General features: G+C 42.9%; 1 protein-coding gene and 1 long non-coding RNA gene across 5 annotated transcripts; both read right to left on the bottom strand.

Annotated features, from left to right (window-relative positions):
- Positions 1 to 778: 778 nt before the first annotated feature.
- On the bottom strand, positions 779 to 31,914 carry LOC124308799 (homeobox protein prospero-like). 4 transcript variants are annotated; one of them, XM_046771891.1, is made up of 5 exons: positions 29,256 to 31,914; positions 28,118 to 28,600; positions 26,168 to 26,322; positions 5,244 to 5,403; positions 779 to 4,624 (listed from the first exon to the last, which is right to left on the bottom strand). In XM_046771891.1, exons 1-5 carry the CDS (start codon positions 31,869 to 31,871, stop codon positions 4,445 to 4,447), a joined length of 3,594 nt encoding a protein of 1,197 aa, XP_046627847.1. In that variant the 5' UTR covers positions 31,872 to 31,914; the 3' UTR covers positions 779 to 4,444. The 4 variants fall into 4 exon arrangements, with proteins under 4 accessions (XP_046627847.1, XP_046627849.1, XP_046627848.1 ...); XM_046771893.1 differs by having other exon boundaries at positions 5,259 to 5,403; XM_046771892.1 differs by having other exon boundaries at positions 28,118 to 28,588.
- Positions 31,915 to 32,111: 197 nt separating this feature from the next.
- On the bottom strand, positions 32,112 to 97,909 carry LOC124308809 (uncharacterized). The gene is made up of 4 exons (XR_006909099.1): positions 96,476 to 97,909; positions 86,436 to 86,515; positions 68,254 to 68,295; positions 32,112 to 32,679 (listed from the first exon to the last, which is right to left on the bottom strand). It is a non-coding gene; the product is annotated as an uncharacterized LOC124308809 (long non-coding RNA).
- Positions 97,910 to 121,896: the final 23,987 nt, after the last annotated feature.

Here is a 121,896-nt window from a genome sequence, read left to right as displayed (position 1 = left end):
AATGGTAATAATAATAATAATAATAATAATACAAAGAATACCTATTATGCAACTAAAAGTACACGTACGTATAATATGTGTGTATATATATAATATATATGTATACTAAATAATTTATATATGTATATATATATATATATATTACATATATTCTGATTACAATAATAATAAGAATAATTAGTATCATGATCGTACGTTAATACTATTTGATAACTTGATAATTCTAATAATAATGTTAATGATAATGAAATAATTGGGTATGAATTATATTAACTACGAAAATCAGGAAAGTGGAAAGGGAAGGAAAAGGTGGAGAGTTGTAGAGACAGAACAAAAAGTATAATTACAGTGTCAAAAAATTGTTAATCCTAATATATTATAGTTCTAATATAATATACATATAAATGTGTGTGTGTGTGTGTGTGTGTGTATGTTTGCGTTTGTGTATTTGTTTGTATATATGCACATATATGTATTATATATTACATACGTGTAATACTCTCTATCTACACAGGCGTTTCTCCTTCAAACACCATCTAGGAGAACCAACGTTCAATCAGACGTGGTTCCAATGGTTAATTGATTATTAATCAATATTATTATGTACGCATATCATAACGTGGTTAAAATTAATTTTCATCCCTCTTTGTTTTCGGTATTCCCTTTTCCGCTTTGCAGGGCATTATCTACTCACTATGTATGTATGTATAATATATATAAGATAGTTCCGGTATACTCGTATGGTTAACTTTGTGTCTAATATTGTGTATTTTTGTTCGTTCTGACTTAATTACTTCGGTTTAATTATTTTTCGTATTTTTTTTTTTTGGTTACGGATTTGGTTTTGTTTTTTTTTTTCATACTGTCGGGCCAAGTTTCCTCCCAGTGAACGATTGATCCAAGACACTTGACAAGGAAATATATGAGAATTGAGGAAAAGAATATAAGATTGAAGTGAAATAGCAAAAGCGAATAACGAAAATTGTTTCGCTTGTGATTTTTCCAGACGCTGTACTCGTTACATTATTCAGTTTATTATTCTTATATTTTGGAATTGAGAAAGAAGAGGTCAAAGAAATTTAAATTAAATTGGAGAAAAAAAAAAGTAGAAGTAACGAAATTGAAGAGAAGATAGTATGGAATAAATTTTCGTTACTCTCGACGTTGATTCCATTATGTAAGATACTGTATAATACGTGTGACATTGTTTCTGCATTTGGAAATTATTTACACCTTAATTATTAAGCATACGATAATGTTATACGCGACAAACCTACGCGTTATTCCTTCATCCATTTTCTGCCCGATTTATTCGTTATAACTATTATCGTTCTAGTTTTATCTTCAATCATACATCGCTGAATTTTTCTCATCCCTTATTCGTTAGGTATTTTTTTATTTTCGTTAAATTTAAAATTTTCAGAATCATTATCCTTACTGTTGTTGTTATTATTATTACTAATATTTAGTCAATTTAGTTAACGATCGATCGATCAATATTCTTACAGTTTTCGTGAACAGATATTACGCGTATAACACCTATTTATAATGATAATAGGAAACTTTTTTCTTAGTCTTTTCTCGAAATCGTGCCGAAAAATTTTGCGTCCATCATTTTTTACAATCTATGTTTGCTCTTGTGTTAATTTTAACCGTTTTTGAATTTCTTTTTTCCTATCTGTCGTAGAAGGTGTGAAAAATTAGCAAAAGTGTTGAATCAACGGGAAGATTTCGAAATAGATTCATTGTTATTTCGCCAATTCAACCCGGCGAACGAAAATAAAAAAGGAAGAGAAAAAAAATCGTAAACATTTTTGTTTTTCAAAAACGTATGAAAAACAAAAACCGATAAAATTCTACAATAACGTGTAAAGTAGGGAAAATTTATTGCGTGCTCGTCTGCCGGGGTGTAAAACGAGATTTACAATTGAGATATTTTATTTGTTTATTTATTTATTTTTCATAAGAATTCTGACTGACTGACTGACTGACTGACTGCACCGGTCGGACGGCGACGATTCGTTGTTACGTTAACCTTATTTCGATATCAATACAAGGTTGAATTTTCATACCCAGGATGCGAATGAAGCGATCTATCGATCAATGCGCGTGAAAAACGTAGGACGTTGTTATCAACAGAGCAAAAGATCGAGGCAAAATAATTTCATCCCAATCTTTCTCCCATTTTTGAATTATTGCGGTTTTCCGAAGAACCGATTTCCGGTACAAAGATCGAGCGGATTCCGATTCTCCGATACGCCGCTATGATCGACGCTCAATGATCTCCATCTCGATAGCGGTGCATGTCAGTCGGTAAGGTCGTATCTCTCGTTTTCGTCTTTACATAATCGTCACGTTTTTGCATTAGTCTGCATTTTTTTTTTTTTTGTACCGTAATATACACGATCTTTATACTTTAAATTATTTCATTCTACGTATGCATGTTTGTATATATGTATAATATACATATTGTATATATATACACACACACATATATGTATATATTGAAGATACACATGCGATTAAATCAGACTGCGATCATGGCGGTTTATTTTTTTTCCCACTTCCTCTTATTTTTCTATGAATTGCGATTTAGGTTTGGTTAGATTAGGTTAGGTTGAACCGGTATCGAGTGACTTAAACATACGAAATACAATAATTGAAATCGTTAAATTACTAGTTTTCTATAAGCATATGGAACGAGCCCCTGAGGCATGAAATAAAATTGACGTCGATCGGTTGTCGGTACTAGATTTTTTAGCACCGTAAAAAATAAAAAGTAGACTTAAAACAATCAAATTTTCATTATCTTCAGTTTTCTCTCTTTTTCCTTCTTTCGATATCCGTTGTTCTTACAGTTCTATAATCAACGAAAATTTTCCCTTTCCTTCGTTCGCGCCCAGCAAAGTCAAAACCAAAGTCGAAAAATCGTCAGATGACGAAAAAAACTTTTTCTCCGAATTGTTTCAAAACCTGTCGGCTGATGTATAGAGCAAGCGGAACAATAAAACGCAAAAAGAAAAAAAAAAAGAAAAAAAAAACCGGTTATTTCGCTATCCTTATCACGTTGGATTTTTTAATTTTTTTATTTTGCTTCTTCTATGTTTTCTTTGCTCGTAGAATTTGGTTTTGCCTTTGCCGGTGCAGCCTTTCGTTTCGTTTTTGGTCTTTCTATCTCACGTCGCTCCCTGCTAAAACTGAAAAGAAAAAAAAAAAAAAGAAAGGAAAAAAAGGTATATCGTCAATGATCCTAGTTCCTGTTCTTTTTTTTTTCATTCTCTCTCTCTCTCTCTTTCTCTCCCCCTCTCTCGCACTTGAATAACCACAATATTCCCTTGCTCGGACTTGTTCCTCCATCTCTTCGGTAAGTTTTCGTACGTTTGTTCGTTACCTCAATTCAATCAGTATTGTGTTTGTTTGTTTTTTTATTCCGATCGATCACATCAATCGTATTTCCTGAATAATTAGAACGTCCGGTGAAGTCGTAGCGATCGTCGATACATAGAGTACGGTACGTGGCGCATAGATACTTTTGTATTTCAATCCTACATATATATATACATATATATGTATATATATATACCTATATCTCGATCGATCATGTATCGCGCGTAACACTATATACATACACGTGTTGTTACACGTGTACATTATCCACCGTTAATTACTCGGTACGTGCAGCTTATGACGATTAGCGGCATAGCATTTATATGCATTTAGTACTTAGTAGCGGTGGTGGTATAGCAGTGGCAATAGTAGTATTGGCATTAGTATTATCATTAGTATTAGTAGTATTAGTAGTAGTGGTATTAGTAGTACTAGGTAGTAGTAGTAGTAAGTTTAGTATTAGCATTAGTAATTAGTATTATTAGTAATAGTAATATTATTATTAGCATATTGTTCAATAGTACTAGCGTAGGGTGTGTATGTATATGTTTTATCGTTAGCGTTTTATCATTACGTATATAATGTGTATAACTTTTTATGTATTATTTTTTATTTTATTTATTTTTTTCCATCATTTTGTTTTATCATTAACTCCCTCCCTTATATCTCTTTGTTTGAAATTCATTTAATCACGATCCTCGCGGGACCTAATCTTAATTTCTCGTCCCCCCGTTGTCTTCGTCCTCGTCTTTACAATCGTCGTTATTATTCATATTCCTTACTAGTAGTAATAGTAGTTATAGTTTTTGGTCTGGCCGATTTGGATATGTACTAGGGATACCTTAGGCGCCTCCTTTCTCCTCTCGTTCTCCACCTCGGCCCGACGAATCGCGGTAACGATTCAAAATCGTCGTCCGCGACGCCCTTCCGGGATCGAGGATCTAGGATCGAGGATCGAAGATCAGGAGCCGGCGCGAGTCCTGCACCCTAGGGGCGCTTCGCCGCAACCTTCAACGCCAACGCGACAGGCCCTGCAGCCAGGGTTTAGGGCCTCGCCTCACTCGAGCTGCTCGAGGAAATTCGGGCTCTTGAAGTACTCCGGGACCGGGTCGTCGAGCCTCGAGATCACCTTGTATATAGACTTCTTCCACGACTGTTCCGAGTCCTTTCCACCCTGGATCGCCTTGAAGAATTCCTTCAGCGTCTGTTCGACGACGAACCTGAAGTTTCCTGGCACCTGGAATTTATCCATTTTGCGCAAAATTCATCGTTAGTCACTCTGCGACTCGATCGTCATTATTTATATAAATATCCTTTTCAATATTCTTACGAAGGTAAAAAGAAAAAAAAAAAAAAAAGAAATTCTCGTTTTCTTACATCGCTGTTTCACGATCGAAGGATATTTATACGTTGTTACAAAAATATTTAGCAAAAATGCGGTTAAATTATTCTACAATTGAAGTTGATACTTTATCATGCAATTCTATATTATTCTATAATATTAGCAAAGCGTACAACATTCATGTGTTTTTTCTCTACTTTTTCTCTTCCTTTATCTTTTTCTCTAAAAACCAAGAAACGAAACAAGAGAACAGAACAACGTAAGAAACGAATTAACGATGATACCATCTTTAGAAGCATTCTATTTTCGCGTAACTTTTTTACATTTAGAATAAAAATTTTGAATTGTCGGAAATGAACAAACTTTACGGAACGTAACGGATTTGATTGTGGGACGATATAAATGAGAATAGACTGAGAAATAATAAGATTAATAACAACAACAACAATAATAATAATAATGATATGATTATAATAATAAAGTGTGCGGTGTGCGTGTTGGTGTATTTGCGCACCTGAGGACCCCATACCTCAATGTGGTTGTTGCGGTTGTAGTGGAGGTTTAGGACCCGATAGATTTCGGAGTCTCCGCCGACGTGGAGGTCGTCGGCGTTCTTGATGCCCTCCGTTACCGCCTGCCTTGCGTACTTTTCCATTTGAATGTAGTAGAACTCCCTGAAACAATGTGAGAAAAAAGAAATTGGGTTAGATGCGAAGGGTTCTGTAACCAACGATGAAAGAGAGGATCCGAAAACGGTGGAAAAGGTGATTTTTTTAAACGGCGTTGCTCGTCTCTTGGACTCCACCGAGATGCTTGCCCGGAATTTGTAAAGAGTTTAGAGGTGGAGGGATCGCGCAAGGAAAACTCGCTGACGTATCGTTTCAAAGGATATACGCGTAGGTTTGGTTAAGAGACATGTAACGAGTGAGGGTCCAAGATTGCAGGCGCAGCTTTCACAATGAGCGCCGCATCTAGAGCGACGCTTTTTTCTTCTTTTTTTCTTTCGTCGTTTCACCACGGTAGGATGCATTAAATCAAGCACTTAGTTACATACATAACTGCCGTGGTGACGGCGGCGGGGGCGGGGGCGGAGGCGACAAGGGGTGGAGGCCGCGTTTCACGCTCATTAATTAACGCAATTAAACAAACGTAAGTCGCTAATTGGCGGGTAATTAGCAACTCTGGGCGATAGCAGCAGGTGACCCTACTGTGTAAAGTCTTGTGACGCGCACGTCAGGACAACCTCAGATGAAATACAGTAGGAAGTTCCGAGTGCAACGAGGAACGAAGAACGTCATCAAGCTCCTCCTCTTAAGGGGTTGGTAAAAGGCAAACAAGAGATGAAAAACCGACTTTACTCGCCGCTCCGTCTTGCCGTCTCGGACGAAATCGACAGTCGACATTCCAGGAGTTTGGCAATTTTACGCGAACTTGATGCGCACTTGGAAGACTTTGGTGATTATTCAGCGACGTTAAGGAATTTTACCGGACACCTCGAGTTCGACTACGATGTTGAAGTTAGTAACGTTAACGTAACGAAGCATCATCGTTGTACAATCTTAGAACGACTTCCAAGGAGTTGGCTTGTAAAAATATGAAAGTGTTGTCTTTGTTGTGATTTGCCAATTGAATTGCAGACAATCCTAAGATCGCGAAGTAACGATATTCCCAAACGTGCATAGTTAAAGTAACGGTATACCAACTTCAACCTCATGATCGATCGGCGGTCTTCTTTGCGGTGAGAAAAAATCAACGAAGAAGAGGATGACTAAGAATAAGGAACCAGAAATAACACCACCACTACTTTGGTACTCCAAGGTTTACCCTGACGCTCGTTTGACGACTCCGCAAGACTTCAACGGTTTTCGTTCAGACTGTTTGATTCCAAAACGGTTGGCTTCATGGCGTTCCCCGAGTCTATACACCGCACCTTTATGTGTACCCATTTCTTGGCGTTGATTTTTAACTGTGGGAAAGTTTTCCCACCGGTTTATAGAGTGCCGAGGGGACCGAGAATCTTACGGGGCGTCTTAGGGAGGTCCTACATTGTTCCGGTTCGGTACGTGGCGGCACTTAGCATAGCCGTTACTGGGGTGCTCCTCGATCTTGGGGTGAATAAAAGACGTTGTAAGACGAACCAGCTCAAGAGTCAGGCCGTTCCGGTCCTTCGCAACTTTGACATTGTACCTTGATCCGAAGGGGGGGGGGGGGGATGATTGGAAGGAAATTTGGCGGCAAGATCGTATTTCCTGTTAGGAGAAGAAGAGCCGGTTCACGGTTCCAAAGTCTTGCGAACATTCCGGTGGATTTTATTTTTTTATTTTTCTCCTTTTCGATTTCACGCCGCATCGTTCGGACGGGTAATTAGACGACGTTGACAATCGACACCCTCCTCCAACCGGGTCGCGGGTAAGGCGGAGCCTCGAGCGACCGTCGAGAGCTTATTATTGTCCTAATTATACAATACATCATAATGAATTACCCTTACCCCGTTAGCCTGACGGGGCCGGATCCTACTTATACGGCGACTCCTCTGTAATCCGGCGTTCCTCGCACTTGGCGAACGAAGTGTGGCAATTCTAGCACTCTGCCTTTTTGTCAGACGTAGGTGTGTGTATAAATCCATCCCTCTCTCTCTCTCTTTCTCTCTTCGGGTGTCTGTTTTAATTAGGCACTTCGCGACGATGCCTGCCTGCCTGCCTGACTGCGATGCAGTCGCGTTCCTCTCCCATCTATACTCAGCGATCCAACGATGTTGAATGCGTTGATGGATCGTTGAATAAGAATTATAGATACCGCCGAGCGCCTCCTCGGCTCTACTCTCTACACCCGACCGACGCCCCGGAACACAGTTGAACCACCCAACCCTGCACTCGGTAAGTGCTGAAGAGAGCTGCGTCGTCGACCCCCTCGACTCGTCTTAATTGGCCGTACACCAGATCGCGCAGTCTGATAATCAACCCCGTTTTCCCAAACGATCAGGTCCCGTTCGCTCGATCCATACGGTTCTACAAGCGGCTACCACCAAACACCGAATTCACTCGATAGACAAGGTCAAGAAGAAGATCATGGAGAACGGTGTTTCGACGAAGGCAAAGTCTTCGCTTCTCCGAGTTCGAACATTCCACCGATTGTGCAATAAATTTTTACGCTCACGTCCCGGTCTCAGCCAAAGTGCATCGAGACGTGGTTCGAAGAAGATGGTGAAGAAGAAGAAGAAGAAGAAGAAGAAGAAGAAGAAGATAGAGGTGGAAAAGGAGAAGGAAAAATGGCACCTCGTGCCTTCCGAGGTGTGAAAGTGCAGCCTTCGGATAAAGGAGAATTAATTGCACCGAGTTGTGTGGCTCGTCGTTGGCTGAGCTCCGGGGACCAAAGTTGCCGTTTGCCAGCCGGTGCGTGAGCTTCTATTCAGTACGGGCGTTAAAAAAGGTGTCGCAGGGTGAGCGCGGAGTCTTGATGCACCCCCGCGGTTGGGTTGACACGACTCGACTCACTCGGCGCGGCCTCTCCTCTCCTCTCCTCTCCCGCCCATCTCGGCCCTCTTCTTAATTAGTAATTAACACTTTAACGCCATCTACTCAGACTCGTTACACGCACTGCGAGGGAGCCACGTAGCCGTGCACCGCCGGAGGTGCAGAATCCGCGATTCAAACGAGGAAAACTGCGAAAATTTTTTTGCAATTACCGAAACACCAGCGGTCGTCGCTCAGATTTTTCTTTCGCGAGGCTGACGTTTACAGTCGGTTTCGGAAGTTGCGATCGCTTCGCCGTTAAAAACTGAAAGAAACAGCGAACGGAAATCAGGATCCTCGGCAGGGTATCTGAGTCTTCTGGAAGGAGTGTTTGCCCCACCGCCGAAAACAGTGGAAAAGTGATTTCGTACTCGAGCTTCTGAAGGCAACTCGAGTGGCCTCTTTGAGCCACTTTCTTGAGGAGTTTGAAACGAGCTTTCATCGGCTTGCGAAAGAAGGTTGTTCAAAATTGGGAAATATTCTAGGCGTCTGAATTTTCACCCCGGTGGTCTCCGGTGTCTTTTTCGAACTCTCGTCGGGCGGTGACGTCGGCGTCAGATTCACGGGTGACGGATCGGCGTCCATCATCCTGTCCGACAGTACGTCGAATCGATCCAGCATTGAAAAAAGGAAGAGATAACGAAGGCAAAAAATCCTCGGACGACGCCCAAGTGCGACGAGACTGGAGGGGAGGGCAGCGATGCGGGGCACTGAAGAGTGAAACCGCTCAAAGCAGCTGCCCCTCCGCTAGGTTTCAGCTTTGAAACTGCCCCTCGCGCTCTTAGCTCGGTTCCATTCCGTTCCGTTCCTTGCCCGTTCGGTTCAGTTCCGTGCCGTTCCGCACCCCCTGGATGGTCTCCGTACCCCGCCAGATGCAGGCGCGGGGGCAAACCGAGACCCCCGTCATTGTAAGAGTCTGGCGCGTGCGGCGAAGGGCACCGAACTAACGAAATAAGGGAGCTGCCAGCCCGCCGGCTTCGGGGGAGAAAGAGAACCGAACCCCCTTAGAGTTTCTCTCTGTGTATTACGCCCGGCTACCAGAGGAGCTCATTGTTAACTGCACATCTGCCGTTCGCGCTATGCGCACTCTCTCTTTCTCACTCTCCATCAACCTCGTGTCGAGGTCGAGACTCATGCCGTACGATTGCTGTCGAAAAAAGGAAGAAAATAAGAAACAAACACCAGACCAAACAGACGGAGACAAAAAGGAACGACAGCGATGATTAATTCCGTTCAAGGACTTGTGGTAGGTACCTACTAGCTGTGATTCTCATTGATTCTGCTAACCCTTGACTTCCTTTTTCACGACTGCTGTACCAAAGTATTATACATCAAAGACTTCAAGGATGATAAAGGAAAAACAACAAAATAACCCTGACACTAGATCGATTTAAAATAATTATCGAAGCATCTGAGATTTGCCTCAGTGAATCACTGGTCAGTGTATTCTAGACTCCTTTTCTGCAAAGTAGTCCAAGTATCAGAACAGACCTTGACGGTTCATCTTGTAAAATCGTCTGAAGCGACTCTAGGATTTGTTTCTTCTTATATAGGAGTCGCTTTCTCATCGATGTCTGTAACGATCGACAGAACAGCGCAAACTGGATATTGAGACGATAAAGTGAACGAGATCGACAAGCGTTCTTTACCAAAGTTGTCCATCTTCTTCGACTCAACCTTCTCATCGTTCGACTCGTGAGAATTTTGAGATTCGCCCGTTCAGCGATCTTCCACACGCGCGGAGCCTGAAGAGGAACGAATTTTGCGCATCTGTCGGTCAACCAGTGTTCGTTCGGTGCATTCACTCACCCCAACCAAGTTCCGCCTGCGTGTGTCTAGAAGGTGAACGATGTTCGTGTGAGCCTAATACCCAGTGGGACGACAATGAAGTAGTTAAGTCCTCGGTGCATCGGCTGAGTACACACAGAGAGAGAGAGAGAGAGAGAGAAAGTCGTTGCTGTGGGCTGTGGGTTACGTACGGAAAAAGCATCCACACGCACGCGAGTAAGCCAACCGGGGAACCCGGAGTTTTACGAGAGAGAGAGAGAGAGAGAGAGAAGCATGGCGAGCAAGGGTTACCTAGGTTAGGGACTCGGAAAACATCCTTTGTCGAAAAACTCTGCCGGGATCCCTTTCCATCCCCCCCTCGCCTCTTTCGCTTCTCGTCCGACAGTCACGAGACCAGAAGGAGAGGAGAGAAGAACCCGGAGGGATAGCGAAAATCAATATTTCTTTGTCGCACACTATGTCCAATATCCACAACACGCGGCGCCATCCCCTCTTCCAACCCCCTTTATCTTACGTATTCATTCGTCTGTTCGCCAAATCTTTGACCATTGAGTATTTCATTGTGATTTGCATGACTCTTCTTCACACGGTCTTTGGGTATATTTGTTCTTCTCTCTTTTATCTAAAAATTGAAGAGTGTTTCTTTTTTTTTGTTCTTTCAATATATATGCCCGAGTTTTTGTATTCTGATCTTTTACTCTAACGATCAGGATAAAACATCGGAAATGCGACTGAATCTGTTCAACCTTTGTTACCTTGGATTAAAAACACTTTTATCATTAACAATTCGCTGAACGTACCGAAGAAGAAATACGAAAAAAACCAGTTTCCCAACCCTTTGAAACTCTCTATCAATCGTCGTATTGAATCGTCTCGATCTCGTTTCTCGGTTATAACCGACGAAGCGAGGAAAAATTACTGGTTTATTGAGTCACCCCGAGGCAGAGAAACCGTAATTCTCAAGGTTCCCCCTCAGTTCGGCATCGTGTTCGCAGTTGGAACGGTAAAAAAAAAAAAAAAAAGAAAAACTAGCGAAAAGAATGAAAGAAGGAACCAGATAAAAAAAATTAAAAAAAATGAAGGACGATTGGGGGAACGCCGTATGAGATCATCGCAAGATCTGATCTATCCGCGCGTTTGCCGGTTTGGGGGTGAATCGGACGGCCGTACTGCGCCGCAGGATACATTATACGGTGAAGTAGTAAAACTTTGGGGACGCGAATCTCCTATGCTACGACAGTGGGGCAGTAGGTTAGGGTTTGGGGGAAACGTGCCGGGGTCGACGAGACGCGCACCCTCCGTTTCGGCCCGCCGCCGTCAAGCCATTACCCATGGCGTAATCGTGAATAGGATTTACTAGACAACTGTTCTCGCCCGGCTCTCGAAGCTCATCGTTGGCCCGAGGATTGCGGGCCGCGATGTTCGCTAACATCGTTATTACAGAATCGGTGGTTCGAACTTTCTATATCTAAAAGATAACCGTTCTGCTTGTATTACTTCCGCTTCTTTTTCTACTTATTAAGGGGTGACGGGCGTTTTAAAGACCCTAAAAAGAGCACCGTCATTTTCATTTTATTCTTTTTTTATTTTGGATGGAAGGAAAGCTCATGAGATGATGATATCTAAGGAAGTTATTAGGTATATACGTATGGATAATATAAAAAATTAGTATCAAAAAATGTTAAATACTGGTGAAAATTTGGATCTGAAAAAAAAAATCATCACTTAATTCGATCTGGTTGCCATTTTTTAATAGTTGTTGACATTGATGACAATTTTTTGTGTTATGCTCGAATGTATACCTATAATAACTTCCTTAAATATTATTGTCTTGTTACCTTTTGTTACGTTCAAAGAAAAAATAAAAAATGAAATGGTGATAAACGCGGTCTCATTTTGATTGTACAATGGCGATGCCCTTTGAAAAAAATAATTTTGACGACAGCGATTAGTGAAACACTGAGAAAATAAAACACTGTTTTATAGTTTCAGAATTACTTTTAAGGTGTTGCAGGTGGTTAATATAAGTATAAGGTTTCACTTTAACACGGCTTAATTGCATTTTATGATATTTCTGACTTTCAATATTTCACATAGTTCTGGGAAATTGATCGTTACATTGAGATTAAAAATGTTAAACTCATGAAAACTGGAGAGCTTTGATTTGGAAAGCTGTCAGTGTAAAGAAAGCATTCCAAATTCATGGCTTAAGCCTTTAAAATACATTTTTTTTTCAGATCAAAGGCGACAATAATGTTTTGTTTCCTGTAAAAATATTTTTTAAACCGACCAGTTCGGATGAATGAAAATTTTGTTGGAATCAATTTCACGGAAGGACCATAAAATTTCAAATTTCTCTCTAAACTCTGTTAAAATCATGTCAATTTCTAATTAGTCTCCCAACTCGATTCTATTTCTCTAATATTTGTATCTCGCTTTCTGTTACAGACGTTTCGAGAAAATCTTTTGAAAGCAGTTCCGGACTTGAAAAATCTCTTCAAAATTCGGACGGGTGAGTCTTGTTTTATTTCTCTTGCGACGCGACCGTTTCGTTTCGTTTCGTTTCGTTTCGTTCGATTTATCGCGGCCTAATTGTGGCCCGTATTTATTCCACACGTAAGATATTGCTGTTCACTCTGAAGTGTAATGCGGAACGTAATAAGCACGCGATGTTCCTACTTCGACGCCCGCATGCTTAAACCGATTGCTTTTTTACCCTGCATTGTGTCTGCTAGGTATCGTTCTTCCTTGGCATATGGGCGATTTGCATACGATACGACAGAGTGAAATGAAATAAAAAAATTGAAACACCGTACGTTGCGCGAAACGAGCCTCGACTCTAACAACAAATTTATATTCGGGGATCAATAATGCGTCTGTAAATCTTTCACCTCGCAGTCAGAAAAATTTTACACAATATTTTCGAAATTTAGAGTGAATGAATTCTCCGAACCTGAAACGAGATATTTTTGACAAAAAATTATTGAGTTTAATAAAGATTTGAAAAATGAATTCCGGTTTTGCTTCTTTGTTTCTCGTTTCTTTCATTGTGAAACGAAACGTGAAACGAAACAGAGAGAAGAATTTGCGGGTGGATAGAGAAATTTCTACGTTGCTGGCACGCGACAGTCTTTGAAGCTTTGGATCGACGTTTTTGTCACTAAAACGACGCTGACACGACCAGGCATTGAATTGCATATCTGTGATTAACTCTTTTCGTCTCCTTTTCACCGTGTTCAATCACACAGCTGATATGTTTTAAAATAATCGATTCAACAATAGTTTGTACATCAATTTAAATGACGGAAGATCAAAAAGATTACACATCGTTTTTTGATTTATAATAAATTTTTTAGGTCCAAGGTATTAATTTTTTCCTGGTTTTTTCTACTTTCTCGAGAAAAAAAAAAACAACAACAACAAAAATAAGAAAAAGGAATAAAAATTGAAAAACAGGGTTAGCGAGCAAGTGACACTTTGCGATTGTTCGTAAACAAGGTGATGAAATATTCAATTGAAAATCCGTACTGGAATATAAGAGAAGACTGATTCTAAGCAGGCGACAAAAAGAGATGAAAAAGAAGTACATCACAGATCGTAGATACCTAACAAGTCTTGAGTTTGCGAGGGTAAAAACTACGTCCTGCACTCTCGTCTGTGTGCGTATATCACGATCAAGTGCATGAAAAGCAAGAAGGAAAAAAAAAGGAACCAGCAATTTGAATGAATGGTAGAAACGGTTCTGATAAGCTTGAAAATTTAATTCCGCGTATATCGAGTTTCCCGTTAGATTCGTCGTTTATACATGTGTAAGTTGTCGTCTCTCTCTCTCTCTCTCTCTCTCTCTTTCTCTCTCTCTCTGTCTCTCTCTTTCAACCTGCATAATTTCACGTGTCGGATAAAAAATATGCACGTTTCACTTTATTCACCTGTACGTGTGCGTATGTCTGTGTGTGCGCGCACCATAATACCCATCATATACGTAAACGAATGCACTTTGCCATTCTGCATTTTCCCGCGCGGCGCGTCTGCAGCGGCAACAGCGAGTCGGCCGGAGGGGTGGAAACTCGCTTCGAGAACGCGGATGAAATAGGAAGAGAGAGGAATCGGACGCGAAGGGTGATGGAGGAGGTGGAGGAGGGCGAAAGAGGGATGGTTTCAAAACGAAATCAATTCGGGATGGCCAGTGCCACCCTTTCCTCTCTTCTCCTCTCCCCTTCTCGCCTCTCCTCCACTTCCCGCCCGGCAACGTCGACGCGGAGAGGTTGTCCAGGTAGGCGGGAGAGCCGGGCATCCTCAATTTTGACTTGACACCGCGAGAGAGGTCGCAAAATCGAAAACGTGTCCGTGGCGCTCCGCGAGCTTCCTCCAATATTCAGGAGGTCTCGTTCGCATCCCCCGAGCGACGGATTGACCGAGGCGCACTAATTTTCCCACTGCCAAATTTTTAACCCCCCACTTTTTTTTTTTTTTTTCTTTTTCACCGTCCGAACGCGAACTTCCGTCACTCGATGACGTCTCTGCACACGGCAGAGATTTATAAAAATTCAAACTCCCCTGGCGGTATCGAAATGTCACGGAATTTCAACCGGCGAAATGCTCTGCGGAATTTTATATCATACAAATATATATGTACACGTACGCACTGTTGGAAATAATTTAACTAAACATAACGTCCCGGCGGGTTTTCTATATAATTTATGTTATTTGTCATATTTATGTTCGTAAAAATGAGACAAAATTTTGTAATTTGTACTTTTGTTTTTTTTTTATCACTTAGTAATGCATTTAAGAAATGGTTAAGTCAATGAAAAAACTTTATTCGATCTGCTGGGACATTTTTTTTCTAACCTTGTGTACGTTGTTGTCCACGTTTGAACTGTGTTGGAACGTTTTTTTTTTTTTTTTATATAATCTACTCAGTTTCACGATAATCTACGATGGACGTGTTTCTGCTGTCGTAGAAAATTTTCTGGATTGTAAGTGTGACCACGTTGAAATAAAAATTGGCCAACAGTGACCACAGAAACCGTAAATCACTGTTCGATTATAGTGTAAAATGACCGAATGTAACAAGACGTTGTCAATTTATATTTGCAAATGGTTAATAATAATAATAATGAAAAAGCCTATTCCTAAGTCTGGAAAGTAATATGAATTTACGTTCACTCGATATCGAGTGGTTGGTTATTCTTTTGTTTTTGAAAAGTGGAAAAATTACTAGAAAAGTTATGTTTTAATATCCAAAGCTGCCGGTTGGTATTTTTTCTTTTCTCACAATGATTGAAAGAAGAGAGAAAAAAAAGAGAAAAAAAAACATGCTCGACTTTCTCCCCACCCCTCAGATATCTAAATAAAAATATCACGTGTAATATTCTCATCGCGGTAAATTCGAGATAGTTTAGCGTGCCTGGTCAATAAAATACGAACGTTCACATATATGCGTATAATACACGGTGCGCGTTGGTAATATATAAGGTTTAATACTGAGATGTTGGTTCCAGGATGCTGGATGACGGGTAGGTTATAAACTTTTTTGATAAACTGTTTTTCACCGTTCTCTCCTTGTTGCTTTTTTTTTTAATCATCCTCTCCGTACCCACGTTTCGTATACGTATACATATACATGTATTATTTTTAATTTCATCCTTTCTCCTCTTCTCTTTCTTTTATTTTTACTTCCCCGTCCCCGCCCTCTTTTCGTTCTTCTTCTTTCTTCCTTTATCCCGTTTCTGTTATTTTTTTTCTTTTTTTTTTTTTTTTTTTTTACTTCCCTCCCCTCCCCCCCACCCCCCATCCTCCATCATCCCTATTTTCACCTCTGTTTTTCCCTACGTATGCACATACGCACGTACGTGTATGTATTACGTTATTATGTATGCATGTATCCACGCTTATACACCGGTGGCGGCAAATTAAATCCTCCGTGAAGTCGGGAGGGGTGGAAAAGTGGGGGCGCCGCCCCCGACTCGCGGCACCATCGACGGATACAAAGCCGATTAGGGCGGGACAGTAAAGCATTATCATTTCACATTTTTCGCAGCGTTGGTTGCCCGGGTCTCTCGCTTCTCTTCTCTCTCTCTTCACCCCGCGCCCCCTTACACCCCCTCAGACCACCGCCCCCTTCTACCCCATCGCTCTTTCCTGATCGCCACCGATGCGGGGCCTTCTCTACGCAGGTATGCTCGTCGCATGCATACCCTTTCTCTCCCCCCCCCCCCTCTCTCTCTCTCTCTCTCGCTCTCCACTCACTCCTTTTTCTCACTTTTTCTTCAGAGTTCTGTCCGTCCGTCTCTATCGCTCTCACGATTCGCGTCATTTCCTACCGCCGCTTCCATATGGACCTTTCGTCCTCACGTGCCTGATCTCCGTTTGTTTTTCATCTTTTTCTCCCTCTCTTCGCACGCCGATAGAGATTTATTTGTTTATTGTTTTTTGATTTGTTGCCGTAAACGTCGAGGATTTACTTCGAAAATGTAATTTGTTGAAAATATTCACGGATATTACGACGAGCAAATTTAGTGGTAAAAATATATGTAAATCAGAGAAATCTACTAAATATCAGAATTGATGAGAATTGGTTTTTTTTTTTTTTTTTCAACACTTTCTAAGATATGGTCCTATTACGCGGAAGACTGAGAAACGGTTGAAGAAGAAAAAAATCAAAAGTAACATCAAATAATCGTAATATTCGGGAAAATGATGAAATTTTGAATTGGACTAGAGATTTTTAAAAATTCGGCATAATCTTATACTGAAATATTTTCTACAGATCTGGCCAAATGTTTGTGAGATTTTATTATTAGTCTGGAAATTCGACATATTCTCGATCTACGGTGATCGCTCCCTAACGAAATTAAAAAGAAATCTAAAATAAAAAAACTAAATCAATTTCCACCCTGTCCAAACTGCGACAAGTACCGTGGGATAATATTTGGGGCAGGGACTGTACCGCACGCTTTGCGCCGTATATATTAGCCTGCAAGTAGCGGCTCATAGCCCAGGATTAGCCTTGCAGTGGCGATGCTTACATCCCCCTGTAAAGCCACCCCCTCTCCCCCCGCTTTCCCTCCCTTTCCCTCCTTTTCTTTCTCCTTCCCTTTTCTCTCTGTATATCTCTTGCCTGTATTTAGCCGCAGATACGCGCCACGCACACAGGTCGTTTCGGCCTCCTCCCTTCATCCCCTTTCATCCCTTCATCCCTTCCTTCAGACAACGACGTCGACGGCTCGCGTTATTCCTACAGATGATAGCCCCGCGGCCACGCTTCGCATTGTCTGCAGCCTCTGCACTCCGTTCGCTGCACCGCCGCCGATATCCGACCAACCCGAAACACAACCCCCGCGACGAAACCTGTACTTACCCCCCGCGTCCTGAACCTTGTCTTATTCTCTTTATCCTAGATATTATTATCAGTACTACCGCAATTTTTCTTTTTCTTAAATCGGTAGGAAGGTTTACCGCAGGAAGACGAATCGATGTGCGACTAACATATATTTTACACGATTTCTTTGTGACAGAAAAAGTTTAGGTTTGATTATTCGAGCTCAAAGGATTAGCAATGAAATTAATCGAGTCATTTTACAAGACGATATGAAAATATTTTAGTCGGTACTTTCTTCACGCGAAATAGTTTCCTAAGCTTCGTAATCGGAAGACGACATAATGGAGAACGATAATATGAAATCGTTCGAGATGGATCGTAATTTCGTAAAATTGAGGAAAATCTCGCGTTTTAACAATCGTTTAAAATCGCATCATAATATAATACAGCACAGGGTGAATTTGAATCGTCGATCAACATTCAATCGCTTAAAACCTGTTTCAAATCTTTCGAAAAAACCACAATCACAATCAGTTCACAATCGGTATTGACATGATTTAAAATAATTCTGAGATTAGATCAAATGGTCCGAAAGCAGGGTTCAAGTTCGCAAGAACGAATTATCGGACGTTCAACGATCGTGCCAACAGCGTGAATCCGGTGCAAATCGGATGAAACTTAGGGGGAGCCGGTGAATAAGAGCAGGCAAGTATCGATAAATCGCGATCGATCGCAGGTCGATTGAAAGTAGCCTCTGGAACATCGCGAGCCTCGCGTATGGGAGCGATAAAAATGGCGCAAAAGGGGTTGGGAAGGGTGGGAGGCGAGGGTTGATGCCTAGCAGTCTGCCTAGCCGGGCAAGAGGGTACCAAACGCCCACTAATTAGTGCCAAGAACGTAATTAAGTAATTTTTAATTAAGTGACTGCCGTTTACCCCGAGCGGCGCAACCTCCGCCGCTTGCCAATCCGTGTGTCTGCCTTTCTCTGTGTGCAACCGCTACTCGCTACTCGCTACTCGCTGCATGCGCCGATGCTGATCGTCGGCCGTGTGGGGTTGGGTACCTTGTAAGCTCTGCTTACCCCGTTGCAGCGTCGCTGAGCTCAGGGTGCGCCGTTTAAACGCGGACGTAACGCACCGCCTATTTGTAATGCGCGATCCGTCAAACCCCATTTTCATTTCCACTTCCGCTTTAACCTCCATCTCTCTCTCTCCGCGCTGTCCACTTCGTACGAATGTTATTTCGGCGTTTTCCTCAAGGTCTCAACGTCGAATCCCCTTTTTCTTTGTCTGTTCGAATTTCAATTTTGACTTGGCTGGCTCAAGTTTTTTTTGCTGTTGATTTTAATATTTGACCAATAACAGAAAAAAATTGTACAAATATAGATTGTTTTTTTTTTTTTCTACCACTTTTTCGTGTTAGAACTCGTTTTCCAGGGGCGGGGTTGAAATTTCGAATTTGACAAATTATGCGAATGAAACAAACTTTGAAAAAGTTCCGAGTGTGCGAAAATGAGAAAATTAAAAAATCTGAAACATCGAAATTCTGAGCGATCGAAGATTTTCAGGTCTGCGAATTTTTGGCTCGATGAAATTTCGCCAGTTCGATCTTTCTTTGTTTTCGATTTTCGATATTCTTACGCTCCGAATCCCGGTCATTCTGATTTTTATACCCGCTTATACACACCCTATTCGAATGTTTCTTACGCACGTTTTAAACGATTCATCTCTTCTTCGTTAATCCATCCGTACGTAATACATATTACGGTTATACGCCCGTTGAAAGAATAACGACCAAAGCCACATTTGCCAGAATTGAGAAAACCTCGCTTGCTTAGAACTTGTCGCCCCCACATCGACAAATGAAAATCGTCAAGTTTTGTTCACGAATCGCGAATACCTGGACGAAATAAAAATAAATAGAAGAACGATTATCGCCGCGAAGAGTCGTCGGCCTGCTTCGAAGAGCGAGCTGCATCCGTAATGATTAATTCACGTTTAATTAGGGTAGGGAATGATTCACCCTGGGGTAAAGCGGGCTGGTTTATAAGTAAAGGGAAATTTCTGTGGCACAGGGTTTCCGGTCGGGGTAGGTCGGCAGGCAGGCATGGTAGGCGGTTATACTAGCCGAGGCTCAATCCGGAGAGAAGGAGGTTGGTGCACCAGTCAGCGTTGCAGCGGTACCCAAAGAGTTGCCACTCCATTGTGCCGTGCACTGAGTTTTTAATTAAGGAGCTGGCGAGAAATTCTCGAGATTCTGGTTATACTCGTATATATATATACACCTCCACGCTTACGCGACCAGATTCTTCTACATCTACGTTGTAAGTGACTGACGTGCCGAGTTTCCGTGTGTACGTAATATACGTATATGTAACAGCGACGGTAGAAGAAGTATGTAGAAACGCGTCGACTTATTTTCTTTGCGAACGGAAGTCGAGGCGTTTCGTATACGTGTGCGCATGTGTCGCCTCCACCTATACGAACAACGAAAACTATAAATGTGCAGAATTACCTTCCTTTCCTTAGGTACGCGTATACAATATTTCCTTTCATCGCGGTGCCGCGAAGGTGGGTGGAGGCCCAGGAGAGTTGGGGGTAAAAGAAGAAGATGGAGAAGGAGATAGAAGAATTGAAAGAAAAGTGAAAAACAAAAAACAAAAAAAAATCATTTCACGATGCATCGCGTATCCGAGAAACTTCCCAACCAACGAACCCTTTCGACTACTGCGTATCCTCAGCCTTAAAGAAAAGTATCGCTAACTGGTCTTTGTCTGAGAGCCTCGGGCCGGAAAGTTCAGCCTCTTGTTATCGCAGGTGTATTAGTGGTCTGGGTTTTTCGTCTAACGTCCGTAAGCTACTCTTCGCGTCTACCTAATTCCGCATTTTCCTTTCTCCGTTAATGTTGCCTTGATCTTTCTTTCTATTCTCTGTGATACGCGGTTTTTAAAAATCAAGATTTTTTTTTCCCTCTCTCTCTTATCTTCGCGACGTAATCGAGAAATTCTAGAAAGGTTGAGAACCCTGCGGTTCCACGGTTTTACTCTTAGTACGATGTGTGCTCATATGTGGTTCCTTTGCGTCCCTCCGCAATGCACAATGCATCGAGCACGCGTGTCTTTTGTACAGAATAAGAGCGGCTCGATTTTTTTATTTTTTTTTTTTCTTCATTTTCTCTCTCTTTCTTTATTTTTTTCTACCTTTTCACTGGCTTTTTTTTTTAATGCAGCGAATTTATTACCTCGCTACTATTCCACCCGAGCCCCCTTTCCAGTTTATCCCTCGCCTGTTTTTTCTCGTATTTTCCCCCCCAACATCACGTGCGTGGAAAATATGTATATCTGTGAACGGTTATCCTCGTTTTATCATCGAAAGATTTGACCGATTTCGTGAAAATCAAGGATCAAAATGACAAACAACGAGATCTGTTTTCTATGAATATTATCAGCTACCGTTCGACGATTCTTGAATGAGACAAAGTTTAACTTGCATGTGTGTAAAAGAAAACGGGGAGAATAATCATTAACGCATTCGCGAAGAGGGTTGAAGTGAAGTATTTTTTCTTGAAGAGGGTAAACAGGGAGAGTGCTTCGTCGAAAGGCAAAGGGGACGGGGGAAAAAGGGGGTCAAGTGAACCGCATTTTCTTCCGGTACTGTCTCAGGTACCCTATCCATAATCCAAGGGAGTTTGTACGTGTGATTTCGGCGAGGCAAAATTGCAGCACCGACTACGTCGTCCCGAGTGAAGTTTGCCCCGGAATTTTTCTCTTAACTTGTTGTGTCCCTGCAGGTTGCGTTCTCACAATAAGAGAGAAAACGTCGAGCCCCGCGTCTCACATGCATGCAACCGAGTAGCTCGTGCATTATGCCAGACACAGCCAGGGCTGAAGCGCGTGTCAGGCGGTACGCGAAAAGGGATTCCGGGCAACTCCTCGTCTCCGCTGTTGGCTAGGAGGCAGAGATATGGGGGCCGACTTTAACCGCCCGAGTAGCAAAGTGGGAAGGCAGGCATGCAGCCAGTCAGCCAGCCATCCAGCCAGCCAGGTACCTACTGCCTACCGGTGTTCGCTAAATGGCCCTCGCTCGGCACAATCTTCCGGGATTAAAAAAATCCACGGAGAAACAAAGAAAGGAGAGAGAGAGAGAAAAAAAAAATTAAAAGAAAAACGACGAGAAGAGACGAGGAGCGAGGAGAGGAGAGAGGAGGAAGAAGGAGGAGGAGGAGGAGGAGGAGGAGGAGGAGGAGGAGGAGGCACAGAAGCAGCCGGCGGACGTTATACCCACTGCACCACCCCACGTATGTGCAGAGGAGAGGAGATTGCCTCTCGAGTTACCCTGCATCCCGCACGTTTATAACCCCCACCCCCAACGTATAGCTATATAATACTACACGTTACTCCTACGTTTGTCGTCAAGATTACGTCGCTAAATTGCGCGGCTGTTTTAATTGGGTGCCTTTTCCTTTTCCTTTTAGCTATTTTTTCTTGTTTTTTTTTCTTTTTTTTCAAATTCTTTTTTACTCTACCTTTATCATTTCTATTTCTTTTTTTACCAACGTTTGTTTCCACCCTTCGAAACGATCTCTCGGGGTTATTTCGAAAACACAAGGATCAATCGATCTATCCGGTAAATGAACACGGCAAATCGTACAAGGTACGAATAACGAGTGAAACTGTTATTTTACTCGGAAGTTTTATCATTCGACCTCGATAATTGGGCATTACCTGGATTTCCCCACTTAGCTTCCCACACTGAGAAAAATTTCATTTGTTATAGAAGAGTTATAGTTGTACTAGAAAAATTGAGTAAAACAGGTATCATTAAAAAAAACTGTTTGAATATTGTCTAACCATTTTGCGCTATCGTCGATCCTTTTTTGGTTATTGCAACGCAAAATCAGTTTGATCAGTTTACTCTACTTTTTTAGTTAAACAAGGCTTAAAATTTTAGTTAAAAAGCATTAAATTTTCGCAACAGTTGCAAGAAAATATAGTAACAGTGATCGTAATGAGAAAGAATAGCAACGGATACTAGACTTTCCGTTATCGGCTAAAAAACTAATTTTCATTTTGTACCTAGAAGTATATTTTTCGATTGTGGTAGAAAATGAAAATAATTAAGGACTGAGCGGTAACCGGAGCTGAAAATTTCTCTCAGTGCAATCGGGCCCCGACTAGATTTCCAGCTTAAAATCCCGGGGGCAAAAATGTTTTGAAAAAATTTGTTTCAAGACCTGTTCGTGATACGGTCGGAAAATAAATATCCAATTCCGAACGGCAGGTTGTGTATTAGCGTGCGAATCGGACACACGGGATCTGCGGATGGCTAAAAGGCGGTTTCGTGCATCGGCATGAGATATATGGAGAAAGAGAGAAACGTATGAAAACGAGGAAAAATAATCGGTGACACGACAAGACCCGCGTAGCGGAGCTGACCATTATACGACATAAAATTCCTTCCATCTTCGGATAAGATCTCTCGACTGTCGCGCGTGTCCTTGCGTGTCCTGGCTCGGCATCCGATAAGGCGTCAAACCCCGGCCCGCCTTGCGACCAGCCCCGTTCCACCATCCCCACGGTATTGCCGTATTGTATTTTATACCCCATTCCCTAGACTCTATTCCAGTCTATTAACAACCGATTTCATTAAACACATTGCGCGTACATTTGTAACACATTGTGTTATTTTACGTTTCTTCGTTTTTATTTTCATAGGGCTTTTTTCCTCATCGTTTACCTATTTACCGGTATGTATGTACCAAAGAGATTTTCTCCGCAGATAAAAACTTACGCGGCATGCCGCAGTGAAAGAAAATTGTCGGTTTTTAGACTCATGGATTGTCCGGAGATGACGATTACGTCTTACCAATCGGGTCCACATCCACTAGATTCAAGATTCGAGATTTCTGTTTTCTCATCTCGGTTTCATATTCTCTTACCTTTACTTGTCGCGAATTTTAAAGCTCCCCGATTCTTCTTCGACAGTGTCAGGTAATTCGCAAGCATTAACGAAATTTACGATATTTATTAAGGATGACGGAGTCGAAAGTTTAGTCGAGAAATCTTGAGAACAGAAAAACGGGAAGATGAAGGTTGAGTAAACAAATCATCTGTGATAATTCGGGAGATGACAGGCAGTTGAGGAAAAAGGTAGACGCCTGCTGGTTTACTAACGACTCTGACGCGTGACCGATAACAACGATGGCGAGTAGAGTAGAGCAGCAGACGACGCGGTAGGTCGCTGCGTAAACGGTACGGAAATTCGTGTTTAGAAAATTAGCCTGTCATTTCCGGTCCCCTTCTCCGTAGGAGGAGTTATTCGTCACCGGTGCAAAATACGCCACCGCGCCGCAGGTGTCGGGCATTCTCGCTGGCTAACAATAAGTAAGAACGGGGTGGAGGAGGTGCTGTCAGAAAATAAAGTAAATGTAATACCTGCAGCCTGGAGTTGGCGGACGTGGAAGCGATAAGATCTGCCGGTGGGACAACGCCAATCCTGTTCTAAGGGGGTTGGTTGAAAAGCAGAATAAAACTGTAATAAAAAAAGAAAAACCACCACCCCGCGTACTCGAAACACGCGCACGTATATCTGTATATATATTTTATCGTACCTACACAGACAAGCGCGTAATTGACAAACGTCAAACCGGACAGCAGCGGGCCGGAATTACACCGTGAAATTGAAATTGCCCCGTTGTCCGACAACTTGGTGTATACCGTGTATAGATATTATTACGAGACAGAGAGAAAAAGAGAGAGAGAGAGATATATGTCGAGATATCTGCGCACGGATAGATAAGCCTGCGAAAAAGCGTGACTGAATAAATTCGATGGTCGTTTAATTATTCAAACACCTTGCTCCACATACCCACCGACTCTTTTCACCTACTCTTCTACTCCGAATAACACGAAAGCCTCTCACTCAACATCGCCATTCACACTTCGGGCCGGACTAACTTGGAGCGTGAATCAATTTATAAGTTCCGGATTCTTAGTTAAACGTAGTCTTCGGTGTTCTTATGATCAAGATGAGGCGAACGATTGAATAGAGAGAATGAGTTTCACACTGTTAAATTGACATCAAAACCATTAGCAGAGAGCGTGAACCAAGCATTAACGATGACTTCTTCAACGTTGATCATACGGTCAAGACGAGACGAACAATTGAATCTCACGCAAGATTAGCGAGTATCGAGGTGTTTATTGATATTGGAGGATCAGTCGAGAGTGTCGAACCCAGATTTTTAGTACCTAGTATCTACGCGATCAAGACGAGGCAACGAACACTTTAGCCTCGAGCGAGTACCAAGTTGTTTGTATTCGATTCGACGATTGATCGGAGCAGAAACTAGACGGTAATTTGAATCCACGTGCACGCCAGTAGATACGGCACGATGCAGGTTCGGTTTTATACTACGGACAGATGGAGATACCAACACACACGAAAGGCGGCATGTGTCCTGATATATGAGATTAAATATTTAATATCAGAGAAAACTGAAAAACGTAGGTAGCGGTGGGTGGGAAAGGTGGTGGGTTGCACCCCCGTATGTTCTGGGCAGTTCCCTCTCGTGACAAAAGTACAACACCGTGGTACTCCCGCCCGTCTATAGGTACCGCAGGATAATGCCGGTCGACATTTCCGCATAGGAAGCCGTGCATTAGGCTATCAGATCAAACACGCGTGTGCTATACGAAGTAGTATCAGGAAGGCGGAGGGTGAAAGGAAAGCCTGCTTTACGTGATTAGCCGCAAGGAACCGCGGCTTCGCGTTCACCCGACAATTCCACACAAACACCTGTTCAATTCGGCAAACAAAATCGAGAAAATAAAAATGAAGCAAATCCTATATTCTCCGGCCTATTTTATTATCCGGTTTTTTTTTCAGCCGGTTCGTTACGAGAATTTGCGATGATGAGCGAGGAGCGGTGGATAGCCGGGAAAGTTTTTGGTCCGTCGTTCATTGGCGGTGGTTGAAGTTAGGGGGTCGAAAGGCCGATCTGTGTGTGTGTGTGTGTGTTGAAAAGTTTTTTTTTTAACCAGGTCCAGTGAAAAATTGCATCGGGATCGTGGGCGTTCTCGTCTCCCCCTTTTTGCCTCATCCTCCTACTCCTGCTTCTCTTCTCTTTGCGTTACAAAGCTAATTATGGCCTGCTGAATGGATGTATTTTTGAACATTTGTCGTGTCGACCTCGGGCGTTTCTACCTTGCCCCGCAACCCTCGAGTCAACCCTTTCGCGGAATAACGACTCGCGAGGAGAAAGATAGAGAGAATGAGAGAGAAAGAGGGAGAGACTCGCCGGCGTTGGAATACTCGAAGGACCCGCGCGACTTGGCGGCGTTTCGCGGCTAACGTTGGGCTCGATAAGAAAGGCGCTAACGGGGCGATGATGAATAAATAAAGAGACTGGGACGGGGTCGGGCCAGTATCTTCTGGATCTGTGGCTACTCAACCTAATTATAATCAGGCTAATGCCCGATGGCCAGTGCCAGCCTGTTCTCTCTCGACCTGGCCAAGGTGGAGCTTTGGTGGCGTCCTGGGATCGCGAGGTCACTTATCCACCGCTCCTGGGGGGTAATTAAGATTCGGACACACCCACCGCCTCGTGACAGTACCTCTCGTCTCCAGGGTGAGGGAGTGGTCAGCTCGCCTCTGACCGTAGTCACTTTGCATTAAAATGTCGTGCCGTTGAGGCGACACGAAGCCGAGGATCGCGGCATGTCGGATATGCGGAGGTGATCGGGAGACCGTCGACAAGACCCTGCCGGCTCCGAACGGGAACGTATCAAGACTTATCGTTAGTGAATCCACCTACCTGAAGTTGGAGAACCACTTGACCAGCTGCGCCGTGTTGTTCTTGTTGAACTTTATGTCAGGGAAGTACATCTTCAGAACTGCCGATGACGGGTAACGGACCCAGAAGAACATCAGCTTCGCCTTGCGCAGGTGCATCGGAGTCAGCGTCGACGAGTTCACCGTGGTTAAGGAAATACTCGTGAATATCTGGTGGGTTTTGGGTTCGAGGGTCGTTCGGATTTCGGGTGATCGTTCCCGATATCGCAACTCGCGGTATCCGGTGCGTGGCACATCCGGAAAAAAAAACAACGAAAACGACAACAACAACGGAATATAAAACGAAAAGAAATAAAAAAAAAAGAAAAAAAAAATGAAACACACGTATTACCCACGGAGTTTCTTGACTTTGAAATTGGATTAGAAATCGTACAAGGTGGGTGAGTCGCGGAATAGGTATCTAATATCGGAGGCAGGTTGACCCCAACGATTGGCCGCAAGTCTCAACGGAAGCCTTACTTTTTCCTTAACTGTAATGGGATCTCCCGATGTGGTTTCATCGCATTCTTATTCGCTTAATCCCCGATGTTCTCTCCTTCTGTTTTACGTATATCTATATATTTTTCACGTCTTTTCACCCGCCGTGTTACCAATGAATGATATCTGGCTACCGTATCGAGTTTCCCGACCTACGTACGACTATATAAGCCACCCTTGCGTACGCCCGATTCCCACACTCCCCCGCCCTCTTCCTACGAACCGATTTTAAAAATAAAATATCAAAAAACGGTGCCAATATTTAACAAGGGAATCCGTCAGTCGCGGCGGTGCGTTATTTTTTTTTTTTTTTTTTTGTATTTGCGCTTTTTTTTCGTCCATTTTTACCGAGTTACCGTCGACCTACCCCACGGAAAAATAGCGGCATTGATTTTACATCAAAGGCTTGCGACAAAAAAGTGACAAAAAAGTTGTCATCGTCAACGATGAAGCGCCGATCGAACATTGAGGCCGCGTGGTATGAGCTACGGGATGCGGGCTTGTGTCGTTGAATGAGCTGAACGCGATAATCGGGGTTGTCTCTGCGCCGTGTGTTTTCCCCTCTTTTTGATAATTTCTTGCTTACTTTTTTCCGTCAAAATTACGCCAAAGTTCAGCCTCTCGGTATATCCCATCTAACACGCGGAGAGCCGTTGCCCTGCCCACGGATATGAACTTTGTCCGTCCAACTTGGCTCCCGGAAAACTAATCTGACCCGCCTTGCTGCTGCTGCTTGCTCAGTTTTAAAACTCGAAGGCAGCCCCCGAAGGCCGTAAGCAAACCCCGCGATATTCAACCCTGACGAACTTTCCACCACTCGTCGTATCTACTCGTAAATAGTTCTCTCCGCTCATCTCGCTGTGGTCACATAGCTCGAACGGAACACCATGTACGTAATAATATCTGTCTACGCGGATCCTCAAAAATTCGGAAAGGAACCACTCGACAATTTTGTCATCAGTCTTGGATTGACGGTGAATCATCTGTCACGATGGAGCAGAAATCTTCGCTCGGTCAAAATCGATTCAGTTCATTGAGACTACAACTATTCTATTCTCCAAGGTTTCCGAACCAAGTATAGCTTTTTACCATTACTGTCATTCTATAGATATCACAACTCGCAATATTGGAACACCTTTGAAATTGAATGAATTTGGTCAATTCAAACAGCCTCGTTCGGACCAGCTTGTAATAATCCTTGGAACAACTTGACGATAATGCTGAAGGATCGTCACTCGATTATGATTTCACACAGCAGGAAAAATCGACCGTGCTTCATCACTGTGTGACGGAAACTTGAGAGCCTACGAGTATACATATGTTCATTCACCGTCTGCAGTTAATTCTGGAGGATCGAAACGATTGTTACTTTCCGAACGTTTGAAGCTTAGCGAGAGTTTTCATTATTGCGAGAACAAGTACTAGCAAAGGATATTGTAGGCTGAATCCCATCGTAGCTGATGTCCCCGGAGTTGCAATCGCTCCCCCGATCGTTACTGTCCATCCTGAGGTGACCGTAGTCCGGACTGCCGTGTTGCGCGGCGGCGAGGAGGGCCGGATGAAGCATCGCCGGGGGGTGAGGTAGGGGTGGTGAGTCCCTCAGTTCGACGCCACCCCCGGGAGGACTGGCCGGCAGGTGATGAGGCCCAGGCGGCGGAACCTGACCCGGGTGTCCGCCGTGAGGGTTGAAGAACGGCGAGTAGGGCGAGAACACTTGGCTCTCGTGGAGGCTTGGGTTCGGTATTGCGACGCTGGTCGGTAGCGAGACCGGCAGCATCGGGGGTGGCGCGTGGTACGGTCTTGGGGGTGGCGGAGGTGGAGGACTCTCGCTGCCTCCCTGGGGACCGTTGCCATCCTGCGCCAAGATCCGGGATACCGTTCTCGGTGTGATCCTCGTGTCCGTCACCTGGAATTTAGACTGTTTTATCGGTCGTTTTTTCATTTTCGTTCAAGTCCCAGGATCGTCGAATATATGATAAAGAAGACGCACTATGATATTAGAGACATCAACAAGGTTTTTCCTAACCCTCTTAACATTATTTTCTCTTTTCGTTGCAACATTTTTTTTCTCTTCTAACTAGATGCTACCTATTCGTTTTTAGATACAAACTTTTTTCGATCTTTGATGAATTGACTTCTGAATCATAAAGATAATGCGATTCTTATTTATTTTTTTTTCTAACTTGAAGCGTATTAATAAAACTTTTTCAGTAATTTTTTCTCCAGTTATAACACACGTTCTTACGGTTACGGTCAAATCAAGACGTTCGGAGACTGCCAGAGTCTATTCGAACGCCTGCTCAAATTTCTTTTCTTTTCTTTTTTTTTTTCAAAAAACCCCCCTCCGACAAATCAATCAGAAGTAAAACCAGATATTTCATACATCCGTCTAGATAAAGAGTCTCTACGTTGTGCTCAAGTTATAGTACGCGTCGAAGAAAAGTAGCGAGCATTTTTTCTTCATCTCCGTGTGACACTCCACGCGATACTTGAATTAAATCAGTTCTACACGTCTCATCGACCTTTTGAAATGTAAATTATCGGAAAGCAGAGTCAAAGTTATATCTTCTCACCTTATGCCGTTTCTTTTTCGGTGTTATGACGAGCGAAAGGGCCTCATTCTGTTCGGCATCCCTGCTGTCCCGTTCATCGGCGGCCGCCCTCATGTTGCAATACTGTTCTCTCTGGGCAGCTTCGCGCTGCTGCTGTTCCCTCTGCTGCTGTTGCTGGGCCTGCATCGAGGCCATAGCGTATATCGTGGGTGGTTTCGGGGTTTGAAACATAGCGCTACCGGCCCTAACGTGCGGCGGTAGCTGATTTATCTGGTTTATATTGTTTTCCGTGGGTCCGGAGTGGGGCCCGTGTGGTCCCATCGATCCGAGCTGAGGAAATCCGGGTTGCTGCGAGGGCGGGGGTCCGCCATTGTGTGCCCCACGGGGCCCGTTGGGTCCGGTGGGTGGCTGCGGCGCGGCACCCCGGTCGACGACCTTGGTCCTTGGCGATTTCCGTTCGAGTAGCTGACTGGCCAGGAGCAGGTCCTTGTTCAGCTGCTCCGCGGCTGCCTGAGCAGCCTCGCTCTGTTTCCCGACGAATCTCCGCTGCTGAACGAACCTTGTTACGATACTGTCTATCAGGTTCGTCAGCGACGAGGTTATCTCGGTCTTCAGTATGTCCGCAAGACCCTCGAGATCGGCCCCGGTTATCTGGCTCCCCGAGCCCCCCGCGGCGCCTCTAAACACCGAAAGCCTCTCCTGGAATTCCTTGTGGTGTTGGAGCGGCGTCGAGGTCTGAATAGGGGGTTGAGGTGTCGCGGGGGTCGCGCCGACGCTTTGGTTCTGTTGCTGTTGCTCCCGCTCTCGCTGGCTCGGTGGCTGTGGCGAGTTCTGTTGCTGTTGCTGATGGTGCTGGTGGTGTTGTTGTTGCTGCTGTTGTTGCTGTTGCTGCTGCTGTTGCTGCTGCTGCTGCTGTCTCACCGCCGCCTCTTGGTGCTGCTTCATCCGTTCCAGCGCCGCGTGCTGCTGTTCGAGGTACAGCTTGTGGCCCATGTGGTACATCGCCGCGGCTGCCGCGTGCGGATGATCGGGAGGCAGCGTGGGCAACCCGTTGTAGGGTGGCGGATGCGGGCGCGGGGGCCGCGGGGGTGGTTGCGGTTGCTGCTGGGGGCTGGCGGGCGCTTCGCCGCTCTCACCAGCCTCGGCCTCCATGCGACTGCAGAGCTGAACGTACTTCTGTTGCATCTCGGCAAGCTGTTCCTGCATCGTTCTCAGCTGAGACTTGAGCGCGTCTTTCTCGACGCGCTTCTGCCGTATGGTGGCCGGGTCCTCGTCCTCGTCGGTGTCGTCATCGTCGTCCAGCATCACGTCGGCCACCCCCTGATGGAGCACGTGGTGCACCTGCTGCTGCTGGGGGTGGTAGAGCTTCCGTTTCTTGCACCCGTTAACCGGGGGCGGTTGCAGCGCCGGACTGCATCGCATCGTACTTACGATATTCTCGACTCGCGCGCGTTTTATCTCCGTCGACGGCGAGCTCGCCTCCGTCTTGGGGATGACCGGACACGGCGAGTGACTCGGACTCCGCTTCACGCTCGCCGCTGACGCCGCCGCTGCCGCCGCTGCGGCCGCTGCCGATTCCTGCAGCTCCTCTTTCACCGTCACCGATACCGAACGCGGCACTGACGGACTAGGCGGTAAACTTTGCTCGCAATCACTGCCGTCTAAATTCGCACCCGGCTCCATTCCCGCCTCCGCGAAAGCCTCTTCCATCGCCCTAGCAGCGGACGCCGCATCCTCGGCACTGTCCTCCGCGTCACCGGGCATCACGACGTCCCGCTCGACGGCGTGAGACGAGCTCAACATGTTGTTGCCGTCAGCACTGTCCTCCCCACCACTTTGCACCGCGCCACCACTAATGCCACGCGCACTGACGTCACTACCGTTGGTTTGCTGCTGCTGCTGTTGTTGTTGTTGCTGCTGCTGGGAGTTTTGTTGCTGGTGTTGCTGGGACTTTAGAAGCTCCGTCGTCGTGTTATTGTTGTTATTGTTGTTGTTGTTGCTGTGTATCGAGTTGTTGTTGGTCGGCTGTTCGGGGACCGATAACGCGGCGAGTTTCCGCCCCTGCAGTATGTCGCGGAGCATGTGCTGCGTGAGCTCGGCGGCTGTGGCTGGGTCATCGCAGTTAACGGCACCCGGCTGCAAGCTCGAGGCCGAGTCCATGCCGGCACCGGTCATCACGTGGCTGCCCTCCGGTGGCGATCCGCCGGCGTCGCTTGCCTGCTTGACTTGCCGGCCGAGTATTTCGTTGAGCATTTTGGCGGGGCCAAAGCCCGACGCACCGAAAAAACCGAAGGCCGCGTGGCCGGAATGCTGGCTCGCCGGCCCCGTCGTCAGGTGTCCTCCACCGCCTCCGCCTCCACCTCCACCTCCGCCTCCACCTCCGCCGACACCCTGGGCTCCACCGGGTATCTGCTGCTGCGGTGACCCACCGCTGAATATCGCGCTGTACAGACCGCCGTTGAGGAAGGACGGACGCGAACTGAAGTTCGGTATGCTCGAGTAGCTGTTGCGCGGCTCGCCGGCGTCCACGCGCTGTCTGGTGCGCTTATGCTTCTTCAGAAGCTGCTGCTGTTGCTTGCTCTCCGTCGTTGCTCCGTAGAGGGCGAAACAGTCAGTCTCCTCCTCCGATGACATCATCGGCCGTCTGGTTGGTCGGCCGCCCGAAGGCCTCCGCTTCCCCTCCCCGCCAGGGCTTCTTCACCCCCCCACCCCGTCGCACTCGATAAGCCCCACCGAGCCCTCCTCGCGTAGCCTGCTTTCGCCCCGCCGTCTCCTTCTCCTTCTTCCCTTTCAGCCCCCCACCCCACCCCCCTGCCGACCCTTCGCCTTCCTTCCCGCCTTCCCCTACGCAGCCCCAACGACGACGTCGCCGTCGCCGCCTTCTCCTCCTTCTTCTCCTTCTCCTTCCCCCTGCTTCACGCCGCCGCCGCCGCCGCCGCCGCCGACGCCGCCGCCTTTTTCTCCACCCCCCTCCTCTGACGACGACTTCGCTTCCCTTCTCCGCCTCCTCTCTCCTCCTGCTGCTGCTGCTGCTGCCGCTGCCGCCGAATCGAGGCCTGTTCCTCGTCTCTTCCTCGCACCTGCTCGCGACGTCGACCCCTGGGTACCCGGCTCCCTGCGTCGTCCCCCTATTTCTTTCCCCACTTTTCCTTGCGGCGGGGGGTCGACGCTTGCAGCTGGTGGTGTTTTGGAACTTTTTGTCGTATCGTTAATGTTGTCGACTCTTGATGATTCGACCCGATCGGGATGATCGCTGTTTTTCTCGTTGACGACGTCGTGAACCGGGCGGGAGGTGTCGCTCTTATCTTTCGGCTTCTCCTGCTCCCGCCTGAGAGCTGCATCCTTGCGGAGCACGCCAGAGGGCTAGTTCGCCCCGCAGCTCACCCTTTCCCTTATCCCTAAATCTACTCCCGTTTTTTTCTCTATTTGGCTTATCCAGATCCGTCTGAAACAGGCAGAAAATAATTCACCTTTCATTAATCGAGATCGAATAGTACCGATAATGCAAATACAAAAGTCCCTACATCATGCAGTAGATATCCACCCTCTTTACACATGCGTCAAGACCGTAAGAAATTTGCTCCGCCCGCAGCGATCTTTGTTCGAAGTTTGTCCAGACAAGTTTCTATTGCAGTCAACTCGACTACCATGCACCCAGACGTTACAGAATCGTACAAGTAGGATCGATAGTTTGCGAAAGAAAAAAATAATTGATAGTCTCGTGTGCGGTCGTCCTCGAGCAGCTCAGACTTTGCGGGGGGTCTCGCGGTCAAACCTCAAGGGTTGGCATCTGCACCTGAACACTCAGTAACACTGCCAGTGCAACATCAATGATTCACGCAAATCGCAGAGTACGCAGCGGGTAAAAGCTGCGGCTTTAATATCGCGCGGATTCCTCTTTTCTTCTTTTTTTCCTATCTACTCTACTCCCCGTACGTTCTTTAATTTTTCTGTTTACAACGGTACAACCTCACTGCATGGCTTATCTCCTCCCCTCTCCTTCCTTCTCCCCCTCCCCCCCTCTCTCTCTCTCTCTCTCTCTGTATCTCCTCTTTAACGCGCGACCCGATCACGCGCATTATATCCATCGAAGTCTGCAGCTCACATACTTGAGGCTACTTTCAATTCCCGCGACGCACATATTCGCACCAACCATGGCAACTTGCCACCGCGATTAGATACCCATCGTTCTCACCGCACAAGCCAACTAACTAACTAACTAACCGACCAACTCTTGCGGTTTTATCGTATCGCGGCAACCGCCCATTCAAAGACTCACTCCGGCAGACTTTCCCGCCTCGGATCGAAGCTTCTTTCCAAGGTGCACAGCTGAGCTCCACCACCTGCCAGTCCCCTTCGCGAGGAGACCAACGCTACGAAAGAACCACCGCGCGGACCAGAAACCTTCGATACAGTCGGGAAGATCAGGCAGCCGGTGTATTCTTGACGAGATCAGATAGAGACCACGAGATACCAAACGGCGCATCGTTTCACACCGATATAATCGATTACTCCTCGGTACTGTGCCGAAGAGCATCGATGCCACTGGGCCAGCAGGTGACGTTATCGCGATACAGAGCATGTGTCCACCTCGATGACGAAAGGCGGCATATGGCTCGAGGGAAAAATTTCGTTGCCAGATAAGGCTGGCCGGTTCACTTGGCCGTGGACGTGGGTGGGGTTCGGCTTCGAGGGGGTCCCGAGCGCTCCCATGCTCGAGACAAAAGGTGTGCAGGGTGACACCGGAAGCGGCCTCGGGAACCGAACCTATTCCTCCTTCCCTCTCTAGCCTGCGTTACAGCGACGCAGTCGGAAGTAAATGTGAAGGTGGGTAATTACCGCGGCCGATTCGGACTCCAGCCACCCGCAGTTCTGCGTCCGGTAGACTCCGATATCTGCAGACTTCGTTGCCGCCTACGAACGACGCGACGCGAGTCGACGCGACGCCACGGACGGACGAGCAGAGAGGAAGGTACAGAGAAAACTAGGTGTTCTCGTCATTATCCGTATGTATGCGCGGTTCTGTTGTTGTTCTGCATCGTGCAGAACGAGCCGGAGAGAAACGACAAAAAAGTTTTAAAAAAAGAAGAAAAAATAGAGTCCCGAACAGAAACGATGCCGCATTTATTTATTGTCTTCTGGTTATGCCTGAGCTGCTACTTTGAGTCGGCCAGTCAGATGAATAATACCGTACAGATAACCCGCTCGGTTTTCACCATAGGAGGAAATCGGCATCATCACAGGGAGCGGCCTATGCGTCATGGGTTCGTCGAAGTTACCAACCAGATAAGTTGAACAGTCCAGATCTTTCCTCGTCTCGAGTTCAGAGACTGTAACGATGATCAGGATCATCCGGATCCCCGAAGCAGAGTTCATTAAAACGAATTGCGCGCTTAGAGCTGCAAACGTGGATGTCGAGTTCGCTTTGCAGCGTTTACATCTTACGAGCGAGTATCTTGGAATTAATTGCTGGGAGAGTTGGAGGGACCGGCTGGTTTTCTGGTTAACGTCGTTTCTAATTAGGTAATTGGGTCGACGTTACACGAGCCTCCAACGTCAGAACGATCGTCAGTGTAGGTACGCGTGAAAAAACCTCACCCAGCGTAAAGGTTATGGGAAGATCGCACGAATTCCAGCCCCGGTCGCAGGCACGGCTGATACCGGAACTTGGAACTCACGCGATCGGTTATGACCATGGGGGGAGGGTTGCCGTTCATGCAGGTAACGCTGAGATGGACGCCACGGAGCAATTACGAGCCCGTCGTGTACGCGGTGCAAGCGCACATGTCGACCCCCGCCTGCTGCCGACGCACCCCACATGGCGTTCCATCGGCATTTTATCCGCTTGTACCCCCCGTAGGTGTCATGTGGTCGATGCGTCGTTCGCAGGGGGTGCAGGTATGGGAACCGGCGCGGGGGCATCAGTCCATGTCCTCCACGATCACGTGGAATCGCCGTTCCTGCTACCCTTCACCCTCCACCCTCAACGATCAACAGCTGATTGTTAGCCGCGCGGCAACAATTACGCACAGTGGATGTTGGTTAGGACGCGGTGCGTCGAGGACAGGTAGGTGGGTAGGTAGAGGTACCGATGAAACTACCACACTCTGAAATGCAACCGCAGTACCTATAGCACCACAGATGCAGACACACGCATTACTACCGACGCACAACCCCGATATGCAACAAGTTGACCGGTGTCAATTGATGCGTTATTAATTGGCGGTTAATCGCGTTAATGTACTGACCGAGCTGCCGACCGACCGACCGGGGAATCCCGCTCTATCAACTACTCTGTTTTATTATTATGTGCCGCATTCAAATCATTTTAATTCATTGGCACTGTGCCAAATGCGTCTAGTCGCCCAGCTCACACCCACGCGTAGGCTCGGCTCGTTGTATGGATAATATGGGTTATTTACGAGCTGTTCAACGATGTTTTATAATTCGAATTTCCAAGGTGTGATTTCAACGTTTATGCGGAACGCAGATAATTGCAGAATCACTAGAGTTAGGTGTTACGTCACAACGTTGGAAAACAATACGAGAGACCAAAACAAAAATGATGCAATTTTCTACAAGTAATACAGCTTATGCAGTAATAAACTTGAAACTAAAAACTAAATCTAGGACTACTGAAGTCTAAGTTTTCGTTCGAGTTGATCGGGGCTTCCTTTGCCGATTGTATCTGTAAATACATTTCTGGAAAATTTATTCTCATGACTTCTCGGTCTGTGGGAAAAGACGTCTGTATAATACCGACGACCTGACGCCGTTCGAAGGGTGCAAAAAAAAAAAAAAAATCCACGGAGACTAATTCCATCTCTTTCTATTTCTCGCTAGAGCCACTGCTAAGAAACTCGGTTAGTTCAACGGTCCTTGCCCTCAAAGGCGTAGGGTGAGAAAATGATCGGTTCAAAGTTGCCCCGCGAGTTCGAGATGAAACGAAGCGACGTGAACTCCTCTTTGATCGCGTTTCATCCGCACTGTCAAAACATCGGAGAGAGAGAGAGAGAGAGAGAGAGAGAGAGAGAGATCGGTGCCGAGGATTTCAACGCTCTTTTGATGGAAATTTTGAGCCCAAGGATCCTCAGCGTTCGACACCCTTGGCTGCGAGTCGCGAGGGGGCCCCTCGAGTCGTCTTGTTCAGGTGGTTCCTCGGCCGGGTAACTGAGGGGTTTAAAGGGCCAGGTAGAGCTCGGCCCCTCGGCTTTAAGATCCTCAACAGTCGACCCGGTAGCCGAAGAAGCGAACGGCCGGTTTTCTTGAGGAGCGCGTGCCAGCTGCCTTGACGATGTGAGCGAGGCGTAACGGACGCCGATGGCTTCTTAAGGTCGAACCCATTGAATTTAAACGGCAGCGCGTCTTGAAAGGAAGGGGGACGGTTGACGGGCCCAACGTCTTAAAGCCCAAAGACGGTTGCCTATCCGAGCACCACGAGGAGGAATCGTCGCGGCGTTTCGCCCCCCTTGGCATCAGGCGTTTCCTCCTTGGCAGGCGGTTGGGCGTCGGGCATACCGGCAGCATATTGGCATCATCGGTGTTACGCCGTTGGATTACGAGACGGGATATTATCCTTGGTTGGGTATCGTGGCCGCGAGCCAGAGCGACATCCTAGTCAGATTATTACATCCCCGAGACCTGGACGATGGTAGTGGAGAAATCGCGTCTTCTAATTGCGTTCAATTGCCAAGGTTCACCCTGACTGCACGTCTATGCGGCTTATTGCGGGCGACGTCGCGACTTCCAGAAGACGTTTTCATCGAGCCTCGGGCACTGCCGCTTCCTGATGTGCGGCTACGCCGGGCGGCAGATGTGGGTACGTGCAGCAGGAGGTCCAGTGGTCGTCCGATCATTGAAGCCAATCAGGCAGTGATTGACCGTAATGGACTTGCGTCTTGTCCCCTATCCCAGGGGCGCTCAGCTACGGGACAGGAGAGCCGGGTCGCCGTGGCTCTGATGCCGGCCGCGAACGCCTTGGATTGGGCACCCGGCAATCGCCTCGCGCAAGTGACTAGGACACAGGATGAAGGCTGTGCCGGAGAGTGAGTGAGTGAGTGAGTGGCCGGTGGTATGATAATGAGGAAGGTGACTTCCGATGACGACCCGTCTGATCTGGCGACGCACATGCGCGCCTATATATACCTAACGCTAAAACGAACGTAGAGAGAGACGACGATCGTTCGCCGAAGAGCGTTCTTTTCTCTCTTACCAATTCCTTCTCCTCCTCTTCCGACGACGACGACGACGATTTTCGGTACAGGATTCTATGTCCCAGAGGTCGAAAGGTCGAAGCTATTAAAAGCAATCGACAACGACGACGACGACGACGGTGACAGAGTCGAGGAATTGGAAGATTGGATTTTAATGCCGCGAGATGGGGGAGCCATTCTTGCAAAACCAGCCTGCTGGAGTCAAGCGCAGGTGAAATGTTCCTCTGGTACCATTACGATGCTATGATCGGATGATTGTGGCTTCGACGTACTCGGAATATCGCGCTGTTGGGGCGGTAATAGCTTGCCTGAGTGTGTTTGTGACTGTGTGTGTGTGTGTGTGTGTGTTAGCGCGCCCTAAACAAGCTGTTTAGACGACTTTAAGTTAACCCGAATTGACTCAATTGGATTAACCGCGCCCGGCGACACTTGGGAACAAACGTTTCACTCCGCATTGACGTGGATTAAACGCAAACGCGGCGATTCCGCGTCACCGAAAACCGCTCTCGGCGTGGTATACGTACCTACTATATATAAACCGAGATGATGCTTCTCATGCAAATTATCACTATATACATATACTATTATGTGTATAAACGCGTCAAGTTTGTTTTGTCAACTCTGATGCTGATCTCGTTTCTCGTGCTTTTTTTTTTACCGTCCTCCTTTTTTCACGCGAATTGAGCTGGTTAACCGAATTGACTTGCTTAAGCAACGCTTCCGGAAATGAAACCAGCCTCTGTACTCGCGGGTCGCCCGATGCGCAAAATTAGTAATCAAGAACCACGATCATTCTCGTGTGGATATAATTATTATTCGAGAAAAGCCACTGTTACACATTACACTCCGTGAGAAGATAACAATTAAGTATTCTCTCCGGAAATGACCTCTCCAAGGTATCTTTACGTCGAAAAATAAGCCATCATCAGCTGGACCGTGATGCGTATACGCTTCGAGATTAACCCTTTTAGTCATGCAATTCGGTTTTGTTTTTTTTTTCCACGAAAGTGCAATTATACGTCTCCTATTTATTTTGCAACATTTCTCAGCTAACGAATTACGTTGACGAAAATGCGTTGTTTTTTTCCCGCATGTGTTTATTTATAACAATATCAAACAATCATAGATTCGCAAAAAATTCTGATCCTTCCAAAGTTCAACTACGTTTTTATCCGATAATGCAAGAAAATCGAGATATATGCATGGAGTATAAAAAAAAAGAAAAGAAAAAATCAAAAGTCCTACTATAGCGGCTTCTGTGTCCGAAAGGATTAATTACAAATTCCTGGGACACTCGACAATCGCAACTTTGTTCCGACGACCGCGTCGACCTTCACAGAAATTTTCGCGGAACTGTGAAAGTGTGCCAATCGAATCTTCACCGCGGCGCAGGGTAAAAACGAAAGAGAAGCAGTAAAAACTGCTCCGTTACTGGGATAAGTGTAATCGGGGGGCTGGATCACTCGAGTCGGGTCGACGGTTTCCCTCATTCCTTCAATCAACGTCAGTCGGGGAGGCCGGTGTCTAGTGTTTGCGCGATGCAAATACTCGTCGAGGCGGACGGGAGGCGCAGGATCGGAATCGGGACCGAAGTACCGAGAGGGTCCGATCGCATCCTGGGCCGACGACGACGTTCGGATCGAGCGTGTCGCGTACATTCGTCGCAATGATCCGGAGATCGGGTGGAAACAACCCGCGGGACTCGCGAGGCCTCAACAAGTGTTCCGGCGGTGTCGCCCGGCATCGGCGCAACCTTGGAACGAGAGGCGGGCCGGGGGGCCGAGAGGGACGACGAGTAACTCAAGACGTGCCTAAGTGAACCTTCCGGCCGCAGCGTGATGATAGCCCTGAGAACTAACCCGACCCCCGGATACGCGTTCCGAGCCCGTGGCCTGGGCGTCGAGCATCGGCGGCCTCTACTGGGTGTCGCAACCTCGTCGTCACCCCGAATGCGGTTTTCTCGGGCTAAGTTCGCGCCCGGCGTCCCTCGGCGTTGTTCCGTAATCACCACTTCCGGGTAATCTTAGGAGCCGGTCGATTCGGCCCCGATTAAGCGGATATATCGGGGCATCGCCGCGGGGGCGATCATTGTCCGTAAATCCAAGGCGAGTCGGTTCGCCGATGCTGATCGTTGGTAATAACATGTTTGTACTGTGACAGGCAAAGTGCCGCGCGAAGACAAATGGCATCTGTCTCTGTGACTAACCACCCCCGATCCCCTCTCACGTACCGCCCTTAAATATCCTTTCGGGCGTTTTAAGTGACGCCTTCTCGCCTCTCCGTCACCCCCGAGCTACCCCCAAAAAGCCACGGCTTATATCCGTCCGTCCACCCGGATACTCGGGATTCTCGATTTAAGGTGTCTCGAATGGATTGATAGATGGATGGATTGATGCCGTCGTTGTAGGTAGGCACTAACGACCTTGGAATACCTTTCTGTAAATTTAAATTACAAAGTTACTGCGATTAAAAGAAAATTAGGAACCTCGCCGGGTGTAACAAATACACTGACGTTAATGTCAATAACGAGCGACGCGGTATTATGGAAAATTGATGTCGCGTGTATACACCTTGACTTTTTTTTTTCTTTTTTCACTTCTTCTTCCTTCCTTTTTTCATTCCAAACGAATCGGGGAGTCACACTCGAAAACCCAACCAAGTATCGACTCCTCCACCAGCTTGGTGGTAACCTCCTCGTGTTTACAATCCATTATTGAATCGAATTCTCGGTAGGCATACGCGTTATGGTCTCGGTGATTAAGTTTCTCGAAAATGATACTTCGGGACAAAAATTGATACAATTATACTCCTGCAATCATGTATCGTACGCTGATGTTACGACAGCGACGACCGCCAATCGACTGGTTAAAATCGTTTCATACTCAACAAGTTTATAATTTCGTTTCAGATCTGACTGGAAGGAGTTGACGAGAAGTAAAAATTAGCCGCAAGTTGCTGTGCGGTCGAGTTAACTTGGTGTCGTTCCGAGTGTTCTACGAAATGGTAAGTCGAATACAGAGAAAATGTTCCTCGACTCGTTACTTTCATCGTTATTAATCAAGGCAGCTGATAATTACTCAAATTAGACTTACATGCGATAATCGTTGTCCGTAATCCCCTCTAATTGACGAAAAATCATTCATCAAGCCGGAATGGAATCGGGTGAAGATAATTCCTACCGATGACACCCAACACCGGATATAACCAACGATGGTAAAGACATTATAATTCGAGTATGGTTATACACGGAACTCTACTGCGGAACAATCGCGGTCCTCCCAGGAGACGAGGTCCACTGACCACTACTCGGGGCCACTCGTTCTCTTAGGGTTGTAAAAGTTTTGTCGAAGGCTGGAAGCGACCGATTCCCCGTCTCGATACTCTCGGACAACACTTTCCGCCGTTCGAGCTGCCGCCCCCTCGCGCGTTTCGAAGTCGTCCAGGTGTGTCTCCTTCCGTGGCCATTGTCAACGCACTGTACATATTCCGGATCTGAGATTTTTTTCCGCTGATGCTTGCGCCTTTTTTCTCTCTCTCTCTCCCATTTTTTTTTTTTTTTTTTTGTCTCTCTTCTTTATCCCCGGCACGAGTGCGTCGAACTTATTATACACGTCGCCCACCTACTACCGTGTAATAGCTGTACGCCAGCCATTCGAGCGTTCTTACTACACACGAAAAGAATGAATCGTATCACGAGATCCGCGTTTGTGTATGATAATTGTAATAGTGCGGGAGTCAACCGGAAGCTTCGGGTAAGCGACTCGCGCAGGGGGAACCGGAACTTTTTTTTAACACCTCTGCTTCCTTTCTCGTCTCTCTCTCTCTCTCTGTCTCTCTGTCGCTCTTTCACTCTTCTCAAGGGAATTTTAATTCTCGTCTTGAACTCGCGCCCCAGATTCACCGCGAAATCTCGAGCACGCTTGCACCGGAAGTCCACGATTACGCAACGCCCTCTCCCCTTCTCCCCCTTGGTGCCAAGTCACTCTTATTCGGGAATTTGGGTAGTCGGTATCAGCGATAACCGCTCAACAAGTTTACTTTGATTTTATTTTTTTACTTGTTTTTTTTTTTTTTGTTTTCAACAAAACTTGCAGAAAATGTGGAAGTGTAGTGTAGCAACGTCGAGGGTAATAAAAGCTACCGTAATGTTCTTTGGCAAGCGGTGAAATAACGTGGGGAAGTGCCAGTAGAGTAGGAAACAAATATGTGAGAAGTTGATCATTTCGTTTCATAGACGCAAGAAGTAGATTTTACTGCCTCGTTTTACAGCCAGTAATATCGACTCTCAGGTACACCGACCTCAATAAATATATCCAAATAAGACATTAAAGACTTGACAAATATGGATAGAGAAAATGGTATAAAAAAAATCAAATAAAAAATATCGTTGCACAGTTTTGATGGCTCCAACGATGCGGCGATTTTTTTTCTTGCGATTCGTGTGCACCGTGCGAGTTGCGCCAAGTTTTCATCGTAAACAATGGAAAATGCATACACACGGGGTGGGTTGAAATTGTTGCAGAAGCCTTCGCGTCTCTGATGAATATTTCATAACCTACTCCGCAGTTCTTCGCCAGTCATTCTCCCCGGCCGATACGCTCGCCGGTTGAAGATTCTAAACGATTGTAAAGTCGGGCAGCACCGTCGCCGTCGTCGGACGTGGGATTATCGTTTATGGCTCGTCCACGTCGTTGTTCGTATAATTGATCCCCGCTTCAGGAGATATCGAAGGGTTCCCAGCAATCGCCAAGACGGCAACGAGGCTCGGTGTGATTACATGTAATATCGAATCCACCAAGGGTGGATGAGTTTTTCATGTGACAATTTTAAAATCGATGACACTCTCCCTGCTTTCCATCGTCATCCCCTTTGCGGCTCGCGGCGTAATTTACTGGTCGATGAAATTGTGTGCAAGATTCAGAACCCTTTCTTTCTCCTCTCCCTCTCTCCCTCTCTCCCGATTCTCTTATACCGAGCTCCCCTTGGAAGGGGGAATCGAATGAAAGGCACCGCGAATTTTAACAATCAGTGATCGTGACGATGACGTCCGTCCACTACGAGGTACGCCGATATTAACCGGAACTCGGGACTCGCCTTTCATTTCGGCTTCCGAGTCCGCGCTCTGCCCACTCGAGCACAACCCCTGGCGGACTGTCACATCCTGGAGAGGAGCTCCCAGGAACGGGAGCAGGGCTTGAGTGAGTCCCGTTGTGCTGCATGCCGATACTCCGGGATACACTCGGATATACGCGCGTGATTTTAACAAAACAACGGACGTCCGGAACCAACTATAAACGAGCTCGTTGTCAGCCGACGCCGACGCCGATGCCTGTGGAGCACAGTCGCACAGGTATCGCTAGTCCCCCTTCTCGATCGTTCTCTCATGCGTCGCCTCTTCGACACGGTGAGAAGTACAACTCTTACATTATGTTCGTTCGATTCCGGATGCGGAAATACCTGTTCGGATTCTATTTCGGCAGTGGGAAGACGGGGATTATCGTTTTGTCACTTTCTCAGGATAAGTCTATAAGATAGATACGTGGTAGGATGACGTCAAACTTACTTGAACAATTCTAAACGTATATGAATTGGAAAGGATTTTGATCAACTTTGTTAACACCTGAAAATTCTAACACAGACTAAATAAAATCTGTACGTATATACCCTAGAATCGTTCATTTTTTAAATTTTAGTTTTCTTTTTTTTTTCTTTAGGTACCACTCGAAAACTTTGTGACTGATACTGAAAAAAAAATTGTCGTGAAACCTGGAAGAAGTAGAAAAATATTTTGAGATCGCTACCAATTATTGTATTATTTTTTAAATTATTCTTATCTGTAAACCTTACGGGCTTATAGTATCGTGGTCCGATTAATTATTGTTAATCAAAATCAGTACTGAATCAGTACAGTAGTTTTATCTTTCGGATAAAAGACGAGAACAGCCAACTGCGGCATTTGTTAGGAGCCGTTTGCTGTTGATTGGTAAACGATTAATTGGACTGTGATACAAAGAAATAAACTAATATATATACAAGCCTGTAAGGTGTACACAAAAAAATGAATGAAAAATATTACAATAATCGGTGTCGGCCTGTAAATATTTTCCTACCTCCTACAGGCTTAACAACGATTTTTTTTCAGTGCTTGTCACAAAATTTTTGATCGGCACCTAGAAAAAAAGGTAAGAAATGAATCACCCTAATACTGAATAACGTCCCAAATTGAATGACCGACTCTGATTTTTCAAATTTATCTCGTATTTCATTAGCGAAGATTTCAGCGTGCTACAACGTAGTTCAAGACTTGTGAAATTTCATGTTTCACTTCGTAAGGTATCGGCAAAATTTTAATTCAAAGGTTTCAATACGAGATGCTATGATTACATCGTACTTCGCAGGGCTTCGGGGATTCTTAACGATTCGAAAGGACTTAAAAAGGAACTTTCATTTGATCTCGATAGAGCGTAAAATTTTCGCACAGAATTAAAAAAAAAAAACTCATCCCACATTATTATTCGATTATGAAAATTTGCGAGATCGCAAGAAGCATTTTTGATTCGTGAAACATTTGATGAGTAATAAAATAGCGAAACTTGAACGCATCGCGTGTCAGAAAACGGGGTGTTTCTTCTCCCTCTGTGTACTTTTGTCAGGGCACAGTAGAGAGCCGACGAGGAAAGGAAGAGGGTTCAGAGTCAGCTCGGTACTGTTTACCGGGGATCCGGGGGTAGTTTTCACGCCATCGTTACCTATTGTCCAAATCGCGCCATCCAAGACACGAAAGGCGAGTGGAAGAAGAATAGACACCCGCGCAGTGTCTCATCTCTTCTCCGGAGATAAGTAACAGAGTCGTGAAAATGCCTAGCTTTCACGCTCGCGTCTCTTGTCGCGTATTTGAATAAGTAGCACTCCGGTGTGTCGAGCAATAGTCCAGGTCTTGACGGCATCGCGGCGTGGAGAAGAGCTCTTTTCATACTACCCCGGGGCGAAGCCCGTTGATCATCGCGCGGAACCTCGTCCAACGATTCGTAATTCGTGCTCGCCGGTGCCCTTTAATCCATCGCCACTCGACTTTTAGTGCGATCAATTTTTCGGCTCTCTTTCCGAGGAGGGAATAAAGAGAGAGAGAGAGAGAGAGAGAGAGAGAGAGAGAGAGAGAGAGAGAGATAGAGAGAAGGAGAAAAAGGGAGCGCGACTTGGCGCCTTGTTAAATCCACCTCGCGGATTTGGAGAAGAAGTAATCGATGCCTACCGCGGCCTTGGGAGCCGAGGGGTCTTCGCGAAAACCACTTTGGCTCACCGAGCCTCGACGTTTTCTGGTCTTTCTGGTCTCCTCGGCGTCTACCTCCTTCTTCAGCACGGGAGACGTCGTCTCGATTTACATACTCTAACAACGCGAGGCGAGTCTGACTCTCCTCCCCTCTCCTCTCCTCTCCTCTCCTCTCCAACGGCGTGCTCCCTCCTCTATGTACGCATCTTGTGCCAAAGTGGTGTAAGAATAAGGTTATGCCGTGTTTCCACCCGCCTGCCAGGCCAAGGGAGAACGGCTCAGGTCGGCGACGGGACGGGCGAAAGGGGTAAACCACGGGGACGGACCCGGCTTCTCCGACGCCAAGGAGAGCGTCCTTCCCTCTTTCTCGCTCTACCGCCCCTCCGGATAACGTTCTCCCGTAACCACTCTCGCATCCAACGACTACCCACTTCAGTCAACCCGCCCCGAGAACGCGCAAGGAATCATTGAGTGTCACCGGTGTATCCACCTTGCGGACGGTTCTCAACCCTTCCGAATTTTTTTTCTTACTCTCCGCTTTTTTCGTTCACTCGTTTCACTCAGCTTCTCTTCTCGTACGTATCTTACACTCTGGTAGAAAACTTTTTCGACATGTCGTTCTCGCTAGCGGAGAACCAAAGGAGCAGAGAAGAAGGAAGCGGGAATCCTGAAGACCTCTTCTCTTCACCCACCGCCCACCTTTTTTTTTTTTTTCTCTTCCTTTCTCCTTCTCTAATCTTCATCTCCTTACTCTTTCGTTTCCAACCCTTTTCACACGTTCGGCCAAACCTCTCAGATTTCTCTTCTCTTTCCTGAAAGGGACGCAAATCGATTTTCACTTCGAGGTTCACGCTTTTTTCTCAATGGAGTTTTTTTCGCTCTACCTACATCTCGTTAAGGAGAACACCTCGACGCGGTGGTAACACTCGCCGTTCCCTAACCTGAAAAATGGATCATTTTAAAGGAAATCACGAAGACACTTTCCTCTTCGTCATCTTCTTCCGATTATATCTCCGTTCGCCGTCTTCAACAGGCGTCGCAATTATCTGTAAAAATACCGAATCCTTTAGCTTCTCCTCTCGTTCTGATATATCTTCAACGCTCGTCTCCTCGTGACCATCATCATCGTCGTCGTCGTGGTCGTCGTTATCGTTTGACTAAATCGAAGATCCGAAGGTGGCGGTGAATCGCGAAGCGCGCTCCGGGCAGTATTGAACGGATCGTGCGAGGGTGGATGTTTTTCGGAGCAGACGTAGGTACCCTGCGCAAAAATCTCTTCCTTTCCTCCGGTAACCCCTGGCTGGATTGCTTGAGCGACTCGAGTGGGGGCGAGGGTGCGTGTGCATTGTACGGGACCCATCTTATATGCACCACCATAAGCGGAGACGAGAAACACCCCATATCCCGGTCCTGCACCTTAGCAGCGGAGGACCGAGTACTCTTTGTTCTTCGGGGGGCATTTCGCCCCTCCTGAGCCTGCGTCTGCACGCAGGCAGGCACACCGAGAGAGCTGAAATAGAGCGTTGCGACTTTCGCCCCCTATCTTACGTAGCCCGTCAAAGACGCTGCGCTGCGCGCTCGTCATCGTCAAGGGGTTGTAAAATGAAACCGAGCCTGCTCGCGAATTTTTCACCAGCGAAGAAAAAGTAGAGGAAGAAGATGACGAAGAGACGAGCGGCTGGCGATTTTCATCCTCGTTTCCATCCGGTATCTCTTCTCCGAGAGACAAGGATGAGCTGATCTTTGTTCGAGATCCCCGGGGTGGAAAATAGATGAGAAAAATCGTCGGCATAGACCGACGACGACGTCGCAACTGGTCGAAGTAGAAAACGGGAAAATCAGCTGAGACAGAGACGGAACGTCCCGTTTCGCTAGACGCGCTCTTCCAAAGGCAAGACGGGAGGAGGAGGAGGAGGAGGAGGAAAGCCTGCGGATTCCTGGAGTTGCAGTCTCGGATGAGGCTGCGGGGTGCAGGGCGTACAGTCGAGGAGACCAGGAAGCGGGGCGCGGGGATTGTTAATACGTCTCCAGTGCCGTCCTGGAGATTACGGTCGTCTCGTCGCGTGTCCCGCGGGGTCGCGGCAATATCTTGCATGCGATGGTGACTGCAGCAGCAGCAGCAGCAGCCGAAAGAGTCGGGAGAAGGAGGAGAGGAGTAGAAGAGGATAAAAGAGGAGGGGAGAAGAGAGCAGAAAAAAAAAAGAAGAGAAAATTGTCGGAATGAAAACTGCATCCCACGTAGAAGAAACCACCGCGTTGGTTGGTTTCGTTCGCGATTCGAACCTACCGCGACCGGCGAACCCCTTCGGGTCTTAAGAAATCAATTAAACAGAGAGAAAGAATCGACCCTGAGCGACGGGGAGGGATAGAGAGGGTGGGAGGGAGGGAGGGACGACGACGCTGCGTATGAAGTGGATGAAGTGGATGAAGTGGCGAGAGGGCGGGAGGCGGAAGACGCAAAGACGGAAGCCGCAGTAATCAGGGATCCCTCCGCGTCTCCCTGACTCCCTCCCTCCCTCCCTCCCTCTCTTCGGGCAGCCTCCCTTTCTTTCGCGGGGGAGCCAACGAGAGAGAGAGAGAGAGAGAGAGAGAGGGAGAGGCCCTACACCGGATCACGAAGAATATACACGAAACGTGGACGCGGTGAAATCAAGGTCGAGGGTGCAGGAGGAACGCACAACGTTCCGCCCCATTTTCCACCCCCGAAGATCTTGCCGAAGACCGGTGAGATCCGTTCCTTGTTCGGATCCTGGATCTCTTCGGCGTTTCGGAGAACGCGCGAAAGGGGGATTAAGGGGAACCAGTCGAACACGCCGGGGCGAAAGTAAGGGGTTGCTGCCTACTGGCCCCGAACCTCAAGCAACCCCCGTGGTGTGAGGAGCATTGGAATCAATATCATTGCAACGTGCGGTGGCCCTCCTCATCGCGGTAGGTGGCACTCCTGGGGTTCCTTCGACTGCGTCGTCTCTCCGCTCTTTCTCGTTCTCCGTCTCTTTCTCCCAACATTGACTTCGCCACCCTCACATCTCTTTCTTTCTCTCTCTCTCTCTCTCTCTCCATCTCCTTGTTCGTCGAGGCTCGAGGCCGGAGGGATGGAATGGAATGGAATGGGCGAGGGAGTCCCGATCACCGAATCAGAACCCGTTACCACTTTATTAAGATATTTAAACCCACCGCGTCAGGCTTTCTCCACACGGATGAATGTTACCGCGGAATCGTCGGGGTGGGTAAATTATCGTTACGACGTTATATAACTCTCGGCTCGTTAAGAACCCCGGTGTTACACGCGAGGATATTTTTATGAAGAATTTTCCTTCCCTCAAGCCTGCCTTCTTTCCTTCATCACTTCTCTATCCGTGCTTTCTTCACTCCGCATCTCCGATGGATACGCGTGCTGTACGGATCATCATCTTCATTCCGTAGACGCGTTGAAGATCCCAATTTTTCTTCCAGTTGACTATTGCCTTATCAAGATTAACGTGCCAACGTACAATTTATAGTTATAATTAACTGTTGTCTTCTTTCTTTCTTCATCATAGCTGATAGATTTGGTTCTAGTTCTACGAAATGACAATCAGTTTCCGTTTTTTTGTTTTTTTAATTTCACTCGCATTTGTCGCCACATAGTGTCACTGGTTCTACATTTTCGTCTTACTTTTGCGATAGTTTGATGCTGGTGCGAAAATGAGGTTACGTTGAGACCTGACGCGGAATCGATCTAAGGTTGCCATTATCAAAAAATTGATCAATGGTGACTATAAACTAATTGATAATCAGTCGCTTGTACCAAATCTCCTTGTAATTAATTCCAACCCGGTGTATATCGATTCATTTTCTTGAATACAAAGTGTAGAGCAAACTGGTTATAGATATTCCCTGATGGTTCACTTTGAGTACCTTATACTGTCCAGCCGCTAGATCAACGCTCGTGACCGAAGGATAAGAGGATCGAGAATTGAGAATAATCGAGGCAACGGAACGGGAAAATAAGAGAAACGGTGGTAATTACGGTAACAAAGATGTTCGGAAGAGGGGGTGAGACGACGAAGGTGCGGAGGGTAAGGCAGGGAGGGGGGGGGGGGAGGAGGGAGGACAGTGGATGGGATAATAAAATTCAAATAAAGAAACAAACAAGCGCTGTCGGACGTCCCGCTGATCCCTCGTCCTCGGCGTCGCCGCAACCCTTATCCACCCTCCCCCTACCCGCCCCCCGCCCCCCACACCAAATCATCCCCCTGATTCTCGCAGCCCTCCCTCGTTCGAACGGCGTTCTCTGAGAGAGTAAGAAGCGGGTACAGACCTTGAAAAAAGCTCCGCTTATTCGACGCACGGCGGGAAATTCGAATCGGATTGAATAGAGGGATGGAAATAAGAGCGCGTTCCGGGGTTGATTTCGAGGCGCTTACATCGTAGTCACGTGTGAGGTCAGGTTGGGCTTGAAGGCTTATCAAAGCGTTGCATGTGTTCCGTTCGGTTAACACGCACGTCGTGTTTTACCCGGTTTCGTATCTTCCCGAGAAGGCTCGGAGCGCTAGCGGCCTCAGACCAATTTAAACTTTGTCCCTACCCCCACTTCCGACGGGGTCAGAGGCGCATTAAGATTTTTTTCAAGTGTTTAACACACGGTTTCGGGAGGGGGGGGGTGGGCTTCTCGAAAAATCGATCGGCTGCCCCCCTCCCCCCGTCCTACCTCTACAAGCCCGGCGAACACATCACACCTACAATGTAGGTACGTACTGCGAATTTCGGCTTGTAGGTTTCTGTCTGTATTGGCGCACAGCCGATAAATGCAAATCTAACAAAACCAATTAGGCACGCGTTTCGACTTGTACTTACCGCCCGCGTCCACTCTTTCACTCTCTCTCTCTCTCTCTCTCTCTCTCTCTCTCTCTCTCTCTCTCTCTCTCTCTCTCTCTCTCTCTCTCTCTCTCAGTCTCGATACTCTACCCTGCTCTCAAATTCGCTTCACCCTACTCTCTGCGGCTGCCTGGCCCCCTTTCAACCCCCCTATTGACGACCAGGCTCGAGGTTACGAGGACGCGAAAAATCTCCCTTCTTCATCCTCCGGTGAAGAAAAAAATATGCCGGATGAAAAATTTGCACGAATATATAAGGGTATTCGGTAAATTCACCCCTAGTCAATAACGACAAATCTCATCAACTTCGATCGGTTTTAAAACGAAATAAACGATCATTTGTAAATCACTCTTAATTATTTCCATACCGGGATGAAACATGTGAAAAAATGATCGACACAAAATAGCAAACCAAAATCAAGAACGACGTGCGATGAAGAATTAATGAGGGTAGTTTGAAGGGGATAAAAAATGGCATAGTTTTTCAATTCCGATTACCGTTCCTGCTTCGCGTTTTTCCCATCTCGCGAATTCCCTTCGCGAAAACAAGCACTGAAAATACAGGAGGGAAGGGATCGAAACGAGCCGGTTTCAACCTAACCTAACCCAACTTGGCGAGCCCCAATCGCGGGAGTCGGAGCGACGAAGGTATAGGAAGGGTGCATTCTATGCGGGAGAATCATCGAAAAGCCTTCTTCCTCATCCTCCGCCTCCGCCTCCTCTTCCTCTTCCTCTTCCTCTTCCTCCGGGCGCGGCTTTCGTTTCAACAGCATTTCAGGGGGAGAGACGGACAGAGTTGGGCTGGCCAGTCCGTGCATCGGTCATTGAAAGGCGCGCCGGCATTGCTGCAGCGGCGGCAGTAAAAAGGGGGCAAAATCATTGAATGCCGATGACTCCCTCTCGGTGCTCGGATAATCGGAGAGAGGGTCATCGAATGACCGGTCGACCCCGGGCTTTCATGATTCCCTCTATTTTGCGCGCTTTCTTTCTTTTTTTTTTTTCTCTCCGTTTTTGCTTCCTGCATTGGAAATTAGCCAGCTGGCTAACAACCGAACGTGGCCGCGGCTCGCCTCGAGTGGACGCGTTGAAAAAGAAATGAAAATAAAAAGAAAATTTTTAAATTCCTCAGTCATCGTCGCACTCTAGGTACAGCATCAAGATGGGAACTACGGGAAAAGGGGACTATATTCAACGATCTCTGTACTTTTGGTCATGGGTATATAACGTCACGTGGTAACGGTGCATCGTAGGGTGGCACTGAAGTTTATATATATCCTATCTATGGTGTCTATATCTGTATAGTGCATACCGTTTCCGTGATGGAGTGATAGACGTATATGCAGCTTGTTTGACCAAGAAAAATGCAAGATTCTCCCCAGTCACGAAATGCTAAATTGCAGTTGGAACTTCGACCCGGGCCGAGCCGGTTCAACCACTAAATACCCGGCAGGCAGACCCTGTCTTCGAACGTCTGCGCAACACCCTCGATTCTTAACACATTTTCACCTGCGGTAAAAGTAGAAGGATAAGAAAAAGTACCCCTTAAGGTGAGTGTACCGGTTATTGGACCCTGTCAAAGTGGTCAACCTTTTTCTTTTATTGTTTCTTTTTGATCCTCAGTTATAAAATTACCAAAATACATAAATTTGTAGTCTCTAACCTTTTAGCAATTGGTTTTAGTTATCGAGAAATTCACAAAAAGGGTCAATAATCGGTACACTTATCTTAATAATACCTATTTCAGATTCAAAAATCAAAATTTGAGATTCTTCGCTCATTTTACACGTGTTCTTGCGGAGGAATGAAAGAGAATTGAAGTTATCAATCAAATTTCGATTAGCTGCGTAACGCCGTTTCAACTTCCTTAAGACCATGTTGGGTTCATCGGTGTTTCTCCTTATTCTAAGTCTCCTCGTCGTCTCGCTAACCATGTAAAAAGTAATCAACAGTTTCTGAGTCGTATAAGCGGGCGTAAGCGTAGGTAGGGAGAGACACGAAGCGCCGTTTCCCGTTAATGACGCGAGTTCGCGGGTATTTTTTCCACTTTTTCCGGGACGCGCCCCGCGGTCCTTAGCTCCTGGTGACTCGCGCCTGCAACAAAACGTCGAGCGGTTCCGAGGCGTCGCTTCGTCGTCGTCGTCATCCTACCGGTTTATCCTAAACGGATGCGCGTGTACGATATAGAATTTCTTCCGTCATTAAGAAAGCGGCACATGCCGGTCGGGGCCGCGAGACACACGCACACCCCTGCATCTGTTATCTGTTCTAAACAAATCTCGGGGAAGTTTTGACCCCCGGTTTAACCGGAGCCCGATTCACGCCCAGGACCAAACATCCCCCGGCGTATCTCGCGCCAACCTCCAGCCCCCCCTCCTCGTGTCTATTCAAGGAAAATGGTTAAACTACGGGTCGTCGAGTCGTAGTTGAGCCGCATTCCTCGCCGCCATCCACACGGGCACCTGTGCGCTTCGTACTTCACTTTACTCGTCGCCTTATACTCACTTACCTATCCCTCATCTTTCTCTTTCTCTTTCATCGCGAAGCGCGACGGTTTGCTCGCTGCAAACTTTGAAAATTATCTATGGAAAGGTGACGACCTCGCGACTTTAACGACGTTTCAAGAATCGGGTTACACCCCCGATACGACGTTGTGAAGGAGGGGGGGGATTCAGCTTTGACGGTTTGAAATAATACCTATTTTTAGGAGTTGGTTTTCTTTTCTTTTTTTTTTTTTACAGAATATCAAAACACTTGGAACGATTTCAATTCGAGGACTTTATTATTTGTAGTTAGGACGACATTGTAGAATTTTTTTTTTTACTTGTAATTAATAACAAAATGGTGACATGGCGCACATATTCGGTCAATAATTATTCGTCCGTGTTGAAATTTTGATACAGTCTTTAAGAGTTGTTTATCGATTCGAGCCAGTGACTAGATTTTTTGAATATCAAGCCCAACATTTTTTTATAAAAATTATGTCAACCATTTCTTGGTAGAAAAATGAAATATTTCAGTCATAGACGTATAAATTTGAAAATAAATTTTTTTTTATTCAACAATTGAACTACAAACTCGAATTCGAAAAGTTTTGTTAACTCGAAAAAATTTTTATATCAGTTACAAGTTGGACGGTGATATCAGGAGTCGTTAGCTACTTATTAAATTCAATGAAACAATGCTAAACTTTTCTGGAAACTATAAATTACAAAGCTCTGAAATTCGTTAAAAAAAAAAACTCCTGAAAATAGGCACGATTTGAAACCTTCCAAGCTTCACCTCTCCCCCCCCCCCCCCCCCCCCCCCCCACCTCTCGATCTCGTCCTCCCGTTTTGAACCCCTTCCATCCCGCTCATCGTGACGTCGTTCCATTACCTCGACGACGGTCAGTTTCTACCCCGCGTTGACCCGCCGCCGCCTTCGTTACAAGTTTGAACCAAGTTCCAAGAGGCCCTTCCAAGTTTCCAAACACAGCCCATTCACCTGGTATTATATACCTGTCGCGTCGGATTTTGTCGCTAGTCTCCAGTGCAGACGATTTTCAAAGATTGCACGAACAAATTGGAGATTACAACAGACGTTGAAGACGTTGACTTTCGAACCTTTCGAACGAGTGTTTTAATTTCCATTAGTAAACACGTGGATAAAACCGTCCATCGCAAAACGTTCCGACGAGTTGGAAAAGTTACGCGGGACTTTCGATTTATTTCGGAAGATCGCATTGTCTCCGCATCGCGGCAGACTTTCAAGGGGTCGTTAACCCTCGAACAGCGCCGACAATTCAGCGTCTGCTTTTTCACTGCCGGAAGCGTATCAGCAGAGAGTTGCAGCATCCCTCTCCCTCTCCCTCACGCAGGAGCAGATACCGGCTGATCACCGTTGCTCCGGTGCAACGGTTATTCAAAAACTGCCAGGAAGATTTCCGTCATGGGTTTGTCAATTCTGTCCGTCGTGATAAAGTCGTGAACTTCGAGAACTGGAAGCAGAATCGCGATGATAAAAATCGCACGACGATCTTTCCGGCGGGGCTTCGCTCGACGGTGAAAAAAAAAACAGTTGAACCGACCGGGGTGGATTGACGGGATGATTAGTGGTCCGAATGACTGCAGTGGGTGCACATCAAGTCTCGGAATGATTAAAACCGGGAACCAGGTAGCGTCCCGGGAGTTTGGCGTGCGTTCGATCCGTCCACCCCAGGACCACGGGGGTAGTTTTTTGAGCGTCATCGATTGGCGGGCTGGACGCTGATGATATATACATACATGCACGCACACAAACCCGCGCATATATATAACGCGGGGTCATGAAGCGTCGTCTAGCTGCTGCTGCTGCTGCTGCTGCCGCGCGTGTTGCACCTCGGGCAATTTTTTGTCTGGCCAGTCAGTGGTCGGTGAGTCCCAGGGATCAGTGAGCGGGAGGCGGAAGGGGATGTCGGGGGGGAGGGGGAGGAAGGGGGCGCAGGCATCGATCAGACTCGGCCGGACCGCGCAATGATTTTTACCCCCTTCCTTCCCGCCTTCCTTCCTTCTTCCCGCCGCTCGCTCGACTACCCCGAGCCCGTATCGTGCATCATGGACACACGCACGAAGCGATTCGCAACACACACTCTCTTACCCTGCCACTGCACTCCCACCCTCCCTCTCCCTCTCTCTCTCTCACTTCCTCCGCCCGAGAGAGAGTCGGGTCCAGCCGGCAGCCGTTGGTCCTCTCGGACATCTCTTTCCTCGATCGAGAACTGCACAAGCTGGCCACGCCCACTTCCACCCCCGCCCTACAATCCACCACCCCTCGCGACCCCGCGGATTCGCAGACGCGAAAACCGGACCGAGCGACGAACCTGCAACGACCATTCGGACGCTGGCTGCCTCTACCTACTGGTCCTTTTTTTTTTTTTTCTTTTTTTTTGCCTTCAACTTTTTTCTAGGTTTTTTTTTTTTTTTTCTCTCCATTTCGTTTTCCTTGTTTTCCGAAGAGGGGGAAGAGCTTCCGCGTTTTTTTTTTTTCTTCTTTTCGCCTTTTATCATCGTCCAACCTTTCGTTTCGTCTCGTTTCGTCTCGTCTCGACTCGTCTCGTTTCACGTGAATCCTGGTACACTCGGCGAGTATCCTGATTTGCGGAATTCCTCCGATATCTCTCTGCTCTATATTATATGGCAAGTTTCTACGCGTGGCAAGATCTACGGGTTGTGGGTATCGCGAGGTGAAGCGGTTAAACGAGCAGACGAAACGACAAACCCAAGACGGATGCGATTGTATCGGTTGCCAAATATTTGAAGTAAAAAAAAAAAAAAAACCAAAGAACAACTTGCTTAAACGATAAATCAACATCGTCGTACTTGAAACAATTCGAACATTCAGTACATTCCCCTTTTTCTGCAAGGATATCTCAGAATCAAAAAGAAAACAATATATTCTGTTAAACAACTTCCAGTAAAATTAAAAATAAATAGATTGCAGATTTTGTTCATAATTGGTTATTCTCAAGAAAGAGTTGACGGATATTTCAAAGTTTTTTTGTATATCTTTTTATTTGGAAAAAGGATGTCGAGAACGGGTCACTGACGTCATGTTCCCTCCAGCTTTTCGCGTTTTTTTTTTTTTTATATATCTTTATTTAATTTTTTGTTTGTTGCTTATTTTTCATCTTGTATTCTTTTGAAAAGGGACGACGCCGACTTACTTTGATCGCGTTTTTCGGCCACGCGTATCCACTGCTGGAACGTCGAGGCGTTGAGAAACGAGGACGGTATACATACACATGTATCCGCGTTCCCTTCTCCTTCAAGGAACGAAACAATAAAATCAACCCCGTATCTTTTTCCCCGTCTTTGTCGCTTTGCTTTTGACGATTTATTTCTCGCTGTCTTGAAACAATTATTATATATACGATATCGTTTCTGGGATCAATGTCATTTTGTAAAGAATAAAAAAAAAAAATGAAAGAAATCAAATAAACGGAGTGTTCGTCAATACGTTTATTTACAACAATAGTAAACTACGTTTCCTCCGTCGTTTACTATTGTATAAATATACATATTGACCAACACTCAACGAACTTTTCATTTATTACTCTCGTCAACCTGGTCGCGAATCTAGACTAAAAGAAAAAAATTAAATACGCACAAATGGATGGGAAATTGTTTTGCAGTCATTTATTGCAAACTACAAATTACACAGCAGTTTAATGTCTGATTTTCTCTCTTTTGTTATCAGGTTCTTCCGGGTTACAAGGCGTTATTCATCTTCTTCGATCATTGTCGACTTATCGCTGCATACACAGCCAGGATATCAACAAAACGGTGAGTGAACCATGCGCTAATCAATAAACAAAGGACATAAACAAAGAACCGAGTGAACGAGTCGTGTTAATTTTTTTTTTTTTATTAATAATCAACAAACGCTTGTTAGATTTCTCCTTTTCCTCAATTTTTTCACAGCGATCAGTGTCACACAACCGCCGTCTAACAATAAGGTTATATAACACCGAGTCCATTTTTCTTTTTTGTTCACCCCATTCACCGCCTAGCCACGGTTAATTTTCTGGCGTCTTTCCCCCGGCAGACGAGCCAGCTCGCGTTATATACGACGAGGGGATTAATTACGGTTAAATTTGGCAAAGTCATCACTGGTCGATTTGAGACGCGACGGCCACGCAGGGCAGCTGGGCTTTTACAATCGCGACGTCTTCGACCGGTTTTCGCCTCTCTACGATCCACTCGATAGTCCGTGACTGACGATTATTCCAAGCACGCGTGCCGCCTGGCTCTCGTTCTTCCTCTTCCGGGTCGGGGTGAAAAGACGAAGAAAATTTTCATTTTTGACAGGGTGGAAAATTCAACCTGCACTCCGACTCGGCTCCTCTCACAGCGGGAGATAATAGCAGTTAGCTGTTAATTCCAAAAAAAGGTATACAAGTCCTGTTAGAATTTTTGTAATTTCAACCATTTCCAACTGCCGTGCTGCAGCGCCTTTTCGTGCAATAAAAACTTCGAGCAAATCGTATTTCCTGTTAGATTACGCACGGTAATTCATCATCACCGTCTTCCGTGAGCTCGAATGAAACAATGAACTGTGAAAAAAACCCAGGAGAAAGAGAAACGAATCAACATTCCGCATTCCAATCTTATCGTATTCCACGAAAATGACTAGGTACCTAATCTATTTCTTATTGCAACTCGATATCGATGAAGGAAAAAAGTGAGGAGGAAGTCTCGATATCGTTCTCTCGCTGTTCTTGTTTTATCAGCAGATGCCAGCACCGGATTTAACTCATAATATAACATTTCAACGATTCGAGATCGCGAAGGAACAGTTTACTTCCATTTGCATTTCTACCAAAGTCCTGCATCACTGGTCTCATTTTACTAATTCCCGTTTCTCCTACGGTTTATCAGAAAAAAGGCTTTCATTGTATTCGTAAAAGGTGACGGTACCTTTTTTGTCTTTTCCAAATCATCGTATTCAACGATGCGAAATTGACGATTATCTTTGACAAAAAAAAAAAAAAATTAATCATTTGACGTTTCTATCAAACTTTTCAAAGTGTCCGAGATCCTTGAAGTAGCTTCCGAGCTTTTAATCTTGCGATTCGAATCATTGATATCTTCCCGAACAATTTAAATTCCTTATTTTTCTCTGAAGAAAAAGCTTGAACGAAGTCCAGTTACGGCTTTTGAAAAGGAACCTGATTAAAACGTTTTCGAAACCGTACTGTGTGCGGAGATCGCGAAAGGCTCGGGGTCCAGGACCCGTTGCAGATGGGTGGCGGTCAGATTTATCTCCCCGCACGTACACGTGCAGGCGTGATTGAGATTCGAGTCGGCCGTGTGCATGTTTGGCGTTCTGCGTCCACGCATCGGGATAACGTGCAGTGCGCCACGCGAGCGACGGCGGGGGAATTCCCGAGCGAGAGAGAGAGAGAGAGAGAGAGAGAGAGAGAGAGAGAGAGAGAGAGAGAAAGGCGGGAGGGAGAAGGGGAGGGAAATCGAGTCAAAAAAGGAATTAAAAAAGAGGAGCGGTAGATGAACCGTGGAGAGGGAGAGAGAGGGAGACGAGATGCAGAGGCCACCGACTAGCACCAGCCATCCTCTTCCTCTCTCTCTCTCTCTCTCTCTCGCTCTCGAGAGGAGGAGAGGAGAGGAGAGACCGAACGGCCGGGCTGCCGGCGCAGCATCAGTGCGAATGTGTGGAGAGAAGGACGGAGCGGGCTGACCAAAAAATGAAAAAAACAAGGACAGACGGACGTTTCAATTCATTGATCGCCCGGCAGCTTGGACCGTCCGCTAGGATGAAAAACGAAGGACTTGACCTGCTGGAAAAATGACGCTCGGTCGGAGCGAAATTCGTAATTATTAATAATAAAATACCAACCGCGAGTGCGGATAACTTAATGTTGAAGTGCAGGAACGTGAAGATTCGGATCTATTTTTAGTTTTTTTTTTTTACACCGCATTTGGCACTAAAAACTTCGAACGAATTTATAGAACGATTTTTGGATTTCAATCCACGGTTGAAAATCAATTTGAAATTCGGTTCTTGTCACATTTTTATTCCAACTAAGTAAGGTGAGTGAACCAGTTATTGACCCTGTCCAAATTATTGACCTTTTTTCGTTGTATCTCTTTGATTCTTGGTTGTAAAATTCCCGAAAAATTTATTTGTCGTCGCTAACCTTCCAGCTATTGGTTTTAGTCATCGAAAAATTCACAATTTTGTGCCGTAAATTTATAATTTTGAAAGAAACTGAACGCAAATAAGAGAAAGAAAGAGAAGATAGAAAAATCAGGATAAAAAAAAAAAAAAAGATTGAAGGCAGGTGTATTAATTTTTCCTATTACACACAACGTATCGCATATCTATACGTGTACGTGTGTGTCTGGTTTCATGGCGTTTTAACCCCATGAAGTATCGTCATCGGCATTGAAGTAACCCTGGATTGCGGTTCTCGGAAAGATCTTGAGAGTTTGAATTTTCCCGATTTCTTTGCATCCCCGGGTGTGTGAAAGAAGAAATTGAAAATTTTGCTCCACTCGAATGGACCCGGTTGCCTTTCTCCCCCTTTTTCTATTCTCTCTTTGCTAGCTCGGCTTTCTTCTCTCTTTTCCCGCATCTCTTAGTTTCCGTATTCGGGTTATATTACCGGCTGCATAAGAAGGTGCGGCTCGCGCGTGAATCGAAACATCTGTATTTTCGAAAAACCCTTTTCCATCGGTATAACACGAGGGACAGATGCGCCAATCCGAAATTGCAAGGGTTTCACCGATCTCTATGGACGCGCCTCGTCTTTCAATATTCAAAATAACCCCCTTCCCCTTCACGGATAAACTTTGCTATTCAATCCAAATTCTCCAGGTACGCCTTGGCGCCGTGTGTCTCCAAGTTTCGGAGACACGCTGCATCTGTTCGTAGGTACAAAATTTTAATCGACGATAGTAACGAAATTCCCGATAATCGTTGCAATAATTATTCCCGTCGCGTCCATTCTTCAACAATATTTACTCAAAAGAGATGAGAGAGAGAAGGAAGAAAAAACCAAACAAAAAATCACATTATCGGAGAGTGGATAAAATTTATTACCGCTAATTATCGCAAGCGATTGTGTCCCGTGATTTGACTAGCGATTCACAAGTTTCACACAGACTAAGTGACGAAATTCTTACTTGAAAATTCAAGTGCTTACTGCATGCAAAAACGAGAATTCGTCGAAACGAGATTGAAGTAATTAAATTTTGAAAAGCAATCGTGAAAGCACTTCGTGAATTGCTTTGATTAAATTTAATAGTTTTTCATATAACAGATAACACACTTTATCGGTTGAAGGATGAGAGTGTATAACGAAAATTGGAAAAATTGTTATCGAGCGCGCAACCCTTTGAGATAAAATGACGAAAATACGATTTTATCTTAGTGAAATTAATTTTGAAATAACAATGTTTCAGTGTGAGTTAATATTTTGTCAAAGAAATAAATAAATTTATTTAATTTTTCTACAAAACGAATCTCAATTTTTGTAATCGAATAATTTGAACGAAGCTCTTCACACGATATCTTTTTTTTTTTTAATCTCTGTAGGATAAAATTTACCTCACGAGATTAAATAAAATTTGAACTATATTTTCGAAATCGTTATTGTTCATTTTTGTGGAAATGATTTCGATTACATTTTTCGAATATGTCAGAGTTAATTCGCGCAGTTGGGTGCCCTCGATTGTTTCGAAATTGCGCGTGCCGCGCGCTTCTATTGGGGTTAAATTTGACCTGACTATCAGGGGTGGCTTCTGCAGGAGTCGAAACCGAAGCGAGAAAAGGCGTCCCCGAAACTCTGCACGGCAGGCTGCATGCTGCAGGCTGCAGTTCCGGTTGGATCCGGATCCCATTAAAATTCTCGTCATCTTCTTCTCCAGCACGAGCAAGGGTTGGTATGCAAAACGGCCTTGCCTTCCAGCAGGTTTGGCTTCGTTCAGGTACATCGCCATAGGCCTAGACGGCTTTTTCAGGCCAAGTCGGACGGCCGGCTTTCATTAGAACCTTTCTCTATCCCTTTTTTACAACCACCCTTTTTAGGGGTGGTTAGATTGGTATAAGACTGGTCAAAATCACGATCGAATCTGTTTGAAGTATTTCAAACAGTTCGAGATATCTTGTCGTTATAAGTGTGTGTTAAAGAGACCGTAAGCAATCAATTTCGAATTATCTGAATACAGTTCTCAAATCCTTGGAAACATGTTTCGAATTCTCTCAAGTTGTTTCGAGATTAGCTTACAGGATAAGTATCGTGTTGAATTTTGTCAATATTTGTAAACTGTCGAGCCTCTGTCAAAAACTGATCCTGATCGATCCGAATCGGTCTTAAAAATTCCGCCTTCAAGATCACGCCATGGTTAAACAAGCACCTGAATTTTTCCAGGCTAAAGCGACACCTGCGGTTCGTAAATCAAGGCCAAGATTGAGGTTAGGATAAAGTGATTGAGGATTTCGATCGGCTCGCGCGGTCGTCTAGACTCGAGATTCGCTAAGCGGGGTTTTCCCGGAGCTCGTCGGACGCGGTTCACCCCCCGTAAATCCATCTCGAAGGGTGGACGGGGGGGGGATGAGGAAGGGCACGGGGCCCCTCGGCTGCAGCGGCTAATTCTTTCTTTCATAGACGGCGCGCGCCGTCCCCCGTTCGGGGCCCGAGGCATAAAGCGAGCCAGAAATCGAAAGGGAATCGAAAGAGGGGCGCAAGACCCAGGATCACGTCATACCCGGCAGCTGCAGGGCCCTCGCGTACGTCATAGGTGCCCGCGTCTTTGTCTCACGCGTTTTGGCTTCGCCCTCCTAGGCGTTTCACCTATGCGACGAGGCGAGCTAACCCTCAGCCCCCGTCACGATGCTCCCTGCTTAAGGGGAAAAGAAAGGGGGCACGCGCTACCGGCAGATGTTCCGTGACGTGTGCCGCGACGCTTCGCATCGTCACGAGGCAAGGGGGCCCCCCTTTTCCTCCACCTAATGCCCACCCTGCGTACCCTGCGTACCGCACGTTGCGATATCGACGATCGACGCTGGTTCTAAAATTTTTTCCTCAGAGGCGGTAGACGCTTTTTTTTCAATGATTTTCGAATTTGAGGTTAGGTCAGATCGAGTTCAAACCATATCGTCACGTTTGAAGTTAAATCGGGTTGGGTTTCGAGAATATTTCACGTTGGTTCCTCAATTCTGTCATTCAAGACGGTCGACGCATTTTATATTCAATGATTTTTGAATTTGAATTTAGGTCAGTTCGAGTTGGGACCATATTTTCACGTTTCAGGTTAAATTAGATTGGTTTACGAAAATTCTTCAGCCTCATTATGGGTCTGATTCAACAGAATATCGTTGTTAAGATTTCATTCCGATCAAAAGTATCGAATTATCGGTTTTCCGACGACTTTCAGGAAAAACTTTTGTAACATTGAAGTCACAATTACATACGCCAATTGCATGGTCAAAATTAATAAATCTAATCGTATGGTCAATTTTGTATTTCATTAATTTCTTTTGAAGTACTGAGAAAGTGATTGGTAACATTTATTTCCGTTAATATGAAAAATATAAAACCTCCTTTAAAATATTGATTCACAAGTGTCTGTAAGAAAGCAGAATACAGATGAAACCGTCAATTTATTAACACTGTTTTCGAAATTTCCAACTTTTTGAAAAAGTTTCTTTTCTTGTCCCACTTATATATACCTAATTACTTAGAAATTGATCGTCGTTTTACAGTGCAATTAAGTACAATAATAATAACAATATTAACAAACTCAGTTCTCCGAGATCTAAAAATTTCCCAACGTGGAGCCTCCCAGTCTGCGGACAGAGCGATCCCGTTTTGTTTTTTTTTTTTTTTGGGTCAAAGTATCGATGAGGCGATATCTTCACACACACGGTCGCACACATTCGTATTCCGGCGGTTTCTGTCTACACCGCCCCCGTAATTAGCTGCCTCTCGCTCTTCCTCCGTATCATCTAAAAGGATTCCGTCTCCGTCTCTCTTCCTCTCTCTCTCTCGCATGCCACTTTACGATAAAGAATTAGTATTACGCGTAATGTTGTAACATATACGCGTTCAGGCTCGCACGCCGTTTCTCCAAGTGTTGAAATAACGACATAACCCAGCTAGCAGCGCGAGTGACTGCGTATTAATTTACGAGATATAAAATACGCCTCCCGGATAACGACGAGAAACATAAATTGCCCTCACCGCCTCCTCTTCCAGCGCCTCGACGACGCCCAGAAGATTAATTCGACGCTGGTCAATTTTTTTTTTTTTTTTTTTTCACACCCATTTATTGCTCCTTTACCCCTCTTTCGGTTCTCAGATCGCCGATTTCGAAAAATTCATATCGGTAAAAAAAAAAAAAACACGTCTCCCGCCGGGAAAATACAGAAAGCAGCGTTATTTGCGACGCCTCTCGTATCTGAAGTTACACATTTAAAAAGTCACCGTTTCTTTCACACAGAAACCGATCTAATCGTACCACCGTGCAAGGCAAAGATCTTCTTCAAGATTAAGACGACCGGTTACACAGCCGGGGGGTCGGACCGCAACGGTCGTCGCGAGATAGCAAACATCCTGTTAACCGTCTCCTCATTCCTTCTTCCCACCCTCACCTCCCGAGACTGCACAGTCTGTTTCGTTTTTTTTTTTTTTTATCGATGTATGTCATCGCTCCCCTCGACTTAAAATATAGATCAGAAAATTCTATTCTAGCTCATTCTTCTTCTTTTCTTTATCAAGCCTGACGCGATGCTTCATTTTTTCTCAATCACTACTCGCAGGAATTAGATTTTTAATGGGCATTCGGTCGATACTGCTTCCAGAAACTATGGTTAGGTGATTTTTTAATTCATACTGATTTCTTTTACGATCGTTTGGTATCGGTCTACGTCTTGTGAAATATTTCTCTGAATTTCAGATTTACGTAATATTCAGCTCTGTTGTATAAAACATTGATCTGGATTTTGTTAACGATTCATTTTATCTAGATTTTTCTAGAATATTTTTAAAATCGTTGAAATTAAATTAATAATTCTCTCTAGATCTGAGAAAATTTTAATTCAATTAAATACGATCTTGAAGTTCAACATCTTTACGATCTCAAAACCGATCTTTTGGTTTAGTCTTTATTTTTCCAAGATTCAATAACCTCATCAATCAGTTTTCAAAACGATCGGTAGATCCAGCCTCGATTTCCAACCGATCTTCGAGAGATTCAATTAACAATTCCCCGATCATTTCTACCATTATTTACAACATACGATCATCGTGATATCCAAAACAGATTCCCAACCGATCTGCAACCGATTTCACCTCCGAAATATCGTCCAAATTACAATATCCTCATCGGGTATCCGCGTTCGTAAAAATTCTGCGACTCGCATTGCTGGCGCCGGTTTCTCGATCGTACGCACGGACTTCGTCGACTCGGCGTCATACCTGACGTCACACACTGGTTAGGGGGGGCAGATGGGGCGCCCGTGAAGCATGACGCGTTCGTCGACGCTGACGGGGGGAGCCGTCGTAAGTGTCCGGACGCACACACGGCGACGGGGGGAAAAACTTGAAGGGGGCCAGTTTCGCCGAGGAAGGTGGGTAGGTACCTGGTGCCGTCGTCGGCGGGGAACGGTGGACGGGGGATCGGACCCCCAAACAGGCCCCATAAGGCACCTAAAGGTAAAATAAAACTCCTGCAAGGGGCGCCGAGCCGCACGCGTCCGCAGCTGCACCACCCGGCACCACACCGGCTCGGCTCGTGCTCCTACTTTTATAGCCCCCCTCCTTCATTCAACCCCCCGACACCCAGAAGACCCAGAAGGCGTACGAGAGGGTAAACGAGAGACGAGACTCGACGCTTACTCATTTTTTCACAATTTTTCTTGTTTTTTGATTAAATTTTTCGAGCATTTCTTTTTTTTTCGTCCAGACGAATGTCACACGATTTTAGAGATTTAGGATCTGAATGCCTACACATTTTTTATTCAAATCATTTTCATTCCTCGTTTGGTTTTCTATATAAAGCATGATGTTCGGAATCGGTAAACGCAGTTTCTACTTTCCATACTTTTTTTTTTTTACTACATATTTTAATTTCTTAGGTCTATGTTGTATCTACATATTTTGTAATTTTTAACACATGCTCATCCGGGCTCTATGTATGAATATCCGATTGATCGTTGAAATGAAACGATCTTCTCAGGTTTGTTTTTGTTTTCAATTGAGATTGTTAAAGTTTTCAATAATACCGACTGTAATTAAAGCCAGCAATTCATTAATTCATTGAATTCGGTTGGAGGTAAGAAATTCATGTGCTCAAATTTTGATAAGTTATGTTTTCATCCTCCTGAATTTTATTGCAATGAAATTTGAAAAATCATAAATCCGAGATCATTTTTTCTTTCGAATTTATTCCTCGTCCAGAGGATAAGAAAAAGGGAAATTCTGTCCGAAAGTTTCATTCTAATCGTCACATTTTCGCTAGAATCTAAAAGTGTAACGATATATTTAAACGTCATCTCCGTAATATGATGTAAAATGATAAAAAAATTTCTTTTCGTTGATCAAATCTGAAAATATGACTATCAAAAAAGCCTCGAAACTACGACGGTTACCATTTCATATTCACTTTATTCCATTTACTCGTAGAATTGTTCCATCGATTCTATGATATTTAAAATTCTTACGTTACCCGATGAAAAATTTCAGAGCAGAATTAATATCCACGTAATAACTGACCTAGACACACGAGACGAGGATCAGGCGATTTTAACGAGGGGCTAATAGCCGCGGGCTTGTATCCTCAAAATTCTATTACAGTCTAATTCGCAAACAGGCGGAGTTTAACGGAGTGGTTTAACCGTTCCGAGACCTCGTCAATAATGGAAGTAGGCTGGCAAAGAGATCGTGGAGCCTTTTCACGGCAATAACAAGCAACGCCTACCAAAGGAGGAAGAATAAAACGAGGATTGTAAATCTCCTTTTCCTAAACACCGGCTACGCTGCTATGAAAATCTGCACCAGAGCCGTCAGACTTCCGGTCAATCCGGGCTTTCTCGCAGTTAAACGATCAATTATCCCCTAATGGGCGCCTACGCGATGCACTTTTCGGCCCCTGTCGATAATAATCCGAGAGGTGGTGGAGGAGGATCTATACTTATTGTGCTCGACACTTTTCTTCCCTCATCTTTTCACTCTTATCCTTATTCTTCGCCCTTATTTGCTCTTCTTGTACACCATTGTGTGTTTATATACAAGGTTCTCTCAATTACCGAGCCAATTTGTCAACTTTCAACTATAACATAGGTACGGTACTGTGAAAGTTGTTCCTTTCTCAAATTTTAGGAGCGGAAATGATGGAAGTAAAAGGAGAAGTAAGACGTTAAATCTAACTCAAATTACGTGTATAATATCGTACATACTATCGGGTAAATGTACGATATACGATTTATGTACCGTGTATCGATCGCATCGTAAGTTTTTATTGCTTTGAAATATGTAATGTAAGTTTCTACTTTTGTATACAATCGCGTTAATGTAAATTATACGTTATACCGTTGAAACTTTTGTCGTTTTCTTGCGATATATCGAACGTATTATAAATAATATGAAACATTTCTACATATATAAGAATTTATACAGTGAACGACAATTCTGATACTTATTTACGGTGGATCTGATATAAGTATTTCAATGTTAATCAAATCTCTTCTACTTACGAATAATTTATGCTGACCACCAGATTTCTTTGGTACTTTTTTTTTTTTTTTTTTGCAAGTTACAAATTCTTAAATTTTTCTATCCGTGGAAATTAGAGTTGAAAAGTTTCCCAACTCCGGGTGAAAGTGTAGCTATTTTCTTCTTTTTTTTTTTTTAGAGTGAAAATAAATCCGAAACGAAAACTAAATTAAAGATCATGCAAAAAAGAAAGAGAAAAAGATAAAGATAACAAAAAAAAAATAGGGTACAGCCGACAAAAGAGGAAATGATTACTCCAATAAACAAGCGAATCATCGAGACGGAACGTAAATAAAAAATGTTGAAAAAACAACAACGACTTGCCCTCAAGAATAAGATGGGAGGAGACAAAAAATGGTTGTAGCCGGTTTTAAAGAGCCGAAGAATTGCTGCGGGTTCATCGCGTTTTAAAGACAGGTTTCGGTGCCCGTGAAAATCCTCGGTGAAGAAGAGAGAGGAACTCAAGGTGTTCGTTCGGACGGGCATTTAAAGGCGGTGATCTAGAGCGTGGGGATCTCGAGGGGCGCCAGATGTCGGGGGGAGGGGGCTTCTTCCACCCACGTGCCGAGGATTGTTGAAAAAGGTCCTAGGTGAATTTTCGGGGCTCCGACAAAAGGCGAAAACGGGGCTCCCCCCCCCCCCCCTCCCTTTACTCCTAATAACAGATCTAGATGCGGGAAAGTGAAGCATCATTCGACATATGTTGCGGGACCGTTGTTTCTCACCCGCAAAACCCGGCGGCCCCGAGAAAATAATAATCGCGAGGCCCGATGCGAGCGTAGGAAATCCTCTTGTAGTCCCGTTATATCATCGAGAGAGAGGGAGGGAGGGTGGGGGGCGCACGGGCCCCGAAATTGGGCCGGATGCGGAGGGCCCGATGTAATTCCTCGAGGACCCAATATGCCGCTCTCAGCCTTGCTTCTCGACCATTTTTCATCCCCCATTAGATAATGGATCGCCGAAAGAGAAACACTTTTGACACGCGAGCCATGGAAGCGTGAAATCGAGGATCTTATAGCGGTAATAAAAATTGGGTGTAGCGGGGAGGCCTAGATGGATACCTTCTATTATGCGCCCCTTTGATCGTCTTCCGTGTACTTCTAACGGAATTTAATTCACCCTGCCTTTCAACCCCCGCGTCCGTCCGCCTCCCCCACCGCAAACAGTTTTGATACACCGTTTGACGGCCTTTATGGTACGGGAATTGATTATTCAAGGTTGAGGAAGTGATCGCTCGTCATTGGGGACTGAAATTCATTGCCGATTTTAAAGAGAGCGGTGCTTAGTTTTACCGAATTCACGAATCGCCGATTAACTTGACGATGAAACGAAATTCAATTTTCCAGTATTACCGCAAGCTTGTTGTATCGTAAGGTATTGTCGAGATTATCGAAAATTTTTATTCTTTAATCTTTGGCTTAAAATAAAAACTTTGACTATTTGTTCGGTAAAAAATGGTTAAAACAACAAATTTCTTTTTCGTCAAAACGAAGGTAAGCGTTTTAAAATCAGTCGCGCGTGGGATAATTTTTGGCAAAAGATTGATTGAGAAAAAAGAGAAAAAGCAAAAATGTCTGCTTTTGTAACTTCACCCCCGATGAATCTCGAATCCAATTTCTCTACCGATATCTAGAATAACATTGAAGAATCACGCGTGGTTCGTTTCACGGTTCACGTACTCCTCGCTCAACACAGATGCAGATATACGAAAGCTGGAGGAAGACTTTAGATCGGCGAAGGGGGTGAGGGGTGACTCGATGCACAGAAGGTGGAGTCGTCGGGTGGTTGATAGATTCTTGGCGTGCATCGGAGGATTAAAAAACTGCAACCGTGCAGATGCAGCGTCGCGATGAATTTTCTGACCTGTTTTCCACCCCCCTCCTCAACCCTCCACCCCCAGCAGACGCCTATCTCCCTCCCTTCGCGCCGCGAGCCCGGATACCTGCACTGATACCGGCACTGCATGCAGCCAGCCTTCGACGATGCACACGTCGTCGGTTGCATACAACGGGGAAAACCACCCCGTCGGGACGCTGACAGTGAGACTTTTATTAGGGAAGGAATCAGCAAGCATGATTATGTACCTTAGAACGCCCCCCGCGACCCTCGCGGCGCTACATTGTCGCCAATCCGCAGTGGCGTAGCCACCGACGCTTTCGATTCTCGAGAGAGATAACCGATATCGCTACATTTTCACCCCCGCTTTATTCGACCGACGATTTTTCGAGTAACTGCATTTTTTTGCCGATCAATTTTTATCCGACATTTCGACAACGTGCAAATTGTTTTTATTCACAAAACATGCGAGATCAAGGCTTCGCAATTTATACATCAATTATTTCGGAAACTGTCGGACTGTTTTTATTACGGTTGATTTTTTTTTTTTCTAAAATCATACAAAGTTCTTGAAATATGAATATTTTTTACTCACGCGTTAATGTAGTAGTCGACAGTGTCGGTGATTATCTGCTCTCTGAAAAAAAAAAGAAAGCAAACAAAATTAGTATTAAAATTAGAACTCGCCGGTTGTTCTGAAATTGATCAAAGATATTTAGGCTAGGAGTGAAAAAAAAATATATTCTTTCGGTTGTTTTTTTTTTTTTTTTAAGAGTCGCCAAGCAAATCAAGCTATTTTTATCCGAATTGAACAAATTGAATTTTCTGTAGTATGTTCACTAGAGTTTTGACGTGTTCGATTAAAATCTTGGTGTTTCGATGCCTTTTTTTTTTTGCCTCTTTCACGTTGAGACTGAGTTTCATCGCCGTGTTTTTGAAAATTGATCGACTATGTACGGCCGAGTGTTTGGATGGACAATTTTTCGAAATTTTCCTTGCTCTTTATTTCTTCTTTCGAGCTTTTCCCGCTCCGCGCACCGATGATCAAGAGACGAAGCGAGTCAGAGATAAAGACAGAGAGGAGACCTTCGCCAATGGGCGGCCCAAGGCGATATATTGTCGTCACAATGAATTTCCCTCCTCCTCCTCCTCCTCCTCCTCATCCTCATCCTCATCCTCTTCCTTCTCTGCCTCCTCTTCTTCCTCCTTCTCTTCACGAGATTGTGCGCTTGCGCTATCCAAAAGTCGAGGATCAGCCTCGCCTCAAGTTCGCGACTTCCGCGTAGCCGCCGCACGACATGCATGAGGGTGCGAAAAAGTTCTTCCCTATCCCCGAACCGTCTTTACACGTGTGCATCATACCCGGACGTCTACCGGGTGTACCAATTTTGAAACATCGCAAAGTCCCGGTTTCTTATGAACAACAAAAAACGTGAAAGTTGCAATTTTTTTTTTTTCTCGAATCCATCAATTTTTCCCCCGTAGAAACTCGATCGTTTGGTTAGGTTAGGTTAGGACAACCTCTCAAAGAGTCTGAAAATTTTTATTCTCAATTTTTGGAATCTTTAAAATTTTTCGATCAAATAGATCACAATGCACTCAAAGAAGGTAGCAAATAACTGTTTCGCTAGCCGGCGTATCAAAAGCCTGTTTTTCTTACATTTCAGCCCCTAATTTTTTCGGGAATAAAAACTGGGATCACCCGGTGAAGTGGCATCGAAAATTAGTTTCGCCGAACCGCAAGCCTGCAAGGCTTTAATGCTCGATGCTTCGTTCGTCTATGGAAGGGGATGATTTTAAGGGTGCGCATAGTTTTGTCTTAGCCTCCGTAAATCTGCGAGGCGTATTTGCGAAAGTTGGGCAAGCGTCATTAGGCGACCGGTGTGTGGGCTTCGATACGTACGTTAAGTGTAATACACACACGTGGCGCTGCGACAATGACGGATAATTTTGTAACGTCATCGTGTTTCACTTTGCGTTTTGATTTTGGTCATGGAATCTCGAGGAATTGCACGGGGTTAACTTCTCGGGTTTATGGAAAATTGTAGACACGATAACGCTGTTCGATACCCTGTCTCTCTCCTCTCTCTCTCTCTCTCCTTCTACCTCACCTCCCCTCCACCGCCCCTTCTGTCCGAGACAGTTTAGCAAGTAAGACTTAACAAATAGGTAAAGTTTCGACGCTACCCGACGCCAGCGGCGGATTCGCTTCGCGACCTCACGTCCTCCTCTTTGTTCTCAAGTTTGTGATGTATAAGCCATTCTCCCGCTTCTCTTCTGTTCGAGCTATATCTCCTTGTAGCTACCTACGTAACCAACCCCCCGTCCCCAAAAATTATCATAACGTGTACACAATATCACGATGCAACAACAATCGCAAGCCGAAGTTCTACCCTGTCTGTGATTTTATACCTATTCATTCTTCACACATCTGTCGAAATTAATCTCAGAAATTGTTTCACCGATTATCAGATGTCGCGTTTTTATAATAATTTGGCCAGCGAAAAAGTTTTTCAAACTTTGTCTAATTGTTAACCAAGGTTTTGTAGCCCGTTTCATCTTCTTGGTATCAAGTTGGATCAATCTTGCGGTATATTAAAAAGTTTACACGCTGAATGATTACTTATTATTCTGTTCGACATGCGAGAAAAAAAAATATATAGCATGGAGGTACAGAAAGAATCGAAAAACAGTTTAAAATGATTGAATTTGGATTTTGAAAAATCTTTGAGATCGAGTTCAACATCTTCATTACTTCTTTCTTCTCGTGAATACAATTCTAAATTCAGGTCTGATACGTGTTTTTTAAAAACTATTGATTATAACCGGTGTTTCGTTGAAATTTTTTTCACCGTCCTGGATCGAATCCACGCGAAGGGTGACTTAGTCCATGCGGTGTTTATAAGGTACGTAATGAAAACTTGTAAGCACATACGCAGAGCTCTTTAGGGTATGATCGTATACGTCATAGTTCTTTGTCTACGAAACTGCCATCTGTCGTTCCAGAAGCGTGCTGCGTATTAATCGATTCGTGTGCGTGAAATACGCTCACGTTACACGTACGTACGTACGCGGAATTTACAGGCGCAAGACGTGCGTGTAAAGCTGTAATCTCATACCCACTAAAATCACTCCGATACGATCGAGAGATAAGGGCTGGATATAGGCGAGGAGGTGACCGACGAACCGTTGGAAAGTATCGGAGGTGGATATTGATTTTCATTCTTTACGTTTTATCTATCCGTCATATTCCTCCTCCCTCCCCCCACCTTCCCTTTTTGTTTGGCCGATCATTCGGTTCTCAGAGCCGCCCAATATCGTCCAAGATTATATATTGAACGTGGATTACGTAAAAACGCGTGGGAAAATCGTGTCGCTAAGTAAACTCGTTCTGTTCGACGTGAATAGAAAGGGCGAAAGGAATTTGGTTAAAAAAAAAAATTCAGAACGACGAAAGAATAGTCAATCTAAGTACAAAATTTCTTTCAAAAAAAAAATTGTCTGAAATATTACAAGAGGATTGGTGGTAAGATAATTGAAACGAAAAATAATACAAAAAAAAAAGATACAAATTTTGATCGATTATAACAAACTCTATGACGTAACTTTCTAATCGATTTTGTGTGGGGTAAATTCAAGGGTCAGGGATCGAAGAATGGTTCGATTAATGTCTTAAAAGAGAAAAAATGAGAGGCGGGGGAGGGGGGAGGGGGGGGGGGAGGAAACAGGCAAAGAAAAATGAAAAGAATTTAGAAAACGAAACGAAGTAAAATGAACCCTCCTTGCCTTCTTGCAGGGTGAACGATGATTAGATTCTGGCACGTGCCTATTATTGTCCGGCTTAATCTAGGGAAGCGTGTATTGCATGTACGTGTAATATACCAACCTATGCACAATACTTGTATTATACACAAGTGGTATGGAAACCGAGTGGAAGATTTATTCATGCATGCTTCTATACTGCCCGTATATTTTCTTTGTCAAACTTACAAGCGCGTGTGTGGTTATAATGCGTGAGAGGGTGAAAGCTTGAGAAGGGGAGTGAGAAGCGAACCGCATTAGATTTTTCGTTGTCACAAAAATCGAACGGGTTAAGTCAGAAATGAGAGTTGAAAAACCAGAAACCGTATGAATGTTTTATTTTTTTTTTTTTTTTGAATTGTACGATTTATCAACGCTTCAACTTTGATATTCACGTTTCATTCGAATCAACGATTTCGTTTTATTTTTATGAAAGAATCGAGCGATTGCGGAAAATTTTCTAGACACAGAATAATGGAAAAAGGGCGACCTAAGCAGAGCGATCTATGGAAAATCTCGACGGCTCAATTACTACGTTAGATTTGTTTTTTATTGTGCTGGTACGATCGCGTCTCAAAACTGGTCACAGAAATCCGACTCTCCCTCTTTTATTTTTCCCTCAGTCTCGCTCTATGTTCGCTTACAAGTAACGCCCCCATGTTCGATACGACCTGGTTCTACGATCTGTTTCACTCACGATCGGTGTCGAATTTCGGCCTCAGATTCCACCTCGACGTACACTCATTCATCGGAAGATTAACGAGGGGGGAGAAAAAAAAAAGGAAGAAACTTAGATAGAAGCATCCAGAAACGTGACATTCAATTCCGTTTTGTTTTCAACGATTTATCATTCGGTTCAAATAATCACGAATCTTTTAATATCGAGTATAATAATTTCTACAATCCATTCGTACAACTTATTGCTTTGAAAAAAAAATTTCTGCAGCACAATCTGAACCTCAAATTTATCGATTCGATTTCCGATAAAATTAAAGGTGAAAATTGCAGTTGCTTTGATTCAGTGAAAGTGTTTTGGTTATCCGTTTTACCGTACAATTGTAACGGCGATACCCAGAAATTTTATAGCAAAACGTTTTCATCGTTGTTCATTTTTATACGGTACATTGCCGAGAAGGCGGCCCGTTTCCTTGCAGAAGTCTCGAAGTGTGACTTGGGGGGGGAGCAACAAGTGGTTTCTTATGTCGGACAATCTTGAGGAAGTGCCGAGGGGATTTTCGGGGCGGTGGTGCTGGTGCGGCGTTCAACAAGTGTGTTTTCACCAAGTCGACAAATTAGGGAAACTTCCTGTAAGGAAGAGAGATATCCGAGTCCCTTAAGTCGGCAGCCGTCTTCCCGGCGAGCCGTTTCTTCTCCCCTTCTCGGCCCCTTCGAGGGTTGAAACGACGGCAGCTTACAGAGTCAGGCTTTTCCTCTTATTATTCTTTCCCATTCAAGAGACGCTGCCGCGCTGCAGTGTTTGAGAGACGTTTTATCAGCATCAAATCAGACGGCAAACAGACCGCGAATTACGATCGTACAGCTCGTATAATTTTAATTAACCCTCAGCGACAGCGACGCTGCTTTGCAGATTCGTCGTATCGTTAAATTCCTGCAGGACGCAGCGCGATTAACTCCGTTTATCGCTGCGCGACATCGAGGGGATGAAGCGAGGCGATATTAGAAAAGATCGAAAATTTATAACACAGGAAACAACAAGTAAGGAGGAAAAATTTTAGAACCTAATTAAATACTTTTCATTGAATCGAGGAAGGAATCTAGCGAAAAAGTGACACGATCAAAGATCTCATCCGTCAATTCCGTTTTTTCGGGACTGTGTCGATCAACAACGACGGCAAGAATTATTCACTTCAGACCCTCGGAGTAAAATGACGAGCATAGTTTTTCATCGTTTGATTATTTGATTTGTAGAAACAATTTAAAAAGCGAAGAGAACGACAATTTTTACTTGTTTTCTTTTGCCTAAGAATCACGTTTATAAATTAACAAAACCAAGTCCAACGACGCGATTAATCGCCAACGAAGTAGACAAAACAAGGGAAAGAAAAGGGGCATAAAAAACTTTTCACTATTCCCTAAATCGACTCTTACGGAACAAAAAAAAGCAAACGATTTTTTGTAACGAGTACGTTAAACTGCTGCAACAAAATACTAACGAAGTAGGTATAAGGTTATATTATTCGCGCGTTCTAACAACGTTGAATAATTTATGCCTGTCTACCTCGCTCTCTTTACACTGCAGAACGACGCAGCCTTGTATTTATAGTGCGTAAAAGTTTTCCCCTTCTTTCAAAAAACGTGCGCTGGTGATAACAATATCACGTTTTTTTCCGCCCAAGTATTACACAGAGTCTCCACATATTAACACGACCTCGTTAACGCGTGTCTACTTTTTTTCCCCTCTCGTTTTTTTCTTTTTTTCTACCTACTTCTTCTAAGCTTAATCCGGTTTTTGTCACTTTTCATGTCTCCTGACATAGAAGGACCAAATTATTTTTCGCTTCAGCTCTCTGAATAGGATAGATGAGGGGGGGGGGGGGGGGGGGGGAACAATAAAAAATCAAAAGGGTGAAGGGAAAAAATATTCCTAATTCGCGAGCCTTGACCTTGTTTCGCGGTGAGAAAATCTGAAGAAGAAGAAGAAAGAAAAAAAAAAAAAAAAAAAACCACCCCTTTGTGCAACGGTGTGAAAGTAAATGTAAAGAAAGACACCCCAACCGACGACAAAGAAGCGTTGTAAGAAAGTGCGAGGGTGGAAACTTGGGGTAGAGTTTCGGTGTGAAGGTGGGGAAAGATTTTCCAACCCTCGAGAACGCGGCCGTTGTCACGGCTAAGAAAGCACTTTATCTCTCGAGGCAGGCCTCAACAGGTTAAGATCCCCACTGATCTGTCTCGGGGGAGTAAAACCACCCTTACCCCAAGATTCGCCCCAAGATTTTCCGGGCGATATACCGCAGGGTTCGGGGTGGGGGAAAATTCCGGAGCTAAGGAAGAAGAAGAAGAAAGCTTTCGCCGCGGGGAGACCTGTTGATAGCTAAGAAGCCGCCCTCCCTTCCCTTCCCCTCCCTTCCCTTCTCCTCCCTTCACGGGGTGATGGGAGGGTGTTTTCTTACGCCGTTTCTCGCTGGCCCCGCGACGCGATCGCTTGGACGGAATAAGATATCAACTTGTTGCTCGCTTCCGAGCCGTAAGAGAATTTCTACCGGCCCACGAAACTCGGCGGGAGGGGGGAAGGGGGGGGGGATCCTCTCTCGTATGGTCCTGCACGCTTTCGGTTTTATTATTTAGGCGTGTATATATATGTGTGTGTGTGTGTGTGTGTCATGTATAACCGACACGCGAGATTCCTGCCACTTTTCTACCCGAGAATTTCACCCTTTAAGAAAAACAACCCCTTTTATACAACCCAACGATATTATTTAGATAGAATCGTTCGGGTGTTTGTCTATTTTTGGTCTTGAAATTATTCTTCATCGATTTCATACCCGAGTTAAAACGTAGCAATTAGTTTACGAGTTTAAAGAAAGTAAGGTAGGTTCTTTTTCAATGATATGGACGCTAAAAATGTCCGAGATTTTCGCATTTGCCAAGTTTGGACTCAAAGTAGAGTCTGTTTGGAAACTCCTTTGACCCTCCAGAGTGGTAGAGTTCAATTTTCGAGTATTAATAAATTTTGGAATCTTGTATTTATGTCAACTTGAAGGTCCTCTCGTTAAAAGGATTTTTTTACTCGTAAGAACGTTGAATAAATTTATATGGTTTAAATGCGATAGTTAATTTTCAAATGTTATTAAAACTTGTCAAAATGATTATGTAAAAATACTTGAATTTCGCTGTAATGACATATCGATAGAAGATGAGTTACAGGTCCAATGGAGGAGCTGTAGATCGAATAGAGTCAAGATAGATGAAATTTTCTACTGAGAACGTAAAATTAGGGTTTGAGACTTTGATTTTTAGGAGTTAGAGGTTCAACGTAGGCTTTGTTCTTAATTTTTTCTCGGGCAGTTACTCCAGGCTTGATAATACTTTCAGGACTTTGGATCAGGTTAGAGTTATGACTAAGAATTTAAGTAAGGTTCACACTGTGATTTCGAATTTGAGTTAGGTTCTTGCTACGACTACGCATTGCGGTTAGGTTTCTCTTGAATCTTCGAATTTAGGTTAACTTGAAGTTACGACTTGGAATTCAGGCCAGCGTCACGTTATAACTTGTAATTTAGGTTAGTATAAAAAAAAGACTCGAATCGAATCGTGCCTGAATCTATAAAATTTCTTGACATCGGTTCACGATCGTAATAATCGATCGTCGATATTCCACGAAAGAGAAAACCATCTCCGAATCAAGGTGAAAAGCATACGTGTCTAGGTCGAAGACAGCTCATTCTTCATTGTTGTCTCATCTCTTTTCCTGATTCTTTTCTCCTTCATATTCTCTTTCCGTTTCCAGCAGAAGGACGGTCTTCTTCTATTCCGGTGGCGCTGGTTTCGTGTTACGTTGGGGGCGGGCAGGCAGAGGATTCGTCTAAAATTGATTCGATTATCTGAGACTTTTGTCTCCTGGCGCTATCTGCGCTGGGTATTCGGGTATTTACCGGGCTCGACATCTGCTTGGAAAAACATTGGCTGCCTCCCCCTTGCCTTTATTCTTAGTCAGAAAGAGTCGGCCGAGAACGGAGAACTCGTAACTCGGAACGAGAGATAGCTGCCAAAGGGCCAGAAGCAGAGCAGCTGCCAAAGGGCGCATCGATCATCTCGAATTACAAAGTTTTCTCTTCGTGTTCACTGCCTTTAAGTAGTTGCATGCGTCGATCGTACAGTATGAACGAAAACATTCCTCACGACGAGAGAAGAAAAAAAAAAAAAAACGGCAAACAATGTTCAGAAGATGGGATGTATAAGTCAGCAAAAGCTGATCTCGATCGAAACAAAATCTTATTGATTATACGGAAAAAATCACTCTGTTTGCGATAGAAAATTGATAATTTCAGTAAAAAATTGGTTTGTTTTTCTTCCAAAAAAATCTGATTAAAAATTAATCATTCCGAATTTCGATGAACTCGCGACATTTTCCTTTTTTTTTTCGACGTTCGGTGGAGAGATTTTTTATTTTTATTTTTATGTGAATCGACGTAACTACGTCAAGTTTCAGTTTGCTTTCGAAACCCTGATCTCGTGGTTATTTCACTCGTTTTAAATTTTTTCCCCGGACTGTACGACGGCCTCGTAGATCCTTAAGGGGTCGATAATCTCCGAGAGATCATCTGCTCATCTCGGCGTTTCGGTCAGCGCGGTAATGCGCTTAAAATCAACGAACCAACCAACCAAAGAACCAAGAAGCAAACCACCCACCTCGCCCCCTCCATCTCTGCGGTCTGTTTTGGGTAAACAAGCACCCCGCGTCTTTATTATGCTAAGATCGGTGAATCCGCAATCTTTTCTTTTTCTTTTTTTCCACTTTTCTTTCCTTTTCTCTCCTCTTACTTCTGCTCTGAATTTGCGTTGACTCTGCGGAAAATAAGAAGAAGAGAAAAAGAGAAAAACGATGTAAAATATCGCCAAACACCGGGTATTCCAAGCTTCGATTTTATTATTCATTCTCTTCCTTATTCTACGCTTCACTTTTGTGCATGAAAACGAATCGGATGATCGGCGATGATCGAAGAGTTTTGCACGGATCGTGCATAATAGATTGTGAATTTTTGCCCGCCTGCCGTGCAGACACCGGGAACACCGGAAGGATGTCGGTCCTTTGAGGATGTTGGCATAACAGTAGACGATCCTTTCAATATTTGACAACCATCAAGTATATAACCTTCCCTGCCTCTTGCTCACACCACCCTTCGGTCAGGCTCCTCCCCCCCTCTCTTCCCGCAATATCTCCACCATCGGCCCACCCGCAAACGGAAACCATGAGAAGATCCTGTACCTCTTTATTTTATTTTAAACATATTGATTCCGTTTCCGACTCGATCGGCACACGCATAATTTTTACCCTGACAATGCATAGTAGTTCGAAATAATGCCAAATCTTGGCAATATTCACAGTCACGTGGTTAAATAATGCGAATTATTGTCGAGATCTGTTTGAATTATTTTTCAGAGGATATTGCGAAAATTTCGCAAAACGGTAGAATATTTGACTAAATAATATTACGACGCATTTTAGAAAATAATTCAAAATTGAAGGTAATGTCTTCGCCTTCCAGTTTCGTTCTAATTTCCTATTTTCGATTTTTTTTTTTTTCTTTTCTTCACAGCCATCACTTCTGGCATTCGTTCGAATTATTTCATGCTCAATTTTGCCGAAGCTTGCAATCGTGTGAAAGTAATGTAAAATACGATTTCAAAGAACCCAAGGGTTGAAAAAAATGTCGAGAAAAGCGAAAAAAAAAAAAAAAAAGTAAGGAGTTGAAATATCGTTAAGGAAAATTCGAGGCGAGTTTCGCGTCGTCGTAAGTTGAAATTTGAGAGCTTTTTCAGCCACGAGCGCCGTTCTTCATCTTCTTCCTCTTCTTTCTTCCGAAACACAGCGGATCCTCGGGATTTTTTCGCGGATTTGTTACCGGCCCTTTTGTTCGTGCACGCGGAGGTGGAGAAGAAGGAAGGTGGGTAGGTAAATTAAGAGAGAGGCCCCGGTGTACACACGGCACAACGCGTTGCAAGCTCCTCCTGTCGCCTTACAGGGCGAGCTTTGGCTCTCTTGCGGCGAGAGACGACACGCCACCACCCCAAGTGCAGCAGCAGCATCGGAAAACCGCCCTCCGTGCCTCCATTGTCCGCTGACACCTGTGGACGTGTCACTTGGCACTCTTTTTCTCTCTCTCTTTCGCTCTCTGGCCACTTATTTCAGGCTGAAAGAGCCAGCCGAGACTCTCGTCACCTCTCACATCTCTCTCTCTCTTGGCGATGCCATCCGGTGCAACCCTTTTCTCCTCATCGTCATCGCGTCGTCATTTTCTTCTCTCAACATGTTGTCGTTTTTTCTTGTTTTTTTTTCCTCGTTGTTGTTGTTGTTTTTCTTATTATTACTCGCCCAGCCTCGATCTACACGCTTCTTCTGCTTCTTCAAACTTCGACTCGTTAGTGTACTCAATCTCACGGGTATAAGCACTGTGCAACAAATTAAATACTCTTTTTTTCCACTAGGCTTGGAGCATCTAATTATGATTCCTCGATTTACAGTCAATTGAGGCTTATAAAGAAAATCGAAAAATTGATAAGTATTTGTTGATTGTTTTCTTTTTTTTTTTAACTATTTGCTCTTATCTTCTAGTCAGTTATCGATGATTCCAGTTCTGACACCACTGCAACGAACTTTGCTTTACAGAATTGAATTTGGTTCGTTGAGCGATAAAGGAGTGGTAAAAATAGGGGGAAATTAAAAGATGAGAAAAATGCTTTATCAGCGACGCGTGTTCTTTGGCGTAAGGATTATATCCGAGGATTTTCAATAATAATTCTCCTAATTTTTTCTTTTCTAAATGAACATTACTTGCCCGTATTCAAAGTACCCGGTAACTTGTACTCGCGAAAGAAGGTGTAAAGGGAAATTCTCATCATGTTTCAGAGAATGTAGGATCGAGAGAAATTTTCAAACATGACGAAAATTTGTACATTTCCTTGGTTTATTATCACTCATCAATCATTGCGATCATCGGTATTATAACGTGTAACCTACCCGCACTTAAATTCCTGCCTGTCTTTTTTCCCCCCCTCCAGTTAATTCTTCGTCTTTCTTTCTTATTGCTTCTTTTCTCCTCGTTCGTTTTCCTAGTGCCTACTAATGGTTACTTCGCTGGGTGTGGGATACGAGCTCGAGCCAACGTCGATGAGCTTAGTCAGTGCGTTTATACATGTACACGCGGTTATAAAGAATGGCCAGCACCATCTGTCCTCTGTATACACACAGACACGTGTCTCTTCTTCCATATAAACCTGATATATATTTATATGTATATATACCGCTACCTGTGAACTGAGACACCTGGTTAGTTTCACGTTATTCCCGTCTCTCGTCGACAGAATTCCCGCAGGAATAAAACCGAGACCAACCGTTACCAAACGTTATCTTGACGTTCGACGTTGCTAATAGCTCTTATCGTGCATTATATATATATATATATATATATAGTAGAAGCAAAAGCTCCGTAGCCGCACTTTTGTGACAGATTATTGAAAGCATCGTCTCTCGACGTGATTCGAAATCGATCGAACTTTGCAAGTGTGACTGAAAATTGTCGATTCGCAGGAAAATAAATAAACAAATGAATAAATATTGAATAAATCACCGTGTGTAATATTCGTTTCTTTTTTGTAATCTTTGAATATCGTACCATCAAGTACCTCTACATTTAACTTTCGACGATCTATTTATCTTTCAATTGTTAAATAATTATTTCATATCCGATTGCATGACTGAATTCTCATTTCCATAAGAAATTTTTGCATACATTTATCAGCCAGTCTGTCCAACTGCGCTGTTTTCGATCTCGTATGCAAAAGGGCTTTGATTTCGTATAATTTGTAAACAAATAAATATCCATCGAAATCGAGGCTTGCGGCCAAGCAGAAACGCGGGTGTAAGACAGCCTAACGGTGAGGTTTGAGAGAGATCCATCCGTTAATCACTCCGATAGTTTAATTGATTTCGGAATAGTTCGACTTGCCGTTGGCTCTGTATAAGTGCGCGTCGTGAGGCCGAGGGGAAGGAGACTGTCGCAAATTAACCGCCCCGTCGCTTGCGAAGGGCTTTCGGATGTGGTCAGAGGAAACGGTTCTCCTCCTCCTCCTTCTCCTTCTCGTTTCGTATCGAGGATCGAGGCAAGAAATAAATTGGCCAACGCCCCGCCGGCCAAGAATGTTGCCCGGTGTTCCCGCCTGTCCGTATCGCAGTAGATGTCGAAAACTATTTCAAAGTAGTGTCCTGTTTCGGTTTAGGTCTCAACTCCTCATTCTCCCATCCTTGATTTTACCCTCGGCTATACGTGTATACGTTGTATATACACGATTAATCCGGCTATCTGCAAATCCCAATTTATCAGATCGTCCACTTCGTGCTGCTCGAAAGTTGTCCCCCACCCCCCATTCTTTATGCGAATTTGATTTGTTTCTTTGTTTATTCATTTTTCAAGTATTTTACTTATTTTTCTTCTTTTTTCTCAACATCCTCATTGGGGTGGAAGTTTGAACGATATCGCGAGATGTGCGAAAAATGTTGCGAAAAGGTATTATTGAAATGTACAATAAGTGCGAAATATTAGATCGTGTATCGAATGATAGTTGTGAATTATTTATTTTGAATTATTTGATCGGTTTTATCAAAATAGTTGATTTGCAAAATGTTGGATAAATGGTAGCGTAAGACTCTTGTATCAAAGTGTTCGAGAATGTAGCGAGAAAATTTACGGATGTGTTAAAAAATCTGGCAAATTATTGCGAAATTACGACAGGTCCAACTTTTTTTCCACCATAACCGACAATGAAGTATAATAAAATATCGTCAGATGTGCAAATTTTTTTGCTTGATTGAAAATTTGAAAATCTATCTCAGAATTATTTCTAAATCGGACGAATGTATTCTAAATGGTGTAAAAAATGTCTTGATATTTTTCTAGCCGATAACTTGTCCGAAACATTTCTCGTTCTCTGAATTTTCTCGCAACAAATTGTTCTTGGTTAAATTTATGGCAAAATGTTGTTAAAAAAAAATTTTTAAATTTGCATCGATAACGTGAGCTTGATTCGGAGAGCGGTCGTTCCGAGGAATCTCCATCGGAGAAAAATAAAAGGACAGCGAATAAGTTGTGAAATATGATTTCGACGAGGCCGAGTAGGAGGAGGAGGCCACTCGTCGACCAACGCAAATGAAACGAACAATACGCATCCGGCCTATTCAGGAATACAACGCGGCGGGATGCCGGAGCGGTTCCGAGGATGTCGGGAAGGGGCGATTTCGGATCTTCCTAGTTACAATCATTATCTTACTCGCGCGGCGTTATCGCCGTTCGATTCTTCCTCCGTGTCTATTTTATCGTCCTACGGTCCAGCACGTGCCTAGTTTCACTTTCGTCGACTCCTCGCAGGAACGAACGCCTCGACGACGACGACGACGACGACGACGACGACGACGAATCGCTCGTTCGATAGATAACGTGCCGTATTATCTTCGCGCACAGCTCGCTTCTTGGCTTGACAGGAACCGGACACGAAGATAGTATTTATTATCGCTCCAAGACTCGAGCCTCGTGTCACGACTCGCGAGCAACGGACCCGCGTTTGTCTTTACGAGCGAATTCGAGAAACGCTTCGACGCAGCTTCTTTTCACGCTTTTTTTTTAACTCCCCGTTTCTCTGGTTTCACGGGGAAAAAATTTAGCCACCGCGTGTCGTCAGCCGGAAAATCAAAAGTCGAGTTTTTAACAGGTCTCCACTTTTTTGTGCCTGTAGAATTAACTCCAATCGTTTTCGTATGGATTTTAATTATTTTTTTCACAATCGAAGCGGTTTTTCCAAACTCAGAACTGATCAGATTTTGGCTCTGATCGGTTCATTACGTTTTGAGTTATTTAAATTGACCAAATTCAAAAAATAACAAAAATAACAAAATAACGATATCTTGAGAACGAACGAATGGATTCGAATGAAAATTGATGCCGTAACATTTTTTGGATAGCTGATCACGAATCTAAGGCCAGATTATTAGAATTTACATTTGGCATATTCGATAAGATGAAAACAATAGAAAAAAAATAAAATAAACTAAAACATTTGTACTCGAAGGTTTATTAGGTGGCTGATCGCGAATCTCAGGTCAGATTTGCTGAATCTAAAATGGTGGGAAAAAAACTTAAATACATTCGGATTTTGGTAGAAATTAGATGACGGAGATTTTTTGAGTCTTTAATTTTTCTATTTTAACCCTGTGCCTTAATTTTGTATATTTAGAGCTTTTTTAAAAAAAACTTTGAGCTTAATTACAAAACTGGCCAGGCCAACTTATTTTAATCCTCTGTACTTTAATTTTTCTAATTTGACTCCGTATCTTGATTTAAAAAATTGTCGAGACTTTTTTTTTTGACTCTTTGTTTTCTTTTAAAATCGATCAGCCAACTCAGTTCACTGATTGATTGATTTCAAGCCTCCGCACCTCAGTTTCCTTATTTTGTGTCGTGTTTTGACCATACCGTACATCCGATGGGCGAAGATAAATGGAAAAGGAATAGGAAAAATTCGTCAGCTACGAGCGAGGGACGTTATTGGTCGACGTGTTGATAAGATGGAGTCGCTCGTGGATAATTGAGCAGTTTAATCCGCAATGATCGAGGGGCGGTGCTTGCAGCAGAAACTCAGTGAGCGAAGATCCGGCGCGCCTTTTATACCCGCTGCATTGACGGAGTCGACCTTTATTGCCTGTTGTGCACCTACTTAATATACGCGCGCATACATACATACATATACATACATATATATATATAATTCGTTGATAATGAGCGGCGGTTGCGTGAGTTTGTAAAGCGCATGATGATACACGTGGCGAAATAGATTGAAACTCATTCCCTGCGGACATGCAAAAATATACACACACATACACGTATAGAAACGTACTCGCGTTATTTGCGATTATATTATTTTCTATTTTTCAAATTCAAATTTCGTCATGCGTCCGCGGTCGAGAGACGAACACAGAGAGAGATAACGAGAGTAGGAGAGTCTTGCGGCATCGTCAACCGGATGCTCCCAAGGCTCTCTCTTCCCCTTCCCTCGCCGAAAATAATTCGCGATAGATACGCCAGAGGAATTTGCGACAAACTCGCTCTACGCTCGCGGTTATGCTGCAATTTTCGACCATTTCTCTTTCAGCGTTGACGATATTTGACAAGTTTTGAAAGGAGTTTTTTTTTTTTTTTTTGGCCTCGTTCTTCATTCATTCATTCATTCTACCGGAATTTTTATATTTTTAGACACTCGGGTAGTTTCATATTTTTGTAATTATATTATCAGCATTCTCGGAGTCGGTCGAGTCGATACGAATCAGTGCGTAGAAATTTACTTATTTACTTGATATGTTCAGAACGCAAAATATCAAATTTGTAGCGTTTGAATCGGGTACTGGTTATTCAATTAACAAATGAGGGATAAATATTGAAAGGGTTATTTTTTACTTTTGAGATTATCTCGGTAAGTTTTTCAGACACTCCTCCCTTTTCACTACGATGAAAATTATCGCGAATGAACAGTTTTTCCGGCTTATTTTTTTTTTCATTCTCCTTCTTCACCTCCGATTGACGAGAAAGAAATTCGAGGAATAGGGGTAAAAAATCCCTAAATCGACCGGCGAACGTATCCACGAGTTTGAAGATGGAAGGTGCCTAATGCGTTTCGACAGCGTAGCGCTGCAGACAGTGACTCGTGTGTCTTTATGACATGGAATATTTTCAGAGGCTGGCAAAGAGAGAGAGAGAGAGAGAGAGAGAGAGAGAGAAAAGAGAGAGTAGAAACCCGAAGTACAGTAGCGGCGGATAGACAGGCGCAAAGGAGAAAAGATGATTCTCGAGTGGACAAGTGCATTAAAACCCCGGGCGTTGGGTTCCGGCCCAAAGCTGAGTCGCGGTAGAGAGCGAAGCTCGAGGAGCGGAGAGCGAACGAAGTAAGGGTGCGAGGTTAGGTTGGAGGGAAGCGAGAGAGGAGAGGAGAGGAGAGAGAGAGAGAGAGAGAGAGAGAGAGAGAGAGAGAGAGAGAGAAGGCTCGTGCCGGCGCAGAATGTCGTACAAAGGAATGCAAAGTAAGAAGAACTCTCTCTTTCTCTTTCAATTTCCCTCTCTTTTTATTTCTCTCTCTCTCTCCATCGAGTCGCAGCTTGCAAGTTCGCTCCTCTCTCCGTCTTTCCCACCCTCGTTCTTTGCCCCATCATTTTCCCCACGCGCTGAGGTTACAACGCATTATCATGCAACGGATCCTCTCCCTATTTTCCCCCCCCCCTTTTTTCTGTGTCTCTTAATTGTTTTCATCTCTCTTTCGTCTTTGTTTCTCTCTCTTTCTCTCTCTCTCCGTTTTTACCCCTGAATTTAGAAATAAACTCGAACTTTTTTCTTCCGCCTAGTTCCGGTCATCTAATTTTGCATTCTACAAATTTATTCCGGATCGCGTATTTTTTTTTTTTTTTTTTTTTTTGCGTTGTCAGGCTGTTTTATGGGTTTTTAAAACTCTTTGATCGGGAAGAAAAGATTATGATATTACATTCGACTTGAAAACGAAAATTATTCGTCGCTCTTATCGATCAGCAATTATAAGTTTTTTGAAACTGAAAATTTTTTTCTCAGTTTAGCTATTGAGAAATAATTCTTTGTCATCATCTGAACATCGATGCCGTCATTTTTCCATGTTTTACGGTAACCAAAATCACAATTTTTATCTTCTGCCGCATTCAAGCTCGATTCAACGATCTTGAAACGATTTTTCGAGGGATGGAGAAGAGAGAAAATTGAGATCTAATTCGCGTTCTCTTTACTTCGGTGAGACGAAGGGAGAAGTCGAATGATTAGCGACGATATAAGCTGTCCGATCGACGAACTAATGTCTCAACTTTACGGGTCCATCGACATCTGCCTAAGATTAGGGAGATTAACCCCCCTCAATGTTCTGACCTTACGACGATGACGACGAATATAATAACATTTCTCAAACTGTCGTTAACAAATGTTGGCGCGCGTCGCTTCCGCGCCTTCTCAGACCCTTTGCAGACTTTCTCTTAAAATCAATTCACGATAAACTTTATCAACCCCGCAAATTCCCGGCCTCAAACTCCGGAAAACAATCTCAAGTTTCTGCCTCACGAAATTCGAGATTCCCTCGTTAAAACCTCATCGATATTGTTTCGATTTAAGATCAATTCCTTTGGATTTGATCATAAAACAAGAAAGTAATTACAAATAAGCTTAGGTGTTTGTAAAACAAAATTAATTATTTTATCAACTGTCTGGATATTAAAAAATTTTTATTACTCGGGACGAAAAATTGCGAGAAACTTTTGAACATACGAGAATATTTTCGAAGCCTGAAATCGCAGTGAAACCGGTTGAGGAATCGATCTAAAATGATTTAAAAAAAAATCAGTTCACGGTTCAAAAGTTAGTTATAAGTTTTTTTGAACAAATAAAAGCCGACAATCAGTGTCAGAAGTTGAATAATTTTAAACGATTGAAAACCTGTATTCAAAACTGAGCTTTTAAGAGTCTGGTAATAACGAGTGACTTTTTTTTTGTTACAGTTGCAGAGCAAAAATGCAGCAAGAATCGATTATTGGAATGAAACACGCGGAATTTGGATTCGAATCGACGTATAATCGAGCGTCAAGTCGTAACCTGTACGCATTCAACGATAAGGTAAATACGCGATCTTGTTGACGTTCCGCTTCTTGATTTTCAAGGTCAGTTTCGCGTCAGTCGATTCTTGAGCCTCGCGGCGTCGGGACGCTGCTCAAGAATTTACGCGTATCGCGAGTAATTTACGAGTGAATAAGTGAACAAGTGTGAATAAAAGTGAACAAGTGAATAAAAGTGAAAAGTGAATAACAAATGTGAAGTGAGTGATCGTGAGTGATCGTGAAGTGAGTGACGTGCGAGTTCAATCGGACCTGGGTAAGAAAGCTTCGGCGTCGCAGTTTCTTCTTCTACACCTTTTATCACCGTGCAGCTAATGGTGAGTTTATTTATTTATTTCAACCAATTGTGCGCTTTAATGTTGATTATCGTATTCTTTGTCCCAAAATTCTAAAATTCTTGTCGTTTTGTTCACTTGTAAAACCTCCGGCTGATTTTTTCCGCGTTTCTTACTTCTGATCGCACACGAAATTCACCCGAATTGTTAGTAAGCTAGAGCGAAGTTGATTATCGATTTCGTCGACTTTTGTCCAATGTCTGGCAAAATTTTTCAACAAAAGAAATGGTCTTCGCTCACCTTCCGTTTCTCCTCTTTGCGCATTAGCCGTGGACTTTTCCCCAGCTCAAAGGCCTTCGTATATTGCACGTGTTTCTTATCTGAAAAAGGGAAGCAAACAAAAAAATCGATATCATTATTCATTAGAAGTAATTTTAGTAATCCGAGTAAACAATACCGCTCCTAATTAAATCGTAGCAATTTTATTGCGAATAAGGATAACTGAATAAGAAGCAAGGAGAGAAATTTTTGCGAAAAAAAGTGAACAAAAAACCGTTAAAGGGTTGAAAATTTTTGTTTTTTTCCTTTTCACTTTGCATCGATTCTTCGACCGTTTCTCGTATCTCCGTTTTTGCCGAGAGGCGATTTATTATTCGCGACTCGTCGTCGTCGTCGTCGTTTGTTTCGGCGGTTAAGGAAGAGGGTCGAAACCCTCACCACCCTCACCACCCTCACCCTCCTCACCCTCGACGGCGGCTCCCCAACGCCCAGCCCGCAGCCAGATAGAGACGAGAGTAAGGGTGGTGGGGCCATCTAGTGCGTGCCGCGTTACGCCTCGTAGTTGTGTAGTGGGATTTTTATTATCTTTGGGCTTTTTACACCCCGCAAGGAGTCCCACTTACTCATCTTTACGAGCCCCGGCACACATTTCGCAAGCTCACACACCAAAGTTACGGGGAAACAAATGTAGTCGAAACCTCGACTCTTATTTGCATAACGCAGTTTCTCATCTTATTGTTTCTCTCCTTATCCTCCTTTGCTTCCTTTTTATCTTTTTTTTTTTAAGTGCCACTTCATGGATTCTCGCGCTGATTTCACGCCCAAAGATTCGACAAACTTACGCGTGCTTTTATCTTTATTTTTTGTTTTTTTTTTACATTCATTAAAAATACATTTAATCCGTTGGTTGAGAATTTGCCAAAAAAAAAAAAGAAAAGAAATTTAAGGTACGTCAAATTATTTTTCGATCACCACCATTCTCGTTTTTTTTTTTTTTTTTTTTTTAATGTATAATTTGTTTAATTTCAATTTGTCAAATCTTGGGCAAATCTAAGAAAATAATATAATGCTTGCAACTGTGGAAAATTTCACTTTCGTAATTGTTTGCGTTTGAGGAAGATTTACGCTTTGATAATCTGCGGGAAGTTTTGAAATCCGTTTTACGTTCACCCCGTTGAAATTCCATTACACTCAGGATCCCTGGTATTAAGGATATACGTATAAGTGTGTTTAAGACGTAGTTTGAGATGAGTGCGAGAGAAAATTAGCGTCTTGTCTCGTCTCGTCTCGTCTCGTCTCGTCTCGTCTCGTTTTCTAAATCTATACTAATTGTAAGCTGAGTCGTCGCGTTCGCATTTCGGCGAAACATCCGCAACTTCGAACACAAGTTTTCTAATTCCAGGTATAATTTCGTATCTCAGATTCAGCCTCCTTTATATCCCGGTACTCTCGATATAGCTCTTTTAAATTGTCCCCCCCCCCTCCCCTCCCCCCTTGCACGAATTAATCAAGAATTACACGTTTACGTGCCAGTTTCTGTCTGTGTATTGTTTGCGGATGCTTACATAAAGACTCGCTCAGAGTAGTCGGGTCGATTCTTCGAATACCTTCGAATATCACCCTCTGCCGAATTGTTGTTATTAGTATAATATTATTATCGTTATCTCCTGAGATCCGCGAAAGATGGGAAAATAAAATTAGTTTATAAAAAATGGGGGAGAAAAAAAAATAGTTACCGAGACAAAATTTAAATTCTATATTCAAAAGAAACAGACAGATTGGAATATTCTTCTGATAGACTGGGGGGAAAAAAAAAACAAGCGTGGAAAATTCTATTCAACGTTTCAAAAACTGCTCTGAAAAGTGGTGAATAATTTTTCGAATCACTGTAATATATATATTTTTTTTCTCTCTCGTTTTCTTGGCAACAATTTTCGCGGTTGTAAAATCGGTATAAATTTCCTCGATGGATTCTTTTTTTTTTCTTTCTTTTAATCAAGAGTTAACTTATTAGGCAGGTATGTAAAAAGTCTATGCGCACGTATATACGTACTCACGTTATGTCTGTACATGTATATAAGGCAGATGTTGATAAGGTGTGTGTATACATCTGCTTCTACTTCTGCCCCTATTGTTCGGCAAGCTTAACGATTGCCGGTCATTCACCCTCCCCCCCCCCCCCTCCCCCCTGCTTCTCGGCCCTCCCTTTTTCTCACGTTCTAGGTTTCTAGGCCTTATGTAGGTATATAATATATACCATATACCCATGTGTCACGAATTATTATTATTATTATTATTATTGATTTGGATAAATCGACACTTATTTGTTTTCTATCAAGAGCTTTCCTTCGTTTTTACCATATTCCCAAAAATCCGCAGCCTGGTTGTGAAAATTTAAGGACAATTCTTCAGTCATACGTGAAACATAATTATATTGGGGATGCAAAACGTGGAGTTAAAAATGCGTTGAAGGTATAGCGGAAAAAATAAGTAAAGAAATAAACGAAACAAGTTTGATAGAATTTGTTTGAGAAAATTTTGAATTACGTGAAAGGGGAATACGAAAAACTTGTTGCAGTTCTATTTTTGTATTATAAATTCTTCAGTACTTCAGATCTTATCATCGCTTTTCCAGGCTTGCAAACCAGTTTCCGTTCAATTTATTTACCCGACGGCGGAAGGTTCGAGTTACTTAAAAATAATCTCGGTCCTTAAAAAATTCGTGTTGGAATTCAAATTTCTGACGATTCGTTATCGAGCTCGCATGACGGTGAATTGTCAGGATTGGGGTTAGGTTAGGTTAGGTTAGAGGGACAAGTGATTAGGGTAAGCAGGGTGAAACGAGGAGGATGCGAAACATGCGTAATGATGAAAATTAAACACAGGAGAGGAGAAATAAATGATACGTTTATTTTTTACGATTCTTTCTTTTCTTCTTCTTCTTCATCGTCTTCTTTCTTTTCATGTTACCTTGGTTCTTGTCATTTAGTTTTTTTTATTTCAAATACGGACGATCACCTTTAATATACAGCATAAGGACACATAATGCTAGGAAATTATACTAGAGATGAGAAAAATGATGCGTAAATAATATAGATAGAAAATAGGGCAATATACAAATATAGAAAATACATTGAGATTTATGTATTTCGAAATTATAATTGTACGTGATGAAATAATAGTAATAATAATAATAATAATAATAATAATAGTAGTAGTAATTATCACATAATAAACATAACAATAATAATCGTAACACAACTATGTAAAATTGTATTGGAAAACTTATAAATAATAACATTGGAATAAATCATACCTTATATGAATGATAAAAAGTGTATTTAAAAAAAACTTTTGAACAGAAATAGACAAACGAGGCACTTTTGGAATAATTGTTAATTAAACGAGTAAGAAAAGGGTGGAAGAATTTTGTTGAAAAATTAATAGTTTTCCATCAGTCCACCTTTGTTGCATATGTATGAATAAACGTCCGTTGACTTCGGTGGGGGTTGTGAACGATAATTGTCATATTAATATAAAACGTGGAAGTAAAATAATTTTACATCTGTAATAAGTTGATCAATAAATACAAGTATAATGTTAAATATCGCGAAAATTTACCTTATCTTATCCGATATAGCGGTTAAAGGCCGGGTATCCGAGGGACATTGAGAAGAAGTGGCACGTGTTTGTTTTTCGGCACAAGACAAGACAGGATTACCTAATCGGTGTCCTCGTGTCTTTCAGCATTCAATGTTGAGTGCAAAGTTTTTTTTGTTTTTTTTTTTGTTTTAAATTTATTTATATTCTCTACGTGTATCGTATTTCGGTTATTTTTTCCTACAACCATTCTTTCCTTTATCTTGTCTCAAACTGAGTATTCTTTCGATGCACTGATTCATTCGCTCGCGACGATGTGCGAGGGAGGGAAGAAAAAAAAATAAAAAAAAGATGCAAAAACTGATTAAAAAAAAAAAAGAGACCAACAATCACCGCTTTTTTCTTTTTGTTTTTGGTCTTTATTCTCTCCAATTAGCGTTCGTGATTGTTGTCACGTGACATCATCGTGATCCTATTTCCTCTCGCACTACAAGTTCCTTTGAAACGCGATATTCGCGTATTACGGCTGAAAATTGTCTCTCACCGTTTCTATTTGACGGTTACATTTTATCGCCGTGACCGTTAATCCCGATTGTCATCGTTAATAATTCATCGTTCATATTTCATCGTTCCAGATTAATTGACTACCGATTACGTGTCCCTCTTCTTAAATTGTGACAAAGACACTTGCGACAGCGAAGAAACAATTCGAATACGGAACAATTCTAAACTTGTTTCAAAACCTCTTTTATCATATTATCATTTTTATCATCATTATTATTTATATTACTTCTCACGAAACGATATTTCCGTCAATTTATATTCATATATTTATACATTTATGTATATATATAATATATTCGTGTATATTTACGCAATAATATTAAATACGCGGTAACTTGATTTAGAAAAATCTTTTTCTCTCTTTTTTTTCTTATTTCTTGTCAATAATTTTGTCTCACTACTACAGTAAATAATCAATTATATATAATATTATTATTCTTCTTCGTTTCAAAAAGGCCGAAAGGTATTTTTTTTTTGTTTCACTTTATCGTAACAATTATTATTAATTCTTGATGTGGATCGTTAGAAAAATTTCTTTTAAAAATTAAGTTTCTTTTTCTTTTCTTCAAACATCGTTAATATTATTATAATTACTATTACTTTAATCTCTCTATACGTTTATTAAAAACTTTTGTTGTCTTGGAATTTTTCGTCTTCTGCTTCTTCTGCTTTAAGATTTTTTCTTGGAAAATATTCATCAATTTTCTCGTCTTCTTCGTTCACATTTTGCGTTATTATCTTCACTTCACGACAATCAGGTGTTGTACATTTATTCTCGTATTTCTTGAATTCCTCTTGAACGTTTTTCGCTGCTCTTCTCGTATCTTTTTCCTCTTCGCTTCGATCTCGATTCTCACTCTGTATTGTTATTACTCTTGATTATCATCATCGTCATTATTATTATTATTATTATTATTATTAGTATTGTTATTATCATCAACACGGGACAATGTTATTCTAATAATCGGAACAACAACACAACGTCACTCCTCGCCTATGTTTCTTTTTTTCTTTACTTTCAATAATTTGCAAACACTTTCATCAAGACGACGAGAAAGTAGGAAACAAAAAAAAAATATATATACACATATAATAACAATAATAATAATACTACACAACTCTTCCTAAAACAAGAACTAATAATAATAATAACAATAGCAATAACAACGATGGTAACAATAATTACAATTGTTGGCAAAGGATGCGATCGCGTTTATTTATTTGTTTATTTTTTCTTTCTTTCTTTAAACGCGAACGATGTTCCGAAATACGTCGACTGTGTTCTATGTACTGTTGTTTATAACAATAATAATAAACGACGGTTTGTTTATGCGGCTGCGCGTGTGTGTATGTGTGCGCGCGCTTGTCGATAAGCAATAATATACACGCACACGATTGTTATCGTGCGTTATTATGTTTGTTATATTATTTTAATATATATATACACACACATATATATATATATGTATATATATGTATCTATAGCGCGCGTGCGTGTGTGTGTGTGTGTGTACGTATTTATGTATGTATGTATGTATGTATGTATATAGCAGTGGTGGTGGCGGTGGTGGTGGTAGTTGGTAGTATAGTGGTAGTAGAGTGGTAGTATATGGTTAATAAATTTGGGGGGAGCGCTGGTCAGCCAGCAGCTCCGTATGATAAGGCCGCCGCTTCGCTACTGACAGAGCCGAAGACCACCCTAACTACGGAGTCGGGGATGCCCTCTGCATCCCTCCTGTGCAGCCTCCGCCGCCCCCCGCGACCGTACGCGGATAGAGAGAGAGAGAGAGAGAGAGAGAGAGAGAGAGAGAGAGAGAGAGAGAGAAAGAGAGAAGGAAGGAGAAACGCCGGAGCTGCAACCCTTAGCGGCGAACCCCCACCGACGGATTTCGCCGCCCCGCGGCAAACGGCAGAAGCTCCGTGAGCGCAGACGCGTCGCAAGTCTTATCCCCACGCCTCTCTCTCTCTCTCTCCCTCTCTCTATATATATATATATATATATATATATAATATACACACACATATATATGTATATATCGCGCCGCGCCTCCATCCCCACGCGCGAAGACGCCCGTCTATCTCCCCCCTCTTGCCTTCCTACCCTCCACCGCCACCCTCTCGCACCCACGGCGCAGCGACGAGCCGTCCCCCCCGTATTCATCCCCGCGGCGTCTCTCCCCTCCATAAAACGCCACGGCGAACAACACTCGCGCAACCCCTTCTCGGAGTCTTGAGATAAAAACGACGGAGAGGGGTGGGGGGTGGCAAGGAAGGCTGGACAATCGGGTTTCCCCGTTAACATACAACCTCACCCCCCGCCCCCCTCTCGACACAACCCGAACCCACACTCTGAATTCTCATCCATCCCCTATCTACCCCCTTAAGATTTCTTGTAATCGGCCGAGGGGGATGCTCCGATAATTTCGTCCGGTATAACCTTCAATTTCATGGTTTTCTTTTTTTACTCTTCTTGTCTCGGTCGGTATGTTTTATTTTCTTGTGTTTTTTTATTCCGGTACGACTCGGACGTTTTTCGTTGTCGTCGTTAACCTTCTTGAAGTATTGTCTTTTTATTTGAATTTTTCCGTCTGTATTATTTACTCATTTCTAGTCTGTACGTTACTTCGGACGGATTTTGTATACTTGTGTTTTATTTCGTTCGTTTTTGCCTCTGTTTCTTTCTCATATTTTCTTTTTTGCTGTTGTTTAGTTCCTTTTTTCTTGGACACAGAAAAATTTGTAAACCTACATTTGTGTGAGTGAGGACGAAGATTGTTTTAACCCTCCCTTTTATTTTCCTCGGCATTCTTTTCTTTAGATTTTTTACTTGTTTAAGTTTCTTGATTTTTGATACTTGAATTTCGTTTTTATCGTTTGATCGTTCGTTTCTCGTTCTTCGTTTTCTCCGACTTCTAATTCGTTTCTTATACACACACCGATCTAATTCTTGTTTGTAGGATAGGAAATAATCCGGAGTTTGAATTTTCTGCGAGGAGAACTGATTTTGATTTTACGTCATTATTTTTATTTTCTTTCTTTTCCCCACCTTTTTCTAACCGAAACTTTATAAACCGATAACGAAGCGTAAGAAATTTGTACGCGTTAAAATAAACTTGTAAATCAATTTGAAGGATGGAACCCGCAGGTTGTTACCGAATCAATTTTCATCTTTTCCATCCGTGATAACTGAAACTCTATTTACTATTGGCAGAATTTCATTTATTCATTATTTTCTTATTCTTTCATACAATTAGTTTGACACCTCGTCAATTTTCCGACTTAGTTACCTTGAGATTAAATTCTTTTGAACAAATTGCTGCTTAATTCTTTTCGTTACTAAGGACGATGCGTTTGAATAATAAAAATAAAAATACTTCTCTCTTCTCTGGTTAAATCATAAATCGAATTTACGACCCACGTTATGAAAAACATCGCGAATTAGAAATTTTCAGATTGTGAAAAAATGTTTGATATGAAAATTTATATTTCACTTAATTGTTAGAAATTTTCCTCCGATTTCTTGCGATTTTCTTTCTTCTGTCTGTCCGTCTTTTAAATCGTTGCAATTTGATCACGGTATCGTCTACGAATTATTATTCATCAACGTGCATAAACGCGTAATTAGCTCTATTACATCGCATCGATGCGCATATCTACGTATTTATGAACATTCATCGGATCGATCGACGAGTTGGTCACTGACCACGCGATACGCAGCTACTATCCGCAAGCTCGCCGCCGAGTGATATTAAAGCTCGGGGAATAATCAATCTCTGATATAATAATCGTTCCAGGTAGAAGAAACAAAAAAGAACCGTCAAAATCGCGTTATTCAAACGATATCGAATAAGAAGAAGAAGAAGAACAGAGAAAGGGAGAAATAATTCCAGCTTTTGTAGACGTTGAAGAAATTACACGCGTCAATTTAGTGTTGACACTTAGTTTTTGGTCGTTATTTATTTTTTTGAATTTATGTACTCGATTCTTGTAGCTTGGTAAAAAAATTTAAACGCACACATCTTGAACTATAGCAATGCCGACTTAATTGAGAAAATGAATTTATAATCGATTGAAAATCATTTGGTAAAAGATTTGTTTTTCAGTTTATTACGTTTTGTTTTGATGAAAAAAAATAAAAAAAAAAAACACACACACCCCCAATTTTCGAAATTCATTTCTTCGAACTCGAAGAATAAGTCAACGAGGCTGCCTGACGATCATGAGCCGTCACGCTGTCCGACGGAACGCGACTCGCCTCGCGCTCCGTTGCGGACTTACAATTAACACACCTTGTCTGGCACTCGCGGTGTCTTACTACTTAACTGCACGCGCCGACCCGAACCGGGCTTCATCACTTAAAGCAGCAGCGATCCCAGAGACGCGGATCGTGGGACTTGTTTCACCCTTTGATTCCCTCTTTTTTTTTTTTTTTTTTAAATTTATTACCGTGGTTTCAATATTTTGATTTCGGGTTTTTATTTTTATAGAATTAAGTATCGTTTCATTGTCGAATCATTCGTTATTTTGTTATTTCTTTTTCGGAAAATTATCATCGGCATTCGTCGCAATGTGCAGGATAGTCTCATTTTTATACGTTAATTGTTTGCTTATTTTTAACTTTCGTCTTTTTATTTTTCACAGTTAGAGAGTTATTATTAATGTGTTTCTTTTTGTTTTTTTTTTGTAATTCAATCCTTGCGCAGGCTTGGATTATGGTTTTTCACAACGTGTCGACTCATTTGAATCGAACGATTCGGAGCGCGAATATAATCGACGAAACTGCAGCGAATTATAAACCAAATAATAATATAAAATGCGAAAAACTGAAGTTCTCTCACTGTATAAAATTTAAGATCGTTGAATAAGAAAGCAACGAAGATGAAGATTACAAAGTGCGAACTTGTATACGCTATCTTGCTATTTTGCAGAGGAAGGTGAAATCGGAATAAATTTGAAAAAAGATGGAAAGCGTTTCGCTAAATGTTTTCACGGTTTTCTTCTTCTTGATTTCTCTTATTTTTTCCTTTGCCTTCTTGCAGCCAGTAAACGTGCCACTGCACGCAGGGTTTTTCGAACTCTGAGGAATGGAATAGCCACGTTTCTCTTCACGTATCGTCAAATTTTTCCTCCCCTTTGCCAAACTTCTTTTCTCCGTGTTCAGTCGACTGTGAAATTTCGATAATTATCTTATCGTTTTCACAAGGCAGAGAGAAATAGAAACCAGGAAGATTAAACCGGAGAAAACGCTTAAAACGCACCATCGCCGATTATTATCGCACGATTTTGATTTATCACTGACAAATCGAAGCACCCGTGTTACTTTTTAAGATTTTCACGCACATTATCCGGCACCGCGTTGATTTTATTTAGTTTATTTAACGCTGACTTACATTTACGCACCATTTCACTTACACTGAAATTATATTTAACACCTTGCACGTAAAGCTGAAAAGATGATTCACCCGAGTTCAGACCGTTAAAAAAAGGGTTGCACTGATTATCGTCTTGTGCAAGAGACGTTTCGACGTAACCCGCGTGTCGTCTGCACGCTGACGTCACTTGTCGAGATTTATTTTTTCGTTTCTTATTTTCTTAAGCAGCTTTTCACCGCGATAAGCGAGATAAGAGACGAAAGCATCTCCCCAATTTCTTCAGACTTTGACACAATCGACAGGTTGGTAGAGAAAAAAGAAACTAAATTGAAGATTGGCTGGGAAAATAAAAATTTTAAGTTCATTCAAAGTATACGTAGAAGAAAGAGAATGAGAAAGCTGAAACGAAAATCGTACTACAAATGCATGGAGAACTAATGAAATTTTCTCTTTCTTGGAAGAGGTTTTGAAACGTTGTTTTCAGTTTCGATTTCTTTTTTTTTTCTCGTTCTTCAGTCGACTTACCTCAGTTTATATCCTTAGCGATTTATCGAATCCGAAGATTCCGAAGACCACCACAAAACAACAAATCAAATTCGTATATTTTGTTCATCTTCATCCGTGTTCGTTCAAATTTACTTATTTACTTATATATTATCTTCAATTTTAAATCTCATCCTTCGTCTCCGCGTTAGTTCCTCTTTCTTTACAACAGAACAACTATCGTATAATCCTCACATCGTAAAATCTTTAGTTACTTATTTAGCGATTATACGGTTGTACGCGTTTTAATTTATTTACGTTTCACTTTTCTTTTTTTTTTATCCTCCTACGTTCTATTCACGTTTCTCGATTATCTTTCATTTTTTTTTTTTTTTTTCATTCAAACACGCGACGAAGTTTCCACTCTCACGACGAGACGGAACGTGGAAGAAGAGGAAGAACTGTAATTTGAGAAAAGAAATTTCATTTTTCTTATTACTCTCTTCCGTTTACCGTATCTTTTTTTTTTTTATCCTTACAGTATCCTTCGAAGAAGAAATTTTCTTTTTTTTTTTTTTTTACACCTGCACGCACGTACACCCACGCACAAAAAAGGAACACGCACACACTGCACACTCGATTAGGGCTGGTGGTGGTGGTGGTGGTAGTAGTGAATTATTGATGCAGTCTGAGAGTATGAGTTATTTTTCTTTTTTAATTTTTTTTTTTTTTTCTCTTCGTTTCACCCTTTTCTACAACAAGTCACGAATACATATATATATACACACGCACACACATATATACATATATATATGTATATATATGTATATATATATACTGATGCAATAGATATCGTGATACTTTTTCACAGATAGAGATTACTGAGAGTGAAAATTTGCAACGAATTGGCAGGTCTGATAACTGTTGTACTACATTTATAAATCGACAATCGATATAATATATAATAACGATTAGGAGATAAGGTTTTTTGCGTACCGCGTGTTGTTTTTTTTTTGTTTTTTTTTTTTTTTATTTTATACAATATCGGTGCACAGCCTGCACAGTCGAGAATAATTGATGGTCCGCCGGTCCGATTGATGATCGTTGGTTTAAATTTACTTATCGCTTGATATATTTATTTTTATTTATTAATTAATTTTTTGTGTTTTTTTTTTCTTGTTAAATACAACAATCTCGAGCAGGACCGATGCCTTAATTTTAAAAAGGTGTGGTAGGTTAGGTGTTGTACGTATGTGCGTGGGTTGTATATTCGCGGGTTCCGCACACCGTGTCACTGATCAAGCGTTCAAGGCTCTGCGTGCCCGGTGTCGAGAGTCCGCGGGCCGCGTGGCGCTGGCTGCGGTGACAGTACCGATAGTACCGGGGAACACTCTCTCTCGACGGCGGTACGCGGGACGTGCGTTGACGGTTTGCAAGCGCACAGGGCCACTGCTCAACTTGGTGATATCCGAAAGTCGGGTAGCGCGCGGCGCGCGACCACCGCCACCCCCGCCGCTCCCCGAGGGAGAGAGGGCGAGAGAGAGAGAGGGAGGGAGGGTGGCTCGCGGAAGCTGTGAAGCACCAGCAGCACCAGCAGCAGCAGCAAGCAACGGCGGCACCACGCGACCGCCGTCGTCGTCGTCGCCGTCTCTCTCGCACTCTCTGGTAGCGAGGCCGTTCGGTGGCGCCCCGAGCGGCGAGCGCGAGAAATACGGAGCTTCGCTCGAAACGCCGAAACTTACCGCCAGAGAGAGCGAGCGACAGGCGAGCTTGCGGAGGAGCGAGTGGGACGAGAGGATTTCACGCGGTGCAAGCTCGACGCTTCCCCCCTCCTCACCACCTACTCCTCCCGTTCTTACTACCCACGGCGGACTCAAGTCGTCTCAACCCTTTCTCGGAACCACCACCACCACCCCCCCTCCCCGCCCCCTGCCACTACCCCTACATACCACCCTACATCGCCTTCCCACTCTTATATCCCCCTCTCTGATACTCCCGCTGCCGTTGCTGCTGCTGTTGCTTCTTCTTCTTATTCATCCTGAAAACCAAGTACGACAAGGACGGAACGTTTTGGGGGATGACGATTCTCCCTTGAACGTGAATTTTCTCTCCCCACTCTATGTTCGAGCCCGCAAGACGATGACGAGGAGAGGAGGTTTTGATGCTTTGAGATGCGGTGGTGGGGATGGACGGATTGGGATGAGGGGGGGAAACGGCTCCTTTCCGTTATTAGCTCTCTCTCTCTCTCTCTCTCTGTGTGCGTGTGTGTGTGTGTGCTTGTATGCCTTGTGCTAAGGGGCGGAGGGAGAGAACCGGAGAGGGAGGGATAAGGGACAAACTTTCGTTATGAGAAAACGAGGGAAAGAGATGGAAGAAGGGATGTTAACGAATGTGGAGGAAGTGTACGCGGTGCAGCGGTTCTGTTTCTGCACTTTTCTGTTTTTTCTTTTTTTTTTTTTTTTTATCTTTCGTATTGCTCGCGGCCACGTGGAACATGTATAAAAGGTATAAAAAATCAACACCGTCAATATTGTCTTCTCGATACATTATTCCTCTTGATTCGCTCTTCCGATTCCTTACGTTGTTATTTTTTCTCTCTCTCTCTCTCTCTCTCTCTCTCTCTCTCTCTCTCTTCAAATGCATATTGTAACGAAATTTGTCAGATAGAAACTTGAATCCCTGTCAAGTTGGTATAAAATTATTCAACAGATGAATGACCGGTTTGACGGTGGTTATTTTTGTTTTTCTTTTTTTTTCCGCGTTTTTTGCTCGCGATTGTCTTTTCATCCCCTGTGAATTTTCGCACAGTTCCTTTTTCCCCTGATGCGGGAATTGAACTCCCCCGAATTTTTACCCCTGGTCCAATTCAACTTACCATCGTCATTGTTTTTCTTTACAGTTATACTTGTTAATTATTGAATATTACGGTGTTTTCGTATTATTTGTCCTGTACCTCTTGGTAATTGGAGGAAAAACAATTAAAGTTGAAAACAAAAATACAAGAACAACAAAACTATAACGAAACTTGCGAAATCACTGTGAAACAGGTTACAGAAAAGTATTTAAAAAAAAAAGCCACACGTATCTCGCTGTAAAAGTGTATTGGGCGAAGCACGGCATAACAATGTATAGCATATATATATAAGGATATATGTGCAACACGTATACGCGTCTATTAAATGGAACTTTATTCATAAAAAAGTTGGCGTTCGAAACTTCCTATTCTCTTTTTCTATCTTTATTTCCTTTTGTATGATATTTACCCAATTTTTATTATTGTCAGATTTTTTCTCTCTCTCCCCCTCTCTGTTTTGAACTTATCATTTAGAAGAAAATTGTGCAATTTTTTAAAATCTTTTTTTACCAATCGTTTCTGCTTCTCAAATTTTTCAATTTCATTTTTATTTCTCGCATAGCTACATGAAATTTTCAACCTGTCAAATCCTTCAAGATTTTAAGATCGATCATACTGCGATCGTATCGCTCGAGCATTTTCTTTTCCTTTTTTTTTCTATTAAGGGGTGGAAAAGGGGTGAGAAAGGGCGTGAAATTAAGAAAGCTTTGACACCCCACGTGCATACATGTCTGCTATGATATGGGTAAAAAAAGACGTTGTTGGTAGAAAAGCAGCAACAACACCACCACCACCACCACCACCACCACCACCACTTGGTACTCTGGCCATGCGCGAAAATTATAGAGAGATCGCGACGCGGAGGGTGAGAAAAGGTGAGGGAGAGAGACAGAGAGAGAGAGAGAGAGAGAGAGAGAGAGAGACGCGTCGCCTCGCCCCCCCCCCCCCCCCCCCCCTCCCCCACCATCCCCTCACTCTTCAGCCGAAACTCCGTTATCCCGATTCTGTTGGCCGAGGGAGGTTCAGTGTCTGCATGTGTGTGTGTATTTGTGTTTGTGTGCGTTACACCCCGAAGAAAAATCACCCTCGCACTCGGCCATCTCAACCGGCTAGAGGGAGTACGGAGTGGGGTGCCAGGATGCTGTTTCCACCCCTCATCCTCCTGCCGCTTGTCCTAAGGGGTTCAATGTTCGAGGGTGGTAGTAGAGAGCCGAAAGGGTTGCTGGACAGTGGCGAACTCACTTGCCTTAGACGGTCAACGATCGTACTATCCAACCCCTTCGCGGGGGGTTAAATCTCGAATCTAGATCCCTTGCCTACCGTCCGCATCTTCGTCTTCATCTCCTCATCCATGTCATCCGTCCGATCGCTGTCGTCGTCGTGGATATTTTTTATCCAACAGATATTCGTTGTTTTTTCCCAAAGAATCAGCCGGGCGAAAAAAACTTTTCGAGCAAGTTCCAAAAAAGTGACTAAAAAACTAGTTAGATGGGTGAAAAAAAAACACATTTCGCCACAACGTGACCAAATTATAGGGTGAAATTTGTTTTGAAAGAAGATTCTTTAACTTTTCGATAAAAGGATCGTATATTTACTCTTCTTTCTATTCCCTTGATGAATAAACGATACTCGATTCTCGACTAATCGCAGTTACGAAGGAATTGAGACGTTCGTAACGCAAGTCTCTGCTGTTGTTTGGGAGGGGTTGTTGTTGTGACGTCATTCTAGTGGTCAATACAGCTGTAGTCGGTATGACTTGCAGACCGACCTTCTCTTTGCCTCTGACCACCCCTCGAGTTCCGAACCCCTCGAGTTCTTCCACCCTTCACTTCACCTTGCTTCGCTTTTCTTCTTTTCTCCACCCTCCCTTTATTCTCATCCCCCTTTCGGTTCACATTTGCTGCTGCCGCAAAGCTACTTTTCCAACTACGGTATTGAAGTCTATGAAATTTGTATAGCGTTTGGTACAACTGACGATGGGAGATTGATCAGAAGGTGGGGAAAAGAGTTTTTATCTTTTTGGGAAAATTCGCAAACGATAGGCGATGGAATTTGAAATAATTATCGGTATAAAAATTATATTGATAAAAATTCAAAACGAATGAAATCGTTTCAAGCAAATCACGAAATTGTTGATTGATTCATGATTCGGTTAGACGGATGTTACTTCAGTTAGAAATCGCTAATTTTCTTACAAATACAAAATTTCGAAAATTAATCATGACTTGAACACATTTCAGAATGGTAAAAAAAATTGCACTTCTTGTCAGAGCGCAAGTGTTAAATCGTTGTATTATTTTATGAAAAATTTTCAATATCAGCCTATCAACGTTAAACTTATATAAACACGTTAATTTACACTATTTTAAATTTGATTATTCATCCCTTTTTTTCTCCAATATTTTGTTTTCTTCACAAACGTCAAAAATTTCGTTCCGGTCATTTTATATCGAGGTACGATATAATAGGTATGATAGATGCGAGGCGGAGGGATAATAAATCTTGTTAAGCATCGTCGCGGATTGAATACCGGTAACAGCAGCAGCAAAAGCAGAAGCAGCCTCGGCACTCGATCAGCCCAGACCGTATTTTTATCCGCAGACTTTTTAAGGTCACTTGTTGCTTGTTTCGTCGTTATTTCATATACCTACACATCTAACCATCTCTGCATTTGGTCCTACGTGTACGTGTATATATATCGCGTATACGCTCAGTTCTCTCTGTCTCTCTGTCTCTCTCTCTCTCGCACACTCGCAAACACAAACACACACAGACTTACCTCTCGGCTAAACTCTCTGCACCGGTCTCTGTACCGTCATGGCTACAATTGCAGACAGGCATGTAAACGCGTGCAATGAAAAAAAAATAAATAAACAAAATAAAACAAAACAGTGCTGTGACAAGTGGTTTTCCGTTACACTAGATTATTTCATTTGTGTTCGTCAAGTTTTATTCTCGTTTTTTCTTCTATTTCTTCTTGCCCGAAATCGCAGATGAAAAATTACCATTGTGATTATAGATTTAGAATTTTTTTTTATAGATCGACGATATTTAGAATATTATCTCGTTCAAGTTTCGTTGCGTGATACGTATATATATATATATATAGACATTTTTTTTTTTTGTTTAATTTTTCTCAATGTTCGAATTACAAAATTATTATTCAGATTGATTTAGAACGAAAAATTTCATTGCAGCTTCGACTTGCAGTTTATTAATTTAACGGAGAAGTTTAATCAGGATTGTAACATTAAATTCACACTCAGTGTAAAATTGGAAATTATTGATTCAATTCTAGTTTCACGTATTTAAAACTTGAACTGCACTTGAATAATAAAGTCCTTATTAATCATTGAATCAGAACTTTGTATTTAATTTTAAATTCGATGAGCAGATATTTCAATTACTATTTGTATTTCTATTGAAACTGAAACCAGATTAGAAATCACGATTTGAATTCAAGTTAGACAAATTGAAACTTGAACTTTATTGCATTCGGGGATTTGAACAAGGATTGAAACGACAACTTTCCGTTTTTCAGTACATTTATTGAGCTTAAATTTGAACAATTACGAATGGATTTTTACGCCGATGAAAAAATTGTCTAAACTTCGTTTCCCGGTGTAATTTAACCGCACGAATTTGATAAAACACTCGCTATATTGAATTTGCATAAGTGATCGATCGAAGTAAAAATCATATCGCGTTTCGAAAAAATTCCTTCTTTTATTTTTTTTTTTCAATCTTCCGACGAATTTCTGAAACCTCCACGCACTGCAGCGGACTGCAACAATTCCTTCTGACTAGTTAATTGTAAGTAATGTATTAATATAACGATCCTTAACGGAAGTCAAAATGTCACGAGATATACGTACGTCACGGTTGTACGCGATAAGAAATCTCGAACGTCTTTAGATTTCGCAATACTGTATATTTTAATCTTGTGGCCTATAATAAAATAGCGATATGAATCCGAATGAGTCCTAGAATGACGTTTGCGGTGGATATCGGACAGATATATTATCAAGCAGAAACGGGTTTATCCAGTCCCACATCCGGTCCAGAGGTGAAGTCCCATTGTCGTCTTTTATCACGTCTTCTCATTCTCGTTCAATTCTTTCATTAGTTCATTTTAACTCGCTCTTTCCTTGTCTCTCTTTCAAACGGCGTTATTAATTTTTTTGTTTCTTTTTTCAATTTATTCCTACAAGATGAATCAATTTCCGTCACGCATCTCGATGTTTCATTCAATTCACTTTGGAATAAAAAATTACCCGCAGTCTGATCAGAAATCGAATTTGGATTAGATCGATAACGAAGAGTGAAAATTTGAAGCAGAATTTAGAAACTGAAAGACGGAATGAATGTGCGAATTTGAAAGTTTCGTCGAAATCAACTCGCACGATTAATTACGTGGACAGACGGTTGTTCTCCCAGGTTTGATGAATGAAATAAATGTTGAAACGAGGCAGGTAATTGAAATTCGAAAAATTACTATTCCTCCAATTTCGTGTATTCAACTAACTTCCGTCAGTATTTTCGATGATTAACGAACGACGATCGGTCTTTTTCTTTTTTTTTTCCTCGTCGATTATAGTCCGAAGTAAAACGAATCGTTCCTATACATTGAAAAACAATAACAATAACAAGAATTAAAACGTACGTATTACTTCTCGTCCATTTGTCAAATTTAACTAAATACACCGGTTACCCTTAATAATCTCGAACGATCCCGTTTTCGTCCGAATGCGAAGGGATGAATGGAAGGGAGGGGGTGAAAAGAACGAAGGGATGGGAGGTCAGTCGATCCCGGACGACGTTAAGGTGGCTAATTCCTTCCTTGAACAAATACTTTTCCGCTTCACCTCTCACCCCTTCGTTTATGTCATATCCCAGATAATGATTATCAATGTGTTGATTTGTACGGGGAATTCCATGCCAACCGGATCAACGTCTGACCTTCGCCATCTTTTATTTTGTTGAAAAATTTTCATGCAATTAACCCAACTGTACCCTGAATTTTTATTAGAAATTTTTATTCAATAATTTGGTTTATTATTTAAAACTCTGAAAAAACTGTATTTTTTTCCAAACATTTCAAGACCCATGATGGGCTGATTTTGTTTCGACGTTTTTTTTTTTAGCACTCTTAATTTTTTTTTGATGAATTAAAACCTCGTTTAAATGGTCCAAAAATTTCCGAAAAATTCTCAAAACTTCTGTTTTTTATTTAGAATATTTCTGGACCGGTTTCATTATGAAGTTAATGAAAAAGTCGAATGCGCCAAACAAATAAACAAAAATCACCGTATAATGGAATTGGTCTAGAAATGTTTCATGCGAAAAATAGAAGTTTTCGTGAATTTTCAAACCCTTTAAACAATGCTTTAGTTAACCATTGGAATTTTAAGTGCTGAATAAAAAAGGGAAAAAATTGATCCACCGTGTGAGCGGTCTTGAAATGTTTGGAAAAGAAAAGGTTCTTTTCAAAATCACTTTATAAATATTTATAAATTATTGAACAGTTGAATAAGAGAGGTAAAAAAATTAGGTTGCTTTTTCAGAGTTGGGACAATTGCGGAAGATTGTTTTTTTAAACAAAATTAGAAATGGTGATCATTTTGCATGGAATTCCCCGTACATAATTATGTGTTTTAGTTATAAATTGAGTGGAAAATAAACCTGCATCGAGACGTTTGATATTTTTTTGAGTTGGACGGTTCCCATTCGTTTATTTCTTGACATGTGGCATCCGATATCTTGACGCGTCTGCGTTACGACGGAACTGCATTCACCCCTTGAAGCGAAATACCGCATCTGCCTGACCCTTCTTCCTATATACGGTTTATACGCTCATTCGGCAGTCAGCCGTGTTATTAGGGACGATGAGACGCCCCCGAAGACACACTTATAACCCCTAATTATACACGGGGAAATTGTTTTATACGAGCCGGGACGTTTTAACGACGGTTGCTATGTTTTAAAAAAAATTCAGGATTCAGGATCGAAGTGAAAATTTTTCAACTTCAATCTTTTATAAACCCCCTTAGCATTACGCGTCTAATCGTGAGGCAAATTCGGATTTGAGTTTCGATTTAAATACGAATCTAAAATGCTTTTTCAATTTACTGACTTTTATTTCGATTACAGTATTATTCATAAAATATAATTTTGTTAAAAACTTTTCGTTTTACCAAAGTCTTATTTTCAATTCTAGGAATGAAGGAACGGCGGTTATTTGAACAAAAGGTATCGAATTTAGCCTATATTTTCGACAGTTTTTCGTTAGGAAGAAATATGAAGATTTAAAAATTAAAAATAAAAAATAAATAAAAAATCTGGCAAGCGTACTTTAACCATCGAAAAAAAAATCCCGTCCCGTTACACTAACATGATCGCTTAATATGCTGATGTACGTATATTTTTATTTTTATTTTTTTTAACAAGCTGGTTATTTTCAATTAATTATTGCATGATGTTTGCTTTGCTCATCTTTGAATTTTGTCTACTTTATGAAATGAAACGCCCTGTATTTGCGATTAATTTCTGTAAATACAGACACGAACACAGTGGTTTGGTCATACGGAGAAACCGACGGTGGAATTGGCTTTCAAAAACATGTGTGTTTACATGTGCAATAACAATTAAAACGACTCGTTTGAGACGCGCTCAAAGGATCCAATGCTGCTTCAGCAATGCATGGCGTATTATAGTGGTAGAATCGTTTGAGGTGGAGTTATTTTATTTCATACGGTCGGCGTATCAGATCCATGGATTATACATGTCATTAGTGTGAAATTCTTTATTCACGCGAAAAGAATATTTTGTCTACAGAGCGATTCAGGGACTTGGTGAGCAATTTTTTTTCGGACATACGAGTTCAAATTTGAATTTGAACAAAGCAACGATCGAAAATGATTCGAATCAAAACTGGCTACCGACTTATTCGTAAGTTTATTAACCCAAGATCCGAGCTTTTATAAAACCGAATCAATTCTTTTTCAATTCGAACATTGGAACGTTCGAAATAAATAAAAAATAATCTTGAAACATTTTTCTTTGACGTATTGCAGTAGCTTTACTTGAAAACGGTTGGGCTTAGAATTTCCAAATAAAGCTCTTAGTATAGCTTAAAATCGAAGATACATTTTGAACTTTTTTTCTCTTTCTAAAGCTCCAACATGTTCCGTTTTTGGGTTATATATAACCTTGTCCTGAAAAAACGATCGAAGCGAAAACGAACAACAAGATCCTGAATCATCCTGTAGAACGGGATACGTGTACCCATAATATTCACAGGTCTGATGTATTTGCAGCAAATTCTCTCTCTCTCTCTCTCTCTCTCTGTCTCTCTCCCTCTTTCTCTACATACTCAGCAGTGTAATTGGGCGGAGGAAACGCAGCTCGATTATCCCCGTACAGTTCAAACTGCAGTTAATGTACCTCTCTGCCTGTCAACGGCAGCCAACCACTCGCTGGCAACGTCGTCTATGGACTTTTCCGCCCTTTTGTTTATCTCGCTCGATTTTACACAGACATGATAATAATAATGATAATAACGATAGCTCCATTATATTATTATATTATTTCTTTACGTTTCTTCATTGTTTTAACCCGTTTTTAACGTCTTCTTCTTTTTCTCTGCGTTTTCTGTTCTTTTTTTTTTTTTTAAATTATTTTCTTTCACGTTGCTTTGCTATTTTTCATTAACTCTCGCAACGAGAACGTCGTATTCATTACATAAGTGGGATGGAAAGGGAATTAATAAAAACAACAAATAAAAATCGGAATATAGGTAAACACAGTAACTGGACATGGATGGAAAAATAACGATGAAATAAATCAAAATCGTAAAGATACCTGCGACGGTAAATACCGCGGTAATAAAAAATTTGATAACGAAATTTTGATTATACATATAAATCTACATCTAATGCGATTCGGGAAATCGAGTCGGAAGTGCTCCTTTTTTTTTTTTCTTCTCTAAATATCGCAATTTTGTTTTCATCTTTGATTTCAAAGACGATTGGGAAATTTTTTTTTACTTCATAGCTTGATTTTGTCTGACAATGATTTTCACCGACGTTAATTTTTTCGATTCAAAGTTAAACTTTTGAAGGAATACCGATTTCTGCTGCTTGAAGGCACATCAGGAATTATGATGGATTAATCTCAGCAGAGGGCTACATGCGGGGTATGAGCTATACGTCCATTCTTCCTCTTCCTCTTTCTCTCTCTCCCTCTCTCTCTCTCTCTCTCCGCGTATCTACGTATACGTTGCACCTCGCCACGGCCGGTCGGGCCCGTGGAAGTTGTTTGAATTTTTTTCTATTACCAGGAAACAGCCAGCAGTCGTGTTTCCGGTTGATTCTGATATAACACGCGTCCGTACGTGCAGGATATTACGTGTGTGTAAGCTCTCGCCGAGAATTTATATTCCCGGAGTTTCATCTTATATTCTTCTCCTTTTTTTGTCATTACCAGTTTAATTTTTTTTTTTTTCCTCTCATCAATGTTCTTTCAATTTATTCATCAAACATATCGAAATCCGTGTGGATGATGTCGAGTCAAATTTAATTTACTTTCTATTTCCTGTCGGCAATCAGACCGCCGATAAACTAGACCTAGTCCTAGACTATTTCATATTTCTTTTTTGAAGAAGACGGTTGTGTTTTTCAAAAATCATTGAAATCCGTTACCTGAAATTAAAAATAGTGTACACAATTTTGGCTATAAAACGAGTCAAGTTTTTTTTCTCACTCTCTTCTACAGGTTTGTAATTATTCTGTAATAAATCAACCCTTTTGATTGTAATTTGTTTCAAACTATACGAAAAGGTTCGAATTACTCTTGTATCACGTATACTAACAGTAATCTGGAGAATTGGATCCTCAACAGTTTCTTACAGAAAAACTAAGTTGTAGTTCATTCAGCGTAATTAAAAGAACGAAACGTTTTCGGTGTCAAAACAGTGGTTTGAAAATTTTGCAACAATTTTTTCTTTTCCCTTCTTTGCTTCGACTTGCACCGAGCTTTAGAAAATTGTTTTTTTTTATATATATATTCAGATAAACTTTCCTTTACCCAACAATGTAGGAAGAATTTCGTAGACCTGAAAAATGTTTTTTTTTTTTTTGTTTATCACAGAAATATCATTTTTACGTTATAAAGCAAACGCTCGTCTAGAAAAGCGACCGTTGAATAACGTTTCTCTGCGGGGGCAAGGAAAAGACGGTTGGCGGTAATTTAAGTGCCATGGAAGATGGGTTTGAGAAGAAGCGCGTGGCGAAGAAGGAGAAAAACGGTTGCCTTTCTACAATTCGCCTTATGGCAGAGGCACGTGCTTCGGGACGGTGAAGATAAAAGAGAAAAAAAAAGAAAAAATTAAAAATCGTTGAGAAACTCCGCGGAGCGTTAAAGACCCCCTTGAACATCCTGGACGCCATGGGTTGGTGCACCTGTAGGGGGTCGGTATCCCGCATTTTGTAACATCGAGGTTCACCCCACTGTGACAGAATCATTCGGACCGTGACGAAGACGTTGGAACGGATTGTTTAAAGGGCAGGAAGTCACTCGGTGTGTTTTATCATTATTCGGACGACTCGTGCGTGCTTCTACATAATATAATTTGTGCAATCAGATGGTCAATTTTTCAACGGTCTTTTTTTTTAAACATCTTATACTTTTATACACGATTTTTCTCAGTTTCTCTGTTTAATTTTCATACATTGTAAGTTGTGCAAGGTAGTTGAGTATCTTTTTTTTCAATCATATTATTGAAATACCATTCGTGAAATTTCATTTATGATCGCTTTTGCATTTTTTCAATATCTCACCGATAAACATATACTTTTTTTCTCCTTATTGCTTTTTCTAAATAAACGATTATTTTTTATCTAGTTTATATATTTGCGTAAAGAGAAAAAATTGAATTTTTTGTTTTTCTCTAATTTTTCATTCAAAATTTTTTTCATTTGGCCGCCAAGTCCTGTCAGTTTAAAATTTTTCACACGGTCGTTTTTGACGATGAAAGGTATCGCGAAAAAACAGTTTTCTCCGGCTTGTTTTGGTTACTTTCCTTTTGAAATTATCCGAAAAATCTGAATCGACCTTCATGCTTAATGTTGTTTAACAATTACTATTGCACGAGTATACAAAGTGTTTGGAAATTAGCCGAAGTATTTCGAGAGCTTTCAAAACAGTTACGGTTGAAAAATTATCCGAAAGTCGCGAAGGGAATTTTTGGTCATTTTTGAAATATCTGTGAATTTTTTAACGTCGATAAGAAAAATGTGTAATCCTTGAAATTCCTTGAAATTCCTTGAAACTCGTCCTTTGACGGTGAATATCCGTATGCAGAATGCGTCTGAGGCTGATTGGTACGAGATTTTCGATTACCTAAAACCGGTAGCGAAACGAGGCGGGATTCGGGGCTTGAAATTAATATCGCGAAGTGTCGGGTTTTGGGTTAACGGCTCGCGCTGATTTTCTAAGGAGAATGTCACCCGCGGGCCGAACGAGAGCTTGACCTTCTCCCCGGGGATTCTCCCGCGTTTCTCTCCCTCTCTCGCCACCGTAATAAATGTCTGCCCCTCTCTCTTTCTCTCAGACAAAGACGCGGTGACCCGTCTACGTTATTGGAGATAAAGATGGTCCTCTCGATAGCGGACCGCTAAGATACCATTGTTCGGCCGTCCTATCTTGATTGAGATCTTGGCCACCCGGCTGCACCGAGACCCGCAACTCCAGACGACGACGTTCCCTCGGTTTCCATACCCATTACCTCGGCTAAGACTTGATTGGCTATATATCTCAATGTTGTTACTTCCCAGTTTAGAGCCAGGAATTCAGACCCTCGAATTTCTCGATTTACCGTACCAGGTGGCCACACACCTGGAAAACCTGGAAAACCTGGAAAACCCGGAAACGTCGGGGTGTTTAAAAAAGAGAGTTCATGGAAAACCTGGAATTTTAATTCGATCAGGGAAAAGATTGCAAATAGCAGCTTCTTGTTTTCGGAATTAGAAGTCATTTTTTCAGGTAACAAGTTTACGTTTTTTCGTCAAGAAAACGACTCTTGAATTTTTTGAATTGACGTAGAGTTAATAAACTGAACGATTTAGGTTTTAGTAATTTACTAGAACTCGGGAGAGTGTTAGGAAAGACTGGGTATTTGGTTCTGGAAAACCTGGAAATGTTGTGGAATTTTTGTTTCCCATAAATTTAGGCAACTCGATTTTTTTTTCACTAGCTTATAATTAACCGGACGAAAAATTCAGTCACGGAAGTGAAAATTTTTTATTTCAGACCAATCGAAGTTGACGAAAATTTTATCATCCACATTTTCCACGCCGTGACTTACGGCATTTTTTTTTTCGTCGCACGTAATTCCATGAATTAATATAATTAACGCGTTTAATCGTTATCTGTCATAATTTTACACCTGATCGTTTCTCCGATCTTTCGGTCAGTTGGGAAAGTCATTATTGAAAAGACTGGAGTAATTAAAGAAGAAGAAAAAAGTCACAAAAAGAAGAAGAAGAAACAAACGAAAGTTAACTGTATCCAACTTCAACCTGCCACTTAATTTGACCGACAGCTTTACACTGGCGCCCTTTTTTTCTACCTATTCTTTGTCTCTCTTTCTTCTCTTCGCTTTACTGCACAAATCATTTATCAGACCGTTGTAGTTTAAGAAAGAAAGAAAACAATTCACTCACCTTTCTTCGTAATTATCCAATTTTCAATAATTGACGGTTATAGTTTCCTTGCGTTTTTTTTTTTCTTTTTCTTTCTTTCTTTAATCATCTTTTTATCACTTTTTTCTCCCCGTCTCATTTCCTTTCTCGGGTCAGACGTAAGAATTTTTTTTTTTTTTTTTTGACTCGTTCGTTTTACTACTCTTTTTTCCTAGCTACGGGACTTTTTGACTTTGCAAAATAATTTACCGATCACAGAAATTTCAGTTTGTTAATGGATTGATAGAAGAAACAAGACGAGTTTAGAAGATCGCGAAAGATGAATGAATTAATTAATATGGAAGAAACTTATCAATTTCCCTTTCCTTTATTCTTTCCCTTGACAAATTTACGGGAATTGAATACCCTACAAAAAAAAAAAAAAAGTAACATTTCCCGTGTTATTTCAATGGGAAACAGAAAATGGGACCATTTCACCTTTCAATATTAATATCAAGAGCTCAAACTTTGACAGAATCTTTTTTATTTCGTGATTTGTAACAATATCTTTGATTTGAATTCTGAAAATGGATAGTGGATTATTTTTTATACATTCTATCATGTATATGTATATATGCATATTAGGATGTACGTATATGTATATAGTAACAGAAGGGTTTTAGAATAGCCTAAGTAATTGTGTGTGGAGTTAATGACGTAATGGCTGCCGAGTTAATTAAAGGGTGCGCCCAACGGGTTTAGTAAGATACGCGCTTTATACACATTCACTTAGCTTCCTCGACGCTTGTTACGTACAGCAGTTAGTTAGCCAGGCGGTGGATGCGTATACCTCTTATATGGGCGAAACTACAGGTAGCACAGGCATAACCACGTGCGCACCCACATTACGTCCGTCTGGATGGCGAAGGAACGGACAAGCCATGACTGACCGCGACTCACGCCAACCTCAAACGACCAGTCACCCTGGGGAAAGGGATTAAAAAGTTATAAAACAAGAAAGCGTCAATTTGTAAATCACGAGCCATGGGAGAAAAAACGAAGCGTTGAAAACTCGCGGAGATCGAAGTTACAGCAATTTCGTAACGATGTTGAAGTAAACGGGTAAATAAGTATCGAATAAAGTTTTTTCTAAGAACGAATTTTAAGTATCATAATTTCGATTTTTACTCTTATCGATAATGCGAAATTGTCTGCGTATTTTAATGTCGGAAGAATTTGATACGTGCGTTGGAAATAAAGGGGATGTAAAAAATAGCGATCGAGGCTCGAGGGTCGAATCCAAGCCCTTCGTGCTGCCGGGGTGAAAATAAGGAATCGGTATGAATTATTGAACGGGGAAGTTAATCAGATAAACGACACGTTCGACGGTATCCGTCGAATAATCGAGACACGGCTAGCGGCTGCTGGCGTGACGCCGCTTGAACATTGATGTTTTCTATGTTTTCTATGTGTTGATGCAAAACACTGTACGTAGATAAGTGCGAAATGAGTGCAGAGCAGAAACGGGAGGGAGAACAACGGTCTTGCGTTATACTTTATATCAGGGCGGAACGATTTTGTTCTATGCATTATATATCTGGCGGGAAAGTAACGATGAAAGAAAGAAAGGAAGAAAGAAAAAAAAATTGCAGAAACATATGCTTATATGTACGATACGCGTATCTATTATAAATACATTTGTGCATCATAAGGTATGGGTGGTGTATTATAACGCGTGACACTTATTGATTGGATTTTAATCCCAAAGAGAGAGAAAGAGAGAAAGATGGACGGAAAATGATTAAAGTATAATGGAGAAAAAGAATCGAAATAATACACGCCACACACGCTATGTCGAATCGACGAGACAGAGACAGAGACAGAGAGAGAGAGAGAGAGAGAGAGAGAGAGAGAGAGAGAGAGAGAGAGAGAGAGAGAGAGAGAGAGAGAGAGAGAGAGAGAGAGAGAGAGAGACAGAAAGTCTGTTGCAGAAAAAGATAAACAGGTGTTTCTTTTTTCACGTACAGATATATACTATGATAATCTATCATCGTTGGATTTCGGTTTTTTGCGTTCAGATATTACGTAGGTTGCCAAAATTTGTGGAGAATTTTACGAAGGAATTACAAAACTGTTTTTTTACGAATTCGCGAATCAAAGTCTTACGGATTGGAATTGAAATTCTTAGGAATTAGAATCAGCGTTCGAAGTAATTATCATTTCTGTTGTGAATATTGATCAACAATTTTTTTTTTTTTTTTTCAACAAGTTGGAATCACAGATTTGAGGTATTACAATTCAAAGCAGTTGTCTGACCGACAAATTTGCGCGATGATCTCGAAATCGGTCGAGTGAAAAATCTGTAACCGATAGGACTTGGCAGCCAAATGAAAAAGTTTTCAAATAAAAATTAGTAGAAAAAAAAAACGTATCACATTTAAAAAAAAAAATTAAAATATCGACTGGGAAGAACATAATCGTTTATGCAATACATATTCGGGCAGGTAGGCAGGTATGAACAAATCAATCAGCGAGCACCGTGTGACGCGTCGCGTTATATCCGCGATCGCGAAAACCAGAATTTCGGGGGCGGAGGAGGACGTTTAACCGTTTGTTTCAACAATCGTTTGAGGGATCGCTCCGTGGTGAGAAGGGGCGTTAAGGGGGTGGGACGGTTGAGAGGGTGTAGTCAGTCGTAATGCTGTTATCAGAGGGGAGCAGCGACCAGGTGGTGATCGACTCTCTCCTACCACCCCCACCACCCCCATCACCCCCATCACCCCCATCACCCCCATCACCCTGTATCGCATCGATACGTGTACGTACAGGGTACATCCCACTTGTACCCACCCAATATGACTGGCACGCTGACCTCCTAGCCCACCTAACTAGTGCCCATCACACACACACACACACACACACCCCTCCCTTCATCCCCGTTCACGCTTTATTACAAACCGGGGGTTCGGCAAAGGATGAGAGTATTGTCGGTGAATTTATTGTATCATGCTTATGGGGAGGTTTCACGATTTTCTTTCTTTCTTTTTTACATGTTTTTTGTTTTTCGTCCTCAAAGAATGAAAAAAGAACAAGGAAATTCACGGTCGACTTAATTTCTTAAACGTGATGCATTACATTGATTCAATTTCGATAATTAACTTCTTCTTTGAATTTTAGTATTGAAATTCGAATTCTGAAATTTCCACTTCGCGTTGACTTGATTGTGTATTCAAACCGAATTCTTTCGAACACAAGTTCGTAAACTTGAATCGTTTTTTTTTTTCCATATTCACACACCTTGGACTTAGTTCCTCAAGTATAAGTTCTTAAAGAATTAATTCAGTTGTAACCGTTTATTGAATTCGAGTTTAAAAAAATTCCACAATCGAAGACATATTCCTTGAACTCGAATTCTCGAACAGAATTCATATATACGCACGCACACACACACACACGCCTGTATTATAGCAAAAATTCTTCGTAACCGAAATCTTGCGTCTGAGAAAGTAATTTTCATCGACAGCTGATTACGGGATACGATTGCAGTCGCAATGTAATAACTTCCCGATTGTAGAGGATGGGATGGATATGCAATCAAATGCCAAAGATTCTGAGGTTTCCTCCGCAAACCACCGCGTGCCGAATATATATTTCTCGTTGCACGTAACCAACTCGATGTTCCATGTTGGTGTATGTGTATCCACTGCACACACGGAACGTCAAGTGGTGAAGCAGTGGCTGGCTGGCTGGCTGACGCCTGTTGATTGTCAATTTGCTTCGCACCGACGCGACACGCTCAACCTAACATAAACGGCGCCGCGTCGTGACGCTGGTAGAAAAAGAAAAAAAAAAGAAAAAGAAAAAAAAACACCCGTTTGCGTCGATAATTCTTCCAGCTCTTGGTGTATTATATTTAAGAATTTTTCATTGTTTTTTTAATTTTTTAAAAATTTTTTCATCACTATTACTGGGATAGAAATATTTTAGATGAATCGAAAGATCTAATTTTGTAAAAAGCTGTTGAGTTTTATCATTTTACCCTCTTGGGAAGAAATGAAAAACACAAGTTTTTCCGTGTCTGTTGGAAATTTTTTGTAAAATTGCTTACATTTTCTTAAAAAGCTGCAAAATGTGAATAATGATGAATTGGGTAAAGTTAAATACGCTTAAGGATACGGAGAATGGAAACATCACCGTAACTTACACACCGTGCTTATACTGATTAGATACAGACGGGATCCACTTTGATACGAAAGCGTACTCTAAGTGTGCTTGATAAAGCTCTGCGTCGTGTATATTAGATTTTTTTGCCATCGAGCTTAGGGCATATCGTTAATCGATAACGGAGCCGCCTCCGCAATTATTCCGCCCTGATTATAATTATCTCTGAACGCTGGAAAATTTCTGTTGTTCAGTAATCGTTTGACGAATGTTGAAAATTGTTAACGATTTGAAAAGAAGAATACAACTGATACATTGAAATTTGTTTTATTTTAGTTGTCGTTGCATAAAACTTTAAAAACAAATCATAACTCCGTTAACTAAATGGAAATTAAATTTAAGCTTGTTAACGATCATCGTCGTTTATTATTTATTCAGTCTTGTTTAAATTAAAATTTTAATTACTTACACACTCTTCTGACACAACTAGCTAAACTAAACTGCGATCATCTCTCGGCAAAACTTTAAAAAATATCAATCACACAGTATTTTAATCAAACAAACAGCAGGTACCTGAATCATCTTCGTAAAAACCAGTCTTTAAATTAAAGTTACGCACAGTATCTACTGTTGCGTGCAATCAAGACGCGATTTCTCGCTTTCTCGATATCTCGATTTTTCGACACTCTTCTCTAGCCTCGAGAAAGGCCAGAAATCCTACCCTTCAACCCCCCTCCACCCCCCAGGGGTGAGTAGAGACCGTTTCTTGCGTGACGGCGAGGCGGGCGCGGCTGCCTGTCATCCGGGGCGTCCAGCCACCAAGGGACGGCTGGTGGCTAGTCGTCGGTGCATTAAGACTTTGACCGGGTATATACCTTGGCGAACGTGGTGAGAGCCGAACGGCGGAGCTGGAGGGTAAGGGGGTTCGGTTCATTTGCTAAGTAAGCTCTGATTATCTTCCCGTCCTAGTCACGGCCCGCACGAATATCATTATGTTGATTCATGTTTACGTTACAAAGTATCAAAAGTTTTATACTCCGTAGACGAGCACCAATACGCGGATAGGAACGGTAGTTAAAATATCCCGGTTAATTGCGCCGACCCTAATTTCTAATTCCTAATTCCTAATTCCAGCCAACTCCCCGTCTCCGAGGTGCCGTAATACAGATCAACGTGTCGATCTATCGCGTATCGTTGTCATGCACACGATCACAAGACTGACGTACAGTGTTCGTTCAACAACACCCGAGGGATCTGAGCCTATCCCTTTTTCCTAACGGCACGTAGCGACTTTTCACACCTTGTGGCTAAACCGACAACCCTTTGAATCGCGATACACGGATCGATGGTTAATAAGGTTATATGTATTGTATGTTAAATCGTGCGATCGTTGATCAGTTATTTCCAATAAAAATAATGGAAAAGGTGGAACGGAATAACGGTGAGGGAAAAAACGAATTGCTCTGAATTTGATCGATCTTCGGCTCTGTTTGAGGATGACGTGGGTACCAGATCACCACCACTCACACCCTCGTACTCGCAGACCGGAGTCCGCTATCGCCCATTAGGTTGGGGGAGGACGGGGTGACGGTGTGACGGTAACTTCATTATCGGTAAAATTTAAATTCATTATACAATATGATCAATATTTTATATTTGAGAGCGGTTACACGCTGTATATTCCTCACGTTCGCAAAGCCGCGGGGATTTCTTCATTTTTGCTTTTTCTTTTCCTCCTTCCGTTTTATCAAATTGCCGCAATATTTTGTCGTTCGAAGACCAGAAGTTCCAAGGTACTCATTTATTATATTATTTCCGGATTGTAACGCACGGACGTCGACGGTGTTAACGATCGGGTCTGGGTAAATAATAAACCGTAATTTCACTTCCGGTAGTAGGGTTTATATACACACATGTACGCATCTCCTTCCATCATTCCTTCATTCCTTTCTTTCTTCCTTCCTACTCTCGTTGGCTCGAACCCGATTAAGACACAGCAGGTTTCTGGATCCTACAAGAAAATACTCTTAGTCCAATATACTATTAAGCACTACGCGTGTATGTGTGAATGTAGCCGCGTGTATGTCACAAGGTCAGAGTGTGGTTTAATCCTGGAAAAGCTAGGAGCAATCGTTTTTGCCCGGCCGTTAGGGTCGCGTGGTTCGATCACGCCTCTGAATTCTACTGTCCATGGAGAAATTAAGGACGCGTGGTTTCGCTCCTTCATCTCTAATCAGGATTTAGCGGGACGGTGGCACCGATTCCGCTTCATCAACTCGTCATCCAGACTATGGAGATACTAAACGTCATCGACACCTTCTCTCTATCCATCTTCTACACCATGCTTAATCTCGTCTATCCTAAACAGCGCGGAATGGATATCTGCAAACTATGCGGCTCGCACCTACTGCTGATATTAATCTCAATATCGTTGTTTGATTGGGTCCGTTTGATTAATCGTTATCCTAGCCGCGTTCTCTGTATCCTGAAACCTTCACTCCACTCTCGGTCAAGTTTCACTGTTTTGAATTTGATCGATGGAGTACGAACTTTCTTCCGATCGGTAACCGCGACGTTCGGTTTCTCAACAAAAGGCGTTTGGAAGTTTTGCCAAGTCTTGAAATTTTGGAATCAGTAGTCCAGTTAACGTCGACCACAATCGTGGTCGTAAACCTTCGTGTACGCAAAGTAAAGTGTCAAAGAACCTTCGACGTCGATTTAAGAGTCATAAATCGGCGATGTTGAACACGAACGGAATAAGGCTGAATGTTGAAGATACCGTACAGAGTACAATCGGTACGAAGAAAGAGCGCAATCGACGTGGTGAAAATGCTTACATCGGGGAGAATCGACGAAGCTCGTAGATTTGAGACGAGGTCAAAATTCAGTCGAGTTTACCCTACGGATGAGACAGGGATTGCAGTCGAGTCGAGTCGAGTCGATTCTGAAGAGAAGATCGTCTCGCGGTCGGGTGTCCGGTGGCGGGATCCGAGGTCACCATGGCAACCGACTGGCCGCCACCCTTCCACCCCATCGACTGCATCCCTGGACTGGACGAGGTGGATGCAGTTTGAATTTGTTGCTCGGACTGCACTTGCTCTGGGTTCGCTCGGCTTTTTTCCTCTCACGGACAAACGGCGGAGAGAGACATCGAGGCGAGGAGACTGCGCTGCGTGGAATCATGACGAACAAGAAGAGGACGGCCTCGGACGGAAAGAGTCCGACAGCAGCTACGCCAAATTAAGCTCTCTGCGTCATCAAAGCCTCGCTAATTCCGACTCTGAAGCCAAACGTTCCGTTCTCTTTTTCCTGGAAACAAGTCAAGACTCGATCCACGCTTTGCGATTAGGTATTGACGCTAGTTCCGAAAGGCACTTTGACCGATTGAATCGGTATTCGGAAATTGAAATGCTCCTGAGTTTTGAACATTTGGTAACAGTGACCATTCGGCACAATGGTCTGTCTGACTTCCCAGCATTTGGAATCTTGAGCTGCGGCGAACCGAAGACAAGACATGTTCGAAGCTTCTCAAGACCACGATGACGATGGTTATGATCATTGTGCGCCTGGCGGATCGTTGCGTGGTCGGTCTCGCAGATTATGGGACGGGTTAGAAGGTCTTAGAAGTTATAGGTTGTAGACGAAACTCTAGTTAAACTTAACGGTCGGTTAAGTCTGGGCTGCAACGGTGTAAGTACGAAATACTCGGTGTACAAGCGCACGACCATTACACGAATACGTGGAGTGAGACGAGGCTGAGTCGAGGGCCACAGTGCCAAACTGTAATCCTCCTTCTTCGAGGCTCGAGCTGGTAGGCCGACTACAGCCACCGGCCAAGTAGCCGTTCTCTTATCTCTATTTGCATAAATTCATAGTTACGGATTAGAGGTTGGATCGGTTGCATATCCTCCCTCCGCCTGAGGATGACAACTTTGTCAAACGTCGAGCCGTCGTGACTCAAGAACTCCAATCTTTTACCAACCAGCCGCTTGCTTTTCACCGAATGGATACTCGATCCGATTTCTTCTCCTCTCTGATTACTCTATACGAGAGCAAAATTTTCGCTGTCTGACACGTATTTGTGACACCAGCTGCGAAGCTATTATACCTACTATTTTGTCTCGCGTAGGGTAACGGTAAAATATGCGACGGAATATTCGCCGAAGCTTGTGTTAGCTCGGTCATTTCCAACACGCCACCTCGTGTGACCCTCGGCAGAACTCTGTCCGGTATGCATGTGAGCGCAATCGACAAACGGGATCAAGATATTGTGAAAAGTAGCGATAACGTAAGGAGGAATCGAAATGCGAGAGAGAACCTGGCTTCGCTGATCCACGATACAAAACGGCCGACGAAACGTTTCGTGGTTGAAAAAAAAAAATATATATATCGCTAATTGGTAATCAAGTCCAAAAGACTCGAAAAAATTGTTGGAAATTTTATTCCCAAGTATGTGTATCGTGTACGTATTACGGTGTGGATGAGTGACGATGATGGGGTTTTTATGGGGGTACGGAGAAGCATCAATGATTCGCCTTGGTCTTATCGCGTCGCCGATTTGGAAAAAGGCGAGTTTAGACAGAGTGAGAATCGAAGCCGCGGGCAGGGTCGGGAATACTGAACGAACCCTTGGCTGAAAGGGGTGGAAAGTAGGGAACTCCATACTTACGTCGACTCCCGTCGAGGAGACGGTGAAACACGCAGCCTGACCGGGAGACAACGTTCCCGCTACTTACGCTCTTCCGCGGCTTTTTAGGGGTTGGAAAAAAGAAGAGGGGGGTTGTTTTACGGACCTACGGACGGACGGACCATTTGGGCAGACACAAGCCGCTGCCTTTCCACCCTCACGCGACCGATCTTATCTCATCACGACTGACTACCTTACCCTGGGTGGTATAGAACAAGATCCGCTATCGCTACGAAATTGATTTCTTCCTGCATTTATTATACATTGATAGTTATATATGCCACGAGTAGATTATTGCCTTGGTCGTTTTCTACGCGTTTCCTATATCGCGATTATTCGTGTTTGTACAGTACTTATATTTTTACCAATCGATCTATGTAGGAGTGAGAAATCGTTGTAACGAACTGGCTGTTTTATAAACTATGTATATGACAACATTGTCAAATGGTTGTCAAGAATTTTAAAGAGTTTAATTTTTTTTAAGGGGGTGCAAAGAACTGAAAATGAAGGAGAAATCGGAAATTCGACTATCGGATGTAGATTTGAGGAAACGAAAGCGACCGGAAACATCGAAAAGATTAAAAATAAAAATGTGAAACACCGCGATGAATTATTACCGTGAATTGTGATAAGATATAACTCAGGTGTCTCGGGTGCCTCAAATATGGCACAAGCACGCAGCTGTGCGTTTGAAAGGGTATAAGTTAATTGTCGTTGAAAGTGCAAATATCTTTTTCTCTCTTTTTTACGCCCCTCGACATTTTGTTTTTTTTTTCCTCTCCATTTTTTCACTCTGTTATCATTGTTTTCAGGGTGTTATTCATATACAAACAGCCTATATGCCTATACGGGGAATTCCATGCGAATCAAACAAATATCTGACTCTAATATCCAATCAACTGAAACATTGTTTACACGGTCTGAGAATATTTTAAAAATTCTCAAAACTTTTATTTTTAACTCGGAGCGATTTCATTATGGAGCGATTTTTATATATTTTATTGGTATATTGAGCTTTTTTTTTTACATCAGTCTCGTAATCAAAACTGGTCTAGAAATGCTCTAAGTGAAAAACAGAAGTTTTGAGAATATTTTGGGAATTTTCAAACCGCAAAATTAAAATTTACCAGTGGAATAAAAGATCTAAAAAAAAAAAAAAAAAAAAAAACAATCAGAGAACTGTTTAATAGTTGGGGCAATTGCAGAAAATTTTTTGAACAAAGTCAAAGATTGTGAGGGTCGGACGTTTGTTAAGTTCGCATGAGAGACGGCGCAGTTTTCCGCTATGAAAAAAAAAAAAAACTAAAATAAAACAGATACGTTTAAACCGCACAGATAAGTGAGTACAAGGGGAAGTATTTGATATTATACGTGTATGTGTTCAGGTGTATGTATTCACTTTAGTTTCGTTTACCTTCTGATCCAACCACGGTGAAATTCTCAGCGATAACCGGAAGATAAAAGTAGAAAAAAAAAAATGCGCCTAAAACGCGTTTAAAGAACATTGGAGAAAACATTTCTCTCTCTCTCTATCTCTCTCATTCTCTCATCGTGAAAGAATTTTCGTTTTGCGCTTTTAAAATATCATTTACTTTCAACCAGAAACAGAAAGTTTACCTCAGCCAACGTCAATGGAATATGATAATTAAATAAGTCAAAGTCGAAACTTGGCACAAGGTATAAAAGTTTTGTCGCGGTGTTGCAGAAAATTTATAAGTGTTTATGTGCAGGTAGGTACGGTAGTCAAAGCGAGAAAGAGAAAGAAAGAGAGAGAAAGAGAGAGAGAGAAAGAGAGAGAGAGAGCGGGAACGACGGAGATGCGGATCGTTGGTTACCTACTTAAAAATAATTCAAAGAGGAGGACCAAAAGCTTCTTGCAAAGGATTCGTTATACGCGAATGTCCCCCGTTCGTTTTTTACTTCTCATTAGCAACGGCTTAGAAAACTTTCTCTCTCTCTCTCTTCACCCCCTTCGAAACCCCTTTTGTTTCACCTCGACTTGGACGGTTTTTCTCGAAAGTTTGCAAAACGAGTCGCGAATAACGGTCTAGTTATAATCGGGGAGGGAAAAAAAGAAAAATGA

This window comes from Neodiprion virginianus, chromosome 7, assembly GCF_021901495.1.
Source record: "Neodiprion virginianus isolate iyNeoVirg1 chromosome 7, iyNeoVirg1.1, whole genome shotgun sequence".
Classification (NCBI taxonomy): Eukaryota; Metazoa; Arthropoda; class Insecta; order Hymenoptera; family Diprionidae; genus Neodiprion; species Neodiprion virginianus.
Note: the sequence above shows the minus strand (reverse complement) of the source record. Positions and strands in the feature narration are given on the sequence as shown.

Excerpts from the sequence above, each read along its gene's own strand:
- LOC124308799 (XM_046771891.1), bottom strand. The coding sequence starts at position 31,871 with ATGATGTCATCGGAGGAGGAGACTGACTGTTTCGCCCTCTACGGAGCA. Across the intron at positions 26,323-28,117 it reads ACGATGGGATTCAGCCTACA|TCGTCGACGCTGACTCCGAT; the intron begins ATATCCTTTGCT and ends ACCACGGTGAAC. Across the intron at positions 4,625-5,243 it reads TTGAGGTATGGGGTCCTCAG|GTGCCAGGAAACTTCAGGTT; the intron begins GTGCGCAAATAC and ends GATAAATTCCAG.